Consider the following 144,179-nt stretch of genomic DNA (forward strand, 5'->3'; position numbering starts at 1 on the left):
TCGTTCCATTGGAAGATTGCATCCTGGGTTTTCAGATGAAACCTTTACCCTTTGTGCAATTTGGCTTTGGAATAATCACCAACTGAAAAAGTCCACCCGCTTGACATCGAGAGAACAGAATACGGAGACAGCAGAAGAAAAGACAGCTCTGCAAACGTTCAGGCCACTTGATGTTGGCATGACCGGCCCTTCGCCATACAATTGAGCAATCTTCCGACGCAAGCCCGCCCACGACTTGACGCCAGAACCATCGACTGTTGGCACTTCCGCCAACCCAGTGCTGTCATTTTCTCCCGCCCCAAAACATTTCCTGAATTCCTTCACCTGCTCCCGTAATCCCACATTCATCTTTGTGTTGCTTATAATTTTGATATATTTATTCATATATTTGTTCCAATGAAGTAATCTTTAAATTTAATAATCCCCTTTTATAAACAAGGCCTTTTCAGAGCTCTATCAAAGCTCATTTATGATGCAGTACCACAATCATTTTAAGAAAAAAAATAGAATGGCACAGCGCCAATACCACAATACCAATTTCCCACAATCCCTCCCTCCATTTATTTTATCAACCCACCAAATATGATAATTCAACTAATTCGATTTACTTTCCATTCAAGCCCTCCGATTTTCAAAAGCCGTCCGAAGAAAAGATGAAAGGCACAAACTAGACGCATAGTACCAACCAAAGAAACCCCACTGGAGCCAAGGAGATAGAATACAAAAATTCAGGATTCCAAAATGAATTCTTAAGAAAACAGATGAAAAAAAAAACAGAAACCATGAAAAACAAAACTTTAAAATTGCATTTTTAAGATGAATTGCTCCCAGCATGTTCTTACCCAAAAAACTTAACCCATAGAGCACCCGTAGCACAGTACACTATACCTTTTGTTTTGTATCAGGTAACGGGTTCGCTCCCCGGCTTCCGCCTTTTTTAGAGAGCCGTGGTATCACGCTTTAGCTTTTGATTGGTTGAGAAAAATAGAATATTACACGCAGTAAAATTGTATAATTTCAGTTCTTACCACTACACCTCGGTTCAGTCGCTTGTATCAAGCGCCCCCAATAATTTAGAAATTAACTTAGCAGAAATCAGAACGTTTTTACCTTGCACCTCGCACTTGGAAAAAGTGGAAAAACTGCAAAATACCGAACAAAAACCGTACTAGAAGGATAAGATCTCCATAGCGAAACCTCCTTAAACAAGGGAGTATGCCACACTACTTAAATTTGTTAGTAAGGCCTAAGCTCCATAAATGCTATCCATTCAATGACCGCAAAACTGTTGAACCGAAAATTTGCGAACACTTGTAAGAGGCACCATAACTTACTACTTTTCGACTATAGTTCTTGTTAGTGGCATTCGGTTGCAACCCGCATATTTTCAACCTATTAGAAACCCGATACATGGAAAACAAGTAGCGAAAATCGAGCCTTCTTTGTTTCAGCGTCGTAAGCAATGGCCATGATTCTTGAATTGTAAGAGATGAGATGTAGAATCAAATGAGATTTCAGACATCCATCGAATATGATCTTAAGATTAAAGTAATACAAACAGGCATTATCTTAATTCACCACAAGCAATATCTTTATTCTCTACAGTCGCTTCAGTTTCACTTTGTTAAACGTTTTATCCGTTTTCTACAACATAGCTAGTTTTACACGTTGGCAAAGTTTAACCGGCAAACTCTGTACAATAGTTTTAATTGTTGATATTTAGAATTATAAACTAATCTTGTCTATATCATCCTATAATTGATTCCAATCATGACTGCAGAAAGTTTTTCCAAAGCGGATCTTTATTTATTGCATGTTTTATCAAAAATTGCACGAAAACGACAGTCTCACCTCCGAGCATGTGGTAACCGTGAGTGATTTCATTAAAAATTGCCACTCAACACCCACGAAATCTACAATACCACCAAAAGCTCAAAACCAAAACGCAAACTCCAGTGTACACGCGTTTTCAAATACGAAAGATTCAACGAAGATTCAAAAACGAGAGAACAGTTGCAACTATTAGATGGTTGCAATGAACAGTTGTTCATAGGGGACGCGACAAACGCTCTTTTGAAACGAGAAAACAATACGATAAGAGAGCTTACTTTCGGATTAATGAAAGCTGTTGTCAGCAAAAAAAAGGCCGAATTCAAAAAACCTGCAAGACTACATTAAAAGAGCAAACAGGGACAAAAACAAAATATTTTCGGCGTGCAACCTGTTGCGTCAATTGGACCAAAAACTATAATAATTTTACTACGATGTACATATATTTTCAGCAGGGAATTCTTCATAAAAAATGTAGTAGATGGTCAATTCTCTCAACTTGCAGTAACCTCACTTAATTACCAATCACACATTATTCTCAAAGTTGAAATGAAGCAGGGCTAACACGTTGAAACCGTGGAGGCAAACATATCAATATACTAATGACTAAGTCATGTAGTTTCTGTTTTTTTAAACTATTTTTCGAGGTGTAATGTAAAGCAATTAGACTTTTCTTGGAGATGTCAGTTATTGAGCTAATACCTCTGTGTACTACTCACGTACTCGTTATAATTTCAGACAGTTACTTCTGCAAATTTAAAAAAAAATTAAAAAAGGATTTCAAAAAATAAAAGACACTAATCTCAAAGTAAACTAAAAGACACTCCAACAGCCAAAAAGCGTCTCAACATTCAAATTAATTGTTTTTTTCTGGGTTGTAGCATGGTAAACCATGTTAAGAATTGCTTCCCCGTCAAAAAGTAAACAGACTAGCAGGACATACTTTGTTGAAAAAACTAACTCTAGACATTGGTTACAACTGTATATTATCTATTACGAGAAACAAGGTTGATAAAAAAACCATTTGGCAGTTTTGGCAAATAGACCAGCAAAACTGTGTTCGTTTCCAAAATATCGCACTACAAAAGCGAAAGACGAAGGGTGTCAGAAAATAAATTTGCGAAATCTCGTCAAAACACAAAAAAGGATCAATATAAAAAACTACGAAAATTTAACTTTATTTAGCAAAAAGAATCAAGTTGAATTTACAAAACTGTCACCAAAAAATTTGTTGACGTTTTGAAAAGTTTTCTTTGGCGATGATCGTTGTTTGGCTGGAGGAGGATGTGTCAAACTTACTGGAACATATATGTTAACAAGTTTACAAAACGCGACAGATGCCTCCTACAATCTATAATTTTGCCGTAGGGTCTCCAACACTCAATATTGATATTGCTACAAGACGAACTCTTCTTCAACTTTGATTGGTTACATCATCATCATCATCAAAGCAGTAAAAAAGACTCAGCAACACAGACATGATTTTATAAGGATCAATTATGATTTATATGATCATATGGCAACAATTACCATGTGCAAATTTAAAGTTAGGAACATTAGAAAGAAACAGCATTAAAAAAAACTTTAAAGAAAAACAAATATAAAAATTTTTTCAGCAACAGTTTCCCAAAATAAAATTAAACATCGCAGCTGGAGACAATTACGGTGGTGTTATGTTAACTCTTAGGAGTTAATGAGAAAGCTTTGATACTGCATGCTCAAATACTTGAAGACAAGCCAAAACCTCTGCTTCAAGAAAAATGGCTACGCAAGGCAAGGAACAAACAGGAACGCAAAAGTCACCGATCGTGAAACTGAAAGCGGTTTTCTTCATCACAAAAAAACTCCAGCTTTCTTGAGTTGAAAAAAGAACAAGTTACATTAAAGTTTATTCAAGATCTTCGCAAGAAAAGACTGAAACGATTATTCAATCTCTGTTAAATAGTTGTGGTGATATGAAAGACTAAGGAAATTGCAAATATATTAAATTACAAATTTTTTCTTATGGGACATTTCAACAGCATGCAATTAAGAAACTTACTTCACTGAGAATTGTTCCGGAGAAGTATTCCGTTTTCAGGTAAAGAACAACAGAGGAAACCAAGTGTTCAAAGATAAAACACTAATAACGTTTCGATCACTCACAAAAAAAACTGCATGCGCAAAAAAGACGCAAAATCAGTTCTAGTGGAAACCCTGCGTAATCTCATTAATCATTTCAACGCAGAAGAATAGTTTGATAAACATCTCAAAGGGCCTATATAATTCCACTTTTCAAAAGAGCCAAAACCCCGAAGACTCACTCAATTATAGACCTATTTCAATTACTTCTGTTTTTTCCAACAATTTTTAAACTGAGGTGTTTTGCGTGCAGAAAGAAAAAAATTCAATTGATGCATCTTAAAATCTACGAAACAAATAAGATTACAGCTTAATAAGTGGAGAAGAATGAAAGCTGTATTTTATATCTCGCGGGGTCTTCAGATTCTATAAACTCCGATCTATTCTTACAAAGATTTAAAAAACTGGATTTTGACGAACACGCTAACAATTTAATTTTTTAAAAAATACGTATAGATCGCAGAGTTGTCCTAAATAGAATACATTCAGGTTGGCTAATTTTGAGCGGACTTCCACAGGGTACTGTTTTAGGCTATTTAAATACGTGAAATAATTAGCAAAAAAAATCGTTCTCTTATCCAATATTCAGCTCATACTTTACTTTTTACATCAAAATCATGACAAAAACTAGGCTAGAGTTTGAACATCAAATCAAAAAAACTGAAAATCCCTTTGCAATGTCCAATTATTGTTGAGCAAACAAAAAACAGTATGTTGAACTCAGCACTAAAAAATATGCCAAATTACGATTTGATTGGGGAAAATCAAAATTTTCAGAATTACCCAGTCTGATGTATCTTGGATATTAATGAGAAACAAGTTTTGAAAATATCGAATAAAAACTAAACAGATAAGACAAAGATTGCATTACTCAATACAATTATTTTAAGCAAAATACACTACTCAGCTTTACTTTTGTTGGCATTGCAAACAATGTAGATCAAAACTTTGGGAAAACAAATAAATTGGAGAAAATGCGCCTTAGGAGAAATTTCGAATCGAGTCACAGATCTCCAAAATTGCGATTGACTATAAATTCATTTTAAACATTTTGTTCTCGATTAATTTATTTTTGTGCAAAGTATTTCTGTCGTTAATACATCAACGACCCTCTAGCTTATTGAAATGTATATCTACTGTGAGAATAAAACTGTGAGAACTTATACCTACTGTGAGAATAAAACAACATGGCAGCTCAAAAAACCTACGTTTGATACACAAAACAAAGATTCTATTCCTCTGTTGCACAAGCCAATAGAATAAATTCAGGCCAGGAATCGAGGCAATTAAAGACAACTCGTTCAGAGTCAAATGATAGGGTCAACTTTATCTAAAGCAAAGTTCAAGTAGATAACTGTCTGTTGGACATTATTGTCAAATTTGTCTCCAGATATTAATGGGGCAAACATTGAACGCTCTTTTCGAAAACCGTGCTGTCGACTATTGATATTTGATTAATTCTGGACTTAAAAAATCAGAAGTTTTGCAGTAATAAGGACAAGCGAGTTAGTAATGATAATGGTCTGCAATTTTCTACATTAGTCTTTGGTTTATTAAGTGGGGTTACAAAGGCGCATTCCCACGTTACTGGCAAACAGCAGTAATTCATATGATAGCAAACTATTAGATAAAACTATGGGCCCTAGAAACTCCCGGGGATTCAAAATGTGGCAAGCCAACAAATATTGGGTACGTGCTCTATCCCGCGATGCTGTAATCACTAAATCAAGATATTAAACATCAGGGTTTTCAGTTACATCGAGCGCCAAAACATTTTTGGAAAATTTTGAAGGACCCAGGATTTCAATGTTTATTTACAAAGTTGTTCGTAAAATATGTGCTTAGTTAAAAATGAAGTTAAAAAACATACCAGAGGAGACAAAATCAGTTCCTGGACCCAATCTGTACCTTAACATTACGGATACTGCCTCTTTCACTCAAGAGCTTTCTCTGCACATCGGCAAGAAGGAATTAGTCATACAAATTTTAATGCACGTTTATTTATATAAATTAGTTTTGAAACTATTTTATCTTCACGATAATTTTTAGTTCGAAAAACGAACAATCTTACTTCTCAACGTTTACGTATTTTTAGCGGCAACGAAATGATTCATTCTGCTTTCTTCGTGTGGAACGATAGCCAAAAAAACTTTAGCTAAATAATGAAGAACAGAAACTCCTCTCATGCAGTCGATGATCATTTATTTAAAAACCATTATTCTTACTTTGAACAAGAGAAATAGTGCGGCAAAACCATTTTTCGACTGGAAAAGACTCAATGCTTTAAGCCATATAACCTCGTTCTGTTAATATATATGATTAGCTGACTAGCTACAAAGATATTTGTCTCTATTTCCGTTATAAAAGACAAACATGATCCAGAATACAGCAGGTGAAATGGCAGCCAAGAATTGTTGCAAAAAGAATTAATGGATCACTCAAAAACCGGTAATTAAACTGGACAGACTCAGCCCTAAATCGAATTTGAAGGAAAGACAGAATTCTGTATCACATCATCACTCAGTCGTATTGACGAAGAGGAACCAACAAAATTGCAAGAAACCAACAACCAAAAACAAGAATACTTAATTCTGCTAGAACCAGCCCTCTTACAGTCAAAGGTCTACAAAATAACTTTAAAAAGTCAATTGAAATCAAAAACGCTATGCAGATACCAGTTCTTTTGCGAGAAGTCTTACTCGTAGAGCAAGCCCTCAAAACCAAACGAAAATAAGGAATACTAATTGACTGGAGAGAAATCGACTTACTACATAGACATAATTATAGTAACAACAATTTCTCTACAACAGATCCCGGACAGCACCAGGAAAATAAGATCATTTTTGCAAAAACCAGATTGTAGTCAAGCTTATTTTTAAACTGGAATGGCCGATGAACAAAGCGTACAACTTCTTGAATTCAATTTCGGCTCAAGAACCTGGGCATGCAAGGTCAGCTGTTCACATACAATATTCAGTTGCGGCATCCAAAATCTGGAAAGATATATTGTTACCAATAAATGCTCTTCCTTTTTGGCAGCGGAGTTGGGCTAATGAAACATTTCGAAGAAACATTTCGATGCGTTTGTAACTACCGACTTCTTGGGCCACATACATACCAAACTTAAAAAAACATCGCCCTTTCTACTCATTGCTTTGAAACGATAAAGCAATTATTATAACAAAAGAATATGAAAAAACATTCGAAGAAATCCCCTGTTTGCTCAAAAAGGCTTGTTAACGTAATCTAAGGATAACCCAAAATGAACTGCAGTACATAATCTTGCAGATGAAAGTCGTTAAGCAAAAAGATTTTTTCACTTATTGAAGGGAATTGTGTTAATCAAGCAGAAATAAAAACAAAAACTATGCTTCGGTTTCTTTCGGATCAAAACTCTTCAAGCCAAATCAGTGGAAGCTATCACAATGTTTTGCAAGGAATTTCTATCAACAGTGTAAGCATTAGAAACATTCGAACAAAATATGGGGAGAAACAAAAATCCAGTCAATTAAATAACAGATAACAAAAACCAAAGAAGGTTCTTACAATCGATAACCCTGCCTCATAATTTACGGGCAAAAGGAGACTATTGTATGCGTTTTAATCTAATCCTAGGCCATAAACCAGGAAGAGCCGATGCAGCTTCAGATTATCTCTCACAAATTCATGTCAACCCCGACAATTCAAAATGAAAATGCAAGACCGAAAACGAAATAACGTTGGCATGTCTTCAAGAAAACACTATTACAGCTGCAATTAAATTCACTAAAAACGCTAAACGAACTCTATACGCACTGTATGAGAGCAACCCACTGGACAACAGATCTCTCGGAGAATATTCAACGATCAATATGCAGGAGTAACAGCAAAAAACCAGATATCACAGAGACTCTAACGTGCCACCGATGCCAACATATCTCAATTTCGACCAGAGAAAATATCGTAAGCAATTCAAAATACGAACTATTACTGATGTTCTTTATCGGCTTTTCTTTAGCTACAATGACAACATTTTCAACTTGCGGTTATGCATACCCAAGCAATTGGGGAATTAGCTAAAAAAATTGCTATTTACGATAACTTATAAGGCCATCAGGGACTCTCAAACATTCTTGTGATACTGCGTTAAAAGATTTCATCGCAAATGACTACATCAGAAATTGTACATCTTGCCATCACACCAAAAATGGCAAACTTTTTTGAGCAATTCTATGCAATTCAATAAGAGACATGACGCCAGAACGGTATCCACAAACAACCAACGTATTCTTTCAACATGCCCACTATGCAAAATCTGTGTCAAAGGTTCTGTTTTCGCAATTGTATTGATCAGAGAGCTGGTACAACTGCTTGAAATAAAAACCGAGAGTGCTTCGGTTACGCACGCACAAACATCTTCGAATTCATGAAAACCTTAATTCATGCCAGTGGTCACAGCTAAACACTCATGCAGCTTACGCTCATATCAGAAATCATTGTTACTTTTGTGCTTTTCCGAAGCGTGCAATAATCTAATACCTGACATTTTTGTACGTAAATTACAACTAAATCATTCCTTTCTTCAGTAAATTATCAATACTTCGAGAATATACGTTACACTCACCAAATATCCCCACAACCCACGAGCCAATTGCAGAAGAAGCCAAATAATACACATATTGCGGCAAAATCTTCCGCATGAAATCAAGTGGCTCTGCACCAGCCACAAATTTGCCGGAAGATCTAGACGATGACGAAAACAACGAGTTGGATTTAAAGAACAACCTACCCCACCTAATTGTAGACGGCAGTCTTTTTGCGCCAAACCCCACACTCATTCAAATTCCACCCATCAGCGTCAACCAATTCAAAGAACATTTGACGGAATAGAAAAACAGTTCATTTTTTTGCCTTGTTTCTCAGAGAATGGACTCCTAGGCCCTCAGTTGACCCAAGAGGAACAAAACAACCTTAAACTTGGAAGTCCAAAAAAGACCATATTTTCCTCATAATTTGATAGCTTCGTCCAATTTCTTCTCAGCTTCAAGTAACAAGGGTTTGGCCCGAGCGCGAAATAGATAACTTCGGAATTAATGAACTCATGTTTTTAACATTTTTCTTTAAATGACACATTAGTTTAAACCTGACAAATTACAAGATCTAGTATACAAAACATTATCAATAAGCTATGGAGGATGTCGCTACTGTACCAGATGAAAACCACGAGCTTCTATCGTCGCGAATGGGAATAGATACATATGAAGCAACCTCAGGCCGAAGCACGAAAGCGACGAGCCTAGGAACAATTGCTGCTCTTACTGTTGGATCCTTAGCAGAAGGATCAAGATCTTAGCCCAAAATTTTTTCACTGAAGGACCCTTGGGCAAAAACATCCCTACAAAAACAACAAACTTTTTTGTTGATTGGATCTGAACTTCGCGATCTCAAACAAAAGCAACAAGAAATGCCAAATGCAGTCTTGAACTTCGGAATTGACACAGAACGTGAACTTGGTAAACGAAAGACGCGTAAACGAATGAAAGTTTTAATATGTACAAGACCAACCTTTCTTAGACAAACATATTGAAGCAAAACTGGTTTCTATAAACACTTTACAACAATATCAAAGCTTACAGGTCGGCAGATTATGCGTACTGTATTACAATTCTCAACATTGACAAACAATCTCAATGGCTCTTTTACCAAAGGAAGACTGTGAAAGTATCCTACCAGATACTGTGACGAACTGGTGAACAATGGACATTAACTGAAATTTCAACACCACTCGCCTCCATGGAGCCAACATTTTTTCAGTGATCACCAATTCCAATGCCAGATAAAAACAATGCCGAAACGGCAACTATTTGAGCGCTTAGGCCAGTTTCGCAAAAATCAAACTCTTTTGACGAAAGAACAACTTTATGCTTGTGCGGGATCCCCAGCTATAGGTATCTGTACGAACGCTTTCGACATGTAAAAACCATAAATCGTGCTGGAGCTCGTTCATACACCGCGACACTCATGCAGAAGTAAAAAAGTAAAAAAATTCAACATAAAATAGCTCTAATAACATATGAGTGAAAAAACTAATTAAGGACAAAGCGTCTGGCTCATTACGCCAAATCATCAACTAACAAGATCATCTCCATCTGACTACCTGGGCCAAGTTGCTTGAACGAAAAACCACAAAAGACCTATAGCATGCATTTCCTCTCAAGATTGCAGACACCTTTTCGGTGTCAAACATCAAAATAACATCAGATTTGTATGCTTGTAAACTGATTCCACAAATAAGACTAGATCTAAAACTGTCCGGTGAAACGCATTGATACGAATTTTTACTTAAATATCTGAGCATAAAGAACTAGCCCACATTCCTACAATAAATGCAGCAAAAGAAATGATTAAAGAAATCGGGAAAGATTATCGGGAAAAATTAATTACACCCTCATTCAATGCCGTGCCGCAACTGAAAAAAAAACCATAGCAACGGACAGCGCCTAAACACTTCAAACAACCAGACTTCGGTTTTCAGTTAATTTGGCATCATCCGGTTACTCTGATAACGTACGAAATTACACGTTCTAACTAAATTTCTCTTAGGGTCTCATTTCAGAGGCAGGACACTTTTCAAAACCAATGACAGTGGGATCAAAACGACTAAAACTTCTTGAAAAAACATCCAGAGTGACTTGGGAATAAAAATTTGTATTTTCACTGTCTAGAGCGACCACCCTGCAAGAAGACATTCACGCCCCGGTAAATCCTATTTGTTCTCCCCTGTCTACTCACAATTGGCTGCGTTGAGAAACCCTCCAGCACTGTATAATTGCGAACTCTGTCAACAGACAAAGTTTTCAAGAGACAGGGGCAAAAAAACCTGATGAAGCAAAGTGTGATATAGAAAAGAACAATCATTTTCAAGCAAAAAGAATGCAACCTAAACCAAAAGAACAAAAAACATGACGATATGTGGCTAATAAAGAAACCAATATTTTGTCAAAATTTTCTTATTTACCGTAGGGTCATATGCTTACACATACTATTATTCAAGATTTACAACATGAAAGGCAACAACAGATAACAATAGGATGACCCAAGAATGCCGATAACCAGTCCGTTTTGGCGGAGAAAAAAATTGGGCCTCGATAACTTTACTTTCTAGTTGCCTATTCAACTACAGAGACAGACAGCGAATTAGAAAACACAGGCCAACGCCGCCTTCAGTATAACTCGATATTTATTTTTCTTACTTTCTCTGAAAAAAGATTCTTGATTATTCATCCTCTCTATACATTTGTTAGAAATTGTAAAGGGAATCATACCGCATATTTTACTTGAATAAAATGTATTTACCTTTCTCTGATTTGTTTTACTAAATATCAAACTACACAAAAGAAGCACGATCTGCTGCCCATGCATCCAATAGAACAGTTAACTAACACTATATGAAAATAACGCTCACAACAATTAAGTGCTTCTTACTGACGACAAATTTATAGCCCATACATATGTCGCCTAGTAAATCAAACATATTGAATGCGCTCACTAGCAGCAGAAAAAATAGGAACGGCCATTTATCACAACGTCTGAATTCTAGGCGTACTAAAAGTACGCTTATCACATTATGGCATTGAGTAATTTGGCACATTGAGTATTGGGTATTTTGCCATTAAACCTCAAAAACTGTACTACCTAGTCCCACCTCGAATGAGACTACACAAAAACAATTCATCAACGAAAGAACACTGCTTCGTTTGTTCACTTTGCTTTTAGTAATGTATATATGGTCGGAGTGGGCCTGACTACACGAAAGTACGAGTTGGACCTGCTCCCACGTTATACACATTCCTGCTGCTGTCTGTTAAGTTCGTCTTCTCCACTGAGTTCGTCAGTCTAACTACAATTAATGTTTTCCTCCAGGAGGCAGGGTGGGTGGAGGGGAAGTAGGAGACAGGTTCCTTTTGGAGCCAAAGACAAAAGGTTTTAAATTACGTGGTCAAACATTATCATGGTTCTAATTTAAATTCATAGTCCGTTACTTGTTTTATAGCGTCCCCTTCTTGTCGATCACTTTCATTATATGCTGTCTTGGTAATTTCCGTCAACTTTTTCATCCCCCTTCTCTCATTGGGTGAGACGGAAGGAAACAATAGAGAAAAGTCTCTTCCCATTGGTTTACCCAATGAGATGGGATACAGGATAAACGGTATGATTTTCGGCAGTGGACTGCACACTGAAGTGCTACCAAGGATCAGATGCATTTGTGTATGTGAAAGAGCCTGACAGTTCACTTGTCAGCCGAACAATAACGATATGGTTTCACTCAGTTTTAATAATTAAAGAGGCTACATAAGAAAATATGATGAAAAGTATAGCTACTGGACATTTACTAAGCACTAGTCATAAAAATATCTATACATAAACCGAATACGCTTCCGTTTCCCATTTGAGATTGATAAGCCTTATAATCTCAACTCAGTGTAAAATATCTACTACTATAAAGTGATTCAGTTTCATTGAAATTATCTCCTTTGAATAGGCTGATTCCCTGTGACAAAAAAGGCTTTCTCGTTCCTGCTCAAATATGAAACAAAGCGAATAAAATATTTCGTATGTTCAACATACTGTAGGATTCAAAAGAAACAAAACGTTCAATAACTATAATGCTCCCACTGAGAATATGTTTGATTATCAATATTTAAACCTAATTCACACATAATTCACATTTAACGCAAGCTGTTGTTTGTTGGTGTGCTAGGGCTTGGCCACTGCACGTATGTTCCTTTCTGTTAGAGAGGAACTATTGGCAAAGTTATTGAGGGAGGGGGCAGATCCCGTGCGAGAGTTGTTAGATGCACCCGGAGATGCGGCATTCTGTTGAGCAATAGAGGAGAAACTGGTTGCATGTCTATGCACTTGTCTAATATGGCGGTTCAAGTTGCATCGTTGTTTGCTGGCATACCAGCAGTAGTTGCACTGATAGGGTCGTTCATCACTATGACAGTTTCTTTTGTGCAATTTGATCTGGTAAGGGTGCTTTGCTTGGTATGGACACAGGTCACATTGTGCCATTCGTCCCGTCGCTCCCGATGTGTTCACTGACCGTGATGCTGAGCCAACGCCTGAACCGGATCCCGAAGTACGTGAGACCTGGGAGGATACGAGAGATGCGTCGCCTGGGGTTCTGGATACGGTTGATGACGACTGAGGCGGAGGTGTGAGAGATCCCCTGGATCCTCCCTCGTGAATGTTGAAGGAACTGGATGACACTGGGGAGCTGTCAGAAGAGTACATACTATGTGGAGAGATAGACTGGGGCGCAATTGTCTGGGATACATGGAGGAGGGGTGGTATAGTGAAGGGTGCCTGAATGGGCGGACGGGCTACTTGCTGGGAAGAGACAACAGGATGGGGGTGGTGATGGAAAGAGGGTATGGCAAGAGACTGCCGTGTCTGGGAAAGGTTTTGTTGTTGTGCCGCCTGCAAATGCCCTGGTTGATGTTGTCCTTGCAAGAACACAGCAGCCGGATTAACTGAAATTCAGAAGGGGCTTAAAGCGTGCATCAAGTAAAATAAATTAAATTCCTTATCTGAGTGACTGAGATAAAAAAATACTTTACTCATGTATATTATGAATATATATATATATATATATATATATATATATATATATATATATATATATGAAAATTTTAAACATAAACCACCGACTAATGTCGGAAGAATTGCTCTCGAACGACAGGCAGGTAGAAAACATTTGACCCCACCAGGATTCGAACCTCTGACCTCCCGATCCATAACAATATGCACTGCCCACTCGGCTATCAGACCCTTGTTGTTGCCATGAGGTAACCGACTTTATATTAGCAAGAAGCTTTACTTGAGCGCAAAAGAGGTCACTCAAAAATGAAGAACGAAAGCGCGAAAAAGTCACTTGAGAAGTCAAAGCATGTTCTAGAAGAAAAGCGCAAAATGGTCAAGCGAAAAATTTGCATAAAAAAGACCAACACGTTTACAATAATTGCTATGAACTTCGTTCAAGAGCAATTAAAAAGCAAAATAGATTATGACATTCATGGACTTAAAAAACCATAATTATAGAGTCCAATGGGAACTCCAAATTCGTATGGTTAAATAAAGCAAGCAAAAAACACCAAGAAGAGCTCAAAGGATGTCGACAAATTAATAAGATTTGAAAAGATGTCGACAAATTAATATGGGCTTTCGGACACTCATCTTTCACAGTTGCGTCGCTTCGGCTCATGTACGAGTTCAGCATTCCTGAGCAGCCCGACGTCAGCTGAGCAAGTTTTGTTCTTGTATCTCTGCCTAATCTTCGTTCTTCATCTGCGATCGGATGATTGACGGCATTAAAGAAGGTTGACTGGTAGCAGCGAAAACGCTACATTTATTTACATACTAATGCATTTGATTCTCTGAATGTCCAAAATAGACCGTAAAAATCAGATTCAACTGAAGGAGATAAAAATTTATCTACAATAGAAAAATCGTTTTTTTCTCAAATAGTCAATAGGTTTTTTCGTCACAGCAACACACGTGTAACAACCTAATTAGGCTGTCACTCCCCTAGTTTACTTCCATTAATAGTCATTTTTCATATAATTTTTCTAAATGTATAAATGATTGATATGAGTTCAGGGCAAAATATAATTTTTGATAATATTTGGAAAAAACTTAAAGTTTTCAAACAGCGCTTAAATAAGTTTTGAAAATTCTGCTTTTGACCACTTAAGTTTTTTGAATACTGAACGAAAATTGCAAATAAATTACCCTTCAGAAAATTCAAAATGTTATTCTTCAGTCCAAATCTTAACAGAGGGTTAATAGAAAAAGATTTCCCTGAATTAGATATTTAAGTTTCAAAAATTGGTTTCCAGAATTGATTTAAAAAATTTCCATGAAGTCTTGATTTCGAGAAAAATAATATACATCGTTTAGTGGCAAATTAACGAATGCTTTTAATACCATTCGTTGTTTTTTGATTTCCTAAACTAGAAAGATGCGGACGTAGATTTATATGCTGGAAAAACTTCAATTTTTATGCAACAAAACAAAAAGATTATCGACATTGGCATTTATTTTCTTTTCATTTGAAACGAAACAATCTACCGTATGATAGAATTTAAACGAGTTTCATCGTTTCGGTAAATTTTTCGTAAATTTTTAGGGAACTGCAATTTTTTCAAATCTATTATATCTCAGCAAAATTGATAAATTGTGCTGTAAAGGTTTTCAAATACATTTATATTTCGTTCAAAATGGAAAAATTGGTCGAAATTATGATTTGGGCAGTCATCTCTATAGATCGAGAAAAAAAACGAACAAAATGAAAAATAGTCGTTTTTTAAGTTTTTTGTGAAGTCATGAGGTTCTTCAATTTCAAGCAGATTTCATTAATAACTTTACAAGACTAATCTGAATTAAGGATAGTTTGACTGTCTTCAAGTTTTCAATGAATGAGTTCAGAAGGAGCTATGTAAAAACATACTGGCACTTCATAATTGATTTTTCACGCTTCTTTAGGTCTGCCAAAACATTAACGAACACTTGCAAACGTTCGGCAAGCATTTCCACGCTTTAGCACTATTATACGACAATCTTTCTAGTGCGTAGCACACGTCACAATATACTCGAGTAAAACGCTCAACAAACAAAAAATTCACAATACCCACTACTAATAGTGCCTTACAATAGAAAGTGTAATCAAACCTATATTTTGAATAGCAGCAGAACCATTCATGACCGCAGCAGCAGTAACCGCATTGATTGGAAGCACCTCTGAGCTGCGCATGTTAAAATTAGTCTGAATGACACTCTCTTTTTGAGACTGTATCACTCCAGTGATACCTGCCCTGTCAAAGTTGGACATAGCACCTCTCGTTTCTGCAGTAGTGTTCACTGTTAATTGGATTTCGGGAGGTTCTCGTTTCACAACTGAAATTTTCCTTTGAACAGAGGCACCGGCTGCGCTCTTCTCGTTCGCTTCCATTTCGTCCAGACTTTCGAATCCGTCTTCGGGATTGAACGAAATACCTCCCAGGCTCAACGCCGATATCTTCCTGTAGTAGTCGTCGCTACCCGGCACTGGAGTGAGCTGCTGACAGTTTAGGTCACTGTTGAACAAGGAGCATTTCCTTTTAGCGTCTTCGTGGTAACTGGAAGAACTCTGTATCAACGTAGGCGATTTGACTATGGTCTTATAATGCCCATGTTCCTCATCGAAATATTCTTCATCTTCGTCGTTATCATTTTGATGTGCACGTTGATAATAGTGACCATCTGGGTCCTGATCTTGATCCGAACTTGAACCCGCTGATGGTGATCTTCGTAACCGGCGTTGTTGCGGATCCCAATTTATCATAGTTGGGCGTCCTTGGAAAATTGATATCTTTCTCTTTCGCTTTGCCATGAATTCATTTTCTGCACTCTCAGTCGAGGACGCCCTGGGCTCTGACTCATAAGTGATGCCCTGATCCGATTCATTGTTCGGTTCCAACTTCACGGGCGAAGACTCCTCGGGCTGCTGAAAAGTTTCCGGCAGGGGATTTGTCGGGGGTCTCAGTGCTGACCGTTTCCTTAACGGCAAGTTTCCTTCTTCTTGACCATGATAGGCTTTAGAGACAATTGGTGACACTCGCACCAATGATTCTGACTCTAGTTGAGTAGCGTTAGCACCTTTAGTTCGTAATTCTGGAATTGCCAAATCTTGGTCGCAGTCAATGGACAGATTTGACCCCATTTGGGCGCCACATGATAACTTTCTATGAACAGCTTCAGAGGACTTTTCTGGACTGGATGGGAATACAGAAGCCAAAGAAGACTTTCTGTAAACGTCTTGAGTTCGCGAACCTTTCTTTCGTTCCTCTTTGGATTTATTTTTCTCGCTATCACTAGGGTTCTGGGGCTCCTGGCAAGAATCATTGATAGATGCATCATCAGTTTGTGGAGTTGCACTGACACTAACACCGTCATTAGGCCTTGGGTCGGAAAAATCGACATTTGCATCTTCTTCGGCCTCCTCAGGGGGACTTCCGGTTTCTTCAGGAATCAAGACAGGGGTGCTAGGTTTGGTGTTGGCAGTGAGAGAGAATTTGAGGGTTCCTAGACATTGATCCATTCGTTTGTTCACGAGGTATATCTCGGTTGAAATTCCGTTTAATTCCCCAGCCCCATCACTTTCAGAGTTCTCTTTGTTCTCGCCAGATGCAACAGAACTGAGAATAGATTTGTCCAGTGATATGGATATGTTAAATAAGTTTGTATCGGGCACGTTCAATATCGTCATGATTTGTCAAAATTTTATTTGGTAATGTTTATAAATTCAAAAATGTTCACAACAAGGAGAAAGCTTTAGAGTCTCTTCATTAGTAAGATATGATGCAAAACATGCCGCAGCACAGAAAAAATGCTCAAACATAGTCTTCAAGTTGCAGTTACGGACAAATATGGACAAACTGGTGTGAAACTTCAATTTCAATATTGTGGTAATCCTAATTCAATAAAGCAGTTGGGATTTGTGTTGGTAATCCTACGAATAGACAATTTGTGTCCTTCGAAAGCCTCTGAAGTTTCAGAACAAACTTTTCAGCTAGTCTGGAAGCAATTCTTTATGTTCGACTGTAACAGAGTCCATATTTACAATATAAGTTTGAGCGAGGTACCCGGCCGTTCAACTGAATTTGGAGTATAGGTTGTAGCACCACTGTAAAGATCGCCTCCTAACGGTCAAGGCAAAATCAGAAGACGTTATTGCAAGCTCTCAACTGAAAGAAAGCAAAACATATTAACACTACGACGCAATCCATATTTCATTCACAATTCAGTCATTCTTCCCTGTATTCGCTGCCACTTGCTAGAGGGATAAACACTATTAACAAATTTAGCTATAAGTTATAACTGAAAACTAGCAAATATTGTCCATATTGAAAACAAAAATATGACTGAATGCGCCGAATTGATTTAGTAGGTTTTCCCAGGGAGAGAAAGCGACAAACCTGACAAGCAATTCTATTTTGAAATAGTCTCAAATCAGACACAGGAAAAATAATCAAAATGAAAAAGCGTCACAAAGAGCAGGAAACAAAATCAGGTTTGTCCCGAATCGAATTTCACTTCATTACTTCGTAATTAAATTTTGCCCGTCTCAACTTCTCAAAATGAATTCAAACCGCAATCCAATTTCTATTCTAACACCATAACTGGACTGTTGGTTAGTGAGCTCAGCTTAGAGTAACAGTAACATAAACGTTCGGATTGAAACATAGCAATTCAGCGTTATTTATGCATTGAAGCTGATATTCACTTCCAAATGAGCAAAGGAAAAACAAGAAATTCAATTCAAGGCTTGAGTCATATGGTTCAGTAATTTTGGAGAAGTTTAACATCTCCATGTAGTAATGATTCCTCAAAATGTCTAGACTACCACAAACCGAATACTAAACGAGCCGAATTGACCAAAAGCCAATCAGTTAACAATTGAATACAATTTCAATCAACACGATCAAAAATAGAAACGTCACCCATGTAAATCAATAGAAGGTTGCCATTTAGATGCATAATTAATGCTTCCATAAATTTAGAATGAATACGTTATCATCAAGAAAATTGCACTAACTCATTTAAAATGAACAACATCATAAGAATGGCGAGCAAGATTTCAAATACTGTGTGATGCAATCATAAATTAACATTTAAAAAAGGCAAGCTATTTTGCTGTAGAAAAAACAATTAAATTAGAGGCAATAAACTGGTGTAAAATAGCACTTTGCAGTAATCAGCTTTAACTTAATGGGAGTTCTGCTGTGTAAAAATCGGCTGAACAAACTGGAAAAAGAGGGAAGAATTCGTTTGATTTGTGGTAGGAAGGAAAGCGCCAACAACTATACATCATGGAATAAAAAGGAAGAAGTGTGCGTACTAGTACCATATACCAGTGTACGTATAGCCTCACATACATGCACCACCACCACCACCACTAAATTCTACTACTTTTCCTGTCTCTCTCGCACGCTATGCCATCAACCGAAGAACCAAATAACGCAACCATAAAACTCCCTTACTATACAGCCACCGCCGCCATCTCTAACCACGGAATAAATGCCATACAAATTACCATAACTTGCCATACTTCAACATGTACTACTATTACAACATACATATAAGACCATGTTTCCTTTGTAACCAGAAACCATTCCGCTCTGCTGCAATTCAAATTGTAGTCGGTCCGCCGCATTCCATGAATGAGTGGATTATTCAATTCTGTTCAATTCGCGACCGATTGTTCAACAAATCGAAAAACACACCCACAAATACACTACACAAAAACAGTCCCATTTGCGACGTCCTAAATCAACCTGAACACGCAATGCAAAACTCAGAGTCAAAGATTATCATAATCCCTACTGGCCACAATTAAACATTCAAGGTTTTTTTTGTTACTTTCTAGCCTTTCTGATATTTACTAATTTCAAGCTCAACTCAAACTGGTTGGAACAAGTTGGTAATAAAATTAATCTAGCAACAGAGAAGAAGACCAATCCAAAAGATAATAGAGGACATTTTGCTAACATAACGACATCAATTGGTCACGCGTATTTTAATAATCATTCCCACAGAACAAGAAATCTTTCTACCATTCCTATTACCATCCTCTTTCTTTTCAGCCCATACATGGTTGCCATGGCAGGATAACTCTGTGCTATTTTGAAACAAAACCAACTTCTAATTGGGGCAACAAAATAAGCTAGCGAACCCGTAGGTAAAGAAAGGCATAGAGCCATAGATGCGACAAACTGCGCTTTAATTAGCAAAGTCATCTCAAGGAAAAATCCAACGTTTATAAATGAAATGAAAGAAAAGAGGACATAAGAGCACATCAAATGGAAATATTAACTTTTATTAGCAACTCTCTAACATATACTAACTTGCACAAGCGATATTACATTTTCTCCGATGCAAAGTAGTAATTTGAGACTCGGCCGCTGCCCTAATGCTCGCAATAATGCATTTTTGTCGAAGTAAGAAAATCAAGCCTCAGGCCAATAAAAAAGGCTCAAAATAATTTGTCTGAAAAAGAGACGCAAAAATAATATTAAATTTTTTCTCTGCAATCTTTGAAGCATGAACGTGGCTTGATAGCAGATGGTACGTGCAATAAAATGTCTCACCTTAGCACAATTGCGATCAGTTGCTCTAAAATTGATTAGTATTTCCTATCGCTTTTCCCCAATCCATCAATGTAAATTTCCCTATCCAATATACGCAGTGTCCTCTCAATACCAGAAAGCAAACAAACAAACAAACAAAACACTGACGTCTAATACCTCAAAACAGGCATCAGTCTAAGCGTTTTATGCATTTTTAATCAGTGGTCCAAATTAGAAATTCTGATTACACAGTTATTGGACCGTCAAAATACAGAGCAAATATCAGATTTTACAGAACACAAGACGCATTTGAGTTGCGCAGTGTTTAGTGTCCCCTCAACGTTTTTGCAACTCTAGTAAACAAACTACATGAATTAATAAACCAATGAATGAACAAGGTATTCACTTCTCCGTACTTTTGAACTCCAGAAAAAATGGGAAAAGCAACCAAAAAGTTAATTTTAATGCAATCAACAAACTTCATGAAACTAAACATTGACAAAAAGTGTCGCTCGAGTATGTCCCTAGCCTCGTTGAACCGCGTTTTAAATGATCACCAGAATCCAAAATTTTAGACCTCTTGCCAGAGAAAAACACTGAAAAAGAAATTTTACCGCTATCACCCACCTTCAACCTTAGCTGACGGTCGAAACTATCAGCCTCAACGATGCACAATAGCTTTTGACCGATAGAGTCAGTCGTTGTCCACTGTAATCATACGCGAATCATAGTATAACATAAAACTGATCAGGGAGGGTGTCCATGAAGCCTAAAAACTTATTTGTCAACTGGTTCTTTTTGACTCACCCAATGAGAGGTGAGTTAAAATTGCGAGTTAAGGAAAAATACGGAGACAGCAAGCAAATAAATCAAGTAACGCTATAAAACAATTATAGCATATGAATTTAAATTAGAGAATATGATAATGCTTAACCAAGTAATTTTCGTATGCGAGTCTGTTATGTATGAATTGGAAACTTGACGGAAGAAATGCTGAAATCCGTACGAAACTAAGATGAAAAAAGACCCAGGCTTACACACACATTACACAAAACATAGTTAGAAAAACTTTTTAGAAGAACGGATTCTTTTCGGCTGCATCAAAAAAGAACACTCAATTAGCAAGTTGACATAGTAGTATACAATCTCGCAGTGTATGTCAGTATTTATCACAGATAGTTTAACAGTTAGATTGATGTCTCGCATAGACCAAGAGAAATACATGAGAAATAAGTCAGCGTTCAAATTTAAATCCTTCCATGGAAGTCTACCGTACGCTATCTGTTTGATTCCTTCCTAAATTCGGCGAGAAAATGGGCTTTTAGTCGTTCCTTGAAAGCCTTCAGACTGGTATTGTTGCATTTGAGACTTGATCTAAGTATTACATTGTTCCATAAATCGCAAATATTACGAAAAATCGAGTTCTGGAAAATTTGGGAGTTGGACCGCACAGGGTGGTACCACAAATCGGTACGCTTTTGTTTTATAATCTGGGAGTTTGGAAAATCTAGGTGTCTGTATGCAGCAATCGTGTTTTGATTTATTTTAAATAAACTATGATTTTGGAAAGAAACTAACTGGGAGTATCTCATGTTTCAGTTTCAAATCTGCGGAGGTATCATATTTGCGTCTGTCGCAGCATGTTTTAACCGCCCAACTTAGTTGTTTTTCTAAAGATATTATCAGGTTTTTTGATATACCGCTAAGTAAAGTAGCCGAATAATGGAGGCGACTAAGAACTGGAGCACTCAAAAGATTAATTCTCGTTGTTATTGGCAAACCCATTTTAATGGACGATATAGTTTTTATACCACAAGCCATTTTCTTCAATATGTTTTGACCTCTTCTTGAAAACAAACATTCTGGTCTAAAACCACTCCCAGATATTTCACTGATGTTTTAGCTTGAATAGTTTCGTTTTGAACTTTGATTGACTGCTTCTGTGTTGATTGGTTTTCTTGTTTGCAACAAAAAACTAAATACTCTGTTTTTAGCATTTAAGTTACTCTGTTTTTTAGCACTTTTTAGCACACATGTTTGCTCGGTGACCAGTTTTCCAACTGGTCACCGAGCAAACAACAACAGCAGGGGAAGCAGAGGCCCACAAAGAAGAAGAGAAATGAGCACAAGCATAATTGTCACAAGCATAATCCATCTTCAAAAGAGAGGAAAATGAAAAGTTTAGGAAGTAATGTAGAAGTAAGAGCAAAGTAAACCGATGTTCTAACGTACCTTATGCCTATTTTTTCTTCAAAATATTCGCTGCAGTTCATCTTTTATAAATTACTTAACTTCAACTTTTCAATTTCAACTTGCATTTCTTAAAGCACCATTCATACATGTTTCCCATTCATAATACATAACGTTCAAACAAAAAGTTGAATGGAAATTGAAAAAGGCCGACACATTTCGTTTTACTAACAGGAGCAACCTTAAAAAGCAGAAAACTAATTCTGTTTTCACTTCCAACTGGTCACCGAGCACTTGGTTTTCCAAATTGTACATTCTTGTTTTTTGAATTTTTAACTGTGTCAGACTAAACTTCAAGGGTATAAAAAAGAAATAAAGTTCAACGGTATCAAAGCAAATCTATATGTTAAACATGGAAATCTACTGAAACGAATGGAATCCTCCAAAAGTTTGAAATAGCGCAACAACAAAAAACAAGAAATCATAAATGAAACCCGTATTTCCTCAAAAAATATCCACTATGATTTCCCAAAAAGCAAAAAACATCAAAGCATTGATAGGGTATAAGTCACAAATCGCTCAATAACTTGATCCAAAAGAGCGCCAACCAAAATTAAAAACATCGAAAGAAAGAAGCTCAAATTTTCACTAAATCGGGCGTCATTATTTATCACGTTACTAGACACCATAGAAACGAAATCCACCAAAAAAAACTAGTTGGCAAAAAAACTAGCTCGACAAATAGCTGCGATAGCTTCGTACCGTAGACATGCAGTCTCAAAAAGATGAAAAAAGACCACAAAAGAAAAATGCCAGTTTCACTAATTGCTGAGATTTCACATTTTGTATATGTTATGGATTGTTTCCATTAGCTGCCTCAAACAATCTTCAATTAGAGTGACACATACTTACGACATGATGAGATTCAGCTTAAGTCAGCAAAAACCATTTTGAAAGTAAAAGTTCATTTTTCAGAGGCTTTACAGAGATGTCAAGTGTGACCAAAAATCCTTTCCAATAAGAAAAATGACAAAACGCACGCAACTCGGTGAAAAATGAACAACAAGCAGATTTTAAATAACCGTGATATTTGGCCGTAATAAAATTTTGACCAAACAAGAAAACCAAGAGAAGGCCAGATATAGCTCGCTATTGCACAAAAATAGTGAATAACAACACACGTGTGAAATGAAAATGTTAATGCTTACTCAAATTTGAGCAAAAGCTGCTGAGTTGAAGTGAGCATGGAGTCACAAACAAATTGACAATATGGAAAAAAGATACCGCAAAAAATCTACTCAGTTATAGCTATCGCAGCTATTAAAAACAACCTTACGTCCCCTAAATTTTTTTATCCATTAACCACCAGACAGAAAAATGGAAGACAGAGTAATCATTTATTCGCGATGCTGATGTCTTCAGAATCAATTACGTTTAGCAAAATATTCTAAACCTGAAAGCTAACGAAGTCTTCAGAGTCAATCAAAAATGAGTCATAAACTGACAAAAATTGTAATAATTCGTAAAAAATTGGCTTCCTTCATTAAAAAGTGAAGGATGGCACTAGCAATAGATTTATCTCGATTCATGCTTTGAAATTTAACTGTAACTTAATACCTTAGTTCATTTTAGCGCTTAACCCAGTTTCTCAAAGCTCAATGTGTGAAAAATACGGAATAAAGACACAAAAAAGAGTAAACAGTTCTCGGATCATGAAAAGGCCTAGCGCCTAAATCATAATAGCAGTTTGAGCATATTCAAAAATCATTTGTGGTAAGCTTCATCCAGTTGATCTGAATAAATGCCAGCCTGAGTAAATATTCCACCTGTTGTAAAGAGATTGGACACTCAAGGATTTAAGTCCAAGAAAATGATGGAACAGCCACGCCTTAAAAATGACTCCAGAAAACTCTCAATCGTGAATAAATAAGCCTTGTCCCTCGAATTATTCTGAAGTCTATGAGGTCAATTTATTTCGTGAAAGGAGCCGGTGGTATGAAAAAAGAGAAAATTACACAATCAAAATTCCCTAAAACGCAACAAATAAACCGAAAATAATGAGATTTTCAGACTTTCGAGTGCTTTTTACGCCTTATTAACGGGAGATTTTAACATTGGCGCTAGAATGGGCGACAGCTGCAGACATTATAAACTTGTGGCAACAAAGTTACAAATAACTGTTAAATTAAAAAACATTGTCAACGGCCTAACATGCCTGCTGCTTACAAATTACATTTGACTTCACAGGAAGCGTCGCAAAAAAATTAAAAAACCACCAGCAACATTAAACTCCAACATAGTAAATTTATATTTTTTATTTAACTAAAGCATATATATGCTATATACGTTTAAAGATGCTTTAAAATTCCCAACATGAAATTCTAGCGCAAAAGTCAGCGTAAAAATTGTTCGTGAAAATTCTATGATCCGATAAAAAATATTAGTCCACTACTATAAGAAATTTCAAGCGTCTTCTGATCTGTCATTTGGAAACCCTATCAATGATGATACACTTAAGGTTTAATTAAGTAATTACCTTATGCTTACAAATGGTTTGAGACAATTAAAAACTTGCAATGAACTATATCTTTTTATAAAACTATTATCTGTCCATTGTCGATACAATTCAATCGTCATGGTATATTATATGACTACATGACATTGGAACAAGCAAGGAGGCCCCGTAATGTGCGTCCTCGGATAATGTTCCGACCCCGCTCAATCACATTTTTGGCCTAGTTACCTAACAAAAAAGGAAGAGATAGAAAATTTTCAAAAAAACATTGTTCGAAAGTAAGTGATTTATCAATTTAAAAAATCGCTTAAGCTATTACCACCATACAAATGGAACAATTAAACATTAGAGGATCGATGATAGCTGCCATTAAGGAGTATAAGAGACAAGACAAACAACAATATTAATAAAAAACAACAAGCATTACTTACGACCAAAACTCAATGCCAATCCATTTTCAAAAAACTAAATAGAAGTCAAAATAGCATCAGATAAATAATAGAACCAAATGACTGAAATTTAACCAAAAAAAAGATATGAGACCTGTCTTTATTGAGAATAATTAACAATTAGACAGAAAACAAAAAGTGCGAAGTTAGAAAATAGGTTTCCACTTTTTGAAAACAATTAAACTCAAAGTCATGAAACCAATTAGCTATCATATGAAATCATTCACCGTCTTCGTTTAAACTTTCAAACAAAACCATCGAGATCTGTCATTATCCAGAATCTCATGCGACTAAAAAAAGAACAATTACAAAAAAAATCAAAAGGACATTGCATTTTTGCTAGAAAACCTTCAATGAATATATTGAAAAGAACCCATTGCGCCTTATTTCGATGCCATTGATGTGATATGCAACTTTTCATTAACGTGCCGTTAACATGATGATCGGAAAAGAGAAACTCAAAGATTGGAAAAAGTCAATTTTGTTATATAAAACTTGCAGTATCAGCGCCAAAAATTTAAATTAAAACAAAAAGCAGGTAAAACTAAATAATTCACCCAAAAAATACCTCCTCTCTTCTTACTGAGAATACGCTAAAAGGTTGCAGAAAAAAACCCCGAAAAACCAGTATTTTTCTACCACCGTACGCTTTTTTACAACCGCACAAGACATTCCAACCATACGCTTTCAACTAAAAAATGGTAAATAGTTGAAATTGGAACTGCCTAATAAACCAACTATACATGTCATTAGTGAGATCAAGTCAAGAAACCAGACTTTAACACTAAATACAGATAGAGTTCAAAATTTCACGAACAAATTTATACAAACGGTGTTGAAGCCAACGTAACATACGCGTTTTAGCGAAAATGCCATGTAAGATCATTAACATCCCATCGCACTTAAATTTAATTTTTCAATAATTGAGGCTTGAATTGATATCACTCTATTCTGCAACCAACTTAAAAAAAAGGAAAAAGCACTTCAAAAAAATATATTTACAGCACCCCATCACAATACGGATAATTGTTGAACTATAAAATTCCACAACTAGACCAAAACTGGTCTTGATCATGCTGCATTTCATTTGACAACAAAAAATATAACAATTTTGTCGAATTAGCTAATTTGACCAAAAAGTCATGAAAAGATGATTTTGAATACTTATCGAGTTATATTACCAAAAAAGCATTGTACAAAGTGAAAGCATTAGATAGTTTCATTAACAGCTTGCCAGATAACGAGATGGACATCTGATTAATCAGACTCAACCAAAAGAATTCAAAAAGAACATCAAATTCTGGCAAATCTCAAGAGTTCAATAAAAATTCAATAAAAACAAGTTGTCGCAGCCATAAAAACCAAAAACTTTACTCCAAAAACACAAAATTGTTTCATTGGACCTGATTGGAACAAAAAAGTAGCTCTTATTAATGGAGCCTTTAAAGGACAAAAAATTCTTGCAATTGGTATCAAAGAAATGCAAAAAACATTCCAAAAAGACGGACCAAAAAATAAACCGAATCCTTTTTCAATGCAAAATTCAACAGTGAGACCCAAACTGGCCTTGCTATCACTGCGCGTCTGCAAACTGAACAAATTCGGCCAAAGAAGCATATTTTTACATAATAAACCCAATTCCACGCCATAAAAAAATCATTGGCTCAAAGATCGATAGGCAATAATTTTGAAATTAAAAATGTGAAAAAATAGAAATTCGTTCTTTTAAAATGTTGAAAACCATTCAATTGCCCCCCAGCAACTATTTAATAACATACTATCAAACCCTGAATTAGGTTGTCTGGCTACTGAGGCACGAAAGACAAATGTTCTGAAAAAAACTTGAAAAAAATTGTAAATTTATTAACAAATTTTTAAAATTCGAAACGTTAAAACAAATCCATTAAAACTAACAACCATGTAGTAACTTTTCATCAGACGGGGAAATGGGTTTTCTGCCACTTGAGAATGGACAAAAATCAAAAAATGACAAAAACTTAGGAAACCTTAAAAAAATTGCAGATTTATCAAAGAAAAGCTAAAATTCGAGACATTAAAATGTTGAAAACCAATCCATTGTTACCAGAAACTATGCAGCGCCCTAATATCAAACCTTAAAGAAGACTCCCTGGCCCCTGAAGCAGGAAAAAACTCAAAAAATGACAAACGTTCAAAAAACTGGGAAAAATTGCAAAAATTAGTATCATTTTGGGTGTTTGAGTTTGTGGTACCAAAACATATAGCTCATAAAATGGCCATAAAATGTAAATTTTGTCTCACAAAAGGCCTCCATCAACTGTTAAAAAAAATCAACCTCAGACTAATCTAACAACTAAAAAAATCTCAAAAAACATGAAAAATTGCACCATTTTGAGCCCAAAAACTCCTAAAAATGACCTTTTAACCTTAAATTAAGGCCATCCCAGCAGCTGCACAACTCTAAGCACTTGAAAGACTACTAAGACCCACTTTGGGCCTCCCGCTGGGCTTTACCTGTTTATCCCAAAGAGCAAATCATTGAAAAATGTGTGAACACATCTTTAAAAAAACACACCGCCCCAATACAATTCAAATTCTTTGAATTGTAAAAAAAACCACGATGACATTAATAATAGACGCTATCGCTTCGTGGCTATTACTTAAAAGATTTGAACAAAAAAGCATAAGAAAATTTCAACTGTTTTCTTATTTTTATTTGAACAACGCCACATATTTCTCTCATTAGAATAAAAAACTGAACAAATTGAGTAATTGATGTCAGTCATTGATGTTTTTTGTGATACAGTTGCATCTATAATAATAGTCTAATTAGAAAAACGCCATTTGGTGAAATTTTTAAATCTTAGTTCAATTTATTGAAATCAAATACCACATCTTCAATCTCGTGCAACCAATAACGCGCGAAATCATTGATATGTGGAGTTTTGATTATCGCGTTATCAAACCTTGATAATTTGCAATCAAGGTTAGATAGACCAGGCAGAAGAAAATTTTTATAATTTTGAAAAACTTTAATTCAACTAATTGAAGAATTCAACTAATTACTGAAAAGTTACAGGAACAAAAGCAATATATATATGTGCTAATTGATTGGAAACACCTAAAAAAACAAAGAAACAGAAAAATTTGCTGAAAATATGCAATCCGTAAGTAGCGAAAGATAGGCAGATCTGTAATTACAGATCAATTTGCTACAAATTGCAGTTGGACACTATCAGTTGGATTCCGCAAACTTGGAGCAAAAGTTGACATCGGCTTCAAAATATGTTATAACTGAACCGATAATTGGTGGATAATTAAAGTTATACTTTGGGATTTCGGGGCACCAACATTTTACATATTTGACTAGGTCTTTTACAATTGCAAGGTCTGCTGATACACAAAGCTCAAAAAGTGTGCGTATTGTAGAACATCTAACGGGAAATGGAGAAATTTTGCACAATTTTTGACTAAACTGATTGATATTTTGTGCTGAAGGGCCTGGAAATAATAATTTTAAGATCTAGCAACTGGGCTGTATTCTTAAGTGCTGGGTTTCTTCCACTAAATATTTTGCGGTAATAGCTTTGACTTGCTCTACTTGTTGAAATAAAAAAGTTAATTATCAGATCGTTTAGTAACTCAATTCTTTGTTTTGTAGTTCAAAACTTGTCCTGATCCAATTAAATCAAGTCAAAGCAAGACAAGTTCTGAACTACAAACCAAAGAACGGAATTGCTAAACGATCGGATGTTTAACATTTTTATATCAACTTCGAACAAAGACGGTCAACAAAGTACATAAACCTAAGCGATCAAAAAATCTGGAGTGAACAAAAATAGAAACAATAAGAGGAGTTCTTTTCCTATAACTTAGTGCCAGTCTCTGAAAATAACATAATACAAAAACACTGAATCTACGCATCCTTAGCGAAAATAACGCATCCCTTGTGGTCATCAATGACATACAAAAAAGAGGCAAAACCTACAGAATTCGCAAAAATCAGATTATCCTTTAGAGTAAAAGACCCTTATCACTACCAGCCAAATTCTTAACTACAGCATACCATATCACTTTAGAAACCATAAAATATCTTTCATCCATTTCTTATTAGACACCAAATAATCCACTGTTTCCACTATTTTTTTTGGAAATTCCCTATTTTTTTTTTGGAAACCAACAGCGTATAAGTCATAAAAAGCGATAAATATAAACTGAACCGATCGATTCGGTAAAGGATTCTTTTGCAACAGACGAGAACTGTCAATGATGACATTAAGAGATTAGTGAACAATAACTCGCAAAACTCATAAATGCCAAAACATTTTTTAAATGTCAAATTCATAGAAAGCACCAACTTTGAGCTTAAACAATTTTATCGATTAAAATGGTTCCTAGTAACAACCTCTGAGACCAGTCACTAAATAGATTAAATTGTAAAACCACAAAAAGTACAACAAAAACTCGCAAAATTCAAAAGTTTACAAAAAACGTTTGGAAACAAAGTCATGAACAACACTGGCCACGAACTCGAACGGTTGATTAGAATCATTTATGACTCGATAGCAATCAAAGAAATTCAAATAGCAAATTCTCACTCCACTTTAAACGTAATTTGAAAAAATCGAGCTTCGAACCTACTCGTTTTTCTCTCCCTTTACTACTCCAGCGTGATTAAAATCACCACTTTGCTTTCTCACTGAAATTCGATAAGTGTGAACAGGTCTTTAAAAATACCAGCACACCAATAAAATCGAAATACTTTGGATTGTAATAAAGACAGAGCCCCAATACAATCTAAAACATACCCGGCAGATTGCCGGAAAAAAGCCGCCATTGATTACCGTAACTCTATTGGGATTGAAAGAAAAGAAAATATCAACAAAAATTGATTTTCGTATTAAAAAATTTTAAAAGCAATTTATTTTGATGCCATTTCGCAATTAAACATCCTCCTGTCTCTCAGTGAGAGGCTACAGGGTCTAGTATCAAAACCAATAAGCATCAAAGAGAGTAACTAAAACTTATGAGAACAAAGTTCAAGTATCTAAATTCTGGCATCTAAAAATGGGCTTTATGGGTTTATCCCGTTTACATTTCTGACTTTGATTTTTTATACTAACTCTCTTCATTTTGAATTGCTTTGCTGAGCAGCTGCTGTTTAAAAGGACTTTGAGCAGAATGACAAGAGTGAAACTAGCCTAGAGAAGTCAAAAATATTTCACGCAAAATGTAGAAAAGGCGGCGAAATGGGTAAAGCGAAAAAAAGTTCGACGAAGTAAAAACACATAGCAGGAAAGTCCTGACGTACAATTCATAGAATTTTCAATGACTAAACAGAAAACTAGACCAAGAACGGACTATGAATGGATTGGACAAACCATTTAGGAGAAAATCCGATCCAACAAATCGAAAAAAAAACTAAAAATCAAAGTGAAATTGCCGCATGTGAACAAAAAACCACTAGCGAGAAAGCGAATTTTTGTTCCAACACCGTTTTCTCATTCTACTTTAAATTTAGAGCGAAAACAATTCACGTCGCAAAACCACTCGCTTTTTCGCTCCACTTCCTGTTTCGGCGTGACCAAAATCACTACTCCAATTTGACTTCAAAAATCATGAAAATGTGTGAACAGATCTTAAAAAAACATAGCCGGAAGATTTCCGGAAAGGACTCGAAGTGGAAATCCACTTAAATGCCATCCAACTACTCATCAGACAAACGTGCTTCCAATAATTTACGCTTATCTTGAAATAAAATAAAACAAAAAAAAATCAAATCTATTAAAATATGATTAAAAATCTGATCAAATTCAGTCATAAATTGATACCCCAAAAAACTATCTCTGCCAAAATTTCTTCTTCAATACAACTAGTAACTATTAAAACCACTTATGAGACTTTTTTAAAATAATTGAAGCCAAATCATGAAAAAATAAACTCTTACAAACAACTTTGACTAAAAAACTGGAAAAAGTTAATATTTTTTAATATTACAAAAGCACATATATCTAGACAAAAATTCTTTTCAGTCAATAGGTTACCCAGATGCTCGCAAAATAAAAGGCAAGTCATAATAGGTTAAGAAACTTGTCTAAAAACAGAAAAAAACCGAAAAACTGCAAAAAATGAAGAACATTAGTTCCAATTTTCGACATTTTTTGTCATATTTCTCAACAACAAAATGCTTTATATCCACAAAACTGTAACCACGTGTTAACTAAAATTTCTCAAGTAATAGGGGTATCTTCAATACCAATTTGAGGCAGTAAAACAAAAAAATAGTAAAGAAATCGTAGAAATTAGCCCAAAAATCAGCAAAATACATGAAAAACATCGAATTAGAACAAAACTCATATAGATTTTCAGAAACCTTCAAACCACTACCAAACCCAGCCTAAAATTAAAAGCAAATCATAACCAAACCTGTTAAACAAAAAAATTGAGAAAAAAACTGCTTTAAAATGCCGCACGTGAACAAAAATTTCGCTCCTTAGAATTTTTTTCACACCTGAATTTCTCGCTCTCTAGAAAACAGCGAAATGAACAAAAAACCACTCTCTTTTCGCTCCACTCTTCATTTTGTTCAGCAACAAAATCACTCAAATTTTTTCACGCGTTTCATTTCCCGCTTCAAAATTCACTCCACTAAAATTGATTTAAAAAAACATAGCCGGAAGAATTCCGGAAACGACTCGAAGTGAAAATCCATTTAAACGCCATCCAATTACTGATCACACAAAACGTGCCTTCACTAAATTATGATTATCTTGAAACAAAGTCATGAAACAAAAAAGTAAAAACAATAAAATCAAATCTGTTAAAATATGATAAAAAATCTGATCAGATTTTTTTTTATAAATTGAGATCCCGAAAAACGATCTCTGCCAAAATAACTTCATCAAAACAACTAGTACTTACAAAAACCACTAATGTGAATTTTGAAAAAATACTTTAGGCTAAAATTATGAAAAAAAGCTGTTAAAAACAACTTTCACTGAAAAACTTGGAAAAAGTTATTAAATTTTTTAATACTTCAAGAACATATAAATCCAAAGAAAATTCCCTTCAGCCAATAGGGTGTTCAGATGCTCGCAAAACAATAGGCAAAGAAACTTAGCTGAAAACAGAAAAAAAAACGAACTGCAAAAAATTAAGAAAAATAGTTCCAATTTTCGCCATTTTTTGTCATATTTCTTAACAAAAAAATTCTTACCCACAAAACTGTAACCAATTGTTATCAAAAAATTGCTCAAGTAGAAGGGGTTTCTTCAATACCCATTTGAGCCAGTAAAACAAAAGAATCGTAAAAAAAAACGCAAAAATTAACCTGAAAATCAGCAAAAAACATTAAAAACCTCCGACTTATCATAAAATTCATATTAATTTCCGGAAACCTTCAAACCACTACCGAAACCAGTCTAAAATGAAAACAAAATCATAACCAAACGTCTTAACCAAAATAAATAAAAAAAAACTGCTTTAAAATGCCGCAAGTGAACAAAAAAATTTCGCTTAGAGAAAATTTTTTCACACATCAATTTTTCGCTCTCTCAAAAACAGCGGTATGAACAAAAATCACTCTCTTTTTCGCTCCGCTCTTAACTTTTGAGCAGCCCCAAAATCACTCCAAATTTTTTCACGCGTTTCATTTCCCGCTTCAAAAATCACTCCAATAAAATTGAAAAAAAATTGATTAAAAAAAGAACTTCTTCAATACTCCTCTTCGAGTCGTAAAAAGGACATCTCCAATACTCCTCTTCGAGTCGTAAAAAGGACTTCTCCAATACTCCTCTTCGAGTCGTAAAAAGACAGCGCCCCAATACAATTCAAACTCTTTGAATTGTAAAAATAGGAGCGCTATAATAGCCGGCTGAGATGAGGGCGGCTATTAATAATTTGTATTGTAAAAAAAACCATGAGCACAGCAACATAGGTCCGCTCAGCTTACAGCTTCACAGCTATTAAAACTCACCCACCTAACCGGCTTTCTAATGGCACAATTGTTGCCAGTTGCTCGCGGACAGGTCAGTGGAATTAATGCTCTATCCAAAGTGAATATTCTCCCCGCCAAAATTTCCTAAACACTAAATACACAGCTTAACATAGCCGGCAGATTGCCGGACTAGCTGCGAAAAAATAGACCTGCGTGCCATATAATAGAGATAGAAACAGATAGATCTAAATTGAAAAAAAAATCGATGCCGCTCAAAAAACTAGGTAAAAAAAACGTTCAGCGATAAATTAATAAAGCTTGTTAAAATTCATTCCGCAGAAGCCTCTTATTAGGGACCTTTACTTCACAAATGAGTTCCTTTGACCTTAAACAAATTCAAACTAAACTTAAGTTTTAAAGTGCAAAAGTCATTTTATTGAGTGAGGTAAGTCACGTATGATCAAAATCTAATCAAGCAAATAACCTAAAAACTTTTGCTAAAGCGAGTGAGAAATGACGTCACGCGCGCAAATGCCGTTAGTGAGAGGAAGAAGTCATTCAGAAAATTTGACTTTTTCAGCTTTGCTGTGTGAACAAATGTAAAACGAAAAAAGAGCGTCAGACGACGAAACAAAAAACATAAACGGAAGAATTCCGGAAGCGACTCGAAGCGTCAAAATAAACAAAAAACCGTAATCAAAGCTGAAGTCATTACCTTTTGTATTAAACCATTAACTCATTACCCCTCCAGGGCTGATCTAAAAATTGGTAAAATTTAATCCACTGTCACAAAGAGGAACAAAATTTTATTGAAAACCTTTGGTAACCTAAGAGTTCATGTAAAGTAAGAAAAAATTTGGATGGTCGAAATTCTGATAGGCTGAAAAAGCTGACAGGGCTATCACTTGCCCTCAAATAATTCATGATTCTAATCTCAAAAAAAGATTGCGAAGGCAAACGGCAGATAATCTTAGAAACTAAGTAAAATTTTTCAAAAAAAAAAAAACAAAGAATGCTCAAATTTAAGAATCAGAAAACCACTACAATTAATTGCTTACCACTGCAATTATGACAAAAAGAACACCTACTTCTTCCTTGTTGTATATATCCTAGAAAACATGATTTCATACATAATCAGAAAATGAATTCATCATAGAAAAGACATAAGCAACAGAATATTCCAAGGCAAAAAATCGTTTGAAAACAATACCAAGGCCGGAATAAAAAAGCACAAAATTATAATCAGTGGAAACTTAAGAAAACGCTTTCTAGCAAGTTCTCAGTGCTGCCTTATGTTGTATGAAGTCAATTACAAACCAAAGAAATGACAAAAGTCTGAGAAAAAGCTAAAATCATTTAATTTTTCAACAGTTGAAAAATAAATATAAACAGTATAAATGTAGTTGCGGGCACAGAGCTAGAATGATAAAAACTAGAATGTGGACACAATGTAAGGACCACCATAACAAAGACTAATTCTTGATTTTTGAAAGTAAAAAATCAAATTTAAAAAATCAAGAGAAACGAATACATTTCATTGTTCAGCATTTGAGACAAAGAAAAGACAACGAGTTATCCGAGACAACAATCCATCCTGCGGAACAGAGCATAAAAGAAAAAGCAGAATTCAAACATACGAAAAATTGAAACATTTTGCAAAAAAAATGGTCAAAAAATTTTCCAGACCGCATTTATGAAAAAAAAATTAAACTGTTTTTCAAAAACTTAACGCTAAAAAATGGTTGGTTTTTTATTGAAACGAAATTAAAGTCCCTCATGTTCCACAAAAAGACTATTTCTAGTAATTAAAACACAAATACAGACAAAAAAGTGACAAAAATTCAAAAAAAACTACCAAAACCGGATTAGCATGAGTACAATTTTATAAGATGAGGGCGGCTATTAATAATTTGTATTGTAAAAAAAACCATGAGCACAGCAACATAGGTCCGCTCAGCTTACAGCTTCACAGCTATTAAAACTCACCCACCTAACCGGCTTTCTAATGGCACAATTGTTGCCAGTTGCTCGCGGACAGGTCAGTGGAATTAATGCTCTATCCAAAGTGAATATTCTCCCCGCCAAAATTTCCTAAACACTAAATACACAGCTTAACATAGCCGGCAGATTGCCGGACTAGCTGCGAAAAAATAGACCTGCGTGCCATATAATAGAGATAGAAACAGATAGATCTAAATTGAAAAAAAAATCGATGCCGCTCAAAAAACTAGGTAAAAAAAACGTTCAGCGATAAATTAATAAAGCTTGTTAAAATTCATTCCGCAGAAGCCTCTTATTAGGGACCTTTACTTCACAAATGAGTTCCTTTGACCTTAAACAAATTCAAACTAAACTTAAGTTTTAAAGTGCAAAAGTCATTTTATTGAGTGAGGTAAGTCACGTATGATCAAAATCTAATCAAGCAAATAACCTAAAAACTTTTGCTAAAGCGAGTGAGAAATGACGTCACGCGCGCAAATGCCGTTAGTGAGAGGAAGAAGTCATTCAGAAAATTTGACTTTTTCAGCTTTGCTGTGTGAACAAATGTAAAACGAAAAAAGAGCGTCAGACGACGAAACAAAAAACATAAACGGAAGAATTCCGGAAGCGACTCGAAGCGTCAAAATAAACAAAAAACCGTAATCAAAGCTGAAGTCATTACCTTTTGTATTAAACCATTAACTCATTACCCCTCCAGGGCTGATCTAAAAATTGGTAAAATTTAATCCACTGTCACAAAGAGGAACAAAATTTTATTGAAAACCTTTGGTAACCTAAGAGTTCATGTAAAGTAAGAAAAAATTTGGATGGTCGAAATTCTGATAGGCTGAAAAAGCTGACAGGGCTATCACTTGCCCTCAAATAATTCATGATTCTAATCTCAAAAAAAGATTGCGAAGGCAAACGGCAGATAATCTTAGAAACTAAGTAAAATTTTTCAAAAAAAAAAAACAAAGAATGCTCAAATTTAAGAATCAGAAAACCACTACAATTAATTGCTTACCACTGCAATTATGACAAAAAGAACACCTACTTCTTCCTTGTTGTATATATCCTAGAAAACATGATTTCATACATAATCAGAAAATGAATTCATCATAGAAAAGACATAAGCAACAGAATATTCCAAGGCAAAAAATCGTTTGAAAACAATACCAAGGCCGGAATAAAAAAGCACAAAATTATAATCAGTGGAAACTTAAGAAAACGCTTTCTAGCAAGTTCTCAGTGCTGCCTTATGTTGTATGAAGTCAATTACAAACCAAAGAAATGACAAAAGTCTGAGAAAAAGCTAAAATCATTTAATTTTTCAACAGTTGAAAAATAAATATAAACAGTATAAATGTAGTTGCGGGCACAGAGCTAGAATGATAAAAACTAGAATGTGGACACAATGTAAGGACCACCATAACAAAGACTAATTCTTGATTTTTGAAAGTAAAAAATCAAATTTAAAAAATCAAGAGAAACGAATACATTTCATTGTTCAGCATTTGAGACAAAGAAAAGACAACGAGTTATCCGAGACAACAATCCATCCTGCGGAACAGAGCATAAAAGAAAAAGCAGAATTCAAACATACGAAAAATTGAAACATTTTGCAAAAAAAATGGTCAAAAAATTTTCAAGACCGCATTTATGAAAAAAAAATTAAACTGTTTTTCAAAAACTTAACGCTAAAAAATGGTTGGTTTTTTATTGAAACGAAATTAAAGTCCCTCATGTTCCACAAAAAGACTATTTCTAGTAATTAAAACACAAATACAGACAAAAAAGTGACAAAAATTCAAAAAAAACTACCAAAACCGGATTAGCATGAGTACAATTTTATAAGACAAAATTACATCGAGGTAGAAAGAGGCGTTGAGTTTATGAATTATCAAAAAAAGTTGCCATATAAACTGATTTTTTACAAAAAGACGGCTGAAAGATCAAGAAATGAAGAAATTAATAGAAAAAAACCCAAAAATAAACAAAAAAAATCATGAAATGTGCCAATTTTGAACTTGAAACGCATTTTCAGGCTCTGCAAAACACTGTCATACCAATTTTTGACGTTTATATTTCAAATATAGCATCGAATAAAAATCATTTAAACAAAAAACAAAATTACAAGCAAAAAAAATGGGCCATTTAGACGAAAAAAACGGCTAAAAACGGTTATCTATATGTGCCATTCAGTCAAAAACTACTTTTCAAAGTCAAAAAGTCATTCACTAAACGCAGCGCATGATCAAAAAACTTCTCTCACTCAGAAAACATTAGTTCACACGGCAATTTTTCTCCTTTTCGCTTTTAGGTCAAAACAGCGGCTGAACGAATAGTACTTCCGGTAAAAAAAAAAAACCTTAAGAAAACCAATACTCCTCTTCGAGTCGTAAAAAAAACCAAGAGCACCGCAATATAGCTTCGCTCAGCTTACAGCTTCGCAGCTATAAAAAAGAGCAAAGAGGAAAATTATTTATACATAAGTATGGTATTTATAAAATCAGGAAAAATAGATTTGAAAGTTAACATTGAAAAACTCTTAAATAATAGACACAACTAAAGCCCTTTTATTGCTTCGCATAGCACTAAACTGGCAAGAGATCCAACTTTATACATTGCCAGGTGATCAGCTCTTGTGGGTCCAATATTGATTATGAATATGGGCTTGCCCTCTTGATGAGCTTGCAGTGCTAGTCTGTAGCTGCTGTACGTCTAAAACACAAAAGTGAGTACTCACCAATTATAAGACAATGGTCCGTTGCAGCACTGAAGGATAAAAATGATCAATTATTATCGGCTACACGCCACAAATGAATCAATAACAGCAAAAATAAAATAACACAAGCGCAGCCTTCAGTTCAAATGAGCAGCTTTGAATATATACATACGTTTTCTAGTACATGCATTCTTTTCATATTTATCGGTATAAATATTCGAGCTAAATTAATTAGTTTAATTAGAAACCATTTAATACACCAACAACCTCAGAAATGCATTTGTTATTTTGTTCGTAGTAACGTGCGTGAGATAGCTAAAAGTTAGCTTTCAAACAGCAAGCACGTTTTTCCGCCGACCCTTGTTACAATTTAATAGTTGATGAGCTTATGAAAATCTTGAGCTGATGAAAATGTTACTTTGTGATGAAACTACTTAATAAAAACAAGCTTACTACGTTGGTGCCTCCAATATATATACATAAGCACACCGAACGAATAACTGAGAAGCAAACTTATGGCCATTTGTTTGACTAGTTATTTCTGATTGAATACTTAGTGCTTTATCTGCACACCACTATGAAAATCAACAATCTGTCTATATTCTGTGGTATTCTATGGTAGCCAAACTCAAAGCTACCAAAATGTAAAAAAAAAGTGCAGAGTGCATAAATAAGGTTTGTTTTTGTTAAAATAAAAAAATTTACTGATCTTTCACAATAAAAAACCCCGAAATGTAACCTCCATTATGGTATTTATTGGGGACGGCTGTGGGTGGGGGGGGGGGGGGGGGGGGTATAAAGGTAACGGCATATAATACACATACCTGTAATGAGGTTCCAATAGCTAGAATCGCCTGTGATTGTGTGACCATTTGTTTCGTCTCTTCTACAATATATCGTCTGACATTGTCACCAAAGAAGACTACCCTGGGTTTCAGAATTCCTCCTCCACAAGAAGAACAGAGTGGTGCAGTAAATCCTCTCACCTGGTCATCTAAACAGAAAAGTAACAATTTAAGGCAAATCAACTAACATACCTCTTAACAGATGATGATAACGCTTAACTCTTTTAGTCAAAACTTTTAACTCTCCTACAGTTCAGCCATAAATGTCCCTACACCATGTTATCAGGCAAGAAACTATGCCAGCACGGTTTTTTCTCCCGTTAGCTTTGCGGGTCATTTACGTTTGCGCCTTCAGTAATCAGTTTAAAAAATATGGCACATGCTAAGGGCTTATCAATAATATGCAACCACTAAGATGGAAAAGGAAAAGCTCCATGATTTGATTTGAAAGCCATTGAAGAATAGAAAATAGTCCGAAAGGGTGTTTTTAGTTTATTCTGAAGCAGCAATTTGGGCGTGAAAGCTCAAAACTAAGAGATTTAGTTTCGAAATGTGAACACTTCTTGCTAACAAATTAGTCCGTGGAGTCTGATTGAAGTACTTTTCCTCTGTGGGCTCATTAACTGTTTTATTTTCCTCAAATGGTCTTTGTTCTTGGTACTACGAGTTTTCATAAAATATTCATGATTCTTGCATATTCTGCCTTTTTTAGATTTTTTTTATTCACAGTATCACAATAATGGGGGGGGAGGGGGTTCTGTTGCCATTTAAAAAAAAATGCAATTACAAACTTTTAATGTTCGTAGAGAACAGCTTAATGTTTAATTGGCTGGGACACCTTCTCGAGCAAATTTTGATTCTTTCTATTTTTGCCTTTATTTTTCGTTCTTTTTGTAGTCGTATGATATATCCTGGATAATGAAAGGTCTTAATCACTTTCTAATTAGGTATAAATGAATCTCGCAGTGATTTCAGTTGATACAATGTTTGATGTAATGTTTTAATGTTTGCAAACAATTAGTTTCACATCAATTTTTTTTTCAAAAAAATGCAACACTTTTTAAACTTTGCTCCTTTTCTTCTTTTCTTGTCGACTTGTTATCAAGCATTGAGGAAAAGTGCCATATTTTTTCGAATGAAATACAGTTTTTTTTTCTTTAGTATAGGTTTTATCTGATATTTTGATTTGGTAATTAATTATTTTAAAAGCACGGACAACGAATTTTGGTCGTAATTAATATTTGTGATTATTGGATTTTTTGCCGTCTGATCTGGTAGTCACATTAATGACAGGTCCCATCGGCCCTCTCAGATATAGCTTTGTTCATTTAGTGGTTTGTTGAACGATATAGTATTTTTTTTATCTCTCCCTCATTTAGTAGACAATTAAGTGAAAAATGCAGATGAGCGGGGTCGGAACTTTATGTGCGAACGCACATTACTGAGCCTCCTTGTTGTCATTTAAAATCACTGAGTAAACTGGCTTCAAATTTTCGTTTGAAAGTCATTACCAAAACGGCACTTTTATCGGCAGCAATATCATTTCGAAAGATTTTATGAAACACAAAATTAAGAACAGGGAAGAGTAAACTGATGCTTTTAGTAACGCTCTGGGCAGCTGTCCCCATTGAAAGCATTTTCAGTTTCCAAAAAATCAACTCAAGCCGAATAATTTTTTGTTGTACCAGGATGCAAAAATTTCTTCAGTCAAATTACGAAGAAAGTCTTTATCAGCTAAGACAGAAATTTGAAACGAGAACAACCTAATGCAAAAGCTATTCGACCCAACAGCAAGGAGAGGTGGTTTGGGAAAAAAGAAACAACATTAAAAAAACAAATCGCAGTTTAACGTTTCAAGAAAAACAGCCTTTTTGATAACAGACTTAATTGCGACTCTAAAAGAGTTGAACGCTGATACCCCCAATCACACCTTCATAAGACCAGGCAAGCGTCGGCTTTACTTTGAAATGCCAGAAGAGGTATCCATAACACTAAAATCGAGTCGAGAGAAAATTCAGAACGGACAGTTTGTTGTTTTCACTATTTTGAAATGAGATGTCTGTCCAAAAACAGTTTTTTCTGCCGCCATTGTTTAATGCTATGGTATAACAGTACAGAGCCTTTTCGGAAAACGTGACGTGGCGATTATTTCAATGTTCAACAAGCGGTTATGTCATTAGGCGATCTGATTAATGCATGGCGCGAAGAGATGAGAAGCGCAGGCGAAAATAGTCAGCTTGAATGATCCTAAACAAATGGAACCAGATATTAGAACACTCAGAGAATAGGCCTTCTCTCGGAGCCCACTTCTGCCTTAACTGTCACGCACCTGCCTTGTTTGATATCCATGTTAACGACACCGAGGCAAAATCTTGTGCAACAGAAACGCATTAGTCTAATTGGAAAACTGTAACAAAGAAAAAAAAAGGAAAATGTATTTCGAATCATGTCAAGAGAAGCATATCACGTTTAATTTTGCTGAAGAATAGCTCAGAGATTATCATTTAATTGCATAAATTACCTTACGCTCGAGTAATTAGACGGCTCAAAAGGAGCTTGCAATTCTGATAGCATCACAGCCTTCTATCAACGCCGCAGATGCAAATACCGGTCTTTCCAACTTGAAATGTGGCCTTCATTTCTTGAAAATTGAATGCAAAGCTCAAAACGAGCTACATTGACCACATGTCACCCAAAGAGAGGGACAGACGGAAGAACAACATTCCTAATGCCTCGCCGAAAAGTGGTGTGATCTTCAAACGCTGAAAAAAATAAAAATGTGCAAGAAATTAAAGATTCACCGCAGAAGTATTATAGTACATCCCTTGCAAATTAATGACTTCCTATCGACTCAACCAATGAAAAAAGGGCCATGAAAAGGGAAATATGAAGACAGCAAGTAAAGAATAAAATTAGAATCATGATGATACCAATTTTAATTTGTAAAAAAATCATTTCGGAGTGGCAAGAGGAAAAAATGTTTTCTCTCAAATGAAAAATTGCAGAAGGTAGTATTGTTTCACAAAAACAACAAAAAATTATAATATAGCCGGCAGATTGTCGGAAAATAGCCGCCGTTGACGCGCTTGATGCACATCGGGATTAAAACATAACCGACTAACGTCGGGCGAATTGCTCTCAAACGACCGGCGAGCGGTTGGCTTGGTCAGTAGCTAGCCACAAGGGGGGGGGGGTGCACCGGGGGCTGATGGGGGGCCGCACTGGGTTGGGGGGGGGCAACAGCGCGGTGGGGGGGGGGGGTGGAGGCAATAGTGGGGGTGGGGGGTCAACAAGGGGGGGGGGGTCTCAACCTCTAAGAACCGCCCTTCACACCATAAGTATAAGTATAATTCTCCAAAACAGTTCGAGCAGAAACAGACCTCAAAGGCTCTAAGCGCACTTAATGCCCGCTGGGCGCTACCTGTTTATCCCGTTTTTGAGGACGAAAAGTCAAAAGCGTCAGACGAAAAATTGGTCAAGCGAAAAATCGCATAAAAAAGAACGACAGGACTAATATAACTGCTACAAACTTCGTTTGAGAGCAATTACACAGAAAAAAAAGACAAGACAAATTGACTGAATTTTTTCAGTTTTTTTTTCTCAGTGTCAAAAAGTGTTCTAATTTGGTTGGCAGTCTTAGTTAGGTTATAAGGTTATAAAACTATACTTAATTCAGCTTCTTAACTGTAAGCTAATAAGCTTAAAACTGATATCAGCTAGCAAGCACTCCAATGAATTTCATAACCTAATTCTCAAGGACTTAATGACCGGGCTTTACCGGTTTATCCCGTCTCTTTTGATTTTGCTCTTTTGACTTTGACCGTATTCACTATATTGGGTAATTCAATGCATGGAAAAATATAAAATCCATTCAGTTGAAACAGTGAGTGAAGTAAGTCAGAAGTCAAAGGTATAAATCGTGACATATGTAAAACGAAAAACGTGATCAAAAGAAAAAATCAAATAAAAACATAGCTGGACAAGTCCTGAACTCTAAAAGGCAAATGAGAGCTGTTGGTAATAGACTAAGCAATAAAACAACACAAGATCAACAAAAGCAAGACTAATAACTCAACTGTTATTTTTTGAAAAAACAGGATCAACATCAAAAAACAACTGCTATGAACTCAAACTGCCAACTATATTCCTATATTTCTCATTAGCAACCTGTCATTAAATGTCGATGAGTCCTCTCACTAATAATATTAAATGATAAGACAAAATTAACCGAAAATCGCATTAAGTCTGAAACTTTTTCGAAACATAGTTTAAAAGTCCCAGAACGCAAAAGCTACTGAAGGATACAATTAAATCAATTAATTGGGTCCTGAAAGACGGCCGTTGAGACCTGTCATCAATGAGATTAAGTGACAAGACAGTAAACATAACCAATTAACGTCGGGCGAATTGCCCTCAAACGACCGGCGAGCGGTTGACTCCGTCAATAGCAAGCCACGGTATAGTGAGGCTAGCCTTAGCTTAATTCGAATCTGCAACCTTTAGTTTTCTAGCCTTGGTAGTAAATAAATCAAATAGAAACCTGATATAAAATTTAAAAGAAAAGCGTCCAGATTTCGCAGTGAAAATGTTCAAAACCAAAATTTGTCTCTTGAGTTAAGTTAAGAAACCCATCTGCCAGACTTGAAAAACTTCGTTGGCCAGTAATGATCGTTAAACTCAGAAAAGGACAAAAATATTCAAAAATTTTGAAAACAATCGCAAATTTTAACAAAATCTTGCTGAAATTCAAGATACTAAAATCGCCAAAACTATTTCATCTTCTAGAGAAACTATCCAATCTCCCTATTTGAAGCTTCAAATAGAATCACTAGCTCATAAAGATCCATAAACTTGGAACAAGATAACAATTTTCCGAAAATTTGAAAATCAAAAAATTACTAAAGCCGAAGACAATAAAATATTGATAACCATTCCATTAACTCCAGAAAATATGCTACAGTATTCATCAACCTTGGAGGAGGCCCTAGGACCCTGGCGCCGGAAAAAATGATAAAACTCAAAAAGATTCAAAAATTGAAAAAAATTGCAGATATTTTTAAAAATTGCTGATATTAAAATCTTGAAAACCATTCCATTACATCTAGAAGCTATGCTTTAACCTACAATCAAACCCTAGAGGAGGTTATGTGGCTCTTGAGGGTGTAGAAACCTAAAAAAATAACATAAATAGTAAAAACTTTAAAAAAATTGCTAAAATGACGAAAAATGAAAGAAAAGCAGCTGAAATTGGTGATAATAAAAATTGAAAACTAATCCATGGTCATGAAACATTTTCCAATAACTTATTATCAAAACCTAACGGAGATTTTCTGTTAGGCTGAAGAACCTTAATGCTGACAATAAATGTCAAAAATTGAAAAAAAATCAGAAAATTTGTAAAAAAAAAAAAGATAAAATTCCCGATGTTGAAATGCTGAAACCATTCAAATACCACTAGAAACTATGCAGCAGGGCTTGACACCTAGAGCTGAAAAACTCAAAAAACGACAAAAGATTTTCAAAAAGCATGAAAAGAATTGAAAATTAGTATAAAATTGCGTGTTTTTAGCGATCGGTTGTTCGAGCGTAGCACCCGGGGGGGGGGGGGGGTGCACCGGGGTCTGATGGAGAAGGCGAAGGCGGTTGTGGAAGCAACAGTGGGCTGGGGGAGCAATATCGCAGTGGAGAGTAGGGACAAAAGTGGGTGGGGGGGTCAACAGTTAGGGTGTCTTCGACCTCTAAGAACCGCCCTTCATAAGTATAGGTCTCAAAAACAGTTTGAGCTGAAAGGCTCTAAGATCACCTAATGCCCACTGGGCGCTACCTGTTTATCCCGTTTTTGAGGACAAAAAGTCAAAAGCGTCAGACGAAAAATCGGTCAAGCGAAAAATCGCATAAAAAAGACCGACAGGACTAATATAATTGCTACAAACTTTGTTTGAGAGCAATTAATAAGTACAAAAAATAATAGCAAAACTGAAAAGATCATAGAGATTATTTTAAAAAAACGAACACGCGTATCAGTCAAAAAAGCAATAGCTATGAACAGAAATGCCTTGCGTTAATTCAAGCCATTTTAGCAAACAATGAGATCTGTCAATAAGGAGACCAAGAGCTAAGACAAAAAAGTTGAAAGAGAACAACTAGCAAAACTCAAAAAATTCAATAATTATTATTGAAAACAATTAGTGTCAAAGTCATAGAAAAAAAAACCATTAAATCAATAAACTTAATCCCTATTAGCAGCAGCAGAGACCTGTCCCCAATGAGATTAAATGATAAGACATCAAAAAGTACAATAATACTTCCAGAACTCAAAAGTTCAATCGAAATTTTTGAAAAAAAAGTACTGTCAAAGTCATGAAAACGACTACCTATTAACTCGAGCCAGCCATTAATTAGATTCTTTTGTGCCTCAATAGCAACCAATCAGGCGAGTCATTGATGATACTAAGTGATAAGAGAACAGATAATTTAAAAAAGGGCAAAATCTAAAATTCACTAATATTTTATGACAAAAAATAGTGGCAAAGTCATAAAAAGTGTTAGCTGGCTCTTAATGAATTCAAGCAAAAGCATATAGGCGCCATTAGAACACACATGTACCGTCTTAAAAGCACTGAAGTAGAGGAAACTCTGAAAACAGAAGTCAAATTGACCGCTCTAATTTGACTTCTGACCTGAAAAAGCCGAAAAAAGCAAGCACATCTTGCAAGACAACGCACCTATACAATTCAAATTCTTTGAAGTGTAAAAAAAGAGCGCCTAAAGAATAGCCGTTTGAGAGGCTGATAGCCGTTATTAAACATAACCGACTAACGTCGGGCGAATTGCTCTCAAACGACCCGCGAGCGGTTGCCTTCGTCAGTAGCGAGCCACGGGAGGGGGCAACAGTGGGAGGGTGGGTGGGGGGTGGTTTCAATTTCTAAGAACGGCCCTTTACACCATAACTATGTCTTCAAAACAGTTTCTGTGAATCGCATATTTGGAGACTAGTGAGCTGAAAGGCTCTAAGAGCACTTAATGCCCGCTGGGCGCTACCTGTTCATCCCGTTTTTGAGGACGAGAAGTCAAATGTTTCAGACAAAAAAATCAGTCAAGCGAAAAATCGCATAAAAAAGACTGACAGGACTAATATAATTGCAACAAATTTCGTTTGAGAGCAATTAAAAAGCGAAATCGATTGACATAAAATTTTTGGACTTAAAATATAATAATTATAGAGTCCGATGGGAGCTCCAAATTCTTATGGTTAAATAAAGCAAATAAAAAACACCAAGATGAGCTATTTGAAATTATAGGAAATGAAACGCCCAATGAAAACTTTTTCTATAAATCGGTCAAAGGGAAAATCGAATCGAAAAAGACCGACAGGACTAATATAATTGCTACACACTTCTAACCAAAATTTTAACCCCAGGAAACAATCAATAATAATTAGACATAACGAACTAATGTCCCAAGAACTGCTCTCGGACGACTAGTGAGAGCCCGAATGCATAGCAGCCTGCTTCAGTCGGGGGAAGCAACCTGCTTCAGTCGGTCGGCTTCAAATTACGTCATACATCTATGATCAAAACGACGCGGAGCGGTTGGCTTCGGTAGTAGCCACCTGGTGCTTAGGAATACTAGCATGGGGGCGAGTGGAGTGGAGGGCGGGGGTTCAAGGGTGGGGGGGGGGCGTTAAGCAATTTCGGGTAAGTTTGGAAGGGCTGGACGAGAGGGGGTCCAAAGTCCAAATCGCCTGGAGGAGGGTGGATGGCGAGTTTTTTTGGGGGAGGGGGAAGAATAAGGGGGGGATCAAACTCTTAAGAATACGGATCACCCTTCAAACCATGAATTTATGTCTCAAAAACAGTTTCGGTGAATCGCATACTTAGAGACTCTTAAAGCATAAGGCTCTAAGAAAGCTGCTCAGCCACTTAATGCCCTCCGGGCTTTAACTTTTTATCCCAATTTTGAGTAGAAAAAGTTAAAAGGGGCAGACAAAAACATAGACAAAAATATAGGTACAAACTTCGTTTGAGTGTAATTAAAAATGACAAATTTTGGCACAATTTTTGCTGACTACTAACATTTAACTGCGTCAATTGAGTTCAGCTGCTTAAAATTGTGGATGAGAGGGAAATTTAGACACAAAACCAAAAAGTCTGAGAGAGCGAGAAGGGCATGAAATTCACTCGAGAAGTCAAAAGGTCAAGCAAAAATTTTGCATTAAAAAGACCAATTTACAACAATTGCTTCAAACTTCGTTCGAGGGCAATTAACAATATCATAAATAAATCTATTTAGCAATTTATGATACTAGAGATCTCTGATACTAGCTTTAAATATATAAGATTTGCACGTGAGATCAAGTTGCCTACTTCGATCGAGCAAAGAGAAAGAAAATATGAAAAAAAAATTAAACATTGAGATTAGTGTAGTTTGTGGATTGGCGTGCTTGCAATCAAAACTGGAAAGGAGTTAGACGGAACAAATACTGTCCATTCCCCGCTAGTTTTATTATGCAACCGCACAACTATTTGGTGACACGCCAAACAACATCATAAAACAAAAATAGCAAGCCGTGTTTATACTTCAGTGATCTCCGATCTCCTTATATATTGATATCAGTGGAGAACAGCACAAAATACAAGGAATAGAAACACAGAAAACGCAACTTCCATCATAGAAAGTCACACCAATTAGTCAACTACTAATTATAGCACCCTCAAGGTTGTCAGATCATTTTAGCGGGAGAGCAGAGTTAAATGAATGGGTAACATCAGAAGCATTTCAAGAATTTGGTATCGAAAGCAAAGAATATAGCTACAGAAGTAGACACCCAGGTAATTGATCTCGCATTGTTGCTAGCAGATGTCAGCTACTCGTTTCTCTGCAATAGCATCTTGCAGTGCAACGTTGCCACAGCCCAAAGAAATCTGGGGTTTGTCTAATTATGGAAAAAGTTCAGCTGCTGGTCTTCTTGTGCCATATACATTGCAAATTGCAAAAGAACCAAGGCTGGATTAATATATTATCCAAGACAACTAGCAGTTGTTGTCTAAGGTGGTGCGAATAAGTTGAGCATAATAGAAAATAATTCCCAGAACTGAAAAATCTGCTCACCATCTGTCAGCGGAGGCCTAGCTATACCCATGTGACGTTCTCCTTTATGCCAGCTATCTATTAGAGCAATTTTGGGGGCGCTAACTATTTTGGTTTTCTCAGGCTTTTGTTTTAAAGATTTTAAGTCAGGATGCTCGAAAGAGTTCTTTTGGCAATTTTGAGTCTATCTCCAGAAATAAAAGTTTTGTGCAGCAAATGTTTTATTCACAAGTCAACTGAGCTGTAGCTATCGTTCTCTCTGTTCTGAGAGTGGCAATTAGATTAGAGCACAACATTTGATGTTAAATATTTGCACGAGATAAAGTAAGAGCATTGTACAATTTAATCTTTATAATCCCGGATGTTTACGGGCGTGTGAATGAGTTAAACTTTACTAACAATGGGGTAAATGCACGCGCATGGATTGTACAAATATGTTTAAGCATGGCACGAATGTATGAGGGGCATGACACTCCCACTTCAGAAAAAAAAATTTATGTCAAGTTTTCAATTTTCAGTTTTCAATGTCTTCTGATCTTAATTTATTCGCAATGAATTGTGATTCTGACGAGGCGCAGGCTGTCAGTTCTGTGTGCGAATCAGCATCCAGCGAGAAACACCAGAGAAATGTTGTCTGGGCGAGAGAGCTATGGAATTTTGTGTCAGCTGGAAGTGTGTCGTCTGTTCCAGAGGTGACCCGTGAGGAAATTGAGGGTCAGAGTATGAGTGTTGCCATTCTTCGCGGGGAGCCTCTGATGGAGTTCAGCAGCCCCGAGATGCAAGTAAGAATCTTGAAGTATGTGTAGAGGTAGTAATCGTGTCGTAGTTGTTGTTCACTGCATGAATTGTGAATGCATGTGCTGTTTGGTTTTTACAGCAGTTGGCAACGGGATTGAGGACGCCATTGGAATTCGAAGGACGCTTCGCCAGCAACGAGAAGATCAAGCCAGATTGGGCTTTTCAGTCATGGGTGTGCGAGGGTGTGTATCCTCGTGACATCCTAAGTTACCACCCGAGGCCACATCGCACTGAAAACTTGTCCGGCTTCTTCAACTTCCGTGTGTTTGGGGGCGAACGTCTGTATGATCCTAGCCTGCTCATTGCAAACTCGTTCACGTACACAGGCCCTCATGTAGATTCTAAGCCCACGCTGCCCACACTTGCTGTTCTCCTCTTTGGCGTGAAGCTCTGGATTATATGTCCAGACATCAAGACAGACACGGCAGCGTTCATTAGAGGGCTGGATTTGAAAGAAATGTGCACCTTCCTCAAAGTAATTGCGCAATTAGTTCGGTTTTGACTGTTTTTTGTTCCTCTGCTGACACTATGTGAGCATAGTGCGGTTGATGTTCTTGATTGTCAAATGTCATGCTTGTTCAGGGGCCAGCAGGGAAAGGATTCAGATTCGTGATTCAACGGCCTGGTGACACGCTGTATCTGCGAGAGATGGTTGGGCACGCTGTCCTCACTGTCAATGGTCTCCCTGGCATCGACTGTGGGATCACTGAAGAGGACTCGTGTCTGCTATCGTCACCAGTGGTCACGGATTTGTCTCCAGAGAGGTTGCACGGGTTAAGTTGGATCGTTCCGTCTGGTAGTCGTGCTGGGGGGCACGATTATCAGCATCTGAAGAGGAAGCACAAGGAGGATCCCGTGAACAACCCGGCACCCCCTGCTCGTAAGAGGAAGCAGAAGAAGAAGGCCCGGTTTGGAAGAACTCAGCGCCCAAAAAGTTAGCTCAATGACAAGTGGTATCAAATTTTACTGCACTTTTTTCCCAAATAGTATTGAATAAATAGCGAAAAATTGAAAACTGAATAATACGAGAAATGCGGTAATACCCATATAGCACAAAGCACAATGTTTACGGTCTGTATATTAAATTTGAGTTGCGTAGCTCAAATAACAAGATGAGGCTTTTGTTTTTCGTATTTTAAGAAATTTTATAAATAGCACACAGTTCCGATAAAAGGTGAAATTAAACATAATATAGTGCACAGAAGCACGTGAAAGAGGGCATATAGCACGAAGGTTGTTATGATCAATAACTGTGTTAAAAATTACAGCGCTAACTTTTATAGTTAAGCCAGGCTTTTGTTTTAAAATACACAGTTTTTTTTTGAATTAAGTTAAAAAAAATAACACGAAATTAAACTTTTTGGTTCTTTCATGAAGTCCAATCAGCGGACAAAATTACGCATTTAACACAAAGCAATAGCTGTGGAGTGTGTATAGAGAAAATGAGAGCTTTTGACAAACGGCACTACCAGGCTTTTGTTTTAACTGCAGCAAACTTTATATAAATATCACATTCAGAGGGTAATTGTATTCGATTAGAACATAAGTACTAAGCTTAGCCACTCATATGACGTGAGCAGGCACATGTAGGAGCTATGCTGAGATTTATAGAGAGATTGAGCCAATAGAGTTGTCAGGCTTTTGTATTAAAGAAGCATTAAAAATAAAGCAACAATAAAACTTGTTCGTCAAATAAAACATAAATTAATTAAAAAGTATTTGCGTTTAAGATTTTGTTTTACCCATATTAAGCACATAAACTCGGAGCTCCTGACAAAGAACGGTGGTTTTCTGTTGAGTAGTTTGGTCAGGCTTTTGTTTTAAAGATTTTAAGTCAGGATGCTCGAAAGAGTTCTTTTGGCAATTTTGAGTCTATCTCCAGAAATAAAAGTTTTGTGCAGCAAATGTTTTATTCACAAGTCAACTGAGCTGTAGCTATCGTTCTCTCTGTTCTGAGAGTGGCAATTAGATTAGAGCACAACATTTGATGTTAAATATTTGCACGAGATAAAGTAAGAGCATTGTACAATTTAATCTTTATAATCCCGGATGTTTATGGGCGTGTGAATGAGTTAAACTTTACTAACAATGGGGTAAATGCACGCGCATGGATTGTACAAATATGTTTAAGCATGGCACGAATATCTGAGGGGCATGACACCATCGCTTCTTTAAGAGTTTTCCAAATTCGCAATATAGTAACATTTGTTTCAACAACCAGTCTATCAGCAATCAATCAAGCGTACAAGGTGATCTTTTGGCACCTTTAATTTTATTTGGCCAAAAATTGATGAAATTGCCTGTTTTTTTTACCTAGGTTTCCATGTGTTCGATACGAGCATTAGCTATAATGTCTATTGCTCTGAGTATTACCTCGTGAAAAAGGAAGGGGATGAATGGAGGATAAATACATCGATTTTGTAGCTTTGCAAATTAACTTTGAATCTGTAGTTGTCATGACGTTTTGTTGAGATTTTTATATCCAGTCCCAATATCTGTTCGATTTAAATTCGTTTAAGATTAAATATAGGACGGCAGAGTTCACTTTCTCGAATGAGGTCAATCACGTAGGATTCAGAACTACATTACAATTGATCTACAGACTTACTATGGAGAAAGTAAGAAATGACTTCTCAGACAAATTCAATTGCAGTCGTTGAAGCTAGATCAAGTGATCGCATTAATGGATGCAATAAATAAAAAAGGCACGAGGAGATCAACAATGCACCCATTCTATTAAAATATTCAGAAGACGCACACAAACGGACACACAAGTTGAGAGAAGAGCTGCCGACTTAACGCTAGCATTGTTGAGCTCAATGGTAGCTGATTAAGTCATTTACAAGCTGACAACCTTTCCTTACCGGGTAAAAATACATCTCCATCTGGGGATATTTCTAAGGCTGTGAAGTCGAAGTCGCTGTTCTCTCTCTTGATCTTGTGCTGGATAAAATCACGAGAGTAGAGCTTATCACAACTCAGACACACCACCTCGTGCCTAAAAACACAGATATCATTCGCTCAGAATCCAACTATATCTCGCCTAATGGACATTTTTAAAGCAGATAGGGTGAAACATGGGTATAGTTCAAAAAGTCTGAAAACAAGCGTAGCCGGTCAAAAGCTGCCCAACACAACTTTCAGCATTTCACGCAAAGTAAAATTATGATCCAAACAATCTTGTAAAAGATCACGAAATGAAAAGCTAACAAAAACGAAAGAAGAAAAGAGGGCAAAATCAAAAACTCATTTTTAAATTTTAAAAGTGGTGTCATGGCCATTACATTCAATATTTTATTAAAAAATTTTCACTATCATAAAAATATAGCATTAGAAGACACATGCCAACATTTGATAGAAGCATGAAATGCCATAGTAAAAATAAATTTGGTCAAAATACAGAAAATGTTTGAAGGTTTTCAAAAACGTTCTGTCAAAATCTATAGTTGAGCACTAAAACTTTTAACCAACAAAAAGAAGGGATTATAAGCAAACACCATCTGTTTATCAAGAGAATCAACGGAAAAAGTAACAAGACAAACAAAAATTGCAGCATTCACTCTTACAGAAGCCTTCCAGCAAACAGAACTATAAATCAAATAACCAACACTTGATACCTTTTCATTTATAACAGCATTGATTGATTTAACATAAAAAACAAAGGCAATGAGAGCAAAGCTTTGGCAAACAATCTGTGGTTCATTATATTTGGAAATGGTAGTTTGGAATCATCATTTTTTAGAAATAGCAGCACTTTGAAATGCACTGTCTGTTATATTACCAATTTTTGAAAAACTACCCTTGCCAACATCAAATCTGAGCTACGGCAAGCGAACCAAAAATACTCCTTCAATCACAAAATATACTCATCTGCACTAGAAAACTATCCTGAATATCGGCTCAATCCTTTATAATAAATTTCTTAATATAAGCTTCTTAACATAATTGAAATAGATGCAAGACCCTTAGTTCTAAAGAAGCATCTTCAAATGTTTTTCTTTCATTTATTTGAACAAAACTCGAATAATGCGTCGTACAGCAAGGCATAATCGAAGCGTTTTAAGTTTTCATAGTACCACTGTCACATTCAATTTATTTCTTCCCTGCTCTGACCTACGCACTGCCTATTAAAGTTGTTTCTGTTAAAAACGTAATGAGAATTCAATGTGCTTTTTTTAAATTGTTTTGATAAAATACGTTGTTGACTATGATTATTCTTCCAATATAAATTTTAAAACCGCGTAAAAGATTTTGGATAACCTTGTTATTCTTTCTTTCTCTCTTATTCTGGGTGCTCGCTGCAGAATTTAGGGTTAGTTCAACTCAACCAGCGAGAACAACGCAATCCGCTGAAAGAAAAACGGATTTTATTTTCCATAATCAATCTGCTATTAAAAAATAGGGACTGAATGACTAAGACAAACTGAATGACTAATCAGATTGGTAAACCACTCCAACTCATTCAATTATTGGAAAACTATTATTCGGGAAGTTGAGTTGCTATTGATCGCATACCAATTAGTAACATCAATTATATCAACGTAATTAGCGACGCATCTAAATATGTGTCGCCATTTTAAGCGATTCGCAACAGACAGATTCATTTAAAAATTGAAAAAGGGTCCGCATATTTGATTTAATTTGCTGGTAAATTGTGACCAATTAAAATAATTTCAAAAGAATTTAGAAGGGAGAATGAGAATTATCTGGTTTCAGCAGTTCCATACCTGAGATTACTCACGCAAAAATTTAGTTCAAAAAATATTAAAGAGCACGAATAAGAACAGATACTGCTTCCTCAGTTGTTACGCCAGAATGTAACTTTTTCATAGTTCATAACGAAAACTTTTATTTCTTTCTCCCGTATATATCACAGACTACAGTATTTATCATTAACGACCAACAGAGCAAATTATGTTTAAATAATGCCTGTCGCAAATTAAAATATAATAGACAAACCTTCAGTTTTGAAATGAAAAACAAGAATGCGAGCTTTAAAATGACTAATGAAAGGGACTAAACATTAACCGACTAATGTCGGAAAAACTGCTCTCGAATGACAGGCGGGACAATTTAATTCAGGCCGAAATAAATTTTTCTTTATACGCGCAAAAACTAGACTAAGGTCGGGTTCCATATGATCATTAATAAAAACAAGTAGTCCAATTCGTTGAAACTGTTAGATTTCACTTGAAATGAGTAGATCATCTAAACTCCATCAATAGAAAGCAATTAAGGCCTATTGATGAGACTAAATGACAAAACAAAAAAAAAGAATGCGAAAAACAAACAACCCAAAGAATTCGCCATTTATTTTATGAAAACAAATAGCTTCTAATTCATGAAAAACCAAGTCATGAAAAATCATTACTTGCATTTTGAGGGGTCCAAATAACTGCAACTATGTATTATTGGAACACATATAACACGTTTTAATAGAATTCACACAGATAATGAAGAAAAAATCAGCGGAAACAAGTCAAATTGCCGCTCGTCGAAAAATATATATATTCTCCAAAAGCAAAATTATGTGTAAACTCCTTTTTTTACTAATTCATCTGGGCAGTTTGAAAAAAAATCACTTAAAAATGACTTAAAACTACTCGATTTTTTCTCCTCATTCAACTCCAACATGATTAACATCACGATTTGAATTCTCGTTGACAAGAAAAGGTCGAAATTGAACAGATAAAAAAGACAGCGCACCAATACAATTCTAATTCTTTCAATTTTAAAAAACAAGGCAGCACAAATCCACACCTACAATTCAAAAACTTTTCAGTGAATAAACAAAAAAATGGACCCAGGAGGGACTATGAATGGATTGGGAAAGCACAAAACAGTAAAAATCAATGTGTAAATGCCGTGTGTGAACGCAAAAAACCACTAGCAGCAAAGCGAATCATTGTTCAAACACCATTTTCTTTACTCTTGAAAATTGGTGTGAAATAATTTCATGCCGTAAAACCACGTGCTTTTTCGCTCAATGTTTCGGCGCGACCAAAATCATAATTTCAATTGACTTCAAAAATGCGTGAACCGATATTTTAAAAAAATACAAACACATATCCCCAGTACTATTCAAATTCTTTGCATTGTAAAAAAAGACAGCGCCCCAAAACAGGAATGTAAAAAAGGAGAGCGCCTAATTAATAGCCGTTGAGAGCCTGACGGCGGGTAAAAAACTAACATCAAAATGGATCCACCGAAATGCACATTTTTATAAGAACAACCCACTATCGTCGGACGAATTGCTCCACGTTAACCATGTTTTTTATGCAGAATACAGAGAGCCGAAAAAAAGGTCATTTCGAGAAAGCGAAAGAACATTCCAGAAAAGCGTTCATAGAAACATAGCCGGAATACATACGTACTAACTTAAACCTGAAAGCAAAACAAAAAAGCCACCCGATAATCAACAAACTTTGCTTCAACAAAATAAAACTAGAAACGGTACAAGGCCGAAAATATTATCTTATTTAGGTTCAATTGGTTGAAATGTCACCTTGATTTACCTCAACAAAAAAGACTTACACTCACTAACTTACGTTAAATCTAAGAAACCAGGTCAGTAATACGGAAGTTTAAAGGGCAAAGTTGAGAACTTCCAACCTTACCTCTTCAAATGAATATTAATGAACTTGTTTCCCTGATTGAACTGAAGTCAGTGAATAGAGTCAGAGTAGTAATAGTTAAGCAATAGTGGGAGGGGAAGGATTTTCCTAGGTATTAACACTAAGTATAGCCTCTTACCCTCCAATTTCCAAAGATGTACCTCCTCACAGCATGACTCACCGGTATTTTCGTAGCCACTTTCGTCAATTTTTTCTTGTGAAAATTTTGTTTACCAAAGATTAGTTTTTACTGTAGCGTGAGAAAATATTGTTTTAGTTGTTAGGGGATTAAGTGCTTTTAGAGCACTAAAAGAATGTACCTATGTATTAACATTAGGTATAGCCTCTTAACCTCCCATTTCCAAAGATGTACCTCCTCGTAGCATGATACCCACGCTGTTCACACGAAAAGTATTAGCAAGATAATCCTTTAATAATAAATCAGGATGAATCATTTACAGTTACGTACAACTTTTCAAAAACCTACCTCACAGTGTGATAACCAAGCTGTTCACTCAAAGGGGATTAGATAGGTAATGTTTTAATATTAAATTAGATAGGATGAATCATTTACAGTTACGTACGGCTTACGTGATTTTCAAAAGTGTACCTCACAGCATGATACCCAAGCTGTTCACACTAGAGGGATTAGCAAGATAGTGCCTTAAAAACAAATCAATAAGGTCATTTACCCATTCCCATATTAACAAAAGAAAGTACATTTTTTAAAATTTTTTTTAGATTTTTACAAATTTTTTAAATCAATTTTTTGTTTAAAATAGTGTTTTACTGTGTCGTTTTAAACTTTAAGTTCCAACTTTCCAATTTCAGAAAAATTTCGGAATTACTTTTTTTAAAATGTCCATTTCTTATTTTTTATCCAATCAAATAATGTGTCAGATCTGATTTTGGAATGTTGATGCTGAGAAACAATATGGATTCATTTTGTCTTTTGTCTGTTGAACATTCTGTTGAACATAAGTAGCCTAAAAATGCAAAATACTCCGATTCTTCCTTTACTTCCATCAACATTTTTTCTTTCTACACTACATTTAGATTTAGATTACGCTCCTAACACGGAAGCATTAACATTTAAAACGAAAGTAACCGATAACAATTTGGAATTATCTTTTGCTGTTGATTGCACTCGAGTAACAATAAAAACACAGACTACTAGCTTGACACTTCCGAAGGATTTGTGGAGAACTTTAGAGGCAGCTAGACATCATAACCTCAACCTAGCCGAGGAAAAGCAATTCATTGCTTTTTCTCCAAACCTATTTTCAAACCATTGAAAGAATTCGAAAAGAAAAAGGGTTTCACCCGTTCAAAGACAGCAAAGGTATTATCTTCCCGTGCTGTCGTGACATAAATCACTACGGCGTTTCGTGGGTAGACGACATGTTCTTCAAACATGCCGACTCATTTTTTAAAAAATCAGAAGCCTTCAATCTGCCCGATTTCGAAGACCTTATTCTTCCACCGATCCAGGAAAATGACAATGATGAGAGTCAATGATCTCATCAAAATATCCCTTTCTCGAACTACAGGTGTTCTCCAATCTAAGTCTTAATAGTGAGATAACTCGCTTCTGTCCGATGCTAAATTCTCCCTCACGTGACTAAATATAGAGAACTCATCTTTGACATCACGTGATGTTACCAAAAGAGAAGTGTCTTAACTATTACGTCATGATGCATACTCAATTTTCATTGGTTACGAAATATTTTATAAGATCTTATTGGTTACGAAGTTTTTTGTTGGCAATTATTCTCGTTCTTACTTAAATTTCATTGGTTCAAGATATCAAGCTCTTTCATATAGATAATTCTTTCATTTGTTTCTTTCCACTTTCAATATTCAGTTACCCTTGCATGCTCAATTTTTCATATTTCGCCTTTAAAAACTCATTTTTTACTTACTTCACATTCTCACGCCACAGATGGATCAAAGCTCAGTCTCACCTAACTCCAAAAAACAGTTCTCCTTTCCCATCCGCAAACGAAATTACGAAGGAAAACCAGTTGTTCCCTCGCCACAGTTGGATTACCATAATGAGAGCATGTTTTCACTATTTAAAGAAACCGACGATAAAAAAGACAACACCGACTCAAAACCAAATGAAGACCACGGTGAAAGAAACAACTGTTGGTCCTTTCAAGAATACGGTAACCGAAGTTTCAAAACAGCATCCCAGAGGAAACCATCAACACAAACTCTAACTGGACTCACTTGAAAGTCTTTCGCAAAAATGTGGAAAGCGAATATTTTCTGCATCAATTTCTGATGCTATCGGCAGAGAATTGAAGCTTGTTATTGAAAAGATACCTGAGATGGTAAAAGAAGCACTAAATTGTGTGTGACTAGAATATTTTTCCAAGATGATCCGAATCGATGTTATTTCACAATCAAGCTGTTCACGCGAGGGACTGAAAAGGACATTTTGAGAAGGAAATGCTTTCTTTCGGTCAGAATTGGTGAGATGGAGAAACTACACAGAATGAGTGATGAAATTATTTCAGTGCTGAACAAAGTCAAAAACCAAAAAAGATCGCAAAGTGCAAAAGAGTAATTGTAAATTTTTTATTTTGTATTTTGTGATTTTTGTATTTAATCATCTTTAAAAATTCAATGTTCCAGTATAATCGCTTGATATGAACATGGAGGAAATTGTAGCGTTAGAGAAAGAAATCAGAAAACTTTTTATTGAAAATACGAAAAGGAAAAATTATTTTTAGCTGTCTGTCCAAGCTTAAACTGACAGCTAAAAAATAATTTCTCCTTTACGTATTTTCAAAAGAAAGTTTACTGATTTCTTTCTCTAACGCTACAATTTCCTCAATGTTCATATCAAAGGAAGAACCGGAGTATTTTGCATTTTTTAAGGCTACTTATGTTCAACCAAGACAAAAGACTAAATGAATCGATAATATTTCTCAGCATCAACATTCCAAAATCAGATCTGACAGATTATTTGATTGGATAGAAAATGAAAAATGGACATGTTCAAAAAAGTAATTCCAAACTTTTTCTGAAATCGGAAAATTGGAACTTCAATTTAAAACGACACAGTAAAACACTATTTTATACAAAAAATTGATTTTAAAAAAATTTGTAAAAATCTTAAAATCAAAAATTAAAAAAAATGTACTTCTGTTAATATGGGAATGGGTAAATGACCTTATTATTTTGTTTTTAAGGCACTATCTTGCTAATCCCTTTAGTGTGAACAGCTTGGGTATCATGCTGTGAGGTACACTTTTGAAAATCACGTAAGCCGTACGTAACTGTAAATGATTCATCCTATCTAATTGAATATTAAAACATTACCTAGCTAATCCCCTTTGAGTGAACAGCTTGGTTATCATACTGTGAGGTACGTTTTTGAAAAGTTGTACGTAACTGTAAATGAGTCATCCTGATTTATTATTAAAGGATTATCTTGCTAATCCCTTTCGTGTGAACAGCGTGGGTATCATGCTATGAGGAGGTACATCTTTGAAAATGGGAGGGTAAGAGGCTATACCTAATGTTAATACATAGGTACATTCTTTTAGTGCTCTACAAGCACTTAATCCCCTAACAACTAAAACAATATTTTCTCACGCTGCAGTAAAAACTAATCTTTGGTAAACAAAATATTCACAAGAAAAAATGGATGAAAGTGGCTACGAAAATACCGGTGAGTCATGCTGTGAGGAGGTACATCTTTGAAAATTGGAGGGTAAGAGGCTACACCTAGTGTTAATACATAGGTAAATCCTCCCTCCCCCCCCCCCCCCCCCCACTCTTGCTTAACTATTACTACTCTGACTCTATTCACTGACTTCAGTTCAATCAAGGAAACAATTTCATTAATATTCAAGTTTGAGAGGTAAGGTTGAGAAGGTTCAACGACTACAATACTTGCTCAAAATATGTTCGAGTAATTGAACATTTTGATAAATAGATTTCCAAAGAAAAATGAGCTGAAAACACATGAGCTGAAAAACACACCCTAATTTGTAACTGGCGGTGTTTTTTACGCCCCAAGTTACAAATTATATGTTGTTATATAGAACGTTACTATGTAAAAAAATAAATATAAGACCACTAAAGTTGGGGGGGGGTGGGGGCAAAACACAAAAGATCCAAATTGACAAGCTCCTTCAATCATTATAATTTACTTAAAATGTTTTCTTTTCTGATATTAAAATTCCCACATTGATTTATCGCCGCTGAAGTCGAGCAACTCTGACCCAAAGATACCATACATGTAACCACAGTCAAAAAGTTAGCCAATTAAACTGTTAAATCTCTCAAAATGAAACTTCAATCATCCGCTCATAAATGAAGTGTACAATTCTTATGCGTAACATGAACCGAATTGTAGCATTTGCATATCACCTACAACTGCTATTGTAACATATGATGTCAAAACTAACATGCAACCGTGCAGCTCTGTAAAATTCTTCGATCCTGCCTTTCTGTGAAGCGCATCCACATTTTGAGTTATCAACCAATTAATCCGTTCATCTCTCTCCAAATTACTAAACAAACAGCATACAGATTTAACATTAGATGTTTAAGGTTAAACAGGTTTGAAACTTATCAAGGGTTTACAACCGATACATTGAGTTCGATCGTTAAGTCAACTATCGCAGTTGCTCTAAAGCATCTGAACTTCAAAGTTACAGTCGCTCGATAATAATAAACGCAAGTATAGTATAACTTAATTTGATCGATAGGTTATCAAGTTGACTTCATTGAAACATCTCAGCGCTTGAACATGTTAAGAAAGTACTTTGGCATATGTCAACAGTTTTTCGAGTGATAGAGGTGATTAATGAACGCAGTAACGACACTGTTGAGTTAAATAATAACAGAAAATATTGAAAAAAAAAAAAGATTTTTGTACAAAAACATTTTTTTAAGTCCGATTTATTTTGATGGCATTTCGTAGTTGAACATACTTCTGTTTCTTAGAGAGAGGCTACAGGTGCTCCTATCAATAACAATAAGCATTAGAGATGGTAATTAAGACTTATAGGAACGACGTTCAAATAGCGGGCATCTAAAATTGGGCTTTATGGGTTTATCCCGTTTCTATTTCTGACATCCATTTTTGTACTAACTCTGTTCATTTTGAATTGCTTTGCTGAGCAACTGATGTTCAAAATCACTTTTAGCAGAATGAGAGAAGAGAGAAACTAGCCAAGATAAGTCAAAAAAGATTTCACGCAAAATGTTGAAAAGGCGGCAAAATGAGGTAAAGCGAAACATTTTTTTATTCGACGAAGTAAAAAAACATAGCAGGACAAGTCCTGAAATACAATTCAAAGAATGAAAAACTCAGACGTACTCTACCTGACCAGCAGATCAATTGAACAATGCCAGCCAGAACACAAAAATCATCAAAGAATTGAGAAACTAAAAGAATCAAAACTAAACAAAAACCAAACTCATTGCTAAAATTCTTGAAGCTTTTAAAGCTAAGGCAAATTTGTTTCCCTTTGAAAACACCTATCACAAAAGTTTTTTCAAAACCATTTTTTTTTCTGAAATCGGTCCAGTTTTATATATGCAAGACCTGAAAAACATTCATTGGCCCTTGAAGATCGATTAAATCGAAAATGACATAAAAATTTAAGAAAGAAATCAATTGCAAATCATAAGGAAATGTTGCTGAAAATTGTAATTTAAATATCTTCAAAATCATTTCTGTGTCTCTAGAGGCTGTCCAGTAACCCAATTCCAAGCTTTAAAAAACTCATTGGCTCATAGATCGATAGGCAATAACTTTTAGAAAAAATTTCAAACTTCAAAAAGTAGTAATTCGTTCTATTAAAATGTTGAAAGCCATTATATTGACCCGTAGCAACTATTTAATAACATACTGTGAAACCCTGGATGCAGTTACCTGGCTACTGAGGCAAAAAAATAAGCAAATTACAAATATTTAAAAAAAAACTTGAAAAAAATTGCAAATTCTATCAAAAATTTTCTAAAAGTTGAAAGGTTAAATTGTTGAAAACAAATCCATTGAAACTAAAATCCATGCAGTAACTTTTTTTTTATCAGAACATGGAATAGGTTTTGTTGCTTTGCGAATGGACGAATATCAAAAAATGACAAAAAACTTTAGGAAACATTAAAAAAATTGCAGATCTTATCGAAAAAATGCTAAAATTCGAGACATTAAAAAGTTAAAAGGCATTCAATTGTTACCAGAAACTATGCAGTGCCCTATTAACAAACCTCAAAGGAGATTGCCTGGTCCCTGAAACTGGAAAAACTGAAAAAAAACGATGAAAATTTTTAAAAACCTGAAAAAAATGCAAATTTGTTCAAAAAAATTGCTAAAATTAGTGATAGTCAAAATTTGAAACCTATTCCATGGCAACTAAAAATTTTTCAGTAACTTATTATTCAACCCCTAATGAAGTTTTCTTGCCCCTGGGACTCAAACAATTTGAATGATGACAAAAAAGATGTCAAAAAACATGAAAAATTTGCAAATTTTGTCAAAAAATGCTAAAATTCATGATGTCAAAAAGTTAAAAACCGTTCCATTACCAATAGAAACTGTGCAGTAATCTATCATCAAACCGTAGAGGAGGTTTCGTGACACCCAGAGCTAAAAAAAATCAAAAAATGACAAAAATTTTCAAAAAACCTGAAAAAAATTGCAAAAATTAATATCATTTGTGTGTTTGTGTTTGTAGTACCACGACATATAGCTCATAAAATGGTCATAACAAGCAATTTTGTCTCACAAAAGGCCTTCATCAGCTTTTAAAAACTTCAAACTGAGACTAATCAAAAAAAATTTCAAAAAAATTACAAAAAACATGAAAAATTGCACCATTTTGAGCCGAAAAACTCCTAAAAATGACCTTTTAACCTTAAATTAAGGCCATCCCAGCAGTTGCACCACCATACGCATTTGAAGGACTACTAAAGCCCACTTTGGGCCTCTAATGAAATTGAATGCCCGCTGGGCCTTACCTGTTTATCCCGTTTTGAAAGATCAAAGTCATTGAAAAATGTGTGAACACATCTTAAAAAAAAAAAACACAGCGCACCAATACAATTCAAATTCTTTGAATTGTAAAAATAGCAGGACAAGTCCTGACACACAATTCAAAGAATTTGCATTGACTAAACAGAAAACTAAACCAATAACGGACTATGAATGGATTGGGAAAACCATTTCGAAAAAAATCCGATCCAAAAAAATCGAAAACACTGTAAAAATCAAAGTGAAATTGCCGCATGTGAACAAAAATTCACTAGCGAGAAAGCGAATTTTTGTTCAAACACCATTTTCTCACTCTACTTTAAATTTAGAGCGAAAAAATTTCACGCCAGAAAACCACGCGCTTTTTCGCTCCACTTCCTGTTTCGGCGTGACCAAAATCACTACTCCAATTTGACTTCAAAAATCATGAAAATGTGTGAACAGATTTTAAAAAAAACATAGCAGGACAAGTCCTGACGTACGATTCAAAGAATTTTCATTGACTAAATAGAACAACTAGACCTAGAGTGGACTATGAATGAATTGAGAAAACCATTTTTAAAAAAATCAGATCAAAAATAAGAAAAAAGAAACAAAAAATCAATGTCAAAATGCCGCATGTGAAAAAAATATTAGCGAGAAATGAAAATTTAATTCAAACAAAAAACTAGGCCTAGAATGAGCTGTGAATGGATTGGGAAAACCATTTACAAAAAATTCCGATCCAAAAAATCGAAAAAACAGTAAAAATTGCCGCATGTGAACAAAAAACCACTACCGAGAAACCGAATTTTTGTTCAAACACCATTTTTGCACTCTACTTTAAAATTAGAGCGAAAAAAATTCACGCCACAAAACCACGCGCTTTTTCGCTCCACTTCCTGTTTCGGAGTGACCAAAATCACTACTCCAATTTGACTTCAAAAATCATGAAAATGTGTGAACAGATTTTAAAAAAAAACATAGCAGGACAAGTCCTGACGTACAATTCAAAGAATTTTCATTGACTAAATAGAACAACTAGACCTAGAGTGGACTATGAATGAATTGAGAAAACCATTTTTAAAAAAATCAGATCAAAAATAAGAAAAAAGAAACAAAAAATCAATGTCAAAATGCCGCATGTGAAAAAAATATTAGCGAGAAACGAAAATTTCATTCAAACAAAAAACTAGGCCTAGAATGAGCTGTGAATGGATTGGGAAAACCATTTAGAAAAAATTCCGATCCAAAAAATCGAAAAAACAGTAAAAATTGCCGCATGTGAACAAAAAACCACTACCGAGAAACCGAATTTTTGTTCAAACACCATTTTTGCACTCTACTTTAAAATTAGAGCGAAAAAAATTCACGCCGCAAAACCACTCGCTTTTTCGCTCCATTTCCTGTTTCGGCGTGACCAAAATCACTACACCAATTTGACTTCAAAAATCATGAAAATGTGTGAACAGATCTTAAAAAAAAACATAGCCGGAAGAATTCCGGAAACGACTCGAAGTAGAAATCTGACTATTCTCGCTAATCAGATGCATTACCAGCATATTACCAATCGACAGACATTGTAACCAATTCGCAAAGAAAAGACTGGAGAAGTGGAAACCTGAAAAAGAACAAAAGCAAAAAATAATATTCTCTAAAAATCCAAACAAAATTCTCTACAAAAAGATAACATGCAGCTTCCCATCCATAACTCATAGAAATCAATTAGTTATATATTTGGCTAGATCAATCGCCCACCTAGTACTTGCAGAGAAACGTTAAACAACAAACTAAAAAAAGACTAAGAAAAACTCTTTAACGAATTAGAGTTTTGTATAATTTGTTTAAATGAAAACTGCCCTGCTAAGCCTTCAAGTGCAAATTCATAGAATCAACACCTACAAAAATGCTCCTTACTGAGAAAAAGTTACCAACAAAAAACATTAAATTGGAAGAAATAGGCAAACAACTTAGAAAAAAGACAAAAAGTGGCCAAAATTTGCTCTGATTTACTCGATTTTCTTTAACAAAAACAACTCAAAACTAATATCAATCAAAATGAGAGAAATCCAAAAGAGCTACAACAACTAAATTCCACTAGAATTCCCCAAATGCTATCAAAGGTTGAGGAAGAATAGAAACGACATTTAAAACCAAATTGAACAAAAAAAAACGAGAAAACGTAAGGTGTTTTTTAAATTTTACAAGAAAAAATAAAGCCAAATAAAGTTACTTTGAGCAAATAGAGCAATGAAATGCTCGCGAAATAATGTGCAAGTCATAACAAGCTAAAAAAATTGTCTACGAATGAAAAAAAAAAACGAAAGCAAAAAATTAAAAAAGTGGTTAAAAAATTCTCTTTTTCTGTCATTTTTCTTCAGAAAAAAAATGTTTTATACCAACAAAATTGTAATCAATTTATATCCCTGATATTCTTTGAGAAACGAGCTTCTATGCAAATTGCACTTAAAGCAGTAAAACAAAACAAAAGGCCAAAATACATTAAATTTCGTCGAAAAATCAGCAAAACTGATCAAAAACCTCCAAATTTGCATAAAATTCAAATTAACTACTTGAAACCTTCAATTCCTATCAGAACAAGCTCAAATCCAATACAATATCATAATCAGACCTCATAAACAAGAAAAATTGCAAAAAAACTGCTTTTAAAAGCCGCATGTGAACAAAAAATTTCGCTCGCTCAGAGAAAATTTTTTCACACATCAATTTCTCGCTCTTTCAAAAACAGCGGTATGAACAAAAAACCACTCTCTTTTCGCTCCGCTCTTCACTTTTGTTGAGCAACCAAATCACTCCAAATTGTTTCACGCGTTTCATTTCCCGCTTAAAAATTCACTCCAATAAAATTGATTAAAAAAAAAGGACTTCTCCAATACTCCTCTTCGAGTAGTAAAAAAGACAGCGCCCCAATACAATTCAAATTCTTTGAATTAAAAAAAATAGGAGCGCTATAATAGCCGGCTGAGAAGATGAGGCGCCCTTTCATGTTACCTTTAGTATTAAATTGCCGCCAATTTAATTCAGCTGCTTGAAAATGTGAGTAAGAGAGCATTTTAGATCAAGCGAAACGCAAAAAGTCAAGGGCGTACGTAAAAGTCACTCGAAAAGTCAAAATGGTCGAGCAAAAATTTTGCATAAAAAAGACACACCCGTTTACAATAATTGCTTCTCTACGAGAGCAAATAAAAATCAAACTTTTGAATGTCCACGGTCCTTGCACAATCTAAAGAAAAAAGAATCTGAGAGTTTTGATTTGAATCAGCATTTCCGCTTTCAGGTATGAACTGTCTTTTTATTATACGGGCAATGTTTTAATCTAGAGAAACGGTCACAAGTCTGTAAAAAGAATTAAACCGGAGCCAACAAGAATAAAACATAAACCGACAAATGTCGGAAGAATTGCTCTTGAACGACAGGCGAGGCAATTAAATTCAGGTGCGTAGATCAAATTTTCTTTGTGGGTGCAAAACAACCTGTCCCCCACCGGGATTCGAACCACTGACCTACCAATCCACAGCCACAAGCACTAATCACTGCTCTACGGAACACTTAATTCTCCTAATCTGCAACCGGTTTTATATTAGCTTAATTTCGGAGCAATAAAGAACACTCAAAATCGAAGAACGAACGCGTGAAAAAGTCAATTGAGAAGTCAAAGAATGTTCTAGAAGAAAAGCGCAAAAGTTGTCGAGCGAAAAATTTGCATAAAAAAGACAAACGTTTACAATAATTGCTTTGAAATTCGTTCAAGAGCAATTAAAAAGGAAGACTTTAGGACTATTAGGAAATAATAATTCCCATTTAGCTATACAATCTTGTTGATTTTTAGCTGATATGCTTTGATAGTACGTGATAAATGTCCTGGTGGACGGTCCATAGGTGTTGGTGAGTTTATGCGACGCATCATTGGTAAGACCATTGTTAAATGCGTCAAAATGATCTCAAATTCCTCAAAGTAATCTCCAACTTTGCCTTGGTCAAAATGTGGGATTGCGCACGATATTCACTCTCTACGCGAACCCTTTGAGCAGCCGGAGACAGGCCATTCTCCTTAATGATACGAAAAATGCCTTGAACAATTAGAGATTTAGCCCTAAAAACATCGAAGTCCTACGTCAATCTCTACAAATATGAAACGTCGCGCTGAAAGTCTTTCTCTCAAAGTTGAAATTTCCCATCCATAACTCATAGAAATCAATTAGTTATATATTCGGCTAGATCAATCGCCCACCTAGTACTTGCAGAGAAACGTTAAACAACAAACTAAAAAAAGACTAAGAAAAACTCTTTAACGAATTAGAGTTTTGTATAATTTGTTTAAATGAAAACTGCCCTGCTAAGCCTTCAAGTGCAAATTCATAGAATCAACACCTACAAAAATGCTCCTTACTGAGAAAAAGTTACCAACAAAAAACATTAAATTGGAAGAAATAGGCAAAAAAACTTAGAAAGACAAAAAGTGGCCAAAATTTGCTCTGATTTACTCGATTTTCTTTAACAAAAACAACTCAAAACTAATATCAATCAAAATGAGAATCATCCAAAAGAGCTACAACAACTGAATTCCACTAGAATTCCCCAAATGCTATCAAAGGTTGAGGAAGAATAGAAACGACATTTAAAACCAAATTGAACAAAAAAAAACGAGAAAACGTAAGGTGTTTTTTAAATTTTACAAGAAAAAATCAAGCCAAATAAAGTTACTTTGAGCAAATAGAGCAATGAAATGCTCGCGAAATAATGTGCAAGTCATAACAAGCTAAAAAAATTGTCTACGATTGAAAAAAAAACGAAAAAGCAAAAAATTAAAAAAGTGGTTAAAAAATTCTCTTTTTCTGTCATTTTTCTTCAGAAAAAAAATGTTTTATACGAACAAAATTGTAATCAATTTATATTCCTGATATTCTTTGAGAAACGAGCTTTTATGCAAATTGCACTTAAAGCAGTAAAACAAAACAAAAGGCCAAAATACATTAAACTTCGTCGAAAAATCAGCAAAACTGATCAAAAACCTCAAAATTTGCATAAAATTCAAATTAACTACTTGAAACCTTCAATTCCTATCAGAACAAGCTCAAATCCAATACAATATCATAATCAGACCTCATAAACAAGAAAAATTGCAAAAAAACTGCTTTTAAAAGCCCCATGTGAACAAAAAATTTCGCTCGCTCAGAGAAAATTTTTTCACACATCAATTTCTCGCTCTTTCAAAAACAGCGGTATGAACAAAAAACAACTCTCTTTTCGCTCCGCTCTTCACTTTTGTTGAGCAACCAAATCACTCCAAATTGTTTCACGCGTTTCATTTCCCGCTTAAAAATTCACTCCAATAAAATTGATTAAAAAAGGACTTCTCCAATACTCCTCTTCGAGTCGTAAAAAAGACAGCGCCCCAAAACAATTCAAATTCTTTGAATTAAAAAAAAATAGGAGCGCTATAATAGCCGGCTGAGAAGATGAGGGCGGCTATTAAAAATCACTTATACTTTTCGACGCGAATATAAATACTGCACGTCCACATAGCATATTTATAATATGGATAAGACCACAAAATTAAAACCAGTAACTTTTATTCAAGAACTTGGGAACTTTATTGGTTAGAGGTAGGAGGGACTCAAGAACAAGACTAGGCGCCCGCAAGTGGCAGCAAAAACTAAGATATCAGCCAACATTTCCAATTTTTCATCCGCATAGATCCATAAATTACGTACGAAAAGGGGCAAGGGAAGAAACCCTGGTCTCAACTGAAAGTACCCAAAACAAACATAACCGACTAAACGTCGGACGAATAGCTCCCGAACGACTAGTGGGAGCTCTAATCAATTGCAACCTGCTTCAGTCGGGGGGGGGGTATATTAACATATGCAACTATTAAGATATAAAGTAAAAAATGGCACCAGCTTCGGCGCCCTTTCATGTTACCTTTAGTATTAAATTGCCGCCAATTTAATTCAGCTGCTTGAAAATGTGAGTAAGAGAGCATTTTAGATCAAGCGAAACGCAAAAAGTCAAGGGCGTACGTAAAAGTCACTCGAAAAGTCAAAATGGTCGAGCAAAAATTTTGCATAAAAAAGACACACCCGTTTACAATAATTGCTTCTCTACGAGAGCAAATAAAAATCAAACTTTTGAATGTCCACGGTCCTTGCACAATCTAAAGAAAAAAGAATCTGAGAGTTTTGATTTGAATCAGCATTTCCGCTTTCAGGTATGAACTGTCTTTTTATTATACGGGCAATGTTTTAATCTAGAGAAACGGTCACAAGTCTTTTTTATGCAAAATTTCTGCTCGACCATTTTGACTTTTCGAGTGACTTTTACGTACGCCCTTGACTTTTTGCGTTTCGCTTGATCTAAAATGCTCTCTTACTCACATTTTCAAGCAGCTGAATTAAATTGGCGGCAATTTAATACTAAAGGTAACATGAAAGGGCGCCGAAGCTGGTGCCATTTTTTACTTTATATCTTAATAGTTGCATATGTTAATATACCCCCCCCCGACTGAAGCAGGTTGCAATTGATTAGAGCTCCCACTAGTCGTTCGGGAGCTATTCGTCCAACGTTTAGTCGGTTATGTTTGTTTTGGGTACTTTCAGTTGAGACCAGGGTTTCTTCCCTTGCCCCCTTTTCGTACGTAATTTATGGATCTATGCGGATGAAAAATTGGAAATGTTGGCTGATATCTTAGTTTTTGCTGCCACTTGCGGGCGCCTAGTCTTGTTCTTGAGTCCCTCCTACCACTAACCAATAAAGTTCCCAAGTTCTTGAATAAAAGTACCCAAAACAAACATAACCGACTAAACGTCGGACGAATAGCTCCCGAACGACTAGTGGGAGCTCTAATCAATTGCAACCTGCTTCGGTCGGGGGGGGGGGTATATTAACATATGCAACTATTAAGATATAAAGTAAAAAATGGCACCAGCTTCGGCGCCCTTTCATGTTACCTTTAGTATTAAATTGCCGCCAATTTAATTCAGCTGCTTGAAAATGTGAGTAAGAGAGCATTTTAGATCAAGCGAAACGCAAAAAGTCAAGGGCGTACGTAAAAGTCACTCGAAAAGTCAAAATGGTCGAGCAAAAATTTTGCATAAAAAAGACACACCCGTTTACAATAATTGCTTCTCTACGAGAGCAAATAAAAATCAAACTTTTGAATGTCCACGGTCCTTGCACAATCTAAAGAAAAAAGAATCTGAGAGTTTTGATTTGAATCAGCATTTCCGCTTTCAGGTATGAACTGTCTTTTTATTATACGGGCAATGTTTTAATCTAGAGAAACGGTCACAAGTCTGTAAAAAGAATTAAACCGGAGCCAACAAGAATAAAACATAAACCGACAAATGTCGGAAGAATTGCTCTTGAACGACAGGCGAGGCAATTAAATTCAGGTGCGTAGATCAAATTTTCTTTGTGGGTGCAAAACAACCTGTCCCCCACCGGGATTCGAACCACTGACCTACCAATCCACAGCCACAAGCACTAATCACTGCTCTACGGAACACTTAATTCTCCTAATCTGCAACCGGTTTTATATTAGCTTAATTTCGGAGCAATAAAGAACACTCAAAATCGAAGAACGAACGCGTGAAAAAGTCAATTGAGAAGTCAAAGAATGTTCTAGAAGAAAAGCGCAAAAGTTGTCGAGCGAAAAATTTGCATAAAAAAGACAAACGTTTACAATAATTGCTTTGAAATTCGTTCAAGAGCAATTAAAAAGGAAGACTTTAGGACTATTAGGAAATAATAATTCCCATTTAGCTATACAATCTTGTTGATTTTTAGCTGATATGCTTTGATAGTACGTGATAAATGTCCTGGTGGACGGTCCATAGGTGTTGGTGAGTTTATGCGACGCATCATTGGTAAGACCATTGTTAAACAGGAGTAATCTCGAAGAACTTTAACTGCAACAAGGAGGCTCGGTAATGTGTGTTTGCATATAACGTTCCGATCCCGCTCATCTTCATTTTTACTTAATTGTCTACCAAATGAAAAATTGAAAAAATTAACATTTCAACATATCGAAACCACAGTGTTGAAGCCATTCAATTTATAAAATATAAACGGCAAGAAACATAAATCATCATTTGCGTCACCTTTGAACAATAAAGTCTTTTTGTAAAACGACTATCTCAAAATGAAAGCATGAAGAGCCATAATATTTCAAAAAATGGCTATTTTCAATAATCATAGCCTACATAAGCTTTCGACTTGAAGAGTACACATTTTTTTCTTGCGACTTCTAATTGCGCCTATTATTATCGAGACTAAGCCATAAGACAAAGATCCCATTAAATAGAAGCTGAACTAAAAATTTCAAACGACTTTACGAAACCACAGTGTTGAAGCCAATCAATTTACAAAATATTAACCGCAAGAAAAATAAATCATCATTTGCGTCACCTTTGAACATAAAAGTCTTTTTGTAAAACGACTATCTCAAAATGAAAGCATGAAGAGCCACAATATTTCAAAAAATGGCTATTTTCAAAAATCATAGCCTACATAAGCTTTCGACTTGAAAAGTACACATTTTTTTCTTGCGACTTCTAATTGCGCCTATTATTATCGAGACTAAGCCATAAGGCAAAGATCCCATTAAATAGAAGCTGAACTAAAAATTTCAAACGACTTTACGAAACCACAGTGTTGAAGCCAATCAATTTACAAAATATTAACCGCAAGAAAACTAAATCTTCATTTGCGTCTCCTTAGAAAATCATTAAGTCTTTTTGGAAAACTTTTATCTCAAAATGAAAGCATAAAGAACCAGTATTTCAAAAGTATCTAAGTTTCACAAAATTCTGAAACAATTTTTCTTAGCCCTGAAGACATTAGTCAAAAGTTTCAACCAACAGAAAAATTATTGTTTGGTTCAACAAAACATTAATGAGATCTCTCAACAAAGAGGCTAAATTACAAAAATGATACAACATTGCAAAATACGAAAAAGAAACGCAAACCTGAATAAAAAGGATAAGTTGAAGAATACTGTTGAATTTTTTTTTGAAAAAATTATTTTGAGTCATTAAAAAACATTAGCAATATACCGATATCAGTTATTAAGTTCGTTTATGTATCTATAGCTGGCCACTTAGAACTTTAAATACCCAAGGTTTGGCATACAACAGAAATTAACAACAAATGGAGGTCAAAAGTAAAAAAAACTCGGCCAAATTCTGCAAGAGAACGGTGTCTCAGCCCCTGAAACCACATGCCATGCAAACAATAAATGTGTTCAGTTACAAATTTTGTAAATCTTTTATCGGTTGTACTGCTAAGTAATGTAACATATTACCAAAGAAACAAAAACAGCAAAAATAGGCCAAAATCACAAAATTTTGTATGATAACTGAAATCACAAAATTTTGTATGATAACTCGTAGTACCAAAATTAAGAAACCATTTTTTAAAAACTATCCAACTCAAAATAAGTTTATATTTTATAAGAAATAAATTTTGACCTGAGAATAAGCTAAAAGCCAACAAAAATAATATAAAAATTTGATGACAAGTTTAAAATATCACTAAATTTCCTTAAAACATACATTCAATGACAAAAAAGACATTAGGTAACAACCGAAAGCATGATACAGGTTTACTTACAACTCTTAGAAAACCCATTTGGAATTCTTAATGGTGGACTTAGTAATCAGAGTGCAAAAAGCAAAACTGAATGCAAAACAAAAATTCAGTTACACAAAAATTCAGTTAAAGTTTACTAAAACTCTTCTTCAAAGCCATAAAAACCATTATGTTCTCTGAAAACAAACTATATCAACATTGAACTTCATTTTTAACCATGAATTTTAACTTCATTTTAACCATTTTTAGCCATGAATTGAAAATTTTGACAGTAATTAATATTACAAAATTAAAAACCAAAAATTAAAAAAATTCTGATTGTAAGAATCCATGAAAATACCAAACCTATCCCTGATTTCGCAGCAGCCCGACAAACCGCCTAAGTGTTCTAAATGTTTGCGAAATAGATCAATTGTTGAAGGAAATGCTTCAAATATTAAAAAAAAACAATGATGCATTATGTATAATTATGGAGTTGAATTCGCAAAAAACGGCAAAACTTCAATTCCAGAAGACTTTAATACGACGCCGAGTTTCAACTAGCTCTCTTTTGGAGTTTAAAGAGACTGTGTCAGCGGTTTCTAGTCTCCACTTTCGGCAACCTTAAACAAATTGGACCAAAAAAACATTTTGTGCAATTTTTGATTAAAGAAGTCTGAATTTTTTTAAAACTTTTAGCCAAAGAAACTCGAATCAAACAATTCAGCAACGCTCTTCTATCTCTAGCTGTAACAGTAACACTCTACCGTGAAAATTTTAACTTATTTTAAATTATATTAGCAAAATTGTACCAAATTTTAGCAAAAATTACTGAAAATGTGAATAAAAACAATCGAATATTAACAAAATTCTAAACCTCGATAACTCCCTGTAAAAAACAATATTCCAAAAAATCTTATTAATTCCAAACTTTAGGATGTACGTGCTTTGTAATAATACCACTCACAACTCTGTACGATTATATCGATCGGCCAAAATTGTCTGAACAAAAAAACCCATTTGAGTGAATAGTTCCTCCCTCCCCACTAAAGTCGGGTTCGGAACAACTATAAATTAACGTAATTTCAAATTAAAAGGGCGATTTCTGAAAACCAAAACACTCGACAAAAACTTACTTTGAACAAATTCTCATTATCACAATGTTAAAAAATTTCAACAGCACATAAGTGATCTGTTTGGTATAAGAACACCAAAAAACTAAATTTCGGATGAATGATTTCAAATACAACCTTTATTTTTACTGCTCATCTTCTTCACATGCTTAGCCTCAGAAGCAAAATTTATTGAATCTTTTGCTAATTGCGCTATATTTAAGCCGAATATACTTATCTTTTAGAGTTCTAAAGATGTATTAATCATGCCCTACAAATGTCTTGATGGATTCACAGGCAAATTTTGCATATTTGAAAAGCGAAAGAGGGGTAAAGAGAATAAATTTTGAAAATGTCTTCGACAATTGATTCGCCTTTTCAAGAGCTTTGTGGTAATTTTTGTATCCACTTCTGTATCTCACTCAAGATATTGATCGGCCAAAATTTGTTGAACAAAAGGCACTACAAATGATTTTTGAATGCATAACATTGTGATCCAAAGCTTATCTCAAACTGACCGACACCACAAGCCCATACACTTTTTAAACGTTTTTTAAAGAACAGCCCAATCAACTGACTCAGAATTAATTAAAGAGAAAAGTTGCCTCATTGTTCTTTTGAGAGCAGTGAACCCCATGTAATCGAAGAGAGGTTACCAAATTAGTTGATGACTCAAGTTGGGCAGCACTGTGCTGAATCTTGGCCATCCTGCATAATTTCGAGCCCAGTATCTCTTGCGAGCATTGGGGCATTTTAGAAATTCGCTATATTGCAAGGGTCGGCTGCTGCTCCTCGCGTACAACCCCACTTCTTCCGATCTAAAAAACAAACTGGATCTGTTTCCTATTACCATGAATAGTTGTTTTATTTCTTAAGCCTGACTAAACCACCGAGCAGAAGTTTATTCAATCGAAACTACTGGCTCTATCATATTTAACAATCGCTGCTGATAATGTCAATTGATTTTGCTTTCCTTGTTGATATGTGGTTATGATCTAAGACTCAGATTGAACATATACTAATATGCCAACCACAAAACTTAGATCTATCATCAGGTCACTCAACATTTTACTCAATTATTGTTGAACCTAAATTGAACAAAACGTTATGGATTATTCAGCTATTCCGAATCAACTCAACTGTTTCTTCAACCTTGTGGTTTTGGAGTACAAGTTTGGAAGCAACGGAAGACCAGGGAATTTTACGATCAGTCAATACAAACGATAACAAACGCAAGGAACACGTAATACGTAAGCATCAGATTATAATGCCAATTGTACAACCTTAGTTTGCCAGAAAATCATGCCGGCCCGTGCATCCTTCAATTCATTCCCTACACATGTTTGTGTGTGTAAGCGCGTGTGTGTGCGCGCGCGCTCGTGTGTCTGTGCCTGTGTACCCGCGCGTGTGTATCTGTGTGCATGTGTGTGTGCGTGGTGTGTCTATGTGTGTTTTTTTTCTTCGGTAAATTTTGGCTGATCGATATATTCATCGTAGGGAGTTGTGAATGATATCAGAAAGCTTAGAATAAAAAAGTTAGATATTTTTTGAACTTCGTATATTCTGGGCAGTAAACTATGTTTAAGCTTTTGACAAACTTTGGCAAAATCTGAAAAAAATTTTGGCTGATTCCGGTTATTTTTGTCCACATTTAGCATATTTTCTGCTCTATTTTTTTCATTATCAAATTTGCTCAAATATGTTAAATTTTATTACATTCAAATATCGAAGAGTTGCTGATTTTTCATGAAAAATGGCACGACATATGCCTCTTTAGCCAATTTTTATCCAAATTTTCCGGATGTAAAGAACGAAGAACTGCGTACATAACCTTTGCTAAATCAATTGAGGGCTTATGTTACTTCCACTTCCTAAAAAAGTTTTCTTGAATTAACTTTTTCCGGCCTTTCGCTGAATTAAATATATTATCAGCTCCATCCAATATTTATCCAATAAGCATCCTTTATTTCTGATATATTTCAAGGCTAAAGTACCTATAAGGCTGGGATTTTGAACAATTACATGCATTCAATAGACGCGTAGTGCTTGCAAGACCAGTTTTGGTCTCATCGAATAATTGGTATTACTGCGCTTTCTTTTAAATATTTTGGCACTATTGCTTTTTAGGCCAAGAACAAACAAGTCAGTTTTCATACAGAGATTCAAATAAGTAGAGATTCCGTTTACAATTAAAGGAAGGAGTAACGAACAGAACTTACTTTTTCACAGAAAAGCTAATGGTAATTACTCCGAAAAAGTTTCCGTAAACTTTTAATGAATTCTTCATTTGTGCCGTAGTATTATGACTCAGTCTCCTTACTCAAGTCTTTTTAATCAATTGGGTGTCTGATGTTGTATGAGTGAAACTATCTATTGCGTCTAGTTGATGACTAATGGCTTTGATGACCATGACAAGGTTTCGGAAAACAACCCAATTTGAGCTTATTTTAAATCTTAAATCAGTTAATTTGTAGCTTAGTCTCATCAGAGACAGCTCTCATCCAGTGATATCAAAATCAACCTTCCTATCAATTTTAAGTTTGAACTACTAGTTTTAATACTTTGAAACTGAGTTTTCATTAAAAGTGTGACTTTCGGATATTTGACTCTGTTCGTCGTTCTTTATTGTTTTTTGTCGCATTATCAAGCTAAGGACAATTCTTATCGACCTTGAAAGGAAGTCTAAACGAACGTTTTTATTTGAATAGTTTACAGTTTTCATGGCTTTCAAATATGAAAATAAATGATTTTTCGATTCTTGCCTGTATTTGATTATCTTTTTCTAGTCGTCAATACATTCTAAATAAAAAAGATCTCAATGGTATACGATGAATTTACTTTATACCTTCAGTTGACAGCTAATGGCTTTAATGACTTCAAAAATAGCCGTTTTCCAAAAAAAATCGACGTAATTTTGTTATTTTACCTCTGTGAACTTGTATTATTATTATTTTATTATAATTAAAGGTTTACGCACTATATATAAACTCAAAAGTGCTTTTAAAATCAAAGATTAATTAAAAAACTTTTGAGTTTTTTCCGGTAATCAGACTCATGGGGTATAAGTTTCATTTCAAAAGGCGACTTATTCAAAAGGGACAGCAAAACGAATGATCTTCGCCCAAATGCAGTCCTGACATTAGGAAACTTCAAATTGTATGCATATTGACATCTAGTCACCTTATCATTTCGGAAAACTAATGCGCCAAGATACATGGGCACCTTCCATGGATGGTTAACCAAACGGTGACCAAAAGTAGAATTTTAAAGAGGACACGTTGTCTCATGGGTAGCCAATGAAGCTGTTTGATATAATTTGCTGTTGGTTTAATTGTTTTAATTGAGGAGTGGTTAGTAGTCAATTTTGATCCACCTTTCTTAGCCATTCACGGGCGGCTTCATTCAGGTAAAATCTTGACACCGTAAAGTTTTCAGGCCAGAAATCAGCTAACTCAACTTTCTCGTCATCGAACTTAAATACACTATGGAGCGATTTCAGGTAAGCTTCTGACACCCGTTTTCATAGTTCTAGGCAATAATATTTACCGTCAATCAACACTTTTTGAGATCTACTACTCAGATAACTATTTAAAAAACTGAGCATTATCTTGTTTCAACTTGTTTCAAGTTTCGAGTTTCAAACCCAAACTTGTTTCAAGAATCGAAAAAAGTAATTCATGATCGAGAGTGTCAAAGGCAGCTGATAGATCAAGTCCAATAAAAAAGTGCTTTCTGTCTTATCCAAGTTGAGGAGCAAATCATTCGTCACTTTAACTAGGGCTGTTTCTGTAGAAAAAAACTTCCGGTAGGCGCTTTGGTATGTACTAAAAAGACTATTCTTTTCAAGGTGTTCACGCATTTGCATTAAAGCCGCCCGCTCTAATAGTTTCGAAATGTAACTTAGGATTGAGATAGGTCAATAATTTGAAAAATCTTCGCTATCGGAATTTGCTTTCTTCAAGTGGGGTTTAACAATTGCCATTTTAAAGGACTAGGGAAAACATCCCGCCTTCAGCGAAAAATTAAGAAGTTTCAGGAGGTCGAGAAAATATTAATCTGGAAATGACTTAACAAGATGTGTCGGAATGATGTCCAGCGGAGAGGTACTGTTTGACGAGGCCGAAATAAAATCTCTAAACTGACTTATCGACAACTCTGTGAACAAATTCATTAGGTTAACTCCGGCTTTCATAATTTCGGGACCTATCGCAGTGGGAACTGATACAATAATAGTTTCCACTTTAGATATAAAGAACTCGTTGAATTCGTTTGCAAGCTTTTTCTTGTTTTCATATTTCGGGAGCTGTTCTACATCTTGACCGAGAAGCAATTTTAAGGTGGCAAACTTTTTACGGCTACAACTTTCCATCAACGCATTCTCAATGTAGAGTCTACGCTTCTCTAAGAATTTTCCAAAATACATAAGTGTAACACTTTCAAGTTCAGCTTTTAGTACAGATGTTTTCGACTATCTAAATTTACGCTCTGTTTTTCTCTTCTTTCGTTTCAAACTCAAAAGCTCGTCATCAAAAATTGGACATTGATGTTTGGTAGAAGTGTTTATTTTGAGTGGTAGAACGGAATCCAAAATGTTCTCAAACCTGAGATACATATACCATGCTTCATCAATACTTGAGGCAAAATCAAACTTCAAGCATGGCTTCAATAACTTAATAAAAGCTTCAGAATCAAACTTCTTCCAATTTCTATGCATCAACTGTTGTAGAGATTTGCGTTTTTTCACATTGCTGAGCGAGAAGCAAATACACGAATGGTCCGAAGAAGTAATAAAGCTTTTCAATTTACAAATGATTGAAATATTGTTTGACGCCATATAATGGTCAAGAATCCCACGAGCTACATGCGTTTTCTCGCAGACGTACTGAGTCAGGCCGAAACCTTCAAAAAAATGTGTTCCACATTTTCGATGCATCGTTATTTACATTCAGTGAAATGTTAAAATCACCCTGAAATGTTAAAATCACCAAGGAGAACAAATTTGTCGAATTCAGGTGGTCCAGGTGGTCGATAAACAGCGACTAATAAATAAGTGGTGGCCTCAACAGTTAAAGAGGCATAACAGCATTCAACAGATTCAGAGGCAACTTTTTCAAAATGTTCCAAAAGGAGATCACATCTGTAAAAGTGGCAAGTTCCACCTCCTCTTTTATTTACCCTAGGAGCACTATAAAAGAAATCCCGGGGACAACAATGCGCTTGAATAAAATCGTCATCTGAGTTGTTCGTAATCCACAATTCTATAAAAACTCCAAAACCAACTTCTAAGATGGCATTTACATCTTTCGTTTTGTTTCTGACAGAGGGTACATTATGTAGATAAATGTTTTGTTCTGCAGGTCTTTGTTTCGTCTTTTTTTTTAATTGAGGAGTGGTTATTAGTCAATTTTGAACCACCTTTCTGAGCCATTCACGGGCGGCTTTATTCAGGTAAAATCTTGACACCGTAACGTTTTCAGGCCAGAAATCAGGTAACTCAACTTTCTCGTTATCGAACTTCAATACACTATGGAACAATTTCAGGTGAGGTTCTGATTTCGATATTTGGCGAATAGGAAGTAGTTCAAAGTTATTTTCTACAGACTGTTACTCCATTTCTGATGCTGCTATGTTCTGACTCAATCGACCTACATATAAATGACGACGCTTCAGGGGTTTTGTGACACCCTTGATGACTGCTGGATTGGTGTTCGTTCTTGTTTTCACCTCATTGGTTGATCTTACTTTTCTCTGTACAGTTTCAAATTCGAATTCATCCGCCTTTCTGTTTTTGTTTACTGTCGCACTGTGATAACTGGATGATCTGCCGTTTCGACTCCTGGCGGGTCCACTTTTTGCAGCTTTTAGAAAAGGGAAATCCGGCTTTTTTATCAACGCTATCTCATTGCGTAGCATTTTCACCTCACGGATCAGAGAATCAACACAATCGAGCTTTTTCTCAACGGCCGTAATTCTGTCCAGCGCAGATAGTTCTGCTGTAAAGATAGGAGTACAACCAGCACATGACCAGTAGATCATTCCTTTGATGTTAGCGGTACTTGAAATTGCCAAACAACCAAAGTGAACATGTAGTTTCTTACATTTGACACAGAATGCACTCACTTGTACATCGCAAGGCTCGTTACAAATATTGCAGAGAGGTTCTGGCGGTGGTGGGGGCACCATTGTAAATTGGACTAAAAGCGGGACTAAGGGAAGTGGCCGCTAGGGCTCGAAGCTAATTAGTCAAACCAATGTGAACACTCACACCAAAAGCTTGACACCAGATATGCAATCGAAGATAATTCTCGTATAAATTCTTCCGCCGGAATCTGAAATCCCCGATAACTGGGGCAACCAAAATAAACATATAATCTCAAAACATGGCTGAGTGAGGTCGGAACATTGTGCAAACCCACATTTCTAAGCAAGCCTCCTTGTTGGTCATTCAAGTGACAACCGATCCTGCATAAAATCTTTGGAACTTACACAACCCACACCAAAGAAAAACAACAAGATAATTTTTCATACTGCTGTTTTGCAATAAAAAAATACGCAAAAAAAAACAATTAAATAGCCTCCCGGGTGCACTTGGAGAATATTTATCATAGCGAGAAGTTTATCATAACAATTAGGCTATCACAACTTGTACGTTAGTCTCATTAACCATAGTCGCCATCAACATTTGTTTGAAACAAACATTTATCTCTACTGGTTTTGTGTTTTTACCAAGGCTTTTATGACTCTGACACTAAATTTTCATTTAAATATTTGTAGTTTTACAAGCTGGTCGACCTTGTCTTTGTTGTTGTACTTTCGCATAGCCCATTTAAAAAGACCCTATTGAGGTTCAAATGAGTCAAAATTGAACATAAAATCTTTTCATTTAATTTCTTATAGATTTATTGGCTTCAACAATGTTTTCGTAAACGAAGTGTAAATTTTTGGGACTTACAGGTAATTGTTATTTCGTTGTCTTATGACTTAGTCTCACTAATGGCAAGCACCAGAGTCTTACGAGGGACAGTTCTCTTGAATTCCTGAGAACTTACATGTTAAGCTATCTAAAATTTTGGTGGTTGAAAGCTGATGGTTGTTATGACTTTGAAGTTACTTTGTTTGAAAAAAATCACTGAATTTTCTTTTTTATCGTTGCCCCTCTTATTCTTCGTTTTGTCACGAGTTACGAGTTACTACCTATTCTTACTATGAACACCTCCAATCTGCTCTCTAATGAATCATAAGTCGATTTAAATCTATCAGGACTTATCTGATGCTATTTTGACGTTGTAACTAAGTGTCTTTTTGTAGTTGAATACTGCCGGTAATCAATGTTTTTGTTGTTTTATTTTGATGTTTGTCTTATCTCGTAGTCTCCTTAATAATAGTATTACCAGGTCTCAACGGTCCCCTAATGTGGTGTTATTTTATTAATTTCCTGGCTTGAGTTGACAACAATTTTCGCACAGTATGTGAATTTTTGAAAGTTTCCAATCTCTCGCTAATTTGGACAAAATATATTCTCAAAACATGGATGAGTGAGGTCGGAACATTATGTGCAAACCCACATTTCCAAGCAAGCCTCCCTTGTTGGTCATTCAAGTGACAACCGATCCTGCATAAAATTTTTGGAACTTACACAACCCACACCAAAGAGAAACAACAAGATAATTTTTCATACTGCTGTTTTGCAATAAAAAAATACCCAAAAGTTCAAACCCATTTCATTGCTAATTTCAACAGCAGGGGAATAGTACATTTTTTCACGAAAAGTCTCCATGTTAAAATAGAAAATCACTGCGAAGAGTACCAGGTTTAATTTAGATCGTGATTACAAATCGAAGCTAACATATATAGGCAGACATCCTCGCCAAAAACAAAAAATAAGCTTGTGATTGAATCAATTGCTGCAATATATTAACCTGATTTGAAAGAATTTAGAACTTACATGTTTGTAAAAGCTGCCTTAAATAACCTTGAATTAGTTTCCTCAATTCATGAGAAGTCACTTGGCCAGTCAACGAAGCAATATGACCAAGAAATTGCTCACGCGAATAACCAAAACTAACACCAATAAGAGTGAAAAACGACGCCACACTCACTACTTATCACAATAGTTTCATGAATGACTACATAAAAAAGAGGATATGAATTGAAAACATCTCACAGCAGAGCTTTTGAGCTGGAAAGAAAAACAAAGCAGCAAAAAAACCAGACCGAATCGAAGCTCTATCATTTCACAAAACAAAACCAAGCAAGCATAAGAACATAAGTAAACAAATGAACTGTGCACTCATTTCGTTTGTCACAAATCAGTTCGATAGAAGCAACGACCGGGTACTAACGGCATAAAAAAGTATATATTGATAAAGCCAAGAACAATTTATGGTGTCCAAAATTTTGTGCTCTCAAATAGATTGCCCAAGCATCAGGTGAAAAATTCAAGTGATATTAAAAATGGTTTCGCATTAAAAATTTTAAGCTAAGTAAAATTAAAAAAAGACTAAAACAAGAAAAGACTAAAGCAAAGAACAAATTGGCTAGCAACAGAGCGTTCATCAAAAAATCACATCCATTCAATCCTCGTCGCCATGGCACCAACTCGCAATTTAAAACATAACCGACTAAACGTCGAAAGAACTGCTCTCGAACGACTAGTGGGAGCTCTAATCAATTGCAGCCTGCTTCAGTCGGGGGGGGGGGGGGGGGGACTAAGCAGAAGTTCAAAATATATACTACTATTAAGATAGGTTAATATATACTACTATTAAGATTAAGTGAAAAATGGCACAAGTTTCGGCGCACTTTTCATTTGACTTTTAGTATTAAATTGCCGCCAATTGAGTTCAGCTGCTTGAAATTGTGACTGAGAGAGGATTTTAGATCACGCAAAACGCAAAAAGTCAAGAGCGTAAAAGTCACTCGAAACGGTCAAGCGAAAATTGCAAGACACACGTTTACAATAATTGCTTCTCTACGAGAGCAGTTAATTATGTAATATAGTATCTATAGAGCTTGACAATCACCGTAACGTTGACGTTAGGATGGGGACGTCGACTTGTCTTTCTTCGTCTTTATCATTTGTTCTCTGGTTTCTGAAAATCCTTGGTTTCATTACTTTCAATTCAAAAGGTTTCCTTTCCACGAGCCCTTTTGTTCCGGGAGTTTCTTGCGTTACGATTCAAAATTAATGCTCTACAAGTTTGAAAATTTTGCGACCTAATACGTTTGGCGAAAAGAATCAAGAATTATCAATGTCGATGACAGTGCACATTACAATAGCACGTATTCAGGACAAAGCTCTATCGATCCAACAATTTTCTGAAAACAAAATTTTCAGGGAAAAAAACGGCACACTGTTTCTGAAGAAACCTATTAGAAAAAAAAGTGAACAGTAATTTCTTTGAAATAACGAAGTCAAAGCCTCTAAAATCATAATTTATTCACTAATAACATTAAACATAATCAATTTTGCTGTCTTTTTACTCCATTAATCGGATATGTGACTTGTCATTAATGTGATACTTTGACAAGTCAGCAAAAGAGCACCCAAAAAGTTCTAACATCGTAGCCGAAAATAAACATTCTATAAATGATAAAACAGCATTACGAGTACATTCTAATGCAACCGAAACAGGATGCCATTTCCCTTTTTGCTGAGGCTACGCAGTAGTTTGCAAAAACCGTTATCAAATTACACTGTTACTGCTTGCGAAGGCAAATGGAACTGTCATCAGTGAAACTAAGTTGAAAGACGACAAAACAACAAAAACAGACCAAAACTCAAATTTCACAAAGTTTTACTCAAACGGTGCTTTATCTAAAAAAACCAACCGCACGCTTTTCGCTGAAATTGTAATCTATGTTCAATGGTCTTTCTTCTCACGTAAATTTGATCTGTAATAATTTAAGCTTCATTCTGGTCTGCAATTAACATACAAAACAAAAAGTCAAAAATATTTTAAAAGGACAGCGCCATTATATTCCGTATAAAATCTGAATCGTTAAACTCATAATTAGACCTGTTTCTATTGCTCGTCCATTAAAACAAATAGCCATTCCAAACTATTTTGAAATAGTCAATTTGACAAAAAAGTCAATAAACTAAAAATAAACAATTAATTTTGGATAGTAATCAAGTAACATAAACAAAAAACCATTAGGTATCAACTCAAAGCATTTGGTAGTTTCTTTGATAGCGCCATACATAGCGAATTAGACCTTTAATTAATTAGACTTCGTTACAAGACTACAAAAAGAAAACTGCTGGCTAAAATCAAGAATTCATTTGAAATTTAGTAAAATACTTTGTCGGCGCCCTAAAAACCATAACCATAAGCTTTACTCAGAAAACACAATAATAATAATTGAGCCTCAGTTGACATAGCATTCACTGAACTTTCAAACAAAAACACTTGGCCGTAATGGGGATGAAAAAATGCAAAGAATATTTTGAATAAGAAAACCAAAATACAATTCGAATTTTTTTTTTTATTGCATAACTTGAGGATGAGACTGCTATCACTTTACGGCAGTTAAAAAATGTCATTTTTCCAAATAATTACGAAAGAGATATTTTGGCAAACACAAAATCTGGTTATATTAAAAATAAATGACGCATTCAGCAACTTTCTGTTATCTTAACCAATAAGACTAAAACGTAAAACCAATGAGACAATCGTTAACAATTTTCTCATATTTTTAAACAAAATTGATCAAATTTTCAGCAAAAATTACAAAAAGTGTGAACAAAACTACGGAAGTGAGGCCATCGTTCACATAACTTTACACCCCCTTAACTCTTGGAAAGAACGAAATTGAGAAAAATGTTTTTAATTTGATATTCTGCGCTTGACAGGCTTTTTAATGATACCACTCACGACTCTGTACGATGAATATATCCATGGGCAAAAATTGACTTAAAAAAGTTGGGCATATAGATCCTCCCCCACTAAAGTGGATCGGAACAATAATCGAACAAAAATAAGTTTAAATAAAACAAGCAGGCAGAAAAACCGAGACAACCAATGGAAACTTTTTGCCTAATTTGTTTCCTGCTATTAATTAAAACTTATCTAATTATTCAAATTCGCATAATTGCCTATTTGGAACTAGGTGGCGGTCAAGCAAGCCGATAGGCAAGCAAGCCGAATTTTGAAAATGAGGTCAAGTAAGCCGAAAAATTTTCGGATACCCGTATTTTAAGTTGCCCCTGGCGGGCCGGTGGGCGCGCTTCGCCGCGATAACCGGCCCGCTATTTCCGGATTACATCCCACAGCGAATGAGAGGCATGGCCGTGGACAGCGGTCCGCTAAGGCCCGTACCCACTAGATGTCTAAAAATTAACGTATTTTTGTTTCTTTGGTGCATTGGAATACATTATGCACTATAATATTACGCGCAGTATTGATTGTAACGGCTGACAATGTATTATTTCTGATAGATTACATAACTATTACATAACTTTCGGCTTGCTTGCCTATCGGCTTGCTTGACTGCCACCTTGGAACTACTCTAAGCTCATCCTCCCTGCTCATGATTAAAACCCATGCAGTCAAGCGCAAAAGATGACGAGGGGGGAAGTCAAGCACAACGAGGGCGAAATATAATGGAAGTCTTGTTTTCTTTTAAAAATTTGCATACAGCAAAATTCTGCTTTCCGAAATCCAACACTTATTTCACTAAAAAATTTTAGCATGAGATTGAAAGATGACTAATTCCGTGAGTAAATTTCTTGAGTAAATTTCTGCTCGTAGAGTTCAAAGAAACATTTGCTGAAAACGAGAAACTGCAGTAAAACCTACAGTGCAGTAGCTAACGCAGAATCGCTTAGGCTACGAAAACAACAACAATGCTAACTACAAAAAATGGACATTTGTAAACCTAATCTAAAGAAACGGCTGGAATTTATCTGCACGAAATCATTACAATTGTGAGAATTGCATGAAATCATAAACTCAATACCCTATTGTGGGGGTCTTTCACATTTGAAGTTCGTTGTACGGTACACTAGCACAAATTAAGACCCGATTGTGTTGGTCTACTGACACAAATCGAAGACCCATTTGTGAGGTTGCCTTTGCAGATGTCTTCTTGTCTCAATTAAGCATGCCGCATCGTCAGATAAACTCTTTTTGCGTAATTCCACAAAATGATTTTATTATTATTATTGACCTTGAGATGATCAAGTAAATTTGGGCAAATCTTTCAACACAAAAATCTGAAAAGCGCAATGAAATTGGTACGATACGGTAGGAAAACAGGCAATTTCCTGATAATCAATTTAAGGGAAATCATATAAAACTGATGCCCAGTCCTCTAATTAAGTGAAACGTAATCTTTTAAATAGCACTATGCTAAAATTCACTTCTACTGCTAATTTTAAAAAATACATCACCAAAATTTTCTCTTCATTTTGAAATTAGCATCACTTTTTTCAATGGTTGAAAGCTTCGCCATAAAACTTCTTTCAATTAAACTAGGCTAACTTTCAATGTCACGTCATAAGTGATCAATGTTTAGGCGCTAAACAAATGAAGGCTTCAATGCATATTTATTTCAGGTCTACTTCTTCATACTCATGTGAATTATACTTTTCAATGAAATTTTAGTTTTCCTCCTTGAATGTCTTCTACACTTCCGCTTTAAATCTTCAATTAATTACACGTCTATTAATAAAGAAATCGAATCTATCTGCCTTTCCGGCAAAGAAACCAAAATTACATTTAGAAAATGTATTTAAAAAACTGATACAATGTTACCAATAAAGCGCCTTAATTAACAAAAAAATTTTTTGAGCTTCCTACAAGAGAAACTTCTCAATTAACTGGATGCAATCATCATAAAAATAGCATTTCATGTACACAAGATGAAGTATTTCAACCGATTTAGAGTACAAAATTCAATTCCAAACTAAAAATCCGCACGCTAGTGTTTAAGTTTAAAAATTCAAAGTGTCACAATTTACGATTGAGGTATATAGGCATGCCAGACATTGTTACCATCGTGACTTGCATTTTTGCCTTATAACTGCCATAAAGTCTAGACAAAAACAAGCAAATGAACTATGCCAACGCAACAAAATTACATGCTTAAAACAAATGGCCAGACCAAGCAACAAATGGTCTGCGGGACATTAACCTTCAAAATGATGTCCACTCGTGCACACCTCTTAAATCTTAAGCAAGTAAACAAAGATTGTATCGCATCTCCTAGCGCTTATAGGCTGCTGCTTCAACTAAACTTCAACTAAGTTCTTGCTAGGCTAGCAAAAATATCCAGATATCAGCTATTGTAAATTCCAAGTTAGATCCCAGTGCTAGATAGAACGAACTGAATAACAGAGCGGTGATAGTAACAACTAAAACTTTACTGCAAATCATATTGTTGTTTCTATATTTCTCAACTAATCAAAAGCTGGAATCTTGCATTGGAACTACGCACCCAAAATATAAAGGCTGGATCGAATCACGAGAAAAGTATTATTATCTTTTCCACTAACAAATTGATAGTGATTCTTAATTTCAATAACAAACTTTTAGAAAAGAAATTTCTGTTTTATTTAAAGTGTATTAGATTCCATGCCTACCGTATGGACTGAATATTTCTTGACAAAAAATTTCAACGCTAATGATTAAGGAAATGAGTTTAAAAGGAGCTTCTCAATAGCTGATTATCAGAAACTGTGCAACAAACAAAAGGGTCTGCAGATTGCAGAGGCCTCAAAATCATCACATCAAAAATGCAAAAGTGAGAGAACGGTGTCAGGACAATTTACCCAATGCCAAAATACCCAATGCCATTATACCCAATGCCAATATACCCAATGCCATTATACCCAATGTACTTTGATATTTTCGTTCAATAATCCTACAAAAAATTAGCAGTCGCTATTACCCGTATGTTTTAACATACTTAATGGCCATGGCCATGCCTCAGCGGCCCGTGGGACTTGATATGAAACTATCACAACCGAACATGGGATTAAATTATCCGCTTGTTAAATCATACGTGTAAGAGCTATTTTCTGCTAATTAGTACTCGGATTATGGAACCAAAATAGCAATGTGAATTGGGTATAATGACATTGGGTATTTTGGCATTAGGTAAATTGTCATGTAACCGAGAGAACTTAAAAAACGAACATAAAAACCGAAATAACAGATAATCTTAGAGCCTACTAACCAATAAATTTAACCGACTAACGTCGCACGAATTGCTAAGGTCGCATACTTAGAAACGGATAAGGCTCTAAGAGAGGTGCTCGGCCACTTAATGCCCTCTCGGCTTTACCAGTTTATCACGTTTTTGAGGACGCAGAGTCAAATGGGTCAGACGAAAAATCGGTCACACAAAAAATTGCATAAAAAAGACCACAGGACAAATATAATTGCTACAAGCTTCGTATGAGAGCAATTAACAACAATTCTAAAACACTTTGACGAAGAAGGCAAAATTTATATATTGTTTTTGGGTACTCTTGCCAAGAGGAATTATGCGAAAATCTGAACAATGCCATATAATTCTACAGAAATTTGTAATTACTCAATTTCTCTACATATCTAGTACTGTCAGTCAGTTCCAATCGAAGCAAGAGTTTAGCGGTTTTTTCTCGTTCAAACCAAAACAAGTTATCAGAAGTTTCCCCTTATATTGTGTTATAATATAATTAATATTTTCAATGGCTCCAAAACGCTCATCTCTAAAATTAGCTAACCTTTTTGGCCGAAGGAATAGATATTTATTACAATCAAATACGCCCTCAATATTTTATATCCCCTTCATTAGTCTCCAGATGACATGACAATAGTATCCAGGCCAATGTTGAATGCAGTTTCGCTTCAGTTTTTAAATGAAGATTAGATCTTACTTATCATCGTGGAAAACACTGACTTTCGCCAACTTGAATAGAATGGTGATTTGAGCAGCGAGTAAACGTATGCGTAAATCACAAAAATAAAATGCGGTTTGCACGAATAAGTAAAGCGACAAAAGGCAAATAAGAGAAATGCTTACAAATTTCACAAACATACTTCACAAATTCTCATGTGTTTTCCACGAACCGTCCGACGAGCAGCTTAAATCTCAAATTTAATATTTTGTTGTCATCTGGGCGGTAATGACACATAATTAAGCTAACTCGCAGATTTTCCGTAAAAAATATGTCAAAAAATACGATTGGTCGCCTAATAGTTACTTCGTTCAGAATATAAAAAGCGTTAAAAATATTGGAGTGATGGAAAAATAAACTGCATAAAATTCTCGACAACAAATTGAAATTTATAATAAAGAAAGGCCTTTTTACAAAAAAAATTGCAGAAGAGATTTTAGCAGGCATGCAAGTATCATTTCAGTTATTCAATTACAGAAAAGCAGAGGAAAACAAAATTTGATAACCTGATAATGTTTTGACCATAACCTCTGCTGGAAAAGTGTAAGCTCTTTTTCATTGATAAGATGGCTCTAATATTTGTAATCGAAGTGAAAACAAACCTCGGTCATTAAATATTGAAAATAACGTTAACTGTCTCTACCATTAAAAGAACATAAGATGTTATTATTGTTACAACTACTCAATTAGGTATTTTGCCTCACGCAATCAAGACTAATTGTCATGTATTGAGGCCAACAAATTAGAAACGGAGCATTGCATTGTTGTAAATCAACGTTTTTTGGGGGAGTCGACCAATGGGGGACGGTTGTAAGTGCTGGACGAGTGGGGTTTTGCAATTCGCCAGGTGGAGGAGGGTGGACGGGGTGAGCGGTGGGGTCAAACTTTTAAGAGCAGCCCTTCACACCATAAAAATGTCTCCTCAAAACAGTTTTGGTGAACAGCATATTTAGAAACCAGTGACGCATAAGGCTCTAAGAGAGCAGCTCAACCACTTAATGCCCCAGGGCTTTATCTGTTTATCCCGTTTTTGAAGATGTCAGAAAAAAATCGGTCACCCAAAAAATCAAAAAGACCACAGGACTAACCTTGAAAAAATATCAGTAAAAAAACTGAAATCGATTTACTTTTCTCAATATAATGCAAAAACCGATGGGGGTTGACAACAACATACAAAACAAACAATTACAAATGAAAACTAGCAAACTTTTCGAAACATAGGCAAATTTGAGGCATTGCCATTCGAAGCAGCACACAAAAATCAACATTATCGGAAACGCAGGAACGTCAGCTGCCAAACCCATTGACATGAAAAACATTTTATTTGGTAGAGCAACACAAAATCGATTACCTGAACCAAAAGCAACGGGAGTTTTACTGTCAACTACCTGCCTAACATCACCTACAAAGCAAAACACACATAAAAAAATACTAATAATCAAATTTTAACGTTCATGGCAATGGAAAAATAATAAATAAGCTATATCTTCAATGATCTACCACAGACAACAATCTACAGAACAAAAAGTGCTGTACCATTTGTTAAGGCTTACTCAAAACGATTTCGATTTGACCTTTACAATTATTCAGTTCCGAAAGATTCAGTTCAGTTTCAATATCAACATCTAGTTTTACACAAACTTATTCAAATGATAGAACATAAGCTAGACGGTACCAGTGAACACCTGCCAGTATTTACTTCAACTAAAATCAGTTAACAAATCAATACATGCAACAAGCAAAACTAAGGTAACACAAAATGACTAACGAGGTACAGATAGCACTAGATGATTTAGTGTAAATTAACATAGGAAGTTTCATGAGTTTTATAGAAGGTCCCTGGGGACTGGCAACTCCTTCACCACATACCCCCGTCGTTGAGAATTTCGAGTCGACTCAAAATTCTTCGGGGCTGTAAAAGTCACTGGCGTGAAGACTTGAAATAGAGCTTTTCGCTGGGAAAATGGATACAGGTTCACGCTCTTCCTCCAATTCTACTTGTCGGGTTTCTGGGGGTGCTTGTTGACTTGTTTGTGAGTTGTCTTGTTCGCCGATATTTGCCGTGCTTTTGGTGCTATCAAGGTATACTACCTCTATCTGTTTGATAGGGGGTAGCACTGGGTAATCATCTGCCGAGCTGTCGTCGAGGGTTGTTGCTTGATTCTGTTCGTGGATAGGTTGTTGGTAAATTTTTTTGACAAGTTTTGGAGAGGACTTCATGATGCCTTTCGGAATCGCATTTGGTTCCATGATTACAGGAGAGTAGGAGCACGAGGGGCGATCGGCTTGTGTATTTTTTTGCTGCGACTCTTGTTGGTTCTCGTCCATGAGGTCATCGGGGTTACATGATACAATAATTTCGGATGGGCGAGTCCCTGGGGAATCGGATTCTATGTTTATCACTTTTACGGTTGGCGAGAACTTTAGTTGGTTTTTGTTAACCGCCGTAATCATTTTGTTGTCAGAATAGCTTGAGTATAGCAGTTTTCTTGGCCCCGATGCTTGCTTGGTTTCTTGGGTTTGTTGTAACGCGGCTGCCTTTGATTTTCGATTACAGGAGAGCAGCCCTTCACACCATAAAAATGTCTCCTCAAAACAGTTTTGGTGAACAGCATATTTAGAAACCAGTGACGCATAAGGCTCTAAGAGAGCAGCTCAACCACTTAATGCCCCAGGGCTTTATCTGTTTATCCCGTTTTTGAAGATGTCAGAAAAAAATCGGTCACCCAAAAAATCAAAAAGACCACAGGACTAACCTTGAAAAAATATCAGTAAAAAAACTGAAATCGATTTACTTTTCTCAATATAATGCAAAAACCGATGGGGGTTGACAACAACATACAAAACAAACAATTACAAATGAAAACTAGCAAACTTTTCGAAACATAGGCAAATTTGAGGCATTGCCATTCGAAGCAGCACACAAAAATCAACATTATCGGAAACGCAGGAACGTCAGCTGCCAAACCCATTGACATGAAAAACTTTTTATTTGGTAGAGCAACACAAAATCGATTACCTGAACCAAAAGCAACGGGAGTTTTACTGTCAACTACCTGCCTAACATCACCTACAAAGCAAAACACACATAAATAAATACTAATAATCAAATTTTAACGTTCATGGCAATGGAAAAATAATAAATAAGCTATATCTTCAATGATCTACCACAGACAACAATCTACAGAACAAAAAGTGCTGTACCATTTGTTAAGGCTTACTCAAAACGATTTCGATTTGACCTTTACAATTATTCAGTTCCGAAAGATTCAGTTCAGTTTCAATATCAACATCTAGTTTTACACAAACTTATTCAAATGATAGAACATAAGCTAGACGGTACCAGTGAACACCTGCCAGTATTTACTTCAACTAAAATCAGTTAACAAATCAATACATGCAACAAGCAAAACTAAGGTAACACAAAATGACTAACGAGGTACAGATAGCACTAGATGATTTAGTGTAAATTAACATAGGAAGTTTCATGAGTTTTATAGAAGGTCCCTGGGGACTGGCAACTCCTTCACCACATACCCCCGTCGTTGAGAATTTCGAGTCGACTCAAAATTCTTCGGGGCTGTAAAAGTCACTGGCGTGAAGACTTGAAATAGAGCTTTTCGCTGGGAAAATGGATACAGGTTCACGCTCTTCCTCCAATTCTACTTGTCGGGTTTCTGGGGGTGCTTGTTGACTTGTTTGTGAGTTGTCTTGTTCGCCGATATTTGCCGTGCTTTTGGTGCTATCAAGGTATACTACCTCTATCTGTTTGATAGGGGGTAGCACTGGGTAATCATCTGCCGAGCTGTCGTCGAGGGTTGTTGCTTGATTCTGTTCGTGGATAGGTTGTTGGTAAATTTTTTTGACAAGTTTTGGAGAGGACTTCATGATGCCTTTCGGAATCGCATTTGGTTCCATGATTACAGGAGAGTAGGAGCACGAGGGGCGATCGGCTTGTGTATTTTTTTGCTGCGACTCTTGTTGGTTCTCGTCCATGAGGTCATCGGGGTTACATGATACAATAATTTCGGATGGGCGAGTCCCTGGGGAATCGGATTCTATGTTTATCACTTTTACGGTTGGCGAGAACTTTAGTTGGTTTTTGTTAACCGCCGTAATCATTTTGTTGTCAGAATAGCTTGAGTATAGCAGTTTTCTTGGCCCCGATGCTTGCTTGGTTTCTTGGGTTTGTTGTAACGCGGCTGCCTTTGATTTTCGATCGAACTCCTCCGCCGAAGATGGTTTTGCCAAACGAGCTTTGGCATTTTTCAGCCATTGTGGTCGCTTTGTGCTCCCGGGGAGAACTTGGGTATCGAGCGTAGTTGTTTCTTCGGCTTTTGTTTTTGCTTGGGGGGTTGTCTCTGTGGACCTGCCTTGTATTGCCCCTTCTTCTTGCTGTCTTACTTGTTTTTTTCATATTTTTTATTCTTTTATTTTTTCTTGATTTCTTATATATTCAACGACCCTTATGCATGCCACCATGTGCATTAACCGGGGTTTTGTTTCTGAATCACGTGGTTTAGTTTCGATTATAATGGCTAGGTCGTTTTTTCTGATGACTGTTTTCCGATTATCTGTATCTAAAGTAATTGTGTGGGGGGAGTAGTTCGTAATTGTTCCATCGGGAATAATGTTCCATTGGGGTTTTAACGTTCCACTGGTTTCTTGTGCTTTTCAGGCTAACGTTTTGCGGGCTACACTTTTATTGAATACTACTGTAGAGGTCTTATTGCCAAAAGTGATTTTTAGGCGGTCGGGAATTATCTTATTAGGAACGCGCGTATGGCTAAGCAGCGGCGCGTTCTCAGAGTCGTCGGAGTCCGTCATCGTTTGTGGGATTGGCTGTGACTGGGCGTTGTATTGGATGTTTAGTTCCGGCTCTGAGTAATTGTCCCAGTCCAACATTATTTCCCTGGGGAGTGCTGAATGACGAAATTTCGCTTGATCTGAAGCATACCTTTTTTTTTAATTTATTGTATGACAGGTTTTTGTAGGTTTAGTGATGATATTAGAAAGTTCTGTATTCGGAGATCTGCCAAAGTGGGCTTCGATTGGTTTGATTTTAGTCGTCGTGTTTGGAATTAGGCTAATGGATTCAAACTTTTGCTACTATAGTCGCTAAATCTGACGATCATCAAAATGAGTGGTGTTCCATGACGGCTATTCTTCGTTTCAATGTTTGAATTAATCTCTCTACCATGCCCGTGGCTCTATGTTCTCCGGCAGAAGCCAGAATTAGTTTGATATTTTTACTTTTTACAAATTTTAAATTCTCTAGCTTTCAAGGCTTACTTGGTCGCAGCGGATGGATCTTGGTTTGCCGTGAAATCGGCAATATTTTTCTAAATAGATAAATGCCGTTTGCGTATCGCAATCCTTAAATAACTGTGCGTGTGGATAGCATGTAAGGCTATCTACTGAGACTAGTATATAATAGTTTTGTTTATGCTCTCTAAATCAGATGGGACCGGCAAAGTCCATCTGTACCTCTTCGTTAGGTTCGCTTAGTTTAGGGAGCATCCCTAGGGATTGCTTTGGTGGAATTGGTTTTAGATTTTTACTTTTCTTGATACTATCCCCACACGATTGTGCTTAAGATGTGACGTCCCGATGGATTCGCGGGAACCAAGCCAGGTCCGCGACACGGAGCATTCCGGTTTGGCCTGGGTGGGTTTGGTGTAGCGAATCTATCACTAATTGTTTAAGGGATGCTGGTATCATTAACCTTTTGTCAAAAAGCACACATCCAGACGGTGTGACCGAGAGGCCTCTTTTTACTTAGTAGAAATAGGGTCTCACTCGCTTAAGGGCTTTTTGTGTTGCCTCCACTAGGAATTCCTCGCCAAACACTTCACATAAATTCTTCCTATGTTGAGGCATGTCTCTTGAATTGCTAAGGGGATAAATTAAGATTGAAGGTTCGGGACTTAGGGATGCTCTATTTGTTTCGTCTTCTGTTTGTGTCGCAATTGCTGTTTTTGCGGGTTCCATTTTGTTATTTGATTTATTTGGTCCGCTTTTTCTTTTAAAGATTTTGTTCAAATGTGTTGTATTTGGGGCGGCTTCTAGTTGTGACGTTAATTCGATTGTTTCCCTGAGGATTTGGTAAATAGTGATTTGGAATAATGGAACTGATTGAATTTTATGGGAAACTTTCTGGATTTTGGGTGGTAATCAAGTGGATTTTTGACTGGCAGAAAAAAACTAGATTGTTCTTTTGATGAACGAGATTGAATTATTTGCGATGGAATTGGATAAAAGGAGTGCGACTGATTTTTGTTTACATTAAGGCAAAAAGCGCTCCAGTTATTATAAGCGTGCGTACAATTATGTGTTGCCGTATTAATTGGCTGGTATTTGTTTGGGGGGGGGGGTGCGTTTATACGAAGTGCATTTCATCGAAAGGTGTGTTAGCATGAACTTAAAATCATTATTTAAATTGATTATATATTGTGTATCATCGACCGGCGGTGGGGGCGGCTGATTTTTTGGTTGGCGGCTAAGGCAGTCCACGAACCCCAAATTTTTCCCGGGGATATGTTCTAAGTTGAAGTTGAATGGTAGTAGTTTATCTTCCCATCTTGTTAAGGGGCTCTGGTATGTTTTATTCCCGCGGTTTTCGTTTAATGCTGTTAAGAGTGCCCGGTGGTCAGTTTGTAATGTAAATTCGGTTCCATAAAGGTAATGCCTAATTGTTGTGATAAACTTACTAAATAATCTCGAAGTGCACCCGGGAGGCTATTTAATTGTTTCAGCTCTTGATTGTTGTTATTTACTGTGGTATCAGAGGCCGAACTTTGTTTGGGTAGCCCCAGTTACCGGAGATTTCAGATTCAGGAGGCAGATATTATACGAGAAATATCTACGATTCCAAATTTGGTATCAAGCATTTGGCGAGAGAGTTCTCCGCATCTGCTTGATCGTTCCCCTACATTTTTGGCCATCCTAAATATTTTCCTTAGTCAAACATTTGCGATGGTTCTCCAAATTTGCTTGACTTTTTAGTTTAGGCCCCTAGCGGCCACTTCCCTTAGTCCCCCTTTTATCCCAAGTTACAAAGGTGCCCCCACCACGCCCCGAACCTCTGCAATATTTGTAACGAGCTTTTTAATGTACAAGTGAAAGCATCTTCTGTCAAATGTAAGAAAATATTTAATCACTTTGGTTGTTTGGGAGTTTCAAGTAAATTCAGGCTAACGTTTTGCGGGTTACACTTTTATTGAATACTACTGTAGAGGTCTCATTGCCAAAAGTGATTTTTAGGCGGTCGGGAGTTATCTTACCAGGAACGCGCGTATGGCTAAGCAGCGGCGCGTTCTCTGAGTTGTCGGAGTCCGTCATCGTTTGTGGGACCGGCTGTGACTGGGCTTTGTATAGGATGTTTAGTTCCGGCTCGGAGTAATTGTCCCAGTCCAACATTATTTCCCTGGGGAGTGCTGAATGACGAAATTTCGCTTGATCTGAAGCATACCTTTTTTTAATTTATTGTATGACAGGTTTCTGTAGGTTTAGTGATGATATTAGAAAGTTCTGTATTCGGAGATCTGCCAAAGTGGGCTTCGATTGGTTTGATTTTAGTCGTCGTGTTTGGAATTAGGCTAATGGATTCAAACTTTGGCTACTATAGTCGCCAAATCTGACGATCATCAAAATGAGTGGTGTTCCATGACGGCTATTCTTCGTTTCAATGTTTGAATTATTCTCTCTACCATGCCCGTGGCTCTATGTTCTCCGGCAGGTGCCAGAATTAGTTTGATATTTTTATTTTTTGCAAATTTTAAATTCTCTAGCTTTCAAGGCTTACTTGGTCGCAGCGGATGGATCTTGGTTTGCTTTCACTTGTTCTTTTGATTGTTCACCAAAAGAACAATCAAAAACTAGATTGTTCTTTTGATGAACGAGATTGAATTATTCGCGATGGAATTGGATAAAAGGAGTGCGACTGATTTTTGTTTACATTAAGGCAAAAAGCGCTCCAGTTATTATAAGCGTGCGTACAATTATGTGTTGCCGTATTAATTGGCTGGTATTTGTTTGGGGGGGGGTGCGTTTATACGAAGTGCATTTCATCGAAAGGTGTGTTAGCATGAATTTAAAATCATTATTTAAATTGATTATATATTGTGTATCATCGACCGGCGGTGGGGGCGGCTGATTTTTTGGTTGGCGGCTAAGGCAGTCCACGAACCCCAAATTTTTCCCGGGGATATGTTCTAAGTTGAAGTTGAATGGTAGTAGTTTATCTTCCCATCTTGTTAAGGGGCTCTGGTATGTTTTATTCCCGCGGTTTTCGTTTAATGCTGTTAAGAGTGCCCGGTGGTCAGTTTGTAATGTAAATTCGGTTCCATAAAGGTAATGCCTAATTGTTGTGATAAACTTACTAAATAATCTCGAAGTGCACCCGGGAGGCTATTTAATTGTTTCAGCTCTTGATTGTTGTTATTTACTGTGGTATCAGAGGCCGAACTTTGTTTGGGTAGCCCCAGTTACCGGAGATTTCAGATTCAGGAGGCAGATATTATACGAGAAATATCTACGATTCCAAATTTGGCATCAAGCATTTGGCGAGAGAGTTCTCCGCATCTGCTTGATCGTTCCCCTACATTTTTGGCCATCCTAAATATTTTCCTTAGTCAAACATTTGTGATGGTTCTCCAAATTTGCTTGACTTTTTAGTTTAGGCCCCTAGCGGCCACTTCCCTTAGTCCCCCTTTTATCCCAAGTTACAAAGGTGCCCCCACCACGGCCCGAACCTCTGCAATATTTGTAACGAGCCTTTTAATGTACAAGTGAAAGCATCTTCTGTCAAATGTAAGAAAATATTTAATCACTTTGGTTGTTTGGGAGTTTCAAGTAGTTTCAGGCTAACGTTTTGCGGGCTACACTTTTATTGAATACTACTGTAGAGGTCTCATTGCCAAAAGTGATTTTTAGGCGGTCGGGAATTATCTTATCAGGAACGCGCGTATGGCTAAGCAGCGGCGAGTTCTCTGAGTTGTCGGAGTCCGTCATCGTTTGTGGGACCGGCTGTGACTGGGCTTTGTATTGGATGTTTAGTTCCGGCTCGGAGTAATTGTCCCAGTCCAACATTATTTCCCTGGGGAGTGCTGAATGACGAAATTTCGCTTGATCTGAAGCATACCTTTTTTTTTAATTTATTGTATGACAGGTTTCTGTAGGTTTAGTGATGATATTAGAAACTTCTGTATTCGGAGATCTGCCAAAGTGGGCTTCGATTGGTTTGATTTTAGTCGTCGTGTTTGGAATTAGGCTAATGGATTCAAACTTTGGCTACTATAGTCGCCAAATCTGACGATCATCAAAATGAGTGGTGTTCCATGACGGCTATTCTTCGTTTCAATGTTTGAATTATTCTCTCAACCATGCCCGTGGCTCTATGTTCTCCGGCAGGTGCCAGAATTAGTTTGATATTTTTATTTTTTGCAAATTTTAAATTCTCTAGCTTTCAAGGCTTACTTGGTCGCAGCGGATGGATCTTGGTTTGCTTTCACTTGTTCTTTTGATTGTTCATCAAAAGAACAATCAAAAACTAGATTGTTCTTTTGATGAACGAGATTGAATTATTTGCGATGGAATTGGATAAAAGGAGTGCGACTGATTTTTGTTTACATTAAGGCAAAAAGCGCTCCAGTTATTATAAGCGTGCGTACAATTATGTGTTGCCGTATTAATTGGCTGGTATTTGTTTGGGGGGTGCGTTTATACGAAGTGCATTTCATCGAAAGGTGTGTTAGCATAAATTTAGAGTCAATATTTAAATTGATTATATATTGTGTATCATCGAGCGGCGGTGGGGGCGGCTGATTTTTTGGTTGGCGGCTAAGGCAGTCCACGAACCTCAAATTTTTCCCGGGGATATGTTCTAAGTTGAAGTGGAATGGTAGTAGTTTATCTTCCCATCTTGTTAAGGGGCTCTGTATGTTTTATTCCCGCGGTTTTCGTTTAATGCTGTTGAGAGTGCCCGGTGGTCAGTTTGTAATGTAAATTCGGTTCCATAAAGGTAATGCCTAATTGTTGTGATAAACTTGTTAAATAGTCTCGAAGTGCACCCGGGAGGCTATTTAATTCTGTTTCAGCTCTTGATTGTTGTTATTTACCATGGTATCAGAGGCCGAACTTTGTTTGGGTAGCCCCAGTTACCGGAGATTTCAGATTCAGGAGGCAGATATTATACGAGAATTATCTACGATTCCATATTTGGTATCAAGCATTTGGCGAGAGAGTTCTCCGCATCTGCTTCATCGTTCCCCTACATTTTTGGCCATCCTAAATATTTTCCTTAGTCAAACATTTGTGAGGGTTCTACATTTGCTTGACTTATTAGCTTAGGCCCCTAGCGGCCACTTCCCTTAGTCCCCCTTTTATCCCAAGTTACAATGGTGCCCCCACCACCGCCCGAACCTCTGCAATATTTGTAACGAGCCTTTCAATGTACAAGTGAAAGCATTTTCTGTCAAATGTAAATATATAACCACTTTGGTTGTTTGGGAGTTTCAAGTACCGCCAATATCAAAGGAATGATCTACTAGTCCTGTGCTGGTTGTACTCCTAGCTTTACTATAGAACTATCTGCACTGGACAGAATTACGGCCGTTGAGAAAAAGCTCGATTGTGTTGATTCTTTGATCCGCGAGGGGACAATGCTACGCACGTAGATAGCGTTGATAAAGAAACCGGAATTCCCTTTTCTAAAAGCAGCAAAAATTGGACCCAGCAGGAATCGAAACGACAGCTCATCCAGTTATCACAGTGCGACAGTAAACAAAAAGAGAAAGGCGGATGATTTTGAATTTGAAACTGTACAGAGAAAAGTAAGATCACCTCCGGAGGTAAAAAACGGGAACAAACAGCGATCCAGCATTCATCAAGGGTGTCAAAAAGCCCCCGAAGCGTCGTCATTTATATGTAGGTCGATTGAGTCAGAACATAACAACATCAGAAATGGAGGAGTACTGTGAAGAAAAGAATGTTGAACTACTTCATATTCGCCAAATTTCGAAGTCAGAAGCTCATCTGAAAGCCTTCCATTGTGTATTTAAGTTTGATGAAGAGAAACTTGAGTTAATAGATTTCTGCCCTGAAAACGTTACGGTGTCAAGATTGGCCCTGAATGAAGCCGCCCGTGATTGGCTAAAAAAGTGCATCAAAATTGACTACTAGCCAGTTCTCAATTAAAACGAAGATCGAAGAAACAAAGATCTACAGAACTAAACATTTGTCTACATAATGTACGCTCTGCCAGGAAGAAAACGAAAAATGTAAATGCCCTCTTGGAAGTAAATGAAATTAGTTTGGGAGTATTTATAAAATCGTGGATTACGAACAACTCAGATGACGATTTTATTCTAAAGCAGTGTTGTCCCCCGGGGTTTCTTTTCTATAGTAAACCAAGGGTGAATAAAAGAGGTGGAATTTGCCTCTTTTACAGATATAATCTCCATTTGGAAAACTTCAAAAAATTTACCTCTGAATTTTTTGAATGCTGTTATGGCTCTTCAACTGTTGGGGCTACCAGTTATTTAGTAATCGCTGTTTATCGGCCACCTGGATTAAATGTTAAATCTTTCATTGATCACTTTACTATTCCTTTCGAAGGAAAAGGGCTACAATTTGACAAGATTGTTCCCCTGGGTGATTTTAACATTTCATTGAATGCAAATAACGATGCATCAAAATTTGGAACTCATTTTTTGAAGATTTTGGCCTGACTCAGTATCTCTCCGAAAAAACGCATAGAAGTGGTGGGACCATGTTATTGCTTGACCATGTGATTGCGTCAATCAATATTTCAATTAATGTTAAATCGAAAAGCTTCATTACTTCTTCGGACCATTTGTTTATTTGTTTCTCGCTCAGTAGTGTGAAACAACGCAAATCTCAACAACGTTTGATGTATAGATATTGGAAGAAGTTTGACTCTGAAGGTTTTATTAAGTTATTGAAGTCGTGATTTAAGTTTGATGTTGCCTCAAGTATTGATGAAGCATGGGATATGTATCTAAGGTTTAAGAATATTTTGGATTCCTCAACGAGTTCTTTATATCTGAAGTGGAAAGTATTATTGCATCGATTCCCACTGCGATAGGTCCTGAAATTCTGAAAACTGAATTTAACTCAATGAATTCGTTCACAAAGTTGTCAATAAGTCAGTTTACAATTTGATTTCGGCGTCGTCAAACAGTACATCTCCACTGGACATCATTCCGACATATCTTGTAAAGTCATTTCCAGATTATTATTTTCTCGACCTCCTGAAACTTCTTAATCTTTCGCTGAGGGCGGGATATTTTCCCCAGTCCCTCAAAATGGCCATTGTTAAACCCCACTTGAAGAACGCAAAATCTGACAGAAGATTTTTCAAATTGTCGACCTATCTCAAACCTAAGTTACAGTTCAAAACTATTAGATAGGTCGACTTTCATGCAAATGCGTGAACACCTCGAAAGGAATAATCTCTTTAGCAAATACTTTTGCCTACAGGAAATTTTTTTCTACAGAAACAGCGCTGGTTAAGATAAATGATTTGCTCCTCAAATTAGATAGGACAAAAAGCACTTTTTATATTGGACTTGATCTATCAGCTGCCTTTGACACTCTCGATCATGAATTACTTCTTTCAATTCTTGAAACAAGTGTGGGTTTCAAAGATAAAGTGCTTAGCTTTTTAAATAGTTATCTGAGTAGTAGATCTCAAAAAGTGTTGATTGATGGTGAATATTCGATGCCAAGAACTATTAAAACGGGTGTTCCTCAACGATCTGTTCTAGGTCCCGTACATTTTTCATGCTATCTTGTTCCTCTGGAAGTTCTGTTTGAACGTCTTGATGTCATTTATCATTTTTATGCCGATGACACTGTTATCTAATTTCTTTACCATGCTTCGATAAATTAGGGGGCTTTTGATTTCATACTTACGACTCTTCAAAAGTGGTTCAGTGGTGCTAAGCTCCGATTAAACTTCAATAAAACTATACATGTTTATTAGTAGAAACAATAGTTGAAATAGCGATATTGAACTTCCAACAGCTGACAATTTTTCTAACAATGTTACTTTGTTGGGCTTCAACTTAGATGCGAGACTTTCATATACAAAACAAGTTAGTTCTGTGTTCCGTAGATGTTATTATTTCCTGCGAAAAATTAATTCCGTCAGAGATACAGTCGACAGAAAGTCGTTGATCGAGTTAGTTCGGGTAATGATTCTCTCGCGACTAGATTACTTTTTAGGCTATCACCTGGTTCACCAGCAGCAAACTATATCAAGGAGCTCCATTGGCTACTCATGAAACAACGTATCCTCTAAAATTCTACTTTTTGGTCACCGTTTATTTCACCATCCGTGGAAAATTCCGATGCAACTTGGCTCATTAGTTTTCCGAAATGATAAGGTGACTAGATGCCAATATGCGTACAATTTGAAGGTTCCTAAGGTCACAACTGCATTTGGACGAAGATCATTCAGTTTTGCTGCTCCTTTCGAATGGAATAAGTTGCCTTTTGAGATGAAACCAATACCCCATGAATTTGATTATCGCAAAAAACTGAAAAGTTTTTTATTTATATTTGATTTTGAAAGCACTTTTGAGTTTGTAAACCTATAATAATAATAATAAATAATAATAATGTTTAAAGTGTTCAAGGGACCATACCGCAGCTAATAATTCTAGTTCGTTTGTGCTATCTCTGGATCCAAGATTGTTTAGGAATCGACTGGCAAATGCTGTTGTGTGCCATTCGTTATTATGTTTTTGTTCTACATTTAAACCGAGTCCTTTAGCACTTGCATCGCATTTGACGCGTGTTTGTTCTGTTGTACTGAAGTGTTTAATTTCTATTATTTGATGTATTTTGTTTTTAATTTTATTAAATGCACAAATGTCCTTCATTCCCATTAAGTTTATTGTTTTTTGATTCCGGATTTTTCTTCAGAAATGGTCGTAGTGGTTCGGATAATTCCGCAAGGTTCGGGACAAATTCTGTCAGATGGTGTACACTCCTTAGGAACGACCGTAGTTGTTTTACAGTTTTCGGGTTGTCGAGTTTCATAATGGCTTCTGTTCTTGTAAGTAGTGGCGTAATTCCGCCCGGGGTTATAGTGAATCCGAGCCATTCGATTTTGTTTTTAGAGAATTTGCATTCTTGTAGGCTAATTGCTAAACCTTTGTTGTTGATTTTTTTCATAATTTTATCTCATTCTAAATCATGTTCCTGGATATTTCCTTTGGTAATGACTAATATGTCGTCTGGGAATGCAAATTTTGTGGATATTCATACTAGTGTTTTGTCAATCGTTCTTTGAAACGTTGCTGGCATGTCAGTTAAACCATAAAATCCATTCATGAATCTATATGTTCCTGTTGCTCTGCCGCCTAATATACTAAACTTGCAGTGTTTTGCAATGATCCAGGGGATTTGGCTATAGGCATACTTAAGGTCTATTTCTGAAAACCGAAATATTCCTGGGAATTTTTTTCTTTGCGTTATGTAGAGGGCCGCCGCGTCGACTAAATGATCGATGCTTTGCATCTGCTATTTGTTTTTGTGAATTGCCTTTAGTTATTTCGAATCAAGGGCTATTTTCACCTATTTCTCTTTCGTAACTGTTATTACTACTGGGCAAACGAAAAAATCATCCGGGCATTTCTCGAGTTTTGTGATTTGTTTGTCTTGGATTAGTCTAATTCGTTTTCCACTTTTTCGAGGAGATGAAGTGGAACTCTGCGCCCTTTTGTTGGTTTGGGATGTGGTTTTGCTTGAAAATAGATTTTGCAATGTGATTTTAGATATTCCTAGTCTCGTGCATAGGTGAGGATATTTTTTAAATGTCAATTTTGTTATGTTCTTTCTGTTTCAATAGCAGATATTGAGTTAATGCGGTTACTTGAGGATGGATTATTTCTTTGTTGTAGTAATATTCCCGGCTTCTGGAGGACGTCTCTTCCCATTAGGTTGTTTGCGGCCGACTACTAAGATCTGGCAGTTGTGTCCAGTCCATGAACCTGACTGAAGTGTTATTTTCAATGATCCTTCAATCTTTATATTGCTATTGTTGAAACATCTGTATTTAGTTTGTTTCGTATACGGTTATAATTTGATCCCCGGGTTCTTCTTTATGATTTCGTTTGCCTTGTCGAGGGTGATTGATGAAACTCCTCGGGGATCCGGTGTCTGCGAGCCATTGGATCTCGTTTTTGTTAGAGATAGTTGTTTCTATCCATATCTCTTTTGGTTGCGTTTTGTTTATGGTGGTGGTCTCTATTTCCGAAAATGTTGTTGGTGCTATATGATTTACGTCGGCACAGTCCTCCGTCAATTCCTTGATATATAGTGCGGCCTCTGGATCAATGGCTTCTGTGTCGTTTTGTTCTTCCTCTATGAAGTTTTCCTGTATTTGGCGTACTCTCAGTTGACTATTTCCTTGTCCCTGTGGACGTTGGTACGCTCCTCTTGGTTGTGTTTTTGACATTGGAATGGGTGCTATCTTTGACCAGTACATTTTGGCGAGATGGCCTGTCTTTATATTTTTTTTTATATATATATATATATATATATATATATATATTTTATATATATATATATATATATATATATATTTTATATATATATATATATATATATATATATATATTACAGATCGCTTGTTTGGCTGCGCACTGGTTCAAGTGCCCTGGGGAGAACATTCCCCGCATCTCCAGCATTGTTCTTGGTTTTTCTTTGCTTCTTGTGTTTGTTGTTGTCTAGGACTGAGTCGTGTGCTATTGTTCGTTATCGCATCCACTTGATTGTTCCAATTAGGCGCTGAGGTTAACATTTTGTTTTGGTTTTCTTGCCCTCGTTCTCTAGAAACTGCGAAACATAGCACTTGGGCCGGCGTTCCGACTTCAGAGAGCAGCTCCATTTAGATTGTAGTATTATTCATTTTGGCGATGAAGTGTTTTATAAGGTCTTCTTCAACGTTCCCTAGGGCTGCTCTTGAGCCCAACTCTCTGAGGCGACTGAAGAAGGTCTCCAGGCTTTCGTTTCTGTTCTGTTGGTATCTATCAAAAGTTAGATTGCGCGGGCGAGTAAAGGTTAGACCTAATTCGTGTACGGGTTCGTTTGTCGAGCAGTGATCGATGATTGTATGTGGGTTCCGTTGGTGGAAAATTCGGGTTGCTTCAGTCGCGAGGGAGAGGTATATGAAACCTTTCACCTTTATGTCCGTTTCGTACCACGTATATCGGTCGATCATTTGTCCCCTTTTTCGAATGTGTTTACATTCATTCTCTGAGTCGACTTTTCGTCGCTCGTTTATAATCTCTTTTTCTTTCCTCTTCTGCGCATGAATTTTCTTTCTTTTCTTCGTAAGAAGGTATCGTTGGGTAGAAAGGTCGCCTGCGGTTGGTTTGAGGCGAAGTAGTTGATCGACGAGCATGTTCTCTTTTGCCATGACTCCAATCTTGTGGAGAACCAGGTCTGCCACTCGATTGTTGGATTTGCTCCGCTTTCCCAATAAAGGGGACTTCATTGACTGCGTCATGTTAAGGCTTATTCAAAACGATTTCGATTTGACCTTTAAATTTATTCAGTTCCGAGTTCGGTTCAGTTTCAATGTCAACAAGTTTTACACAAACTTATTCAAATGATTCGACATAAGCTAGACGGTACCAGTGAACACATGCCAGTATTCACTTCAACTAAAATCAGTTCACAAATCAGTACGTGCAACAAGTAAAACTAAGGTAACACAAGGTACTAACAACGAAGTACGGATAGCACCAGATGATTTAGTGTAAATTAACATAGGAAGTTTCATAGAAGGTCCCTGGGGACTGGCAACTCCGTCATCACACCATTCAAAATATTCTATCTGAATCAAAAGACTATCTAAATCAAAATTACGGGTGTCAAAAGCAGTGGATTAATTATGACAAATAAAAAGAACGCTTTCCATCAGGTCCAAAATGAGGAGAAAACTTCGTTAATTTGAAATCGGCTATTTCCGTGAGAACGTGCCTTCGACACGTTGATTGTTAAGATTATTCTTTTAAAAGCGTTCTCTGATTTGGATAAGTACTCGTTCCACTACTTTAGAAACATAATAGAATTAATAATGGCTAAAAATTCTTACGATCATGAATTCCCCAAAGCCAGGATAAACATCTCATAGTCCATAAACGCTTGAAACAGAACAAAGTTTTTCAGAATTTTTTCCAAAAATGAATGAAGTCTTAAGCAAATAAAAAATATTCGGTCTATTTCATTTAGTTAGCATTAAACTTTCTAATTTCAACAATTTTACATCTGCGTTGAAACCAGTATATAAACTTAAATGGCAGGAAAACGTAATTAACGATTTTTAAGACAAAAAATTATCATTCGCACAAAACGTCCCTTTGAAAGCACACTACCTCGAGCCAACCGGTAAAGGCAGGCACTTAGGAGTAAATATTGATAAGAATTAATATACCAATTCTTCAACTGTACAAAATTATCAGCAAAATGGCATCAGCCATCAGATTCTTATACTTGGTTATTTATCTAATACTTCTAAAAACAAGAACAAATCTTTTCAGATCACTTGCATTGTCGATATTAATTGGGACAAATAAGTTTGTTTCCGCGAAACAAAATACGAGACCGCCAAGAGGCTCATTATTGATACAAGAATTCTTCCAGCAGAATTTCATATAACCAAAGTATCGTTAAATAGGTTTTCCAATACTCTACAGCACAGGAATGACCGCTCTAATAAAAGCTTCAAAATAATCGATAATCTGCCAAGCAATGTAAACCACATAGATACCCTCTTTGAGTGTCAAAAAGTAGGTGACCAGCATTACCGCTGAAAACTAAATTTAGAACAAGCGATGCGGCATAAAAATGTCCATCCAGTTGCGCAAAATTATCTATAGAACTTTTATGGTGTTTATTAGGCCAACTAACTACTCTTCTCGTAGGTAACGGAGATACCTGTCGCAACGTAGATGACATTTAAGTAACGGAGATACTTGTCTTCTAATTAAATAACAGCCAAATCAACAGAAGAGTTGTTTTAGAATTGCAAAAAAAACCTGAGACAAATCGTCAATTATTCTGTTTTTTCCCAATATATCAAACCTAGTAAGAAGCACCAACTACAATTAAATAAGAATTACACTTAGCTTGGACAATAATAGAACAAACTTGAAAAACAATGCTTCTGACACAATATAAACAAAAACAATTTCTAACAACATTAAACGCTAAAAGAAATTGAAAAAAGGAGTTTTCTTACGTTCGCGTTTTCCTCGATCGGATGCGCAGGAACCTCTGTAACACGCAATATAAAGCAACTGGAGACAGAAAAAACAGAAAAATCTGAAAGAAAAAACGAAACATACTCAGACGCATTAACATACATTCGAACGAAGACAAGTTTTGCACTCCTACGCAGCGCAATTATCTATCTCCGCGGCTGCGTGGTAAACTGAGGTTGACAATACCTATAGTGTTGTTGTGTGGGGAGGAAGGCTAGACTCCTATTTAATGCAGTAGTAATTAAACCTGCAGAGAGTTTACATTTCTCTGTGGTAACCATACGTTTTCTTGCTGTTTAACCCACATGTCTGATTTCACTCGTTAATTATTCACGTTTTCAAAATACAAACAACCTCCCTCACTCCACTAATGTCCGGGTATCTCTGCTCAAAATATTTAAGTCATCTCAGAGGTGCAGGGGTTTTGTGTTCATCAGGAGTCAACAACTCTAAGTCCTGCAGTGGTTGACAGCCAGACCTCCCAAGCTTCCAGGAAAGCCTCTTCTGAACCCAGCAGCTACTGGTTTAACCTTGAAGAAAGCAGAAAAGAGCTCATGAAGAACATCTACAAACAAGTTGGTCATTGGAAAGCAATCTTTTTACGCTGCCGAGAAACACGGCAGGCTTGAAATTCACCGATACCTTGAGTGAAGTACTGTTTGCCACTTTAAGAAATTTTAACCCAGAAACGGCAATGTACTAGGTAATGGTGACGCATCATCTCATTCTTGCAATCAAAGGGTGAGTCCTCAAACAACAAAACCATTGCAAGACGGTTAGACCAATTGATAAAGTGAGACATAGACTCCATGCTTCCTAAAGCAAAAGCTATCCAGGAACGTATGAGCAGAACTAAAAAAATACAATCTCTTAATGAATACAAAGAATTTGATAAATAAATGTCAACAGGAGAAATTTCCGATGCCATTCGAAGTCTTACTGAAGAAGTGAAAGGTGATGTCCTTTTCCTTACTGACAAATTTGACAAGAAAACAGTCGTTGATGTCTTACACGAGACATCCAGGAGACCATGCAAAGCAATTATGAGTTACCAAGTTGGCAAAGACAGTCCAAAAAATTTGCCATACCATCAGTCCATATCTGAGAAACTCAATGCCTCAATGGATAGAAAATTTGTCATTAACATGCACGGAAGCTATGGACCTTCGGGCCTCGATGACAACAAAGGTCAAAGGCTTCTGATACGTCCTCGAATAAGGCGTCCTCGAATTAACTATGCAAACCGATAGCTAAACTAGCGATACGCATAGCAACTTGTTGATTTGATTATTATTCTTACGTAGATTTCATGTCGGTTGATAGCTCTTGATATATGCTCCAGTATACGATCGATAGGAATTGGGGGAATTCTATGGCGAGTTATTGAAAGAACTAATGTCAAGTGTGATAAAAACAGACCTTAAGATATACGGTGGTGATCAACAACTATGTCTAGGTCCAGGGGACGCTAAAGCACGAAAGTTCACACAAAAGTTGGGTTCAATTTTGCTAAAACACAAGTTGTGTCCAAAGTTTCCATAAAAAACGCTTTCAAGTCTCAAACCGGTTCTTGCCATAAGAAACATCGAGAAATTAAGCCCTTCTCTCTATAATTTCATCCGTATATAATATCGTGAACCATCAAATTTGTTTATTAACAAAGAAAAAATACTCTCAGGAAGGTACAACCCAAGGTAACCCCTTGCAATTTCAATGTACGCAATTGCCATTATCCCCTTGATTGAACTTCTTGATTTCATAGTTCAATGCGGACGACTGTAACGCTGTCAGTTCTCTAAATAACCTGGCAAAACTGTTTGACTCGTTGAGAATCATGGCCCTGCTTTCGGTTACCATCCTACCAAGTGGCATATTATTACCAAAGAACATCTTTTTAAAAAAGCACAGCATATTTTTGTTCACGATGTAGTGCAAAAAGATGACGGTTGCAGAGAACTTGGTTCTGATAATGCAGAAAAGACATTTGTAGAAAGATCACTATAACAGCAGAGATTGTGGCTACAACAGCTGGCCTTCCATGTCAATGTTTCACCTCAAAATTTTTACAATTTAGTCATTTCATCGGTTCAGCATAAAATGACCTTCTTAGCTCGTACAACAGCTGATATTGAAGAACTGCTGAAACAATTTGAGAAATCAATCAACGATGACCTATTACAGAATCTACTAAAGAATCCGAATCTAGTAGTCGTACAATAAAATAACCGAATATTTTGTTGCTGCCGATAAGGGAGAATTGCCTGATCATTCTTAAACCCGAAGACCCGTTCAGCTTTTAAGTCCCTTATCCCTATATCAGTCCGAACTAACGCAACAAATCGTACACAAAACAAAAAGGGAGAAAGCCTGATATCAAATCGAAGTAGACGATAATTAAAAGCGAATTGAATAAGAACGAGATTCGCGCACTTGACTTAGCTGGTTGAAAAAGGGGGCATAAAGCTGGTTGAACGCTATGCAATTGAAGCGATATCACTTTGCCCTAACGAAAAGCAAGTTTCGTGACGGCATTTCCCTTCGCTATGGTTGGGATCCGATAATAATCCCATCAATATGCGCAGGCAGTGAAACTTCACTGTGGCACATGCCCTCCAATGCCCGAAAGGAGGATACACCCACAAGAGAAATAATGAACTTCTCAAATCCTTTGCAAACTTTCAAGTGATTTCTGCCATGGTGTCAAGATAAACTCGACTTTAGCCGTTGCAAGGGAAACCTTTGCTCTTAAATTAACAAGAACTAATGATGATGCAAGATTAGATATTACAGCCACTTTGGGAATACAAGTTCAGCAAAAGATACTTCGATAAAAACTTCGATTCGAGGCTCAAGGAAACTTAGGCAGCGCGAAATTGTTGATGCTTCAATGGGAGTTGTTGATGAAGAAGGGAGTATGTTAGTTCGACTCATCTACTTTCGCTATCATCTACGTTCTAGTCCTGTCTGTCTTTTGTTTACATTTGTCTCAGCTGCTGTTTGGACATAATGCTCTCATTTTCTTGATAGATTTGAACACAATACGAAATGCTTTATGAAGAGGTGGATCTGAGAGGGCCCCGGACCAGCCAATATTCAACCTGTGTTGGTGAGGGGAATTTCCTAATTTACTTTTTGTCGTTTAGTTTCAACCTGCGGACGCGGCTCCTAGAACCTAGCATATTGATGTAAGGTTAAAATACAATGTGTATTTTTCTGTAAATTTAAAGACGCTGCTACTGTGATGTTTGTTGGGGCTCACTGTTCCGTGCACTGGGTGGATCAAACCCATTTTTCCTTTCAATTATAAGAACAAAAAGTTGGCTCTAACTAAATATTAGATAACTAACAACCAGAGCTCAATTCTTATCGATTAAAAATTGAGGTAGAGAAAATTATCACACCTTGCTTACCGATAGTCGGGTATGCCTGATTCAGTTGATATTCCCGCACCAGTAATAACACAGCATTTATATTTGGAAATAAACTCTCTCAACGAATCAATATCCTTTGGACTTGGTTGAACAAAAGACGGTATGTAAGACTTCGCAATTTTAGATTTGGTAATAAACGAAGACATCTTTGCTCCATTTATATCTTAAAAATCAAGAAAAACAAACTACTTGCGTCAAAGCCCGGTTAGACTGCACAGCAGTGTCAAGGTGAATGTATAATCGGCATTATTATTTGGGTCTTTCCCATTATACCATTATATTATAGCCCCCTCCCTTCGAAATCATAGCCCCGTTAAAAATTACCACGCCGGGGGGGGGGGGGGGGGGTTACGTTATCTGACCACTAAGCTGGGGGAGGGGGCTATAATGGGAAAGACGCGATACTTTTATTATTATTGTGGATTTAATGGATTGGTCATAAGAGACAATTTCCCAGAAATTCAATATATCGAGTTCAGTTATCCAGAAGTCCAAAAATTTTCGAGCAATCAGAGTGCATACGAGTTCGGTTATCTAGAAGTCCACAATTTTTCGAACAATCAGATTTTGGAACAATCAGAGTGCATATTTTAGGACCAATCATTTTTCTTTTATAAGTGAACGATTTCTCATCTAATATAGATACAACGGAAAAATAATTCAATTCGCAGATGACACAAGTATTGTCTGCTGTGGACAGGAAAGTAGCTAACATGGGAAAGTCAAGGAAATTTTACAAAAAACAGAAGAATATGTAGAGATGAACAAACTACTTTTGAATACAAACAAAAACGAATTAATCTTTTTCTGGCTCAATAATTCTGATTTCGGATAATTTTTTTTTACAAAAACAAAGTTTTCACAAAACTAAGTTGCAGATATCTTGGTGTTGCAATTGGCCGGAATATTAATTTTGCTGAGCAGCTGAACAAAACCTTAAATTAAAACCGATAGGAATGAATCCCTTTTCAGGAATAGAAAGCATTATACCCGGGATTTTCATAAAATCCGGAATAAAAAATGAATTGATTTTAGTTTAATAAGTGTAAATAAATGTTGTAAATGTGATTTTAACTGAAAATAATTTCAAAAAATTCGATGTTATTTTAACTCATTTCTTAGAATTATAGTCAAAGACAAGTTTATATACTTTATAAATGATTTCATTAATTTTTAAACCTGACGATGAACGCAATGTTCGAAAACGGTCGTTTTAGTTAATGAATTTAAGTTTTAATTGTCAATTACTTCTCTGTATCATGCTATAAGATCAATTTACCTAATAAGACATCAAATACCCCTGAACGCGCGCATTCTTTTTCTTAAATCACTTGTGCTTTCACACTTATCGTTTTCGGTAATACTTTTTCAAAATTTATCAGCAAAAAAGATAAACCGCCTTAACCGAGATTAACTTGGGTAAAGGTGACAAAGCGGAAGGTCTGCTAATCCAGACAAAGACCCAACCAGATAAGCTAATAATAGCAAAATATTCACTAATCGAATTTCATTACGATATAGCCAGGTCACACAATTCCGAAAGTTGTTACTGGTATCTGAGTCTTCATCAAAATAATACTCGAACAAAACAATTCAAAATTAGACAGACTGTCAACACCAATTTCGGAATGAGTTCGAAGCGTACAAAAATGGAATAATTTACCACAGTTGCGTTTGGCAAAAAATGAAATTAGTTTTAGGAAAACGTTGAATGATTTCTTGCTTTCACAATATGAAAAAATCCTTGGAATACTATTGTAGGAGCTTTTAAAAGTTATTTTTAATTTTAGGAAGAAAGCAATCGGAAGATAAATTTTATAATCTGAGTCTTTAAGAAATTGATTGATGTTCTTCATTTTATTTTGTTTGAATAATTTGAAGTACTTTAATTCAAGTATATTTAACCATATGGTTATAATTTTAATTTACTTGTTGCAAAAAACATAATCTTTTTCAGATACTGATTGGGTTGTCAATAGGAGTTGATGATCTATGTTCGAAAACGTTCGTTTTAGTTAATCAATTTCAGTTTTAATTGACAATTACTTCTCTGCATCATGCTATAAGATCAATATACCTAATAAGAGATCAAATTCCCCTGAACACGCGCATTCTTTTTCTAAAACCATTCGTGCTTTCACACTTATCGTTTTCGGCAATACTTTTTCAAAATTTTTTCAGTAAAAAACATAAAACACCTTAACCGAGATTAACTGGGGTAAAGGTGCGCTTTCTACGCAAAAAGCAAGACAAAGCGGAAGATCTGCTAATCCAGACAAAGACCCAACCAGATGAGCTAATAATAGCAAAATTGTCAGTAATCAAATTTCATTACGATATAGCCAGGTCACACAATTCAGAATTTTTTTCTGGTATCTGAGTCTTCATCAAAATAATACTCGAACAAAACAATTCAAAATTAGATAGACTGTCAACACCAATTTTGGAATGAATTTGAAGCGTACAAAAATGGAATAATTTACCACAATTTCGTTTGACAAAAATTGAAATTATTTTTAAGAAAACGTTGAATGATTTCCTGTTTTCACAATATGAAAAACTCTTTGGAATACTATCGTAGGAGCTTTTAAAAGTTTTTCGTTTTAGGAAGAAAGCAATCGGAAGAAAATTTTATTATCTGAGTCTTTAATAAATTGACTGATGTTCTTTATTTTATTTTTTTTTGAATGATTTGAAGTACTTTAATTCAAGTATATTTAAGCATATGGTTATAATTTTAATTAACTTGTTGCAAAAAAAACATAATTTTTTTCAGATACTGATTGGGTTGTCAATAGGAGTTGATGATCTATTCTGTTTTGCCTCGACCCCATTCCCAGATTCAAACATAAGCGACCTTTGAAAACTGGACCAAAAGAGATTCCCTGTTCAAGAAAGTCGCCAGCTCAGGTTTCATTCCCTTCCTTATTTTATACTAGCATTATCTGTCACTATTGTCGGGCTTCTAGCTTCCATGGGACTATTGTCCAGAGGAGGTCCTTTTCTGGAGCTTTGGTATGTCTTTAGAACGCACAAGGTAATGCATAAAGTGAAATTCGGTCTCTAAATGTCCGTAATTCTTCCAGTCAGTAGTCCCCGAATTTCAATGCTTTGCGCTCACAAAAACAGATTTAACAGTTCTCAGAAAATTTCAAAAAGGTGAGAAAAACGTATAGCTTGTGTCCAAATCAGCTACAATTTCAATTAAATTTTTTAAGTCTTCTGCCTCTTCCTATGTATCTGCAACTGAATGAAATTTTACTGCTAAGGAAATTGACATCTGAGGAAGTTAGAGAACCTAAGTTTCCTGAGAGGGAGACAAAATTGGAAGAGCTCACAAACTGTTTACGACAAGGAAAACTAGAACTGAAAAGAAACGAGAAACGAATTTATTTTTACAGCGGCCCGCATAGTCAACAGAATCGAAAAGCATATAGATGTCAGAAAATTGATTGGTCTGAAATAACCAACAATGATGGTCATGCGAAAAGTTGTCGATGAAAATTTTTTAGAAACAAATAGCTGAAGCTGGCAAATTGTGTATGAATGTAACAAGTGCAGGAACACGATGGCGATTTCTCAACAATCACGGAATGGGAGAGATGCCCGTCAGTCACAAGACTGAGAATCCACATCAACAACAACAAAAACGATCTTTATCACTACAATAAATATCACTTCTTCTTCTTCAAGTAGTAATATTAGTAGGAGATTATCAATGTCAGTTTTTATCGTTCAGAACTTTCTCGGCTTTTTCAAGCAAAAAAATGTTATACGCTTCTTGCGCTGCATCATTGGAGAGAATTTGGTAGGCCCGATTGATGGCCTCCCTCAGGATCAGGTTGCGTCAGTTGGCTCCCATTGTGTTAATGTTTCCTGATTTGTTTTTCAGAAGCAGAAATCTTCACAAACGAGATCTCATACAGCCAGTCGATTTTTTTGTTTTTGTTTTGATTCTCAAAAAGTCATTTGTCAGTCATGTTTTGGTTTTTTTTAATTTTTCAGGACTTGTTTTGTCTATCAATGACCGTTTATTTTTTTCGACATTCGTTGGCCAAGTATTGCTGTTGATCATCTAGCTCCTGAAGCTCTGACGGCAATTGATTGCTTTTCTCCAGTTTTTTCTGTGGCTTCGCCCTTCTTAGCGACATCGAAATTAAAGTAGGCCAAACCCTGTTTCAATAAATTGATTGCTATCTCCTGTTTGGAGTTTCTGGCTGCAATTGCTTTTCGATTACCTCTTAGCGCCCCACACGCAGGGCTGAGTTTGCCATATCCTTCTCCGGTTGCTGCTTTGGTCTTATCACGATGGTGTTGATTTTTGTCGGAGCTGGACCAGATATTTTTGAAGTAAAGAGTTTGTACTCTTCAGCTTCTCAACTTACACGCATTAGCTTTGCAGCTTCATTTCAATCTGTAAAGGTCGGGACCGAATAATGGTGGGCGCCAGAATATTTAATGAGGACACCTTCTGACAACGAGATAGACAAGATTTCACACGGTATACTCCGAGGAAAGTCTCTGATATAACTTTCTACAACTTTGGCTTCTGGTATACATAATCAACATTTTGAGGGGTGTCGCTGCCTGCTCTATTGAGTAAAAACCCTTTTTACTTCTTATAATTTATCGATCCTTCTAACTCCTTTTGGTCTCAAACTCAAGACGTATTTTTTTTAAAAACTAACTCAAAACCTATTCATAATTTTATTCCTGACCTCAAGACTTCATTTTTTCGGTCTTGAACTATAACTGATTTCAACATTTTTTTGTTATTAATTCACATTTCAGAATTCAATAGATAGAGTCAAAAATATGTTTATATAATTGATAGATAATTTTATTTGATTTTTAAACCTGGCGATGAACGCAAAGTTCCGAAACGTTTGTTTTTTGAGTCAATTGAATTTTTAATTGACAAACTTTTCTCCGCAGCTATCAATCTTGTATTAGCCATATATCAGCTATTAATGTAACTTTTAAATTAAATCTCTGACCTTGAAGCGAAAAGTTTTATGAACTCTTTTTTATACGTGTGACACTCACACTTCCCACACTTATTAGGAAAAGAGTGCACGGCTCACTCACCAACAAATCATTCCTTATTTTCATATAGATCTCTTGATACATAAATGTTTATAAAAAACGTGTATTTTTCCAATAAAAAGGTTCAATGTCAGTTTTGTCGTTCGGAACTTCCTCGGCTTCTTCAATCCCAAAAATACTTTACGCCTCTCACGTTGAATTTTTGGACAGAATCTGTTAGACCCGATTAATGGTCTTGAAGGCTTCCTCATATCCACCAGGATCAGGTTGCGCCAGTAGGCTCTTCTTGTGTTAATGTTTTTGAGTTGTTCTTCAGACGCAGAAATCTTTGCAAACAAGATTTCATACAGCCGGTCGACTTTTATATTTTTGTTTCGAATCTCAAAAAGTCATTTTTCAGTCCCCTACGTTTTGGCTTTTTCATTCTTCAATGATTTGTTTTGCCTATCAAAGATATTATAATCTCTTCGACATTCGTTGGCTAAGTATTGGTTGTAATTCTCTAGCTGCTGAAACTCTATCGGCAATTGATCGTTTTTTCTATCTATTTTTTGCGGGTTCCATCTTCTTAGCTGCATTAAGTTTAAAATCGGTCAAACCCTGTTTCAATAAATTGATTGCTATCTCCTGTTTGGAGTTTCTGGCTGCAATTGCTTTTTGATTACCTCTTAGCGCCTCACGCGCAGGGCTCAGTTTGTCATTTCTTTCTTTGGTTGCTGCTTTGGTCTTATCAAAATGGTGCCTTTTTTCGGAGCTTGAAAAGGTCCCTTTGAAACAAAGAGTTAGTAATCATCAGCTTCTCAAGTTACACGCATTAGCTTTGGAGCTTCACTTCAGTCTGTAAAGCTCAGGACCTAATATTGGTGGGCGCCAGAAGATTTAATGAGGACACCTTCTGACACCGGGATAGACAGGATTCCACACGGTATACTCCTGGGAAAGTCTTTGATATAAATTCCTACAACTTTGGCTTCTGGTATACATAATCAACATTTTGAGGGGTGTCGCTGCCTGCTTTATTGAATAAAAACCCTTTTTATTTCTTAAAATTAATCGTTCCTTCTCACTCTTTTTGGTCTCGAACTCAAGACATATTCTTTTTTCAATTCTGAACTCAAGACCTATTCATTATTTTAGTCCAGATCTCAAAACTTGTTTTTTTCCGGTCTTGAACTGTAACCAATTTCAATATTTCGTTGTTATTTCAAACCATTTTTTAAAAATTGATAAGATAGAGTAAAAAAAATAAGTTTATATACTTGGCAGATAAATTTTTATTCGATTGTTAAACCTGACGATGAACGCAATGTTCGTAATTGTTCGTTTCTTAAATCAACTTTTACAAATCTTTCCTCTCTGCAGCCATCAATATTGTGTGAGCCACAAATCAGGTAATAAATTAACTTTCAAACTAAAGCTTTGACCTTTAAGCCCAAGACTTTAAGTACTGTATAAGTACTTTTTATACGTGTGGCAATAGAACTTCCCACACCTAATAAAAAAAATTAGAGTGCATCACTCACTCAACAACATATCAACCATTTTTTTCATATACAACTCTTGATTCAAAAAGGTTTAAGATAAAGGACCTGTATTTTCAAATAAAAATTTCATTGTCAGTTTTGGTCGTTTAGAACTTTCTTGGCTTCTTAAAGCCCAAAATGGTTGTACGCCTCTTGAGTTGCATCATTGGACAGATTTTTTTACGACTAAATGGTGGTCTTGAAGGACTCTTTCTCGCCCAGCATCAAGATGCATCAGTAGGCTCATCTTGTAGTATTGTTTCTTGACTTGTTTTTCAGCCGCAGAACTCTTCACAAACAAAATCTCATACAGCGTAGCCGGCCAATTTACTATTTTTCTGTTTCGATTATCAAAGAGACATTTCTCAGTCGCCCATGTTTCGGCCTTTTTGCTTCTCTTGACTACTTTTTTCTATCAATGACAGTTTTTTTCGTATTGGTTCTAATCCTCTAGCTGCTGAAGCTCTGACCGCAACTGAGTGTTGTGTCTCTCCAATTTCGTTGCGGCTTCGCTCTTCTTAGTAGCATTGACTTTAAAACTGGCCAAACCCTGTTTCAATAAATTGATTGCTATCTCCTGTTTGGAGTTTCTGGCTGCAATTGCTTTTCGATTACCTCTTAGCGCCCCACACGCAGGGCTGAGTTTGCCATATCCTTCTCCGGTTGCTGCTTTGGTCTTATCACGATGGTATTGATTTTTGTCGGAGCTGGACCAGATATTTTTGAAGTAAAGAATTTGTACTCTTCAGCTTCTCAACTTACACGCATTAGCTTTGCAGCTTCATTTCAATCTGTAAAGGTCGGGACCGAATAATGGTGGGCGCCAGAATATTTAATGAGGACACCTTCTGACAACGAGATAGACAAGATTTCACACGGTATACTCCGAGGAAAGTCTCTGATATAACTTTCTACAACTTTGGCTTCTGGTATACATAATCAACATTTTGAGGGGTGTCGCTGCCTGCTCTATTGAGTAAAAACCCTTTTTACTTCTTATAATTTATCGATCCTTCTAACTCCTTTTGGTCTCAAACTCAAGACGTATTTTTTTTAAAAACTAACTCAAAACCTATTCATAATTTTATTCCTGACCTCAAGACTTCATTTTTTCGGTCTTGAACTATAACTGATTTCAACATTTTTTTGTTATTAATTCACATTTCAGAATTCAATAGATAGAGTCAAAAATATGTTTATATAATTGATAGATAATTTTATTTGATTTTTAAACCTGGCAATGAACGCAAAGTTCCGAAACGTTTGTTTTTTGAGTCAATTGAATTTTTAATTGACAAACTTTTCTCCGCAGCTATCAATCTTGTATTAGCCATATATCAGCTATTAATGTAACTTTTAAATTAAATCTCTGACCTTGAAGCGAAAAGTTTTATGAACTCTTTTTTATACGTGTGACACTCACACTTCCCATACTTATTAGGAAAAGAGTGCACGGCTCACTCACCAACAAATCATTCCTTATTTTCATATAGATCTCTTGATACATAAATGTTTATAAAAAACGTGTATTTTTCCAATAAAAAGGTTCAATGTCAGTTTTGTCGTTCGGAACTTCCTCGGCTTCTTCAATCCCAAAAATACTTTACGCCTCTCACGTTGAATTTTTGGACAGAATCTGGTAGACCCGATTAATGGTCTTGAAGGCTTCCTCATATCCACCAGGATCAGGTTGCGCCAGTAGGCTCTTCTCGTGTTAATGTTTTTGAGTTGTTCTTCAGACGCAGAAATCTTTGCAAACAAGATTTCATACAGCCGGTCGACTTTTATATTTTTGTTTCGAATCTCAAAAAGTCATTTTTCAGTCCCCTACGTTTTGGCTTTTTCATTCTTCAATGATTTGTTTTGCCTATCAAAGATATTATAATCTCTTCGACATTCGTTGGCTAAGTATTGGTTGTAATTCTCTAGCTGCTGAAACTCTATCGGCAATTGATCGTTTTTTCTATCTATTTTTTGCGGGTTCCATCTTCTTAGCTGCATTAAGTTTAAAATCGGTCAAACCCTGTTTCAATAAATTGATTGCTATCTCCTGTTTGGAGTTTCTGGCTGCAATTGCTTTTTGATTACCTCTTAGCGCCTCACGCGCAGGGCTCAGTTTGTCATTTCTTTCTTTGGTTGCTGCTTTGTTCTTATCAAAATGGTGCCTTTTTTCGGAGCTTGAAAAGGTCCCTTTGAAACAAAGAGTTAGTAATCATCAGCTTCTCAAGTTACACGCATTAGCTTTGGAGCTTCACTTCAGTCTGTAAAGCTCAGGACCTAATATTGGTGGGCGCCAGAAGATTTAATGAGGACACCTTCTGACACCGGGATAGACAAGATTCCACACGGTATACTCCTGGGAAAGTCTTTGATATAAATTCCTACAACTTTGGCTTCTGGTATACATATTCAACATTTTGAGGGGTGTCGCTGCCTGCTTTATTGAATAAAAACCCTTTTTATTTCTTAAAATTAATCGTTCCTTCTCACTCTTTTTGGTCTCGAACTCAAGACATATTCCTTTTTCAATTCTGAACTCAAGACCTATTCATTATTTTAGTCCAGATCTCAAAACTTGTTTTTTTCCGGTCTTGAACTGTAACCAATTTCAATATTTCGTTGTTATTTCAAACCATTTTTTAAAAATTGATAAGATAGAGTAAAAAAAATAAGTTTATATACTTGGCAGATAAATTTTTATTCGATTGTTAAACCTGACGATGAACGCAATGTTCGTAATTGTTCGTTTCTTAAATCAACTTTTACAAATCTTTCCTCTCTGCAGCCATCAATATTGTGTGAGCCACAAATCAGGTAATAAATTAACTTTCAAACTAAAGCTTTGACCTTTAAGCCCAAGATTTTAAGTTCTGTATAAGTACTTTTTATACGTGTGGCAATAGAACTTCCCACACCTAATAAAAAAATTAGAGTGCATCACTCACTCAACAACATATCAACCATTTTTTTCATATACAACTCTTGATTCAAAAAGGTTTAATATAAAGGACCTGTATTTTCAAATAAAAATTTCATTGTCAGTTTTTGCCGTTCAGAACTTTCTTGGCTTCTTAAAGCCCAAAATGGTTGTACGCCTCTTGAGTTGCATCATTGGACAGATTTTGTTACGACTAAATGGTGGTCTTGAAGGACTCTTTCTCGCCCAGCATCAAGATGCATCAGTAGGCTCATCTTGTAGTATTGTTTCTTGACTTGTTTTTCAGCCGCAGAACTCTTCACAAACAAAATCTCATACAGCGTAGCCGGCCAATTTACTATTTTTCTGTTTCGATTATCAAAGAGACATTTCTCAGTCGCCCATGTTTCGGCCTTTTGCTTCTCTTGACTACTTTTTTCTATCAATGACAGTTTTTTTTGTATTGGTTCTAATCCTCTAGCTGCTGAAGCTCTGACCGCAACTGAGTGTTGTGTCTCTCCAATTTCGTTGCGGCTTCGCTCTTCTTAGTGGCATTGACTTTAAAACTGGCCAAACCTTGTTTCAATAAATTGATTGCTTTCTCCTGTTGGGGCGCTGCTTTTTGGTAACCTCTTAGCGCCTCACACGCATGCTCAGTTGCACGCACTAGCTTTGCAGCTCCACTTCAGTCTGTAAAGCTCGGGACCGAATATTGAAGGGCGTCACAAGATTGAATGAGGACACCTGACAACGAGATAGACAAGATTCCACACGGTATACTCCGGGGGAAATCTCGAATAAAATTTTTCAACAACTCTGGCATATCATATACTTAATCACCGAATTGAGGGGTGCCGCTGCCTGCTTTATTGAATAAAAACCATTTTTTGATTCCTGAAAATGATCAATTTTTGCTTCTTTTTTGGTTTCTAACTCAAGACATGTTCATTTTTTATCCTGAACTCAATACCTATTCATAATTACAATCCTGATCTCAAAACTTTCTGTTTTTTGTTCTTGAACTCAAGGAATTTTCTTTTCTCATGGGCTTGATATCAAAACGTTCTTTAGACAAGCGGGGGCCTCATATTTTTCTTCTTCAATCAGTTTTTTTCTTCTCGACATTCATTAATTAATTTGAGTAATACATATGTATTGGAATATACATACGTATAACCGTTTTGGGGTCAGGATGCTCCATTAACGACTAATCCTAGATAGATGAAAATGGTTTTTCCAATGAATAAAATATTAATGATTGTTTTGTCTATGCGAATCTCAGAATGATTCTCAACAGATAATTTCTATTCTTTTGTGGCGAACTCTTTGAGCAACTTGACTTTTTTTTAATTCTGATATTGAGAAGAACCATGAAGGATTTGATCAATTGCATTGAAAACATTATTCATTGGCCATTGATATATTTCGTGATTCCTTTACTTCAGAGTGTCACCATAAGGTTGATAATTGCCATTTTAGGTATTCTGGGTCATTTGACTACAGCGGGTTGCATGCAGCGATTGTTTATTTATGATAAAAAAAATTTTTAGAGGGTCCATATATCTAATAGAAGAAAAATTTTGACCCTCTATTAACACAGGAATTTCAGTGCAAAGATGAAGCTTAGTTATTGTTGCTACCATCTCACAACATTTATGAACACATAAAACAGATGCTGCTCTTTCAACGTGAGTGCTTTTCTCGAATAGCATTACTGAAGGACTCACAACATCTTTGATATTTCAATCATTGTTTGAAAATTCAATTGTTGAATCTCATACTGAAGTGTTCTAATCTTCATGAAAATTTTTTGTCACTTCCAGTAGTTCGAAGTTAAACTGTCAATAACGCTATAGAGAAAAGTTTTCATGGTTAATTTAAGATTAACGAAAGGCATTGTGATTAATTTTTTAATAGAAAGTACAATTCTGCTCGAGATATGTGGATGACATATTGTGCCCTGACAAAAGGATTCCTCTAGATTACTTTGAGTATGCAAATTCTCTTCACAAAAAACTTACAACTCACTCTTGAGACACCCAACTCTAGTGGACACCTGCCATTCCCAAATTTGAACATAAAGGTAAAAGATGATAGAAAAACCAGCTATCATTGTTATCAGAAATCAACTGATACAGGCATAATCCTAAAATTCCGTAGCTGTGCATCGTTACATCATAAGAAAAATGTGATTGAAGGGACTTTACATAGGAATTTTATTGCAACCAGTGACTGGCAAAGTTTGATGTAGCTCATAGGAACAATCAGGAGATATGGACAAAAAAACTGTAATCAACTGAGTGGTCATCCAGTATTCTTAATGAGACGTTGGATAAAATAGTCACGAACACCTAGTTGAATGTTATGGTGCAGAGCATAATATTGATTGGGAGATTCTAGATACATGTCGCGGGATTGAAAAACTAATGATAATAGAAGCGATCTACATCAAACAGCTGAAACCGCAACTAAATTCCCATGACATGTAGCGGGGGCGGGAATTGACATTGAAGTATTAGTAGAGATCCAAATAAGACATTTGAAAATCAAAAAATTTCTGGTACATGTTGATTAGAAATTTTGTCAACCTAAACAAGTAAAGGATAACAACAGATAAGAATGAAAGTAACAACTCCTTATGAGGAATAGAAAACAATATACCCGGGATTTTCAAATACTCTTGAACAAAGATAGAATTTTTTTGCTGTAATAAGTGTAAATAAAATGTTGTAAAAGTGATTTTTAGTGTGAATTAATTCGAAAGTTCGTTGTTATTTAACTGAATTCCTAGAATTCAATAGAAGTTCAAAAACATTTATTTACTTAATAGGCACTTCTATCCAATTTTCAAACCTGAGGATGAACGCAATGTTCAAAAAGGTTCGCTCATTTAAACCAATTGATTGTTTAATTGACAAATCCTTCTCCGCAGCTATCAGTCTTGTATTAGCCATATATCAGGTAATAATGTAATTTTTAAGTTAAATCTCTGACATCGAAGCGAAAGGTTTTATGAACTTTTGTCATATACGTGTGACACTCGCATTTCCCACACTTAATAAAAAAAGTGCACCGCTCACCCACAAAAAAATCAACCTTTGTTTTCGTTTAAAACTCTTGATACATAAAGCTTTAACAAAGAAACGTGTATTTCTCAAATAAAAAGTATTAAAAAACGTGTATTTCTCAAACAAAAAGTATTAAATAAAAAGTATCAATACGTGTATTTCTCAAATAAAAAGAACGATAAAAATATCAATGTCACTTTTTATCGTTCAGAACTTTCTCGGCTTTTTCAAGCCCAACAATGTTGCACGCTTCTTGCGCTGCATCATTGGAGAAAATTTGGTAGGCCCAATTGGTGGTCTCCCCCAAGATCAGGTTGCGTCAGTAGGCTCACCTTGTGGTAATGTTTCCTGATTTGTTCTTCAGAAGCAGAAATCTTCACAAACAAGATCTCATACAGCCAGTCCATATTTTTGATTTTGTTTTGATTCTCAAAAAGTCATTTGTCAGTCATGTTTTGGTTTTTTTAATTTTTCAATGATTTGATTTGTCTATCAATGACCGTATATTTTCTTCGACATTTGTTGGCCAAGTATTGCTGGTGATCTTCTAGCTCCTGAAGCTCTGACGGCAATTGATTGCTTTTCTCCAGTTTTTTTGTGGCTTCGCCCTTCTTAGCGGCATCGAAATTAATGTAGGCCAAACCCTGTTTCAGTAAATTGATTGCCTTCTCTTGTTTGGTATTTTGGGCTGCCACTGCTTTTCGATTACCTCTTAGGGCCTCACACGCAGGTCTGAGTTTGCCATATCCTTCTCTGGTTGCTGCTCTGGTTTTATCACGATGGTGTCGAGTTTTGTCGGAGCTGGACCAGGTCTTTATGAAGTAAAGAGTTTGTACTCTTCAGCTTCGCAACTTGCACGCATTAGCTTTGCAGCTCGATTTCAATCTGCAAAGGTCGGGACCGAATATTGGTGGGCGCCAGAAGATTTAATGAGGACACGTTCTGACAACGAGATAGACAAGATTTCACACGGTATACTCCGGGGAAAGTCTCTGATATAACTTTCTACAACTTTGGCTTCTGGTATACATAATCAACAATTTGAGGGGTGTCGCTGCCTGCTTTATTGAGTGAAAACCCTTTTTACTTCTTAAATATTATCGATCCTTCCTTCTTTTTTGGTCTCAAACTCAATACGTATTCTCTTTTTAATCCTGAACTCAGGACCTATTCATAATTTTAGTCCTGACCTCAAGACTTCATTTTTTCGGTCTTGAACTATAATTGATTTCAACATTTCGTTGTTACTGTTTCACATTTCAGAATTCAATAGATAGAGTCAAAGATAAGTTTATAAACTTGATATAATTTTTTTTCGGTTATTAGACCTGACGATGGGCGCAATGTTTATAAATGTTCGTTTCTTGAACTCAAGCAAGTTTTTAATTGACATATCCTTCCTCTCTGCAGCTATCAACTTTGTGTCAGCCATAAATCAGGTAATAATTTAATTTTTTATCTAAAGCTTTGACCTTTAAGCCCAAGGTTTTGAGCACTGTATAAGTAATTTTATACGTGTGGCACTAGAACTTCCCACACCTAATAAAAAAATTAGAGTGCATCACTCACTCAACAACATATCAACCATTTTTTTTATATACAACTATTGATTCAAAAAGGTTTAAGATAAAGGATCTGTATTTTCAAATAAAAAGTTTCAATGTCAGTTTTTGTCGCTTAGAACTTTCTCGGCTTCTTGAAGCCCAAAGATGTTGTACGCTTCTTGAGCTGCATCAATGGACTGATTTTGTTAATCCCAATTGATGGTCTTGAAGGACTCCCTATCTCCCCAAGCATCAAGATGAATCAGTAGTCTCATCTTGTAGTATTGTTTTTTATTTGTTTTTAAGACGCAGAACTCTTCACAAATAAAATCTCGATTTATTATTTTTCTGTTTCGATTATCAAAAAGACATTTCTCAGTCGCCTATGTTTTGGCTTTTTCGTTTCTCATGAGTACTTTTGTCTATCAATGACAGCTTGTTTTTGTCGACATTCGTTGGCCAATTATTGGTTCTAATCCTCTAGCTGCTGAAGCTCTGACGGAAATTGATTGTTTTTCTCCAGTGTCTTTGTGGCTTCGCCCTTCTTAGCGGCATCGAGTTTACAATCGGCCAAACACTGTTTCAATAAAATGATTGCTCTCTCTCTTGTTTGGTATTTTGGGCTGCCACTGCTTTTCGATTACCTCTTAGCGCCTCACACGCAGGGCTGAGTTTGCGATATCTTTCGTTGGTTGCTGCTTTGGTCTCATCACAATAGTGTCAATTTTTGTCGGAGCTTGGCCAAATATTTTTGACGTAAGGAGTTGGTACTCTTCAACTTCTCAAGTTGCACGCATTAGCTTTGCAGCTTCACTTCATTATGTATAGCTCGGACCGAATATTGGCGGGCGCCATAGGATTTAATAGGACACCTTCTGAAACCGAGATGAACAGGGTTCCACACGGTATACTCTTGGGGAAGTCTCTGATGTATTTTCCACAACTCTTGTATATAGAATCCATAATCACTGACCGATTTGACGATGCCGCTGCCAGCTTCATTGAGCAAAAACCCTTCTTACTTCTTAAAATTTATCGATCCTTCTTTCTTTTTTGGTCTGAAACTCAATACGTATTCTGTTTTTCTTCCTGAACTCAGGACCTATTCATAATTTTAGTCCTGACCTCGAGACTTCGTTTTTTCGGTCTTGAACTATAACTAATTTCAACATTTCGTTGTTTTTATTTCATATTTCAGAATTCAATAGAGAGACTCAAAGGTAAGTTTATATACTTGATATATATATTTTTTAGATTGTTAAACCTGACGATGAGCGCAATATTCGTAAAGGTTCGTTTTTTAAGTCAATCTAATTTTTAATTGACAAATCCTTCCTCTCTGCAGCTCTCAATTTTATGTCAGCCATGAATCAGGTAATAATTTAACTTTTAAACTAAATCTTTGACCTTGAAGCCCATAGTTTTAAGTACTGTTTTTTTATACGTGTGGCACGCCAACTTCCCACACTTAACAAATATTAGAGCGCACCACTCACTTGGCAACAAATCAACTACGATAGCGGTTGATAACCGGTATCGGCAACAAGTGGCGGTTGATATTTGCCATGTTAAGTATTCTGGTTCATTTGACTACAGCGGGTTGCATGCAGCGATTGTTTAATTATAATAAAAAAATTGTTAGAGGGCCTATATATCTAATAGAAGAAAAATTTTGACCCTCTATTAACACAGAAATTTCTGTGCAAAGATGAAGCTTAGTTATTTTTGCTACCATCTCACAACATTTATGATCACATAAAACAGATGCTGCCCTTTCAACGTGATTTCATTTCTCGAAGAGCGTTACTGAAGGACTCACAACATTTTGGTTATTTCAATCATTGTTTGAAATTTCAATCGATGAATCTCTTATTGAAGTGTTATAATTTTCATTAAAAGAATTTCCCTCACTTCCAGTAGTTCCAGAAGGTAAACACTCAATAACGCCTGAGATAAAACTTTTCATGCTTACTTTAGGATTACCAGTTGCCATTCTGATCTTTTTTGTACTGAAAAACACCTAGAATACCAGTTTTTTAAAACTGGTGTCCACACAAAACTGCTGTTTCCTCTAACACTTTCAATGCGAAATCTTCAATTTTGTTTTTGTGCAGCTGATAAAGGTTGTCTTGTTGTTACCAAACAAAATTGCAGGGTCAAGCTTATTAAAGTGTTTTTAATAGTTTGACAAGTTTGAATGGTTTGATCTTCAAATCAAGTTCACTAAGTTATCTTCAAATATAGCGTTCTGGTGAAAGTAGTTTTTGAAGAACCTAGTGGATCTTTAAAACTTCATATGTTTATTTGTGCAGCTTTCCCAAATTGTTCCATTGTAGAACTCTTCCGTTAATTACCACATTTCCAATGAATTCTTCTCCTGTATGTCAAACCCGCTTTATAGGCTCAGCATACATAGCACCTTCGAGTCCTTTTTGTTCATGAAGCTTTCACTATGGTCTTCGACATAAGTTGTTTCGCTCGCCTGTCGTAAAAATATTTTCATTGCCGACCTGTTGACTTTAATGGTTCTATGCAAAATACTGGTATGCCATCATTTTTTTTCGCCAATTTTTGTCCGCAAGTTCCCTCGTTTACAGGTTTTTTGGTTTTAGTAGTCTTGAAATTGCTGTAGCAAAAACGACATTGTCATAAACGTTGCTTTTTCATGTGCTGACACTGTATATGCCCTTTATAAATGCAGAATTTTAATTTCATTTGTGACCGAACTTCAACATATATTAAATTAACCTCTGCTATTGTTTTCGTTACTCCAATTCTGTTATTCTGTTATAACAGTTTGTACTGTGATACAATGAATTGATTTTTGTGGAAACGATATTGTTAAAATCGTATCCGTATAAATTTATACAAGCTGGAGCAGAGGCAAAAAAGGCTAGCGTTGCCAGATAAAAATATATTGAAGCTCCAACTCTCGGCTCTCCGGACAAATTTGCATATCTTTTTGAGTCCATTATTTCTTTCGAAAATGTCCTGAAACAAAAATATTACCAGTTTTCTCACTACTGAAAAACTTTTCGTCTGGCTCAAAAAAGCCATCTTTTAACCTATCAGGTACCAATTTTATTCAACTGGTAGAACTTGCAGCAATTTTGTCGTGCCTTTTGATCATTTTCAAATTTTTTGTCAGTTTTTGCTGAGTTACTACTCGCTTTTTGTGCTTTTTTCCGGTTCTGGAATTTGTCCACTCAACATCGTATTATCCTACTTATTTAGAGAGGCTTTCCTTGAGTTTTCGGTTTGTTCTTCGAATCTTGGGTTCGCTTGATGTTGGTTGACGTCCTCTCTATTCCTAGTTAACTGCCAAGACTACGGAATTCCATCGACGTAAAGTTTAACCCTTGATCACTGTGCAGGTTGACTGGACAATCGAATCTCACTATCCATTGTTCAGCAAGAGCTAATGCCATGCTTTGCCTCCTGATCGCTTGCCCTCAAGCGTTCAGGCACTGACCCTCTAGCTTAATTATCAGACGCGCCATTCGTATCACTTAGCGGATTGATAACAGTCTGGGCTTCAGTTTGATCTTCTGACTTTATATTACTTTCACTGTCTGTGGAAACTAACACTTCTTCTCCTATTTTGTATTTTGGTCCATTTTCACTGCGGTCACAAGAGGTTTTCTGGCGTTCCTGTTCGACATCTATAAACTCTCCCATCAACTGATGCGCTTCCTGCAGTTTTTGTTTACTTGTCAAAATATGGACATTTGTTGTTGCATATACTGCCTTCTGTGGTGTGTTATAGAGGAAGTCTATAGGTAGTGACAGTGCAAAACCCAATATCACATACACTGGACAATATTTTTTTACACTATGGACTAATGATTGGTAGGCCATCATTGCTAATTGTAGAAGACTTGTCCACTAAAGTTGGTATTATCCTACATATCTAAAGAGGCTTTCTCCTAGTGTTCGGTTTGTTCTTTCAATCAAAGCGTTCACGTATGTGTAGTAAGATGCTGTTCATGTCCTCTGTATTACTAGTTAACTGCAAGACTATGGATTTTTATAGACATAAAGTTCGACCCTTGGTCACTGTGTAGGTTAACTGGACAATCGAATCTCACTATTTAGTGTTCAGCAAAAGCACGTGCCACGGTTTTTGTCCCTTGATCGCTTGCCCCTCAAGCGTTTAGGCGCTTACTCTCTAGCATAATTTCCAGACGCATCATTCGTATCATTTAGCGGATTGATAACATTCTCGGCTTTAGTTTGATCTTATGATTTCAATTACTTTCACGGTCTGTGCAAACTAACACTTCTTCTCCTATTTTGTAGTTTGGTCCATTTTCACTGCGGTCACAAGACGTTTTCTGGCGTTCCTGTTTGACATCTATAAAATGTCGCATCAACTGATTCGTTTCCTGCAGTTTTGTTTCTTTGTCAAAACATGGGCATTTTTTGTTGCATATACTGCCTTCTGTGGTGTGTTATAGATGAAGTCTATAGGTAGTGACAGTGCAGAACCCAATATCGCATACACTCGACAATTTTTTTACACTATGGACTGATGATTGGTAGGCCATAATCGCTAATTGTAGAAAAGTTCTTCACTAAAGTTGGTATTATCCTACGTATCTAAAGAGGCTTTCTCCTAGTGTTCGGTTTGTTCTTTCAATCAAAGCGTTCACGTGTGTGTAGTAAGATGCTGTTCATGTCCTCTGTATTATTAGTTGACTGCAAGACTATGGATTTTTGTAGACGTAAAGTTCAACCCTTGGTCACTGTGTACGTTAACTGGACAATCGAATCTCACTAATTATTGTTCAGCAAAAGCACGTGCCACGGTTTTCTCCCGTGATCGTTTGCCCCTCAAGCTTTTAGGCACTGATTCTCTAGTCAAATTTTCAGACGCTCCATTCCTATAAATTAGCGGATTGATAACATTCTCGGCTTCAGTTTGATCTTCTCACTTTAAATTAATTTCACTCTCTGTGGAAACTAACACTTCTCCTATTCTGTAGTTCGGTCCATACTTACTGCGTCACAAGAAGTTTTCTGGCATTCCTGTTTGACATCTACAAACTCTCGCATCAGGTGATGTGTTTCCTGCAATTTTTATTTGTGAAAACATATTCACTTTATATTGCATATACTGCCTTCTGTGTTGAGTTAGATATGAAGTCTATAGGTAGTGACAGTGGAAAACGCAATATCACATACGCTAGATTATATTTTGTTACGCTATGGATTGATGATCGGTAGGCCATAATCCCCAATGGCGGAAACTTTCCCACCCATATTGGTATTGGCCTAAGTATTTAGGGTGGCATTCTTCAAGTGCTATTCCTACTTCACTGCAAAAACTACGGAAAAATTTCGACATAATGCCGTGTAGGTTAACTGGACAATCGAATCTCACTATCCATTTTTCAGCAAAAGCTCGTGCCACGGTTTTCGCCATGTTATCGTTTGTCCCTCAATGGTTCAGACACTGACTTTCTAACAGAATTTTCAGACGTGTCTTTCGTATCATTCAGCTAATTGATAAAACTGCTTTCTGTGGTGTTCCATAGATGCAGTCTATAGGTAGTGACAATGGAAAACCCAATGCCACATACTCTTGACTGTATTTTGCTACACTATTGATTGATGATCGGTAGGCCATAGTCGCTAATGGTAGAATTTTTGTCCACTCCAATTGGTTTCTGCCTACATATGTATAGAGGCTTTCCTAAAGTGTAATTCCTACTTCACTGCAAAGACTACGGAATAATTTTGACTTAATGTTCGACAATTGATCATCTTGTAGGTTAATGGACAACAGAGTCTCACAATCCAATATTCAGCAAAAGCTCGTGCCAAGCTTGTTGTCTCCAGATCGTTTGCCCCTCGGGGGTTTCAAGCTGTGACTCTCTAGCTTCATTTTCAGACGAGTGATACGTATCTTTTAGCAGGTTGATATCAATTGCACGTTCAGTTTGATGTTCTGACTTCAAATTACAATCATTGTCTTTGGAAAATAAAACTTTTTCTCCTATATTTTACTTGGATCCCTACTTACTGCAGTAATAATAAATTTTCTGGCATTCTTGTTTGACATCCATAACCTCTCGCATCAACCGATGCGTTTCCTGCAGTTTTTGTTTCATTGTGAAAACATAGTTACTTGGTGTTGCATTTACTGCGCGTTCAATTGTGTGCATTAGGTGCAGTCTATAGGCAGTGACATCATCAATTTCCTCACCACCAAAAAACTTTTTGCCTTACTCAATGAACAGTTTTTTAAACTCTCAGATGCCAATTTTTTTTGGCTGCTAGACCTTGCAGCAATTTTTTGTGCCATCTGCTCACTTTCAGTTTTTTCTCAGTACGTGTTGAGTTACTACATGCTTTTTATGGCTTTTCTCCAGTTTCGGAATTTTTGATTGTGCTGATTTCTTTCCAGTGTTCTCTTGGGTCTCAAAGAGGATTCACCTCATCCCTCGGCAACATTGTTTGCCTTCGCTTGCCTCTCAGTGATTTCAAATTTTGACTCTATAGCATCATCTTAGAAGCGGCATTTGCATCTTTTCGGCGATTGATAGAATTCTCGGCTGCTCTCCGATCTTCTGATTTTTAAATTACGTTCACTGTCTGTGGATGACTCAAGCTCAATTATATCATCATCGACTGAATTGTCCAAAAAAGTCTTTTGCTCCCTAACTGTTGTCTTTTTGTTTCGCCTGAGGCTTGTGTCGTGTTTTATATTATTTGATTGTTCAAAATGGACCCCAATAAAAATTTTTGTGTTTTTTTTCCACTTGAAGTTCAAAACGTTTATGACATCATGAATTGTGTATGGTGTCCTATAAAAAAAAATTCTTCTTTTTTTCTTTTGTACCGTTGGGTGGATACTAACACTTCTTCTCCTATTTCTAAGTTTGATCGATACTTACTGCGGTCATAAAAAGTTTGATCTTCTGACTTCAAATTCCAATCATTGTCCGTGGAAAATAACACTTTTTCTCCTATATTGTATTTCGGTCCCTACTTACTGCGGTAATAATAAATTTACTGGCATTCTTGTTCGACAGCGAAAAAATTGCATCAACTGATGCATTTCTGCCTTCTTTGTTTCATTTTGAAAACATGGTCACTTGGTGTTGCATCTACTGCGTTTTGTGTTGTGCTATAGATGCAGTCTATAGGTAGTGACAGTGGTAAACCCAACACCACATACACTGGACTGTATATTGTTACACAAAGGATTGATGATCGGTAGTCCGTAATCGCTAATTGCAGAAAATTCGTCCACTCATACTGGTATTGGCCTAGGTAATAAGAGAGGCAAGTGCTTCTTCAAATGCTATTCCTACTTCACTGCAAAAACGTTGGAAAAATTTCGACATAATTTTTGATCCTTGGTCGCCGTGTAGGTTAACTGGAGAACCGAATGTCACTATCCGGTGTTCAGCAAATGTTCGTGTCACGGTTTCTGCTTCCAGATCTTTTGCCTCTCACGGTTTTCAGGCTCTGAGTCTCTAGCTTCATTTCCAGACGCTTCATTCCTATCACCCAGGGGATTGATTTCATTCGCGGCCTGAGTTTGATCTGCTGACTTCATATTACCTTCACTGTCTATGAAAACTAACACTTCTTCTCCTATATTGTACTTTGGGCCCTACTTAATGCGGTCATAATAGGTTTTCTTTTTCAATAAACTCTCGCATCAACTGATGCGTTTCCTGCTGTTTTTGAGTCATTGTCAAAACATAGTAACTTGGTGTTGCATTTACTGCCTTTTGTGGTGTGTTATAGATGCAGTCTATATGTATTGACAGTGCAGAATCCAATATCGCTTACACTGGACTATATTTTGTTACACTATGGACTTATGATCGGTAGGCAATTATCGCTAACTGTAGAATTCTTGTCCACTGAAGTTGGGATTAACCTACGTATTTAGAGAGGTATTCTCCTATTGTTGGGTCTGACCTTTCAATCAATGCGTTCTTGAGTGTGTATGTGGTATGATGTGGTTCGCGTCCTCTGTATTATTAGATAACTGCAAAGATTATGGAATTTTATAGACATAAACTTCGACCCTTGGTCACTGTGTGCGTTAACTGGGCAATCGAATTTCACTATCCATTGTTTAGCAAAATCTCGTCCCAAGGTTTTTGCCTTGTGATCGTTTGTCCCTCAGCGGTTTAAGCACTGACTTCCTAACAGAATTATCAGACGCGTCTTTCGTATTATTCAGCGGATTGATAACATTCGCGGCTTTAGTTTGATCTCCTGACTTTAAATAACTTTCACTGTCTGTGGATGACTCCATCTCAATTGTAGCATCATTGCGTGAATTGTCCAAAAAATCTCTTCCTCCCTAACTGTGGTTTTTTGTTTCGCCTGAGACTCAGGTGAAAATGGTTTGTGTCTTGTTTTGTTTGTTTCGATCGGTCATAATGGACCTTAATAAAAATTTTTGTTTTTTTTCCACTTTGAATTTCAAAACTTTTATCTTCAACAATTGTGTATGGTGTGCTATAAAAAGAAGTAAATCTTCTTAATTCTTCTTTTCTTACTGTCGGGTGCAAACCTAACACTTCTTATCCTATTGTGTAGTTTGATCTATATTTACTGCGGTCATAAAAAGCTTTCTGGTGTATTTTTTTGTCATCCATAAACTCTCGCATGAACTGCTGCGTTTCCTGCTGTTTTTGTTTAATTGTTAAAACAAAATCACTTTGTGTTGCACATACTGCGTTCTGTGGTGTGCCATAGATGCAGTCTATAGGTAGCACTACCAGTGGAAAACCCAATACCACATACACTGGACTGTATTTTATTGCATTATTGATTGATGATAGGTGCGCCATAATCGCTAATGGTAGAAATTTCGTTAACTGAAATTGGCATTGGCCTACGTATGTAGAGATGCATTCTTAAAGTGTTGTTCCTAATTCACTGCAAGGACTACGTAATAATTTCGACATAAAGTTCGACTCCTGGTCGCCGTGTAGGTTAACTGGACAACAGAGTCTCACAATCCAGTATTCAGCAAAAGCTTGTGCCACAGTTTCTGCTTCCTGATCGTTTGCCCTCAGGGTTTTCAGGCTCTGAGTCTCTAACTTCATTTTCAGACGCTTCATTCGTATCACTTAGGGGATTGATTTCATTTGCGGCCTGAGTTTGATCTGCTGACTTTATAGTTCTTTCATTGTCTGTGAAAACTAACGCTTCATCTCTTATATTGTACTTTGGTCCTTACTTACTGCGGTCATATTAGGTCTTCTGGTATTCTTTTTCAACATCCACAAACTCTCGAATCAACTGATGCGTTTCTTGCAGTTTCTGATTCATTGTCAAAAGGTAGTCACTTGGTGTTGCAATTATTGCGCGTTCTGTGGTGTGCTATAGATGCAGTCTACAGGTAGTGACAGTGGACTACCTAATACCACTGACACTGGACTGCATTTTGTTACACTATGGATTGATGGACAGTAGGACATCATCGCTAATTGTAGAAAAGTTTTCCTCTAAAGTTGGTATTATCCGACGTATTTAGAGAGGTTTTCTCCTAGTGTTTGGTTTGTTTTTTCAATCAATGCGTTCACGTGTGTGTGGTAGGTTGTTGTTCACGTCCTCTTAACCGTGGTTTTTTTGTTTCGCCTGAGGCTCAGGTTAAAATGGTTTGTGTTGTGTTTTATTTGTTTTGATCGGTCATAATGGATCTTAATAAAAATTTTCGTCTTTTTATTTTCCACTCTGAAGTTCAAAACGTTTATTAGTTCAACAATTATGTATGGTGTCCTATAAAAAGTAGTAAATCTTCTTATTTCTTCTTCTCTTACTTTCCTGCGGAAAACTACCAATTCTTCTCTTATTTTCTAGTTTGATCTATAATTACTGCGATCATAAAGTTTTCTGGCGTACTTTTTGACATCCATAAACTCTCGCATGAACTGACTCTTTTTGTTTGATTGTGAAAACAAAGTCACTTTATCTTGCACATACTGCGTTCTGTGATGTGCCATAGATGCAGTCTATAGGTAGTAGCAATGAAAAACCCAATACCACATACACTGGACTGTATTTTGCATTATGGATTGATGATTGGCGGACCATAATCGCTAATGGTAGAAAAATCTCTTCCTCCCTAACTGTGGTTTTTTGTTTCGCCTGAGACTCAGGTGAAAATGGTTTGTGTCTTGTTTTGTTTGTTTCGATCGGTCATAATGGACCTTAATAAAAATTTTTGTTTTTTTTCCACTTTGAATTTCAAAACTTTTATCTTCAACAATTGTGTATGGTGTGCTATAAAAAGAAGTAAATCTTCTTAATTCTTCTTTTCTTACTGTCGGGTGCAAACCTAACACTTCTTATCCTATTGTGTAGTTTGATCTATATTTACTGCGGTCATAAAAAGCTTTCTGGTGTATTTTTTTGTCATCCATAAACTCTCGCATGAACTGCTGCGTTTCCTGCTGTTTTTGTTTAATTGTTAAAACAAAATCACTTTGTGTTGCACATACTGCGTTCTGTGGTGTGCCATAGATGCAGTCTATAGGTAGCACTACCAGTGGAAAACCCAATACCACATACACTGGACTGTATTTTATTGCATTATTGATTGATGATAGGTGCGCCATAATCGCTAATGGTAGAAATTTCGTTAACTGAAATTGGCGTTGGCCTACGTATATAGAGAAGCACTCCTAAAGTGTTGTTCCTACTTCACAGCAAAGACTACGGAAAAATTTCGACACAATGTTTGACCCTTGGTCACCGTGTAGGTTAACTAGACAACCAAGTCTCACAATCCACTATTCAGCAAAAGCTCGTGCCATGGTTTTGTGCCTCCTGATCATTTTCCCCTCAGGGTTTTTAGGCTCTGAGTCTCTAGCCTCATTTTCAGACGCTTCATTCGTATCACTTAGGGGATCGATTTCATTCTTGGCCTGAGTTTGATCTGCTGATTTTATATTACTTTCATTGTCTGTCAAAACTAACACTTCTTTTCCTATATTGTACTTTGGTCCCTTTTTACTGCGGTCTTAATAGTTTTTCTGGCATTCTTTTTCAACATCAATAAATTTTCGCATCAACTGATGCGTTTCCTGCAGTTTTTGATTCATTGTGAAAACATAGTCGCTTGGTGTTGCAATTATTGCGAACTCTGTGGTGTGCTATAAATGCAGTCTTTCAGTAGTGACAGTGGAAAAACCAATATCACAAACAGTGGACTGTATTTTGTTAAAATATGGATTGGTGAGCGGTAGGCCATCATCGATAATTGTAGAAATCTTGTCCATTGAAGTTGTGATTATTCTGCGTATTTAGAGAGGCGTCCCTCTAGTGTTGTGTTTGTCCTTTCAATCAATATGTTCACGTGTGTGTAGTAAGATTTGCTTCACGTCCTCTGTATTATTAGTTAACTGCAAGGGCTCTGGAATTTTATAAACTTTAAGGGCTCTAGACATAAACTTCGACCCTTGGTCACTGTGTAGGTTAACTGGACAATCGAATTTCACTATCCATTGTTCAGCCAAGGCTCGTTCCACGATTTTTGTTTCCTGATCGTTTACCCGTCAAGCCTTTAGGCATTGACTTTTTTAGCATAATTTTCAGACGCGTCATTCGTATCATTTATCGGATTGATAACTTTCTGTGCTTCAGTTTGATCTTCTGACTTTAAATAAATTTCACTGTCTGTGGATGACTTCATCTCAATTATATCATCATCGCGTGAATTGTCCAAAAAATCTCATGCTCCTTAACTGTGGTTTTTTGTTTCGCCTGAGGCTCAGGTTAAAATGGTTTGTGTTGTGTTTTTTTTTGTTTTGATCGGTCATAATGGAACTGAACAAATATTTTCGTCTTTTTATTTTCCACTTTGGGATTCAACAATTGTGTATGGTTTGGAAAACTAACACTTCGTCTCCAATTTTGTGGTTTGATCTATAATTACAGCGGTCATAAAATTCTTCTGGCGTACTTTTTCGACATCCAAAAACTGTCGCATGAACTGACGCATTTCATGCTGTTTTTGTTTCATTGTGAAAACAACAAAGTCACTTTGTGTTGTAAATAATGCGTTCTGTGGTGTGCCATAGATGCAGTCTATAGGTAGCCCTAGTGGAAAACCAAATACCACATACAATGGACTGTATTTTGTTGTAATATGGACTGATGATTGGTAGGCCATAATCGCTAATGGTAGAAATTTCGTTAACTCAAATTGGCATAGGCCTACGTATAAAAAGAGGCATTCTTAAAGTGTTGTTTTTACTTCACTGCAAGGAATACAGAATAATTTCGACATATTGTTTGACCCTTGGTCACCGTCTAGGTTAACTAGACAACCGAGTCTCACAATCCACTATTCAGCAAAAGCTTGTGCCACGGTTTTGTGCCTCCTGATCTTTTGCCCCTCGGGGTTTTTAGACTCTGAGTCTCTAGCCTCATTTTCAGACGCTTCATTCGTATCAATTAGAGGATTGATTTCATTCACGGCCTGAGTTCGATCTGCTGACTTTAGATTAATTTCATTGTCTGTGAAAACTAGCATCTCTTCTCCTATTTTGTACTTTGGTCCATACCTACTGCTTTCATAATAAGTTTTCTGGCGTTCGTTTTTGAGATCTAAAAACACTCGCATCAATTGATGCTTTTTCTGCAGTTTTTTTTACATTGCAAAAAGCTAGTCACGTTATGTTGCAATTATTGCCCTTGCTGTGGTGTGCTATAGATGCCGTCTTAAGTAGTGACATTGGAAAACCCAATACCGCATACGATGGACTGTATTTTGTTACACTATGGATTGATGAGCGGTAGGCCACCGTCGCTAATTGTAGAAAATTTGTCCACCAAAGTTGGTGTTATCCTACGTGTATTTAGAGAAGCGTTCTCCTACTGTTCGGTTTGTTCTTTCCATCAATGCATTCACGTTTGTTGGTAAGTTTTGGTTAGCGTCCTCTATTATTAATTAACTGCAAAGCCTATGGAGTTTTTTAGACATAAAATTCGGCCCTTGCCTTGGTCACTGTGTAGGTTAACTTGACAATCAAATATCACTATCCATTGTTCAGCAAAATCTCGTCACACGGCTTTTGCCTTGTGATAGTTTGTCACTCAAGGGTTTAGGCACTGACGTTCTAGCAGAATTTTCAGACGCGTCTTTTGTATTATGCAGCGGATTGATAACATTCTCGGCTTCAGTTTGATCTTCTGGATTTATATTACTTTCACTGTCTGTAGAAACTAACACGTTTTCTCCTATGTTGTAGTTCAGTACCTTATTACTGCTTTCATAATAGGTTTTCTGGCGTTCTTTTTGGAATTCCATAAACTCTCGCATCAACTGATGCTTTTGCTGCAGTTTTTGTTTCATTGTGGAAACCTTGTCTTTTTTTGTTGCAATTTCTGCTCGTTCAGTGGTGTGCTATAAATGCCATCTTTAAGTAGTGACATTGGAAAACCCAATACCACATACACCGGACTGTATTTTGTTACACTACGGATTGATGAGCGGTAGGCCATCATCGCTAATTGTAGAAAGTTTGTCCACTAAAGTTGGTATTATCCTACGTTTTTAGAGAAGTTTTCTCCTAGTATTCGGTTTGTTCTTTCCATCAATGCGTTCAATTTTGTGCGGTAGGATGTGGTTCATGTCCTCTATTATTAGTTAACTGCAAAGACTATGGAATTTTATAGAAGTAAAATTCGACCCTTGGTCACTGTGTAGGTTAACTGGACAATCGAATCTCACTATCCATTGTTCAGCAAAATCTCGTCAAACGGCTTTTGCCCTGTGATTGTTTGTCCCTCAGGCATTTAGGCACTGAATTTCTAGCAGAATTCTCAGATGCGTCTTTTGTATTATTCAGCGAATTGATAACATTCTCGGCTCCAGTTTGATCTTCTGGCTTTATATTACTTTCACTGTCTGTGGCAACTAACTTTTTTTCTCCTATTTTATAGTTCGGTCCTTACTTACTGTGGTCATAATAGATTTTCTGGCGGTGTTGTGTGACTTCTATGAACTCTCCCATCAGGAGATGCGCTTCCTGCAGTTTTGCTTCATTGTGAAAACATAGTCACTTGGTGTTGCATCCACTGCGCTCTGTGGTGTGCTATAGATGCAGTTTATAGGTAGTGACAGTGGAAAACCCAACACCACATACACTGGACTATACTTTATTACAGTATTGATTGATGATCGGTAGGCCAACACCGCTAATTTTAGAAAATTTTTCCACTCAAGCTAGTATTATTTTACGCATTTTAAGAAGCATTCTTCTAGTGTTCCGTTTGTTCTTTCAATCAAAGCGTTCAACTGTGGGTGGCAAGATGTGGTTAACGTCCTCTGTATTCCAAGTAAACTGTAAAGACACGGAATATTGTAGACATTAATTTCAGCCCATGGTCACTGTGTTGGCTAACTGGACAATCCAATCTCGCTATCAAATGTTCAGCAAAAGCTCGTGCCACGGTTTTTTAGATGCAAGTGTGTTATAGATGCAGTCCATAGGTAGTGAAAGTGGTAAACCCAATGTCACATAAACTGGACTGTATTTTGTTACACTATGGATTGATGATCGGTAGACCATAATCGCTAATGGTAAAATTTTTGTTCAATCATTTTGGTATTGGCGTGCTTATTTAGAGGGGCATTCATCAAGTGTTATTCCTGCTTCACTGAAAAAACTACGGAATAACTCCGTCATAATGTCCGAATTTTGGTCACCTTGTGGGTTAACTGGACAACCGAATCTCACTGCCAGTGTTCAGGAAAATCTAGCCCCACGGTTGTTGCGTCCTGATCGTTTGCCCATCTGAAGTTTCAGGCTCTGACTCCCTAGTTTCAATTTCAGACGTGTCATTCGTATTCATATCAGTGTCGGCTTCGGTTTGATCTTCTGATTTTAATTTACTTTCACTGTTTGTAGAAACTAGCCCTTCTTCTCCTATATTGTACTTCGGTCCCTGCTAACTGCGGTCATAGTAGGTTTTCTGGCTTTCTCTTTCGATATCCATAAACTCTCGCATCAACTGATGCGTTTCCTACAGTTTTTATTCCATATTGAAAACTTGGTGTTGCATCTACCGTGTTCTGTGGTGTGCTATAGATAAATCCTACAGGTAAACACAGTGGAATACCTAATACCATTGACACTTTACTGCATTTTGTTACACTATGGATTGGTGATCGGTAGGCCATCATCGCTAATTGTAGAAAATTTTTTCACAAAATTGGTATTATAGTACGCATTTTGAAGGGCATTCTTTTAGTGTTCGGCTTGTTCTTTCAGTCATCGCGCTCACTTGTGTGTAGTAAGATGTGGTTGACGTCCTGTGTATTTCTAGTTAACTGCACAGACTACGGAATAATATAGGCATAAATTTCAATCCTTGGTCATTTTGAAAGTTAACTGGACAATCAAATTTCACAATCCATTGGTCATCAAAATCTCGTGCCACTGATTTTGTATCCTGATCATTTGCCCATCAAGCGTTTAGGCACTGACTCTCGAACATAATTTTCAGATGTGTCATTCGTATCATTTAGCGATTGATAACATTCTCGGGTTCAGTTTGATCTTCTGACTTTATATTACTTTCACTGTCCGTGGAAACAAACACTTCTTCTCCCGTTTTTTTAACTGGGTTCATACTGACTGCTGTGTCCTCTGTATTTCTAATTAACTTCGAAAACTGGGGACATTTTTTGACATTAAGTTCGCCCCTTTGTCACTTTGTAGGTTAAATGGACGTCCAAATCTCACTATCCAGTGTTCAACAAAAGCTAGTGCAACTGTTTTTGCCTCCTGATTGTTTGACACTCAATGGTTTCCAGGTCTGACTCTCTATTTTCAGTTTCAAACGCGTCATTCGTATCATTCAGCGGATTGATAGTTTTTTTGACTTCAATTTCATCGTCCTACTTTATATTATTTTTTATTGTCAGTGCATGATTCTGTCTCAATTATATCATCATAGTCTGAACCGTCAAAAAAATCTTTTTCAACTCCTCCTTGATAGTTGTTCTTCATTTTGTCTGAGGCTAAAGTGCAAATGCTTTTTTTTGTGTTTTATACTTTTTTAATCGGTCGTAATGCAATTTAATAACTTTTTTTGGCTTTTTATCTTCCACCTTCAAATTCAAATCAATCATGACTTCAACAATTGTGCATGGTCCCCTACAGAAAGAATTAAATTTTTTGTTTTGCCTTTGTGCCGCTGCGTTCAAAATTATATATTCTCCTATTTTTTACTTCAGTCCATACTCACTGCGGTCATAATGAGTTTTTGACTTTCCTGTTTGACAACCATAACCTCTCGCATCAACCGATGCCTTTGCTGCAGTTTTTGTTTCATTGTGAAAACATAGTCACTTGTTGTTGCATCTACTGTGTTCAGTGGTGTGCTATAGATGAAGTCCACAGGTAGTGACGGTGGATTACCTAATACCACTAACACTGGACTGCATTTTCTTACACAATAGCTTGATGATCGGTAGGCAATCATCGCTAATTTTAGAAAATTTGTCCACTCAAGTAGATATTATATTACGTATTTAGAGAGACATTGTTTTATTGTTCAGTTTGTTCTTTCAATCAATGCGTTCATCTGTGTGTGGTAAGATGTGGTTGACGTCTTCTGTATTCCTAGTTCACAAAAAACTACAGAAGAACGTAGACATCAATTTTGATCCTTGGTCACTGTGTAGGTTAACCGGACAATCGATTCTCACAATCCACTATTCAGCAAAAACTCGTGCCACGGTTTTTTCCTCCCGATCATTTGCCTCTCAAGGCTTTCAGGCACTGACTCTCTAGCATCATTTTTATACGCGTCATTTGTATCACTTAGCGGATTGATAACGTTCTCGGCTTCAGTGTGATCTTCTGACTCCAAATAACTTCAACTGTTTGTCTTTCACAATTTCTTCTCCTCTTTTTTTATATCGGTCCATAGTTACTGCGGTCAAAACAGGTTTTTCTGGCGTCTTTGTTCAACATTCATAAACTCTCGAATCAACAGATGCGCTCCCTGAGGTTTTTGTTTCATTGTGAAAACATAGTCACTTGGTGTAGCATATATTGCGTTCTGTGGTGTGCTATAGATGTAGTCTATAGGTAGTGACGGTCGCTAACCCAATACCACATACGCTGCCTGGCTTGTTCTTGCAATCAATGCGTTCACTTGTGGGTGTTAGCATGTGGTTGACGTCCTCTGTATTCCTGGTTTACTTTAAACACTACGGAATATTTTTCACATAAATTTCGACCCATGGTCCTCGTGTAGGTTAACTGGACATCCAAATCTCACTATCCAGTGTCAAGCAAAAGCTCGCGCCACATCTTTTGCATCCTGATTGTTCCCCATTCGGGTTTTTAGGCTCTGATTCTCTAGTTTCTAGTTCAGACGCGTCATTCGATATTTAGCGGTTTGATATCACTTGCGGTTTCAGTTTGATCTTCTGACTTTTAATTGCTTTCATTGGCTGTGGAGACTAACACTTCTTCTTCTAAATTGTACTTTCGTCTCTATTTACTGCGGTCATAATAGGTTTACTGGTGTTCTCTTTCGATATCAATAAAATCTTACACCAACCAAGAGGTTTCCTGCAGTTTTTGTTTCATTGTGAAAACATAGTCGTTTGGTGTTGCATCTAATGTGTTCTTTGATGTGCTATACATCCAGTCTACAGGTAGTGACAGCAAACTACACAATACCACTGACAATGGACTGCATTTTTTTAGACTGTGGATTGATGAGCGGTAGTCCATCATCTCTAATTTTAGAAAATTTGTCCACACAATTTGGTATTATATTACGTATTTAAAGAGGCATTCTTGAAGTTCCCGGTTTGTTCTTTCAATCAATGCGTTCAATTGTTTTTGGTAGGATCTGATTGACGTCCTCTGTATTCCTAGTTGACAGCAAAGACTACGAAACATTGTAGACATAAATTTGGACACTTGGTCACCTTTTACGTTATCTGGCCAAACGAATCTCACTATCCATTGTTCAGCAAAAACTCAGTGCCACAGTTTTTGCCTCCTGATCGTTTGCCTCTCAAAGGTTTCAGGCACTGACTTTCTAGCATCATTTTTATACGAGTCATTTGTATCATTTAGCGGATTGTTAATGTTTTCGGCTTCAGTGTGATCATCTGACTTCAAATAACTTCCACTGTTTGTCTTTCACAAATTCTTCTCCTATTTTTTTTCGGTCCATAGTTACTGCGGTCAAAGTAGGTTTTTCGGCGTCTCTGTTCGACATTCATAAACTCTCGCATCAACAGATGCGCTCCCTGAAGTTTTTGTTACATTGTGAAAACATAGTCACTTGGTGTTGCATATATTACGTTCTGTGGTGTGCTATAGATGTAGTCTATAGGTAGTGACGGTAGCTAACCCAATACCACATACGCTGTCCAGTTTGTTCTTGCAATCAATGCGTTCACGTGTGGGTGTTAGGATGTGGTTGACGTCCTTTGTATTCCTGGTTTACTTTAAACACTACGGAATAATTTTGAAATAAATTTCCATTAGATCGAAAGATATATGCACAATCGATAGGGAACAACAGTAAAGTTATTATGACCGCAGTAAATAGAGACTAAAGTACAATTTAGAAGAAGAAGTGTTAGTTTCCACAGCCAATGAAAGCAATTAAAAGTCAGAAGATCAAACTGAAACCGCAAGTGATATCAAACCGCTAAATATCGAATGACGCGTCTGAACTAGAAACTAGAGAATCAGAGCCTAAAAACCCCGAATGGGGAACGATCAGGATGCAAAAGATGTGGCGCGAGCTTTTGCTTGACACTGGATAGTGAGATTTGGATGTCCAGTTAACCTACACGAGGACCATGGGTCGAAACATTCCGTAGTGTTTAAAGTAAACCAGGAATACAGAGGACGTCAACCACATGCTAACATCCACAAGTGAACGCATTGGTTGCAAGAACAAACCGGGCAGCGTATGCGGTATTGGATTAGCGACCGTCACTACCTATAGACTACATCTATAGCACACCACAGTACGCAATATATGCAACACCAAGTGACTATGTTTTCACAATGAAACAAAAACCTCAGCGAGCGCATCTGTTGATTCGAGAGTTTATGAATGTTGAACAAAGACGCCAGAAAAACCTATTTTGACAGCAGTAACTATGGACCGATATAAAAAAAGAGGAGAAGAAATTGTGAAAGACAAACAGTTGAAGTTATTTGGAGTCAGAAGATCACACTGAAGCCGTGAACGTCATCAATCCGCTAAGTGATACAAATGACGCGTATAAAAATGATGCTAGAGAGTCAGTGCCTGAAAGCCTTGAGAGGCAAATGATCAGGAGGAAAAAACCGTGGCACGAGTTTTTGCTGAATAGTGGATTGTGAGAATTTTTGTCCGGTTAACGTACACAGTGACCAAGGATGATGTCCATGTTATTCTGTAGTTTTTTTGTGAACTAGGAATACAGATGACGTCAACCACATCTTACCACAAACAGACGAACGCATTGATTGAAAGAACAAACGGAACTTTAAAACAATGCCTCTCTAAATACGTAATATAATACCAACTTGATTGGACAAATTTTCTAAAATTAGCAATGATGGCCTACCGATCATCAAGCTATAGTGTAACAAAATGCAGTCCAGTGTTAGTGGTATTAGGTAGTCCACTGCCACTACCTGTGGACTGCATCTATAGCACATTACAGAACACAGTAGATGCAACACCAAGTGACTATGCTTTCACAATGAAACAAAAACTTCAGGAAAGGCATCTGTTGACGCGAGAGGTTATGGTTGTCAAACAAGAACGCCAAAAACTTATTATTACCGCAGTGAGTGTGGACCGAACTAAAAAAACAGGAGAATAGTTAGTTTTGAGCCCAACGGCACAAAGGCAAAACAAAAAAATTGAATTCTCTCTATAGGGGACTATAGTGGAAGATAAAAACCCAAAAAAGTTATTAAATTGCATTACGGCCGATCAAAAAAATATAAAACACAAAAAACATTTGCACCTTAGCCTCAGACAAAATGAAGAACACCTATCAAGGAGGAGTTGAAAAAGATTTTTTTGACGGTTCAGACTATGATGATATAATTGAGACAGAATCATCCCCCGACAATAAAAAATAATATAAAGTAACAAGATGAAATTGAAGTCGAAAAATCTATCAATCCGCTGAATGATACGAATGACGCGCTTGAAACTGAAACTAGAGAGTCAGAGCTGGAAACCATTGAGTGTCAAACAATCAGGAGGCAAAAACAGTTGCACTAGCTTTTGTTGACCACTGGATAGTGAGGTTTGGATGTCCATTTAATCTACAAAGTGACATAGGTGCGAACTTTTTGTCAAAAAATTTCCCCAGTTTTCGAAGTTATTTAGAAATACAGAGGACGTCAACCACATCTCACCACCCAAAAGTGAAAGCATTGATTGAAAGAACAAACAGAACACAAGAAGAACTCCTCTAAATACGTAGGCATATAAATATGTATATATATTTATATATATATATATATATATATATATATATATATATATATATATATATATATATGAGTGGAAAAATTTTATACCATT

General features: G+C 36.3%; 2 protein-coding genes across 2 annotated transcripts; both read right to left on the reverse strand.

The window, feature by feature from the left end:
• Positions 1–12,468: 12,468 nt before the first annotated feature.
• LOC142337689 (uncharacterized) lies at positions 12,469–38,035 on the reverse strand. The gene is made up of 3 exons (XM_075387132.1): positions 37,895–38,035; positions 15,664–17,717; positions 12,469–13,466 (listed from the first exon to the last, which is right to left on the reverse strand). The coding sequence occupies exons 2-3, from the start codon at positions 17,237–17,239 to the stop codon at positions 12,688–12,690; spliced, it is 2,355 nt and encodes a 784-aa protein (XP_075243247.1). The 5' UTR covers positions 17,240–17,717; positions 37,895–38,035; the 3' UTR covers positions 12,469–12,687.
• Positions 37,615–109,678, reverse strand: LOC142337690 (NAD-dependent protein lipoamidase sirtuin-4, mitochondrial-like). Its single transcript, XM_075387133.1, has 6 exons — positions 109,499–109,678; positions 73,559–73,720; positions 59,645–59,749; positions 51,471–51,604; positions 38,698–38,867; positions 37,615–37,869 (listed from the first exon to the last, which is right to left on the reverse strand). Exons 1-6 carry the CDS (start codon positions 109,663–109,665, stop codon positions 37,714–37,716), a joined length of 894 nt encoding a protein of 297 aa, XP_075243248.1. The 5' UTR covers positions 109,666–109,678; the 3' UTR covers positions 37,615–37,713.
• Positions 109,679–144,179: the final 34,501 nt, after the last annotated feature.

Source organism: Convolutriloba macropyga, chromosome 4, assembly GCF_964194025.1.
Source record: "Convolutriloba macropyga chromosome 4, txConMacr16.3, whole genome shotgun sequence".
In the NCBI taxonomy this organism is placed as follows: domain Eukaryota; kingdom Metazoa; phylum Xenacoelomorpha; order Acoela; family Convolutidae; genus Convolutriloba; species Convolutriloba macropyga.

Coding starts and splice junctions, on each gene's coding strand:
- LOC142337689 (XM_075387132.1), bottom strand. CDS start 17,239: ATGACGATATTGAACGTGCCCGATACAAACTTATTTAACATATCCATA. Junction 13,467..15,663: donor TGCTGCTATTCAAAATATAG/GTTTGATTACAC, acceptor TCTGAATTTCAG/TTAATCCGGCTGCTGTGTTC.
- LOC142337690 (XM_075387133.1), bottom strand. CDS start 109,665: ATGTCTTCGTTTATTACCAAATCTAAAATTGCGAAGTCTTACATACCG. Junction 38,868..51,470: donor TGGAGATGTATTTTTACCCG/GTAAGGAAAGGT, acceptor TTTTCTGTTTAG/ATGACCAGGTGAGAGGATTT. Junction 37,870..38,697: donor CTATTGGAACCTCATTACAG/GTATGTGTATTA, acceptor TTTGTGTTTTAG/ACGTACAGCAGCTACAGACT.